Consider the following 118,562-nt stretch of genomic DNA (forward strand, 5'->3'; position numbering starts at 1 on the left):
CACTCTATGGCTTGTTGACGCTCGTTCACGCATCTGATAAACCTGCCACATTTTGCGAGCTAGTGGTGGGTTCCAGCTACTTGCCTTCCGGTATTGGCTGACAAAATGGTCTCTTGTCCAAGTAAAAGTGCTCTCAATTAAAGCTCTAATAGGTAGCATTCGAGCCTTACCAAGGATATTGTTTTGGCACTCGGCAATGTTTGTCGTTAAGTTACCCCAACGACGAAGCGCCGAGTCGTGCCTTAGAGTCCACTTGTCCAAACCAATGTTCCTCAAATACGGCCAAACAGCATCATCTTCACCTTTGATTGTGTTTATCGCCCAAGTATACTTGGATGATTGGGAGGTGGAACCGATAACCCAAGCCAGATTCTTGATTCTCCTGTTCTTGAAGTGCGAGTTGACGTTGCTACAAATGTGCCTCAAACAATACCGATGATGCCACCCATCAATTTGGCTCACTGCATTAAGAATGCCTTAGTGACGGTCTGAAATGATACACAAATCACCTTGCCTCTGCGACTCAACATGCTCTTCAAAGAGATTTAGAAACCATCCCCAACTTTCATTAGACTCTTCATCAACCAAGCCATAAGCGACCGACAATAGTTGTCCATTGGCGTTCTTTGTCACTACAGTTAGCAACTTACCTTTGTAGCTGCCTTTCAAATGAGTGCCATCGACAAAGATCACCGGAATACAACGTTGGAATGCCCTAATTGCCGGTCCAAATGCCCAAAATACATACTTGAATGTATGTATATGGCTTGAACTGGTTGGAGAATGGAGCCATTCCACAACAGTGTCTGGGTTAGCACGTTGTAATTCAGCAACATACTTGGGCAGTGCATCAAAGTTACTCGGCCAAGTTCCATACAACCTTTCAATTGCTAACCTTCTTGCATTCTACGCCTTGGCGTAGCTCACATCAACATTGAACGTTGTTTTTACTTGGGCCTGGATCTGTCTAACTTTTAAAGTTAAATCCTCCCGCACTTGTGACAAAATTTCAGAAGCAATCATACTTGCTGTCATACAACGATTGTTATTAGATATCACTTCTCCATAAAAATTGTGACTCTCCACCCACTTTGTGATCTGAAACAATCCTAATCTGTTTCTGTTAGATCCAGCTACAAGCCACCTACACGGGACCTGGTCCAAAACACCACGATAATTCTTCCCCCTGGTCATGCACTGTGTTTTCCAAAACGCTGGCCTTGTATCCATAACAATAAGTTCCCTATTTTCTCTTATGTTCCAAAGCCTAACAGCGTGTATAAGCTCCGCCTTGCTCTGAAAAAACATTCCTTTTTCTATCACATTTCTATCCGGCGACCAAAATTTCACATCTTCTTGAACTTCATTGAATGGCATTAGACGATCTTCATTATCATCTTCAAGATTAACAAGTTCTTCATGCTCCAAAGGACCTTGTGCATGAGCCCCTTCTTCTTCTTCATCTCCAGATACATCCCCATCAACGCTATATGCGTCGATGGTATCATCACTTGTATAAGGTGCCTCGTCGCTTGATCCACCAACCATTGGGTCAATTTCATGATCTTGAACATGTTCATCGTCTTCATCGTCATTGTCTTCATCATCGTCATTGTCTTCATCATCGTCATTGTCTGCATCATCTTCGTTATCTTCTGGTTCGTTACTTCCTTGGAAATAACATTGGCTTTGAGTCAAGCTTAACAACTGGTTTGTAAAAGTAGGCTCGAACTTCACTTCAAATTGCACTTCACCGAGATGATAAATCATTGCCAAAGTATTATCATCCGTAATTAAGTTCCTAAAAGGAACACCCTTAAATTCATACCACAAATATAATTGCAGTTTGAACTGTTGTTTTGAAACACCAAAACAACTGTAAATTATATCACAGATTTGTGAATAAGTCATCATGTGGAAAATGGGAAAACTTCTTCTTTTCGATGGATCTGTATTTTGAAGGATTCCATTTATGAATGATACTTGATCATCCCATACTAACTGAACTACAATGGGTTTGAATGATGAAGAAGAAGCCATTTGTTTTGAAAGTGTTTGAAATGTTATCTCAAAATGTTTGTTTTTTTTTTAAAGTGTTTGAAATGTTTTCTGAAAATGTTTGTTGACTGTTAATGTTTACTGATGAAGAAGAAGCCATCACATACTATATATATACAACAAAAATCTAATTAAGTTAACCTAGCATATTAGGGTTTCACCACGAGATGACACGTGTTTGGGTTTCATCGAAACCGGTTTTTCAAATACCGGTTTCGAGAAACGTGCATTTGACCACTGTACCACCCGTACCACTACACTGTACCTCTGTCTGCCTGCTCTGTCTTGCCACTGTGCTCTGTACCACCACTGTCCTCTACTGTCACATCACCTTTGAGTCTGGTATTTGAAATACCGGTTTCAAACGGGAATTTTGAATCCGGTATTTCAAATACCGGATTCACGGGTTTTATAAATATTTTTTTTCCAAAACTTGTTTGACAAAACACCCTTGAAATACGCCTGTTTCGAAAAAAATTTCCGTCTCCCACCCTTGACTCGTGAACAAGATGATTCTTTTCATTGTTGTTTGTCGTCCCCTGCTGATGATCCGGGTTCAATGATCATGCTTACATCAATCAAAAAGCCTTGCATCTTGTTTTGTCGGTTAGATCGTAACAGGAAAAACTTGAGATGGACAGAATTGTCATACGCCCAACAGCTCAAGGATGTGTATATTAAAGAAAACTTCTTCCCAGAGGACGATGGTTGCCTAAAAGAAGATGCTTTCTTAAAAAATCCGACTTGTTGCAATGGTAAAGTATATGCGTTAACTTTGGGGGATTATTATCGTTTTGTCATACAGGTTGACATTGTTGGTAAAGACAACGAAGACGTAGTAACTCTGTTGCCAGTTGTAAAAGTGCCCGATTCTTGCTTCTTGAGATGCCCTTCCTTCAATAGTTGCAGGACGGTAGATGTTTATATGAAAGGATCTCCTACAGAATTGTTCTACATTGAAACAGGTTTTGAAGACGAAAACAGGAAAACAGTTGGTGATGTGTTTTTGTCTAAACTGGATCTGACCAATATGATGTGGGAGGTAATGAAAGACCTTACAGGGGATATATTTGTTAGTAATGAATTTCTGATTTATAGCCCCGGAATCGCGTCAGAGTTGGGTGGTGGTTATATACATATTCTTGGCCAAGAGATATACTCTTATAGTGTCAAATCTAAAACTGTCTTTCTATCTTGTGGAACTCTGTGTTGGTGTCGATTACCTGAACTTCCGTGCGGCAAGCAAATATTGTCGTTCAGCAGCACCGTGCGACGAAACATTTGTAAGGAGGTTACGGACATATTCATTGCCTTCACCATGGTTGCTGGTGTTTGACAAACATCAAGGAATTATTACTTTTACAGATCCAATGTCGGGTGACAAGTACTTCCTTAAAACACCTGAAGAATTGATCGATTATCAGATATGCTATTGCAGGTTTGGTTGGTTGCTCATGCATAGAATTGATGGGCCGATGGTGTTTTATAACCCGTTCACAAATGAGGTCCGTGAGCTTCCACGTCCAGAGTTGCGTTTAGACAGCTACTGTTTCTCAGCGCCACCTACTTCCCTCGATTGCTATGTTCTTGGCTTTTTGAAATCAGGCAGATATGATGTCTACATCCACCCTGCAGGTTGGTACTGGAAGGAAGAAAAATATTGGTCTGAACTTTTTAGAGAAAATCTACATGCTAATCCACATTATTTCCGTTTTCCCACATTCCACGATGGAGATTATTATGCCTTGAGTGACGCTGGAGGAATCCATGTCCTTAATAATTTGGTAAGTCATGATCCATCTTGGGAGGTCCTTATTGCCGAAGCCCCTGAAAGTGGTTCCACAAGTACTCCTGTTAAACGCTTCCTAGAAGAAATGTGATCAACATCTTATTCAGGTCGTTGTGGGTGTGTTTGGAGAGTCCATCAAGGTATTTAGTTATGTCGACGATACTAGAAGGGAATGGCTGAAAATGGATGGTTTAGGAAATCACTCGGTTTATATTTGCGGGACAACATGTCTTTGTGTTGAAGCGAGAACACCAGAAATGGGAAACAAGATCTACTTCCCTATATTGCATTCCAAGAAGATAGTGTTCTATTCACTCGAAACGTGTAGATTTCACACATTTGATGGCAGAAATATTGAAGCAAGCTTTGGGGATTTCTTCGAAACTGAATATCATACAAACCCTCACGCTTGGATTGATCCAATTTGGTCTTAGCTAGCTAATGCATGCATGTAGTTATTATTAGTAATTAGTATCATTATCATTTTATCTATCTATATTACCAGGCACTTAAGACGTCATGTGTTTTTATTTTTCATTTAAAACCTTGCTATATATATGATTTGTTTGTGGTTTCATGTTGGATCTGGGATGTTTTCTCAATATGGTAGTTTTTTGTTTTCCTGTGGATGGTTTTGGTTCCTTCACTCGGGGAAGGGAAATGATCGGATGGACGGTCTAGTAGTCAGAATCCTAAACCTAACCTTACTTATCAGGTCAAGTGTTGTGAACCCTAATTGTTGACACATACACTTGATTTATGCTTTCAAGTAATCGATAGTATATTTTGAAACAAGGGAAGTAGCCTAAAGACGGAGCTTGTATACTTGATACTTTTCAGTATTACTAGTATTCACTTTAGAGCTCGAATTTGAACAGCAACTGTCGAAGCTCTATCCATCTATCGCTAGTAACAAAAACAAAAGCCAAACGGCTTGTTTTCTTAATTGAACCGATGCGCAAAACCACCTAAACATGTGTTGTAAGTGCTATAAGTGATAATTGTTTCTCAACTACTGGCGCAGCCTTCAACGGCACTTACCTTTTCCTCTTTTGTGGTTGTAAATTGCAAAAATAATGGGGAAATTAATTGATCCAAGTTTTTATATAAATTGCAACAATATTTAGGACCACACAATTGGTTAAAAAAAGGTAAATCTAGACCTCACAACTCCCTAAACAACTTGTTCGGGTTGGCGTGTTCATATATGAAATGGATGAAGATGTCTATTGTAGTTATGGGAGAGTCATTGGTTTTGTTAGTAAATTTAGGAAGTTGAGAAACAAGTGATCTTAAAACAATTCGATATGTCGATGGACCAAATCTACACTTCACATTATACAATCAAACTATAATGTGCTAATATTGTAGCTGTTATGGGACTCCTTCGGGCTTCCGGTAAAGCAACTAACCTGAAAGTGGCCGTGAATGCATTAGGCGTCACATGGACGTCTTCACTTCCTACGTAGCAAGGTGGCATATGAAGTTTAAAGAGAGCCTATTTGGGTCTAACTTATACTGCTCGTGTTAAGTGTTTCATACATGTTCACAGCATCATGTTGCGTTCATACGCTAATTTGGCTGACTCGAAAGAATACCCTTACCATTTTAGACTGACAAGTTATGATAATTGGCAGAGAACTTCAAGCTGGAAATGATATATAGTAAAAAACGGATAGTGTATTTAGGAAATTTTCTCCATTTGCCAAGCAAAGGATACAAGGTTAATGATGTTAGAAGGTCTATCAGTTCTTTCACAATAGCATGTTACTCAAAGCAGATAACATAAGACCCATGATATAAGAACTATAATGTTACAAACAACTAATAGTTTGTTAAAGAATAATCACGAAAAAGGTTTTTAAGAGTTACACAGCTACAAATCAAGCCCAATAAGAATGATTTAGACTATTTTTCACCAAGTAAAAGCGCTTTTAGGATGGCGTCACTGATCCCATCAGCATAAGGGAACATGTGGCCAGCACCCTTCAGCTCGTGATAGTGAATCCATGGAAGCTGTTGGGCTATATAGCGTTGCAGTGTTACAGGAACAAGTTTATCTTCATCGCCCTGCCATACATGAACAGATCCTTCGCTGTTTGGAAACGGATTCTCAATTTCCATTGGATCAAACTCCCATGTACCGAATCCAATATTGTAGTCACGGTGGATGGATTCATATTCTCCTTGTTGTCTCACTTGTCCCTTTATAACACACGAAAAGAGTAACATTAGGCCTACCTTTTCCTCTTAAAAGTAAACTAATAGATTGTCTCCTATATATAATTAGATAAACAGAAGCAACATTACATGACCTAAACTCTAGATTTGGAATTCACATTTACACGCTATCACTTTCGAAATGTACACACGGCACAGACATAATTCTCTCAAAAGAAGGGGGTCCACCAGGCTCTGAACGAGTTTAAGTTGAAGCAGGGAAAAAATGGGCAGGCCCGGTTTGGAATGACCCTCAACACTTGTTTGTCCTTTTTTTTTTATACTTTTGCAAATATTTTGATTCCTTGATTTTGATAATACAATGTTATCGCGATAATAATCTGGTTTACAAACTAAAGATTTAGAAGGAGGTTGTATGCATCAAAAAAATTACTTCAGGGCAACTTTCTATCCATTTAAACCTATTCAACCCATCTTATAACTGGCTGAAAGTACTGCCTCTATGTACAAACTGCCCCTTTGAGCTTTGACATTAGTGACCATACATCATTAGTTCACACAAATAAGTACCTGAACAGACTCTCTGCCAGCAGTAAACTTTGGCACAAGTTCTACATCTTGGCGCGAACGAACATCAGGGCTGCGAGCAATAACAGAGAGAGAAGGAAACCATTTCTGGGTGTTCCACCAGTAGGTCAGTGATGGAAAGTAGTGAGCAACCCGAAAGCTCCATTGATCTTGAACAAACTGCTTTGAAAACTCAAGTTGCGATAAGTTTGCTGGCAAGTTAGGCCACCAATAGTTAACCACTGGAGCTATAAGAGTTGCTCCTGCTAGCCTGTTATATTACAACTATAATCAGATCGATATAAATGTAAGTCAAATTACAAAATGATAAGAATCCAAACATAATTGGAGGTCTCATCATTCAGCTTAATGTTTTTTGGCGGCACTTCACACTCAAATTCCATCATTTGGGGCCTTAATTTCGGATTTTCCCGCCTTAAGAGTTTCTATGTAAATATTGTGAAATTAAGATTATCAACTAACATATAAGTAATTGAATTTTGATAGTTGGAAATTATAGCAGTGCCTTAAATAAGTAATTTATGTGATCAGATAGGCAGATAGCAAGTGAAGGTTATAAATCAGGAGTAGGGGGAGGGGTAGAGGATGAATTGGGGTAAATATTTGATATTTCATTAAGAATATGACTAGTCAAGTAACTCTGTTCTTTTCATTCTCCCCCTTTACCTGTTAAAGATAAAACATAGCCCGAAGCAACCGATTCATAAGTAAATGCGTCAAGGAAACAATCTGATTTTATGCATGCGAAAAGAACGTGATACACGAGAGTGTTAACCTCCATACATACCTGTGAGGAATGTACTTCAAATAAGACCAAATCACTTGACCGCCCATTGAAAAGCCTGCTACATAGAATTTGGATCCAAGTCCCAGCTGATCAGCAAGTTCTTCTGTATCTAAGGCCAAACTCTTCAGAGTTCGTTTAGGATCTGGATCACTCTCTCCATAACCCGGTCGATCAAATGAAACAATATATATCCCCAAATCTTCAAGTAGAGCCTGTGAAAGTTACCAATTTTTCAGTCAACTCTCTCACCGAAAATAAGAACGGCAAGCAAAAAACAGAAAAGAAACAAAAACATACTGGGGAGGCTGATGTGGCAATAACAGCATAATACTTGACAGAGTCAAAACCATGAGCAAAAACTATTTTGTATTTTGCCGACTCTTTTGGTACACCATATTCCGTGTAGGACAAATGTCTTCCGTCACGAAGCTTGATTCTAGGTGCTGTAATGGGAAGTCCATCTGGAGGTCCAACTTTCTTGGGAGCAGGTGGACAAGCTGCTTGATAAGCCCATGCGAAAAATCCGACAATGAAGACGAGTAGAAATTTGAAGAAAATCCCTGAAATGTTATAAATGCAACATAATGAATAAATATCAAGACTTGTAAACATGGTCCATTAGAAGCATTTTGGAATTGACTATCATGTATTAGATAATTCGAGGCACATGATCATGATCAGTAGATTAAAGGTAGGGGGTACCCATCATATTCTATACTCGTAACTTATATCAATAATAATAATCAGGGAACTCCCGTCTGAGGCTCTAAGCCACCTATGATTGACTCTGGGCTACATATATACCTTCCAACCCAGTGGAACTGGGCAAACAACCAGACATCCAAATTATCAGTTTTTAGGTTGGGCGGGTCACCCCAAAGAACATTCACTGACATAATTCGAACTCATGACTTCCTTTTGAGAATTCCAAGCAGTCATTGCTCCTTTGAGATTGCAATTTACGCCCGTATAATCATAAAATCAAAATTAAAATCAGCAATCACTGGAATTGATAGCTTAATTGCACACCGAAACACTCAAATGAATCGATAGCTTAGTTGCACACCGAAACACTCACATAGCTTTTTAGTTATTGTGAAATCTATTGTACATGTATCCTGTTGGCTTAGGATCATATTATTATAAGTCGTATTTCCGGGAATAATCTAAGCCTACGGGATAACACGAAATGACACGGTAACTCGATAATAACAATTGATATATTAAAGTAATATATTAATTAGTTTGATCACGAAATAATTAATTAAACATAATTAAAGGATTAATTATATTTAATTGATTAAAAAAGAGGATTAAAGTGTGAAAATTGGAAAGTGGACTTGGACCTAAGTCCATGACATGGGACGGCTCATCAAGGCTTTCCAAAGCCTTGATGTTTGCTTAATTTCCAAGTAAAGGTTAACCTAATATTGTCCTATAAATAGAGGGTTAAGCTTAAGGTTTTTTCACACACAATTACAAAGTAATTCTCTCCTCTTTCTATCCTTTTCTTTGGTTCGGTCGACTACTCCCTCCTCTAAGGGGTTTTCGACTTTTTAAGTTTAGGGTTAAACAAAGGGTTGTTTAGGTTCGTGATCGGGGTACTAGCATACATTATTCGAGGTGTCTAGTGTGCGATCGTGGAGGGGTTTTGCTTTAAACCCTAAGCATTAATAATAATCTTATTATTATTTTCTTATTGGATCTTTGCATATAAGGTACACGTCCCAATTCTCTCTTTGTTAATTAATGTGATTACATATATGTTTCGATTTCTTCCGTTGCGCTTATTCGTGATCTTGTATGTTTTATGTGTTCATATTCTAACATATCCTACTACAAAAAAACATGCAAATGTATATACTCGGGACTAAATCACTAGATAACCCATATATTTTGCTCATGTGACAGCCATATAAGTTGCCTCATAATAGTAGTGATATGTCATCCGTTACAAGTCATTAGAAGTTAAATACATACAATAGCAATAACTGAAAGTTCGATACAGACGACATAAGTTATTAAGTAACATAGATACATACATTAAATTTCAGCTAAAGTTGAATACATCAAAAAACACTAACCTATGTAAAATAAGCTCAAATCCAGACCGCGGAAAGTTTAACAAGACCAAACAAACCTCCCTACCAAGATACTTTTCATTAAAACATTACTCGTAACCAAAAACACACTCATCCTTTTAAAGTCATATGAAACATCCTTATTATCCATATATAACATCCAAATTATTACAGAATAAAATTTTGATTATAATTTATATATATTGTCGTATGTTTAATATGTGCTAAATTAAGAGACCTCAATCAAGCTGCACAGCTACTGACCAAACCAAAACAGTCAACTAAAATCTAAAGTTTATGTTTGACTAACCAACCAAAAATTTGAATCTTAATTGTTTATTAAAGTTGGCAACAAAATTCTTAAATAAATTATATATAAAGAAAAGAATAAGATTGGAAAATAGATAAGTGTACCTGAAGGGAAAAAAGAAGAAGAATTTGATTTGGGTTTTTTCCTGGTGTGTGATCTTGCTGATGCTGCTGATACTATTGCCATTCTAATTTCTTGAACAGAATAGTAACTCTTTGAAAAATGTACTTCATTTATATCTAGGGTGAGTACTGTAACAAACTTTGAACGAATGTCTATAGTAGGAAATAACTAAAGTTGTGTGTATTGTATGTAAATAACTCGAAAATAATGTTTATTGTATGTAAGAAAATATATTCAACCAATTAAAATCAAAGAAGTGGCACCTCTATATGATTGTCACGTATGTTTTCTTACATACAATAAATATTTTTTAAAATTGTTTACATACAATATACAAAACTTTAGTTATTTTCTACTATAGACATTCGTCCAAAGTTTTTTACATTCCATGATACTTATCCCTTATATTTATAAGTGGTCAAGGATTAGTTTAATGAAATGTATCTATCTTTGACCGAATGTCTATAGTAAAAAAAAATTAAAGTTATGTGTATTGTATGTAAGCAACTTGAAAAAATGTTTATTGTATGTAAGAAAACATACGTGACAACCATATACAGGTGTCACTTGTCAGATTGTAATTGGTTGAACCGAAATTCTTACATACAATAAACATTATTTCAAAGTTGTTTACATACAATACACAAAGCTTTAGTTATTTCCTACTATAAACATTCATTCAAAGATTTTTACATTCAACGAAACTAATCCTTATAAGTGTTCATATTACTATTACTATTGTGGAAATTAAAATTGAAACTGAGTGGATGTTTCTGGTATAATTTTACTTTATTTCTTCAACCAGTAGATATATGTCTGTTCTTTTTCACATGTCTTAGGTTAATTCGGTGGCTTTTTCTCCTTGAATTATGCTTATAATCTAATGATATTACATAATTTTGTTAATGTGTTAAAAAATAAAAACATCTTCTTTTACAGTTTTACTAATTAAAGTTAGCAAACTATTTTTAAACCTCTCTTTTCCAAATATGCCCATCGTTATGCAATAGCCAGATATATATTGTTAATAAATACTTTCAAAAATGTGTTAAAAAAGATAGAAGTAGACATATAAGCTAATTTATACGCTAAAATTTATGAATAGGGGTTCTCTCAAGTTTTTGTAACTTAACAATTAGTTTATTTATTAACTAAGTAAAAAAAAAAGTAATTTTCAAATAAACTTTTTACGTGTACCATGTATTTGAGTTTCTTTGTTTAATAAAAACTTAAAAGTATGTTTAGATTATAAACAGGTTCATAAAATTATATTGAAAACATTTAAAATCATAGTTATGTTTACAAATAAATGATGTGCAATATTATTAGAAAAAAAAAAGTTACTTTTAAGTTATTTCTTGTGTATTGCTTAAGTTAAAAATTTACATATTTACCACTTTTTTCATATAAAATCGATTTAACTCTTAATAATCGATAATATGATATAACTTGTGATAGGGGAAGGGAGTGGTAGATGGCATGGGTAACGGCATGCCATGCCGCCGAGGGAACACCGGCGCCATCCCCATGGCATGGCAGCGACATGGAGTGGAGCGGCATTAAAGCCCGGCGAGGGATGTTCAATTTCGACTGTTGGGAGGAGCGTATGAGGGGTGGGGTCCACCTTAAAGTGACCGTTTGAAGTTAATTAAAAAAATATATAAAATTTCCCTACCTATTTATCTATAAATACTCTTCTTTTTTAACAAAAAAAAACACCAAACAAAAACATATCTTCACACTTCCACCAAAAGAAACACCACATTACTAAAAAATGGATTCCTCTTCCTCATCTTCTTCATTTTGTGTTCCACCGGAGTTAGACGATTCGTCTACGGGGAGTACTTTTCAGTTTATTAATCAAGTGTACGCCGAGCTTGAAGATACCGGCACCTCTACCGACACTCGTAGGTATATTGATTGAGACCGGGAAGAAGCTCACGCGATACTAATGCGTGACTACTTCGTTGAAGACTCAAAGTTTGACGAACCATTATTTCGTCATCGTTTTCACATGAGCAAAAGGTTGTTTTTGAAGATTGTTGGTGATATTGAAGCTAACTTTAGCTACTTTCAAGAGGGGTACGACGCACGGAGTAAAAAAAGTTGTAGCGCTCTTCAAAAGTGCACATCGGCGATCAAGCAACTGTCTACGGGTGAACCTTCAGACGCGTATGACGAGTATTTATGTATGGTTGCTAGAACGGGACGCGAAACCATGGAGTACTTTTGTGATGCGGTCGTTAATTTGTATCAAAAGTAGTTCTTACGTAGGCCGACATCTCATGACATTGCTCTCATCACACAAGCTCATGAAGAAAGACACCACATTCCAGGAATGCTTGGTAGTCTTGATTGTACACACATCAAATGGAGGATGTGCCCTAGACACTTAAAGGGGCAATACACGAGGGGTGATCACAAGGTACCTACTATTATGATTGAATGTGTTGCTTCTTATGACTTGTGGATTTGGCATTCGTTTTTCGGTCCCCCTGGATCGAACAACGATGTCAATGTTTTGCAGCAGTCGTCGTTGTTTCAAAACGAGCGTAATGGATCCGTGCCAGATAGTTCATTTAGCGTAAACGGACATGATTACAAGCGCAGTTACTACCTTACCGATGGAATCTATCTTAGGTGGGTTGCGTTTGTTAAAGCTTATCCTCATCTAGTGGGACAATATGAAAAGAAATTTAAAAGACTACAAGAGGCTGCAAGCAATGATGTTGAACGAGCGTTTGGTGTTCTTAAGGAAAAATGGAAGATCTTGGACCGTCCCCTCCAGCTATGGACAAAGAAGAAGATCAAAAAAGTCGTCGCTACGTGTACTATACTACACAACATGATCATCAAAGACAACAGGCGGGCGATATCACCGGTTCATATTATGGATCCACCGGTGCCAAGAGTTTATAACCCAGAAGCAAACCGGAAGATAACGGACGAGAACATGCATCATCGGCTCCGATACGATCCCACGGCGCATGTATCGACTTTAGATTTATCATTCCTTGACGATCCAGCGATGCAGCCACCATCAGTCGCGAGTTTGATTTAGTTGTCTTCATTTTAGAAATTTAGAATAAAAATTTATGTACTTTTTAATTTATGTTTATGTAATGTTTTGTTTTAATTTTAATGAATTTTTAAGTTTTTATTTAATGTTTGATTAAATTAAATGAAAAAGAAAAAATTTTTTTGGGAGGGATGGAAAAGTCATGAATGCCATTAAAAATATTTGGGAGTAATGGTTGTGAGGGTTGAAAAGGAAAATTGAGTTAGAGGTATTTGATTGGTGGAATTTGGAAGGGATGCAAAATTGGAAGTCATAACTTTTTACCAGAAGGTTTGACAACTTGAATCCTTGCGAATGTGACAAGGGGGAGTAATAACAAAATCAAATAAATAAGGGATTAGTTTCCTGAAATGTAACTATCTTTGACCGAATGTCTATAGTGGGAAAAAACTAAAGTTATGTGTATTGTATGTAAGCAACTTGAAAAAATGCTTATTGTATGTAAGAAAACATACGTGGCAACCATATACAGGTGTCACTTGTCAGATTTTAATCGGTTGAAACGAAATTCTTACATACAATAAACATTATTTCAAAGTTGTTTACATACAATACACACAACTTTAGTTATGACCTACAATAAACATTCGTTCAAAGTTTCTTACATTCGTAGAAACTAATCCCAATAAATAATAGGGACCATGTTTCGTTACAACGAATCTCTTCCGTTTTCGATATACTTTTAAAAAGTGTTGCTAATCATAGAAAAAGTGCCTCAAAGACCACATGTGAACATTATTATGAGAGTACACGTTATGTTTAGACTTTTATGTAAGGGATTTGTTGTATGGTTTTTTTAGTGTGGGATTTGTTGGAAATTCCTACCACTTCATATTCAATGGAGCTTTTTTATCTTCTCATTGTAATGGAACACATTGCTTACGTTTATGGTTTTCTTTACTTAAACTAATTAAGTATTAAATCAAGATTAGATAATTAAAATGATATTGTTTAGTTAATATACAATATATGTTTTTGATACGTATTAAGTTTCATTTAGTCGATTTAATATTTTTAAAACCTAAAACAAATAAATATAATTCATATTGAATTTCTTAAAAATGCAACTCATCCACACACAAATGTTTCACCGCACATCCTGCTGGAACCAAAATCTTTTGGTCTCGTATACTTTCATTTTAAAAATATGTGAATAAACTAAAACAATTCTTAGAGTACTAGTTTGCATTCATAATCATTCGGCGCAATTTTGCCGTTTTGGAACTTTGCACACTCACGATGGAATTACATTGTTTCAAACTTCAAAGCCCGCAACATTCACACGTCGATTGAGATGGAAATTAGCAAAATGTTTTTTGGCTTTTCTTTTTAATTTTAAATACATGACAAGAGAAAAAAAATAATGTGTCTATTGTAAGAGAAAAACAATATTCGCACCTAAAGGTCTAAAAAATAATGCTTGGGGTGTAACTCTAAGCAAGTTGAATTAAGCCAGATAGTATAGTTTGTTTATTAGTTACTCGACTAGGTCGAATAACCTTTTTTTTTCTAACACAAACTTAAACGCTAATTATTGTTTGACCTCAATGCTCTTATATGTTATATGAAAAACTTTGATTAATTAAATTAGAGCTAACCCACATGTTTATGAGTTCGAGTTGGATTTTAGTTTAATAGCTCAACATCCAACTCAAATAATCTCATTTCATGATCGTAATTAACTTTATTTTTGAACTCAAAGACACACTCAGTTATCATAAACTAACCGTGTTTGGCTCATTAAGATGGAATAACTCATTCTACTCAAAATAACTATTTAAATGTCCCATAAAGTAAGGTTTTAGCTCAAGTTGTGAAACTAGCTAAACGATTATTTTTGTAGGACGACAAATATTTTCCTACTCGAAGATGATGTAAACAAAATCAATATCAAGTAACTCGTTAAAACCTAAACTCATTCACATTTTTTTTTTTTTTTGACAAGGAATAACTTATAATCTTAAATACTTACAATAATACTTAAGTTAAATGCCTTTAAAAAGTTATGAAAGATTAATATGTGTATTTGAAATAATCGGATACATATTTTTGAAAATGTTACCCGGCAATCGATAAGTAAAAAACTAGAACTTGAAAACCAACCAATTTCGGTCAGTCAAACACTTTGAAGTAAAAAAAAAGAAAGAATAAAATTATAAAAAAACATCATCCTCGTGATAAGATCTGGAGAACCAATTGATTCCATCAACAACAATGGAACTCACCGGCGCCGGCAGCGGCAGCGGCGTTCCGGTACCGGTAGCACTCGCGGCGTGTGCCGGCATGACTATAATATACGTCGGAATACTTCACACCCCGACGTTAATCCTCCGTCTACCGCCGCCGTCATCCTATAAAAGCTTCATGATCCGACGGTTCGTTTGTGCCGGAATCTCAACCGTCGTTTCTCTTATTGCTTGTGCTTTTATTCTTCCTGTAAGTCTTCATTTTCTGTCTTGAATTCTAAGTTAATACATACACATATGGCAATATATATATATTCTTAGGAATATGAAGTGTGTGTCTATTTAATTTAGATAAGGATCTAAAAACTGCTTATTTAGTTTTAAGCTGGAAAAATAGAGCTTTTTGGCTTGTTGGAAGTTCATAAGATTATAAGTCTACAAAACAAGCTAAACTAAACATGCCTAATAATGTTGAATTAACTAGTTACAAAATATCTTTTTTGAAGTTTAGATAAATGTATCATGGAAATAAGTACAATGACTCCAAGAAGGATAGATTTTTGCATAAGACGTTGATTAGTGATCTTTTCGTTGAGTTTTCCATTTCCATGGTTGAGTTGATAATGTGGTTTTCATGATAAAGAGTCTTTGATATTATATGCAAATGTTGATCTGTATTATTTACTAGAAAGATTGAGTTTCAAAGCAGACTACTTTTTTTTTGTGGCAACAAAACAATAGTTGTTTCGATATATGTAAGAAAAATGACACACATTACAAATGCTATCAGGGATTTTTAAAATGTTCAAACTTTACGACAAATGATGGTCAATTCAGATTTTGGGTATGTACTTTTTTTTAAATCTAATAGGTAGCCCAATAACCATTTTTTTATGCTTTTGACAAACAACCTGGTTTTACTCTTACAACTTAGGATCGATGACGATGAGATATTAGGTACACAGAAGAAACGGACTGATTAGTGAATTGGATACATTGATCCGCTATAGTATGTAAAGTTGTAATTCAAAGTTACAAACTCCGTGAGTCAGTTCGTTTTTCACAAATAGTTTAGATCTCACTGGATCCTAAGCATTACCCATTATACTATTCCAATTGGAGTCACAACAGATTACTTCAAAACAAGTTGATTTAGAATGTCAAATGCTCAATCAGGTGATGTAACACTGGGGACGTAGATTATGTACTGCAGACGTGTTCTAATTAGTTAGTTTATTTCTTCGTTAAGGGCTTCTTTAGTCCTTTAAATACTCTACTTTATGCATTAATGCTTCAGTGATATTGATTAAGGATAAGTTTAGATCATGTGATGATACCTGAAATTCTGTTGTTCTCAGTTCCTTTTTTCAATGTTTGCTGGCGGACGTGTTACTAAGTTTTTCCTCATTGTTCCAGATTAAGAGCTGGGAGGTGTCAGACATGTTTAGCGCTTATGGTATTCATCTACACCATGCAGTAAGTTTCAATATGTTTGTAACTGAGTAACTGAGTGCATTCAATATGGATAAAATAGGTTTTCAACCATTTATGTAATTTTTCATGATTTGCAGATTATAACGGGTGAGTAACGGAATTTTATGTATGAAACAGTGGCAAGCTGTGGTCTTCCCTCTTTTCCTGACTTCTCTAATGTATGCCGGGTCATTTTTACTAAAAATCTTGTCATTGTGGAGCTTATGGGCCGAGCAACAGGATCATCAGATAGATCTGTCGCTTGATGGCTTACAGAGTGTTCTTCGTGAGCTCATTAACTGGATGCTATCATTTGTTGACAATATTCCAGCATGGAGAATATATCTTGTGGTAAGTTTGTTATGTCATTTATATCAAAGGTCTAAATGCTTATATTTACCTATATTACGTTCTTGGATATGGGAAAAAAGTAAATAACTCTATGGTCTTTGTAAATGCTGGAACTTGTCTATGTTTTGATATAATATCTAGTTTATATGTTGTCGTAAATGCTGTAGCTTTCAAGAGAACATTCGTATATACAATTGGGCTCGGGTTGAAAGCGTAAAGTTAGTGCAGGGTTGGATTTGGGTTGGCCTGCAAACGCTTGTCTTCTTTTCAATTTCATATACAATAATTAATGCAACATGTGATGGCAAGAAATTTATTACTATCGTATTACCAATTTAAATGTTTGATTAAAGCGATTTAGGAGGTTGTATGCCTTTAAAATACACTTTACTTGACTTTATACCATTTGACCCATCCCATTTAGGATATAACGTAACCCAAATCAACCAGGCTCAATGTAAATTAGTCGAAGCTGTGCTCTAATGTTGGTTTTACTAATAATACAATTTATTCCCAGGCCCCCCTTACAGAAGAGTTGGTTTTCAGAGCTTGTATGATACCTTTGCTTCTATGTGGAGGATTTATGCCATATACAGTTGTGCTTCTGTCTCCTGTTTTCTTTAGCCTAGGTAAGTTACATATATATTTTTTAGCATATTTGGTATTCTTTTAATGCAACAACCCCCTCTCACATACACACACACATATAATTTATTTACTTTCACACGCTTTGGCCCGGAGGTCCTTGTGGAAGCAGTGTACGACTGTTTACATCTCACCTTGCCATATACCTCGCTCATGGCATTGGATACGGTTGTTGTATTTGGTTTTATCTAGGTTCCTTTTCATCTCAGTTAAATTTAATTATTTCCTGATGAGTGTCCTTTACAAACTTTTTCTTGCAGCTCACTTAAACCATTTATTGGAGTTCTACCTGCAGCAAGAAATCAGCTTGCTTAAAGCTTCAATGGTTGTAGGTAGGTAGTGCTTTAACCCCCCCCCCCCCCCCCCCCCCCCCCCCAAACACACACACACACACAAAAAAAAAACTCCCTAGTTTGTTGGTAGGCATTGTCTTATGTTCTTCACATGTTTGAAAACGCGTGCCACTAATGATCTACAAATTTTTATGTACTATTGTTCAGGTTTTCAGCTTGGATACACTGTGATATTTGGGTCATATGCATCGTTTCTCTTCATCCGTACTGGTGGGTAGATAATTACAGTTCTTGATCACCACATGCTTATATACCTTAAACTTTACAATGTGGCTTGATTTATTACATGTAAGAGTAAATCACACAAATGGGTCCTGTTATTTGTCTGAAGTTTCAGTTTTCAAACCTAAGTTTACATGGATAGTCTGTACTTTGAAACTTGTACCATGTTTAGTCCCTAAAATGGAGGCTTTGTGATGGGTAGCTGATGGCTAGTCAATCATGGGTGCACCTAAAGACTAAAATGTTGCTGTGAGTAGCTATTTTTGTCATCATGACAAAGTATGTTCAGTTTTGTGAAACTTGGATACATGTCCATAAGTCAAATGGAAATTGGTTTCCATGAATATGTTCACAGTTTCAGTTAGTATCCATCATTCATCTATCACTTGTCAATTGCAGGACATATAGCGGCACCACTCATGTCACATATGTTTTGCAATTTCATGGGCCTTCCTACATTCTTTTCACGGAGGACAGGTAATGAAACAAGTTTTTTATAAACTCAATAGCCAAAGGTATCTAATTCAACCCATGTTCTTTTATATGAAACAGGTCGTGCTTCTTCTTATATATATAATATATCAATTTAATATAATAATAATAATAGTAAGTCAAACAGGCTGGTTGATTTGAAAAGTTCCCCTAAGTGTATTACCTCCTACTCTCTTATCTCATTTTAAAGTTTGAATCATTATTGAAATACTTTCACTTCTATAAAAATCATGATTGACACACTAGTTAGTTTATAAAAAAAAAGTTGCAAATTCTGGGTAAACAGTGGTTCATGTCAACAACTAGGAATTGCTTTTTAATGGCCTGATTAGCGACATTTAGCAGTAGCACCCACAGACCAGTATTAGAAAGGTCAATTGTTCTTCCTATCAGATCATGTCCTTAAAAGTTTTCTTTGACCGGAAATTTCAGGGATGGTTAGTTTGGCATTCATTGTGGGGGCGGTTGGCTTCTTCTATCTTTTGTTTCCACTCACTTCTCCAGGCTTGTATAATGATAGAACAGATGATTGCAAATGCTGGCATAAATATTGTGATTGGAGTTAGAGACTATGCCACCGCTTATTTGCAAATGTAACTATGTAAGCCCTTAAGACAATTTGTTCTGAGTTTATCAAATTGTTATTTTGGTTGCTTGATTTTGACATAGCTTATCAATCTCAGGTGTGTTGTACCTTCAACTAGACTCTCCAGGATATGAAACTATGAATCAGTTATAGTTTTCAAATATTCGAATACCTTTCCTGTAGGCTAGTAATATATTTGTTTGACACAAATGTTTTTGATCATTAAAATTTACATACTGTTTGGTTAAGCCACCTTTTCAACCACTCAATAGTCAATGCTATGAGCCGTATTTGTTAGTTTGTTTTTTGGGTTCCCATGGTTCTTGGTTTGGGAATTTCTTAAACATGAACCAGAAACCAAAATCAAAATGAACAGAAAAATTGAATCATGTTTGGTTTGAATTCTCTAATTTTATTTTTGAAATTTTTTTAATATTTCTTATTGGGTGAATAACAGAGGACTGAAGGATTATAAAGCAATGCATCATTGCAAAAGAAAGTTCAAAAGTCACATGATAGGCATAAAACCTAATTGTTAGAATAACACAAAAAGTTTTAGGAACAAAAAAGAAGAGCTAATTATTCCATAGCAAGTAATAAAAACTTCAACCTATTGAAATCAACCCAAATATACGTTTATAACAACTTCATTCCAAGTAACTACCGCCCCACCAGCAGCTGGTACAATTACATGTTCCTATCCTTGTCATGTTGGATCTTTTCCAAGTGCGCATCTAGCGTAGGTTTTAACTCATTCATATAAATGTATGCCCCTACGATCGAATTGTATGCTAGTTGTATGACACCGAAATCGAATTTGCTACTGGGGTCAATGACCAACACTAAAACAAGAGAGAGGGGTACAAGAAGTCCGCCGTAACATATTTTAAGAAAACCATGGCGCTTGTTCTCTTGTTGATAAGACCCCTCCAACCAAGATAACGGTCTTTCCAAAGAAGGAAACATAAAGCTGTGGTCACAAAGAATTCATATGCAATCCTGGGTAGCTGGCCGTTGTGACGAACATTTTCTAAAACCACCACGAGAGAGAAAAAGGCGAGAATTAATGAAAAGACACCAATATATTTTAAGATGGTGTACATATTGATGACATTCTTCGTCAAGGGAATTTGCATGTAGTAGTTTGTAGAAATCAAAATCAGAGAGGTAAGCATAACAAAAACATTGCAACAATACACGTGATCATAGACAAAGCATCAATTTCAAAAGGAGATTGATGCGTTTTTTCTATGACATACACACGAAGTTGATATAGTTCACTGATGAAGAAAATACCCATGACGTACAGATAATCAAATTAGACGACGAGGCTGAAACGAAAAGTGAAAACATATCAGGTTCGGTTCATATAAAACAAATATTGAAGTAAGACAAAATAAAACAATTTTTTTCTCTTAACAAAAATCGTTGTGTATTCTAAAAAAAAAAGACTTTTGGAATAGATACATACTGTTGATTGGGAATGACATCGGGAGGAGAGGAATATGGTGATGATGGTTCAGTTTTAAGGTAGGAGGGAGTGGGGGTCGAGTAGACTATCGGGTACCTCGAACCCGATCGGGTACACCGCCACAAGCTTCCGAGTAGCAATCGGGTACTTCGAATCGGGTAGTGAATCGGTTACTGAAGCCGATCATTGGGTTCAAAAGTGGAACGTTAAAACGCGTGGGTCCACCCCCTCAACGGCTAGTTGACCAGATTTTTTTTAAAATTAAAAACTCTTTTACTTGTATATATATATAACATATATAATAAAAGAGCATCTTAAATTCTAACATGAAAAAGCAAAAACCCTTAGATAGATTAGTCCAATGTTGATCTAACCATTGATTTTTTTTTTATGATGTCATTGCCCAAATATAGTTAAATTATGTTAAACCCCTTAGTTAAATCACACATTAAAAAACATAATGCTATTATGTACGACTTTTCCAAATTTTGAATTGGTCCTATAAACCATCTAGGCAAATTAATTACAAATTGACTACTTTGATTTTTTTTTTTTAAACATTCAAATAGAATATATTATTAAATTATTTTCTGCAAGTTAAATATATTAAGTTTAATTTTAAACAAGACATGTTAAGATTTAATGATATTGTTTTAACAATGTTATGTATCAAAATTTATTATCTACCAATAAATTTATACAATATCGTAATGTAACAAACATAGATTAGAATTTGAAGAATGATCATATTTTAATTATACTATTAAAGTAACTATTTTTTATAATTATAAATCGTAAGAATTATTTTCCATATATAATAATGATCATATTTTAATTTATTAAGTTAAAGTTAAACATAAAATTTTCTTAAAAAAATATACGACAATATCATTTTCATTAAATGACTATAATTAAAATTTGAATTTTATGAAAAGGTTTAGACTTTTCCAATTGTCAATTAAGGTTTATCCTTTATTAAAGATTTATAAACGTATATAAATGTCAATGTCAAGCTATATAATATTAATATTTTGTTAGTTATATATGTTCATCTGCGTAATACGCGGGAAAGTAATCTAGTATATATACTAAACCATCTTCAATATATACATAAAACACATATATTTCTCTCTATTCACCTAAATAATCACTTTAGTTTATTTTTTTTATGTGTTATGTAATGTTTATTTAACTTTTAAATAAATGTTTTAAGTTAGTAATATATTTGTGTGTGTTTAAAATAAATGAAAAAGAAAATAAAATTGGGTAAAAATTGGGTATGTATTGCTAGTGATTTGGGTAAAAATTAGATAGAATTGGGTAGTTGTGAGTTGAAAGGTTTTGATTGAAAGATGATTTGGGTAGATTTGGGTATGAAACTTGTACTCCCTCCACTCTATTGGCAACGTACACATGTGCTGGCCACCCATTCCCATTTCAACTGTTGAATCCGACTCCATCATCATCAATACAAAAAATAAATAAATAAATAAAATTCCGATCAATATATAGCTTTTGATGATTCTAAAACTAGCTTCTCCTAGCTAGGCTCCTCCTTTTCTTATATAACCTAGCAAAATTATACAAATGATAGAGATTTTGTTTGTATATTTATACTTACCAAAAATATTAAGATCTCGGTGTAAATATACTACTACGTATAAAATACAAATGATCTAATAGAAACCAACTTAACGTACAAAATACGATAAAATATTTTGTATCATTATATTCGTTCTTTTCGTATATCGTATCTTATACTCTATAACATAAAAATGACACAAATTTACTTAGTTGACACATAAAAAATGTTGATTTAAATTTTTTTTTTTAAAAACATCTAAAGATATGACATATATTTTTCTTTGATATGTGGGCGACTTCCTTGTCTCATAGGATAGGTTTACTCAATATTGCAGCCAAATGTTAGAACGACGGGTACAATTTATACCGTTCGTTTCATTTTTTCTACATTCGGGAAATTTGAACACACTTTCACGTATTTCTAGTCACTGTAGATAATATTAGAACATAACTTTCCATACATCTTTATATAAAAAATATTTTTTAATACTTTTATTTACTTAATAATAATGATGATGGAGTAGAGTGACTAGTAATAACAAAACTAGTAATAAAAGGGTGTTTAGTACTGCATTTACAAACTAAATTTTAAGTTTTAAATAAAAATGTGTGTATGTTTTTCTTCAAAATTGTGTTTTTATAAGTAATAATCATTTTTTTAACCAAATATTTTCTTAAATTATTTGTCTTTATATATGTAATAAAACAATAATTACTTTAAATTATATTTATCTATATCTATATTTTCTTATAAAGAAAAAATTCATTTTTATTTTAGGTAATTCTACCTTTGAATTATCATAATTGCCTTGACTTTTTATTTTTTAACCTTTAATGAATTAATTTACACTCTAAACCTTTATTTTAATAATTAATATTTTAAGCTTTTATATTTTAAAAATTTTCTACTATCACAATTAAATCAACCTACACCACTTGACACCGTCATGACAATATATAGTACAATCATCGACACCGCTAGACCGTCTTCCCTACCCCTGTCGCTGTATTACACGGATACCATGCTCGTAACTTTAAACGCCGTTTAAGGTGTGTTTGGTAATAAGAAATATTGTTAACAAAATAAACTAGTAAAAAAAGGGGGGGAGGAAGGAAGGAAGGAAAACGATAGAGCTGGAGATTCCCCCCCTATCTTTTATTTTATCCAAACAACTTCCTCTTTTAACCCCCATTTCTCAATTCCTTGCCTTCTTGATTCATCAATCAATCACTCAATTCTGAAAAAACATATCATTTTCTCAAACAATCACAATAAATTAAAATAATAATAATGTCAATCATGTACAGTGGCGGCTGTTCCGTTCCGTCATTCTCTTCAATCTCTGTTTCCAATTCATCTCGTCAACGCCTTCCTAATCGCATCATCTGCTGTACTATTTCTTCTCTTCTCTAGTTCTCTTCTTTATATATATATATATATATATACACAGTACATAATTTATTGTTAATTATTATTAAGTTTATATATATAGTTGTGACTTGTGATGAAAGAAACATTTTGTGAAATTATTATAATTGAATGTGATACTCGTACATACTTACGGTTGGAGATATGTATATATAATTGAGCAGCAGCAGGAGCAAGTGTTGCGGAACGAAAAGCGGTGAATACGTCTGAACCACTGTTGCTGAATGCGGTTAGAGGTAAAGATGTCGAAAGACCTCCTGTTTGGCTTATGCGACAAGCTGGCAGGTACATGAAGGCAAGCTCTACTCCCCCACCACATTTCCCCTTATAATTGTCAGCACAAACGAATGTAGTTTCGTATGTCGTAACAAATATTGTTATTGTACGTCGTCTTTGACATCCTGTAACATTTAGTAGAAATGAGTTTTTGGATAGCAAGTTTTGAAAGCTTGATAGTTACAAAAAAGTACAACTTTTTCCCCAATGAATACACTAGTCGAAAGTAGAATACATTACTATGTATTTTGAGATTGGACAAGTAAATTTTAAGTTCAATTTAGGGTCTTATTCTTGAATTTCTCGTTGCAGAGTTATCAAACCTTGTGTGAGAAGCATCCGTCCTTTCGTGAAAGGTCTGAGAACGTTGATCTTGTTGTAGAGATTTCTTTACAGCCCTGGAAAGTATTCAAGCCTGATGGGGTAAGACGATCATCAAATATGTTATATTTTTTGTAATAAAGCGAATGTTGTTGCTGCATTATGTGGTATTAATCATGTTTGCAGGTTATTTTGTTTTCAGACATTCTTACACCTCTACCGGGAATGAATATACCCTTTGACATTGTCAAAGGTAAGGGTCCCATAATATTTGATCCTGTGAGCTCGGCTGCTGATGTTGATAAAGTGACGGAATTCACTCCTGAAGAATGGGTTCCATATGTTGGGGAGGCTCTCACAATTTTGAGAAAAGAGGTATTGTTTTTGTATGCCCTAATTCAATTCTGGTAGCATTAGTTTGTACTTTTGTAAGGAAAAAAGTGATGTATGTCAATCCTGGTACGACCCTGTGTGACCTATATAAAATCTATATGTATTTAAAAAAGATATCTACAAGGGAGCTAAGATCAGGGTGACATCGGGTCATCTGGAGTTGGGTAAGCTCCTCAGGTTAGGTAGTTTTGCTTTTTTTTTCTAACCGAAAGTTCTAACCCAAAGTGTTCATTCTTTTGAAATTATGTAGTAGAAATCTAAATATTTTGAATCACCCGTATAAACTTTGCCAAATTTATCATCTGTAGCTATGATGTAATTTTATAAACTTAGCCATGCGATTTGGCCGTTTTGGCCACCTCTAGTTATGATATAAGATTTATAATATGGTTACTGTTATCTATGACTGGTAACCAGGTAAATAATGAAGCTGCAGTCCTTGGTTTTGTTGGAGCTCCATTTACCCTTGCATCATATGTTGTTGAAGGTGGATCATCAAAGCACTTCTCCAAAATAAAGAGGCTAGCTTTCTCACAGCCGAAGGTAAGTCATTACATTTTCTATAGGAATCTTTTTATTTCCTGACGGTATATCTTTGTACCATGAATGGTCTTGGAATCACAAATTAGTATGAAATGTTACAAGTCACTAGCATTGTCAAAACTGATAATCATGGTTATAATGTAATTATTCTCATTCTGTATGTTTTAACGTGTTTATGGGTAATCAATTTGGGTTAGTTATTTAAATAAGGGCGCATTAGCTAGTATGGACAAATAGCATGAAAACCATCCAAAGTGTATTCAAGAGGCAAAAAAGCTCTTTTTATCTTTCAGTTTGCAACTTAAATATTTATTTTGTAATATAGTTTCTATATAGAATAATTCAATTGACAGATTAATTATATGTAGAACTTAAGAAAAGAAAGAGAAAAGTGCCTATGGGACAACCCAATTTGACTCATTTTGACATGTACTAAAAAGTTACCCATTTTGACAAGAATTGATTGTTGACCCATTACTCAGCCCGTTCATAAATGGGGCATTCATGTAGCTTTTTAATCCCATTGTAGGTTCTCCATGCATTGCTTCAAAAATTCACAACCTCAATGGCCAAGTACATTCAATACCAAGCTGACAATGGTGCACAAGCAGTTCAAATTTTTGACTCATGGGCAACTGAGCTCAGCCCAGCTGATTTTGAAGAGTTTAGTCTCCCTTACTTAAAGCAGATTGTGGACACAGTAAAACAAACTCACCCGAATCTCCCATTGATACTTTATGCAAGTGGGTCAGGTGGGTTGCTTGAGAGGCTACCATTGACTGGGGTTGATGTGGTGAGCTTGGATTGGACCGTGGATATGGCTGAAGGCAGGAAGCGTTTGGGGACTGATATAGCCGTCCAGGGGAATGTGGACCCAGGCGTGCTATTTGGATCAAAAGATTTCATCACCAATAGGATAAATGATACCGTGAAGAAAGCAGGAAAAGGTAAGCACATTCTTAATCTTGGTCATGGTATCGTTGTAGGTACTCCAGAAGAAAATGTTGCTCATTTTTTTGAGGTTGCCAAAGGACTTAGGTACTAAAAACAGAGTGTTTTGTGTAGAAGACTAAAATTCATTGTATAACTCTACTTGTATGTTTTAGTTTTGGGTCTCCCACGAAGTTATAATATCTGTCAAATTTTCAACTAGTTATCGAAGCCTAGATGTGAAGTGTTCGATATTCCAAAACATTACAAAGGCATGTATGTCTCACCACCATACAATACGAAAAAATTCAAGATGATATTAAGCATTCCCATTTTTATGTTAAACTTTTATGATTATTCCCATGTGTTTGTTGATCAGCACATTAAGGCAAAGGGAAATGTATCTAATATTTCTTCTTAATCTTTACATAACGATATAACAGCACCACCTGTGTGTCACAATGCTCTGGAAAGTCATGGGCCTTCATAAGGAAGAGGTAAATAAACAGATTCTCAGTTGATTCTTGGCCCAAGTGAAATTAAATTTGACTATATAAAATGTATTGAATCAATATGTACACATACAAACAGTCAAACCTGTCCTAGTTGACCTATGGTCTGGTTTGTTCGGTTGAGACCAAACCAGATACTGATTCAGGTCACTAAAGTGAAAACCTGAAGATTGATTTCATGTTTTAAAATCACCTTGGGCAATTTGTTTTTTTTTTTTTTTTTTTTTCTTTCAACCAAATATTTTACACGCGGACAATACAACATACAAGTATTCTACTATTCTTTATCCCAAACAACTTCTATCGTGCGGAATATACGTGTGTATGTGTATTTACATCACTTAGAAGGGGTTATTAGAGTTAGTGAGCTCCTCTTTTTCAAGATTTTGGTACTTGTATAGCCATGAGCATACCAGAAAATATCCGAAGTTGATCAACCCAACAATAGTGAACGCCCAATATACATTATCCATTCTCCCATCATTAATACCATCAGGCAACCATCCTGTTGTATTGCGTATGAAATCAACCACCGCACTACTCAAATAAAACGCTATCCCAATAAGCATCGACACCATTGCAGCTGCTGTGCTCTTTAGTGACTTTGGAAACTCTTGGTAATATAATGACACTTGACCGGGGAACATAAAAGCTTCGCCAACACCTACAACTACTAATTGTGGAACCATCCAAAATGCTGACATTGGCACAACTGAGTTGCCACTAAGGTTGTGAGTTCTAGCCGTTGAGAGCCGTTTTGACTCAACCAGGGCCGAGATGGCCATGCTTGCAACGGTGAGAGCATGACCGACTCCTATTCGTCTTAGAGGTGTGGGTAAAGTGCCAGTTAGTTTTTGGAATGTGGGAAGAAGGAAGCGGTCGATTATGGCTAGAGAAAGGGAAGTGGAGATCATAACGAAGACCATCATAGTCCCGGCTGATAATTGGAAGTGTGGTCCCATATGGCGGTCCATGGCTAGAGCTTGGAGGACAATTAGGCTCATTTGGCAAGCTATAGGGGTGTGCAAGAGTATACCAGTTGTCCAAATGGGAGAAATTCGGATAATGGATTTAAGATCTTCTACTTGTTGCAATGTGCATAGATTCCATGGTTTCTTGATTGAGCCATCTGAGTTGGTGTCACCTTCTGTCACTAGAGCTGCATGATTCAGGAACCTGCATCATTTCATCTTAGTTAACGGCGTTCGCTCACACATCTTTTGTGTGCAGGTAAAGCATTTGAATATACTTTTATGATAAGATAACATGATATAAATTGCAACATCTTTGGTTTTGAAACAGAACAAGCTAAATCAAACAAACAAAATTTACATATTCACAAAGTGGACCAGCCTAAAACCGGTCCACTTGACCCAAGCTAATGGTATGACTTATGAGTAAGATTTGGGTTTTTGTTTTGGGTTTCTTTGGTTGATAAGATTTGGCCCACCCGTGTTGCAAATGGAAAGACTAAAGAGAATGCCACATTCACTGCTTCACACTCATTGAAACATGTAATGATTGTGATGTGCGTTTCTAATCATTCTTACTTTGCTTCAGTACCAAGTATATATTGCTAATCATTTAAGGTTGAACCTATAAGGATATGATAAATCTTCTTGTATTATTCTAAAGGACAAATTGTAAAATCTTAGCGTTTGGAAATATATCAAACCATAGTAAAAAAATATAGTATGTATCCAATTTTAAATGGATATGTATCCAACTTTTGACTGTTCTATGCACCCGGATACACTTGATGTCAATATAGGTTGTCACGTACTCACGTCTAGTTTCACGCCATAAAGCTTAGAAGGTTTTGTTAGTCGGATTCGGATACATGGAAAAGTAATTTTAAAAACTGGATACACAATAAACTCATTTAAACGTTCAATATGGAAAAGTATTGTTTTTAAGCTAATAGTTTAACTAACTCAAATTCAACCCCCACCCCCCTAATTAAAACCCAAACCCCAGAAATCACTCTTTCTTAACACTACTGTATATATAGTTTCTCTATATCTTCATGATCATATATGCACATAGTAGGTGCCCCACATGTGACATGTACCTACATCTCAATCAGTCTTTCCTTGGTTGGTCAGTTCGATCAACTTGATATTTCTTTATTAATATTCCTACAATCCTACTAAAAATAACTACAACTATATATATGTTAATTCGTTGAATGATTTAATAACTGGTTAACAAAACATGTGTTTTTTGGCTCCATCCGGAAATGTTTACTTTTCTTATCACATTATATTAATTAGCACGGATAATGACTAAAAGATACTTTTCAACGAATGATAAACTTTGATAATTTTTAAGTTCTATATATCGTTTGCGTACGTACATATTTTGCTATCATAGCTAACACTTTATAAATTTGATTTATTTTATTATAAATTTGGGACTAACATAAACCATTTTGCAATGTAGAAAATGTAATTTGCTTTGAAGATACTTACTTGAAGCTGTTTGTTGGAGTTACTCCCATAAACTTTGTTTCTCCAAGCTCTGGCTTTTGACAATAATCTTCACTCTTTAATGACAAAGAAACTTTCCTTTTCCGGAAAGCTGCCACTAAAACACAAGCCAGCCCGGTAAACGGGCTGCCTTGTGGCTTTAGTAGTCTATAATAACGTCTACCCAACATAAAAACGGCTAACCCAACAAGGTTAGCCGCGACACTTAAAGAGTATCCTAACACCCAACTCACGTTGTCTTCGATATAAACTATCCCCACAACACTAACTAGTGTCCCAATGTACATGGTACAAAAGAACCAATTAAAGAAAACCCCTTGGTGCTTTGGGTTGTCAAATTGATCCGCACCCATTGTAGCTAACGTGAACCGTGTGCCCGCCACCCCAATACAAGGAAGAGCCAGACTCGTGTACAAGATCGCGAGTTGAGCTTTTGATGGGCCAATGCAAAGGCCCGACCCATTATGATCACATGGTGTGGGCCTTAATGAATTGAGCATTGAAGTTGAGGTTAGTAGTAGTATGCCCAATAAAGATACAAATGAAGAAATCAAAATGACTAAATATGACCCAAAAAATGAATCAGCTAGTATGGCCCCTATAATTGGGAACAAGGTCATGCAACCATTGACAATGGTTGCAATTTGAGCAGCATCGATGTTTTTCACGTTAAACTCGTTGATTAGATACACGATAAGATTGCTCGTCCATCCTCCCGCGGCTATTGTCAAACACCCCATAGTTGCTAGATTTCAAACAAAAGCAAAGGTATTTAGTTTTGTTAATGATAGCTCTAAAGAATACAATTAAATTCGTTAGGACATGTATATAAGTGTTGTATTATATATCAAACATAACAAAAAGGGCCAAACAACATACCTATGAGGAAAGGAAAGGTGATCCAGCCACCTTTGGTGGATGCACTAGTTGGTTGTAGTCCTGCATCCATTGTTTTTGCAAGTTATTATTTTCTCAAACTTCTAATGATTTAAGATATTAGAAAGAGTGTGTGTGGGACAATGAGTCTATACTATGAGTTATATATATATACTTATACATATATCCAACCATTGACTAATTGATGTGAGGTAGGGCCTATGCAATGAATATTTTGGTATGGGCTTGTTTGTTATATTAGAAGACTATAAACAATAAGTGAATGATTAAGGGGGTGTTTAGTTGTTAGCCAAACTTCATGATATATAATACAAATCATATAAACATATAATAATAATTAAAATTTACGATTACGATTATGATTATGATTCTGAAACAATGAGTAAACTGATTCAGAAAAAGAGTTTAGTAGGTGGGTGTGGATTAGTTTTCTAGCAAGTCATTTATAAAAAAAATCCTTAGTCCCACTTAAAAGTATACTAGTTTGAATTCTCAAAGTCTTTTTATGTAAAGTTTGACCTTAAAAATTTTGATTTTATTATATAATAATTGATAAAACTTATATCAATAAAAAAACACATCAAAACCTTAATTAATCAATATAACTTTCATCAAATATTATATAACACAAATCAAAATATTTAAAGTCAAAGTTGATAAAAAAAGACTTTGAAAATTCAAAATGTGACACTTTTAGTGGGACGGAAGGAGTAGCTATCACCTCTTATGTCATACTAGATTTTTTCATTTTTAGCAATTTGGTGTGGACCGGTTTTGATTATCGGACAATATATATATATATTTTGAGAAAAATAAATAGCGTAAACATCAACTTTATTCAATTTATTTAAACAAATTTACATCTAGAATTTATATACATCACTTTGAAACTCATATTCGAACAACCCTCAATAAATTACTTTATAATGTGGACCAACAACTAGATTTGGACAATCAAGCAGTCTTTTAGTCGAGTAGTTATATCAGAAAATATTTCATGATACAAGGACGAGGTCTTGTAAATTTCATTCTTTTCGATAAAGTTCAATAGGTGACTAAATTTTTTTGAGTAAAAAATCACACAAACTAGTCACTCTAATTAATCGAACTCGGATAAAACTCAAAGATGTATCGGCCAGTTAGACTGATCAACATTTGTGAATAAATTAATTAGTATTTCGACATGTCGCTTGGTCAAATAATGGTTGGGTGGGCCGCCAATTAGTCTGATGTCAACGAAGTGTCATACAATGCGAAGAATGATAGAGATCTTGGAACAAATGTTTGTATTACACCAAGCAGAAAAGGTTTTTAAAAAAATGATACCACTACAAAATAACACAGGATAATGATCATAAAAAAGTAACGTAAAATTAAGATCAATATTGATATTGTATATTTGTAAGTCTTAGTACTCAATATACACAATCCCTCACTTTTTCACTTTATTAAATATTACTTCGTTTAATCGTTTCGTTTTATGGTTGAAACATGAGTACATGACATACAATATTAGGGATTGGTTATTGTAAAATAAGTATTAAAATAAAACAAATAAAATAAGATCTTGACTTTTAGATCATGATTAAATTGATGCACGAAGATTCACAAAGCATATAATGTACAGTAATTTTCATGATACACGGTAATATCAGTGAAGAAAAAACCTATTGTTTTATTTGTTTTACATTAATATTTATTTTTTTTACCTAAAACCTACAATATTATTTACTTTGGAACAAACTTGAAAGTTTGCTATTTATAACGATACAAAATTTGAAATTTAATTACCTATGATTATACATATTTTAAAGTATACTGCATATAATGGTACAGATTTCGAAAGTTGAGTACCTGAAATTATCAAGTTTACTAGTTGACTCGGTAACCGGTTATCATACCACTTATGCTTGAACAAATCCTGAGAGTTTATTACATTAAATATATTAATATTTTATCGAGTACATTACCTGCTTTGCAACAAAAATAAAAATATGAAATTACTTTTTGGCATTTATCCAATAACATGTCTATGAACTTTTAAAAGTTGATGTATATAACCAAAAGTAACATGCCATCAATCGATTTGACGAAACCACTATATAACAAAAGATATGTATTTGCCGAACGGATCATGACTGTTCGCTAAATGTTTATTACGTTTACGGCCCTAACCAAGTGATGTATAGTGGTTAATTTTTTGATAATTGGGTTGGGCTGTTATTATTGAAACTTATTTGACAAAATAATGTTGTTAGTTTCTTAGTTTGATGCATATAAAAAGTATGAACGGTTTAACACTTTAACAACACAATCTTGGATTCTTATTTTTCTAGATGAAAGCAGCCCGGTTGATAGCAATGTGGCCCATACTAACCCGTCACTGTATAAAGTTTAAAAATGAACTTCATCAAAGCCCGTCACTCAATAGCCCATCAAAATACTCGAGATGTTATTGTGTGATGTGCAATCCAAATTAATTTCAGTCCATTAAATTTTTAAAATGGTTTCGTTTATGCCAGTTAGACAAAAAATGTGCTTGAAAGAATAAAATAACAGCCTCAAAATGCCCTGGCCAAGCTTCTTAATCTGACACAATCTATATTCAAATTAGGCAAGTCGAAGATTTTATATAAACTTTCAAAGAGTTTATTGTGAGAAGTTTCATCAATGAAACTTCAACTGATACAAAGATGTCAAATACGTAAAAAGCTAAGATGTGAAATAACGCTAGCTTACAATTAAACCGGTTTATCTTGCTTTAATGGACTAAATGTTGTTGACATGTTCAAGCCAAGCAAGTGAACTATTCCTCTTTCAATTTTGTTAGAAACCTAAACTCTAAATTGCATTTGAGAATCATGGTTTCACCATTATTCAACACTAATATTTTCAAAAACCATTTTGTAAACGAAATAAAAATCGACCCCACTTTGTAAAAAACTCCACACATAAATATAAATAGAGATGAGATTTTCTCAAAGTTAATTAAGTTGGGAGATCTTAGCACTTGATCTAAATTTAAAGATCGCGATTGTTGTAACTTGATTATTTTCAAGCTATAATTGACAATAATTTTTGTTTGTACTATTAAATTGAGTATATTTAAGAGAACGTGACTTTTCTACTTGGATAGGTCAAGCTATACGTACCTTATATCATATAACTTCTTTTTATCCATTTAACGATTGGCATTTGTGAATCAAACAAACTTATGTTACACTTACTCAAATACAGTAACTGAGTAACAGACAAAGTGATAATAATATAAAAATAAATATTATAAACTTTATGTCAAATCACACTAACTTTATAAACTCCAACATTCGTTACATGTAATAATTATAAAACTTGACTAAAAACATAGCCATGACACCTCACCTGGCTATATATCACCCTCATCGACATCACACAAATATCCAATTTCATTATACATAACCTCAATGACACAAAAACCCTTCATTTCCACCATTCACACTTCCCATCCCAACCCCATTTTCGTCATTTCACACACATACTTTCATCTTCACACTCTTCCCTCCATCAAAACACCACACCACATATATCTCATCACACACACATGTTATAACTTATATAACATAAAATCCTCAAAACACTACATCAAAAAAAAAAATAAACCATATACAAAATCTTTATAACAAAAAACATATAAATTAAATTAAAAAAAAGAGCTATGAGGACAGCTAATCATCTAATAGGAACGTTAAATTTCATAACATTTCTATTATCAATACCAATTCTAGGTGGTGGAATATGGCTAAGCACAAGAGCAAACAACACCGATTGTTTGACTTTTCTACAATGGCCATTAATCATAATTGGTGTCGCAATTATGGTGATTTCATTAGCGGGATTTGCGGGGGCATGTTATAGGAACACATTTCTTATGTATTTATATCTTTGGGCCATGTTTTTTATTATTGCGACACTACTAGGATTTGTTATTTTTGCTTATGTTGTTACGGATAAAGGGTCGGGTCGGGATGTTTTGAACCGGGGTTATCAGGATTATTATTTGCCTGATTATTCGGGTTGGTTGAAGGATCGGGTTGCTGATGATGGGTATTGGAGGAAGATTAGCTCTTGTATACGTGATTCCAATGTTTGTAGGAAATCGGGTCGGGTTACGGGCGGGTTCCCGGAAATCGCTGATGCTTATTACCAGCGCAAGTTGAGTCCTATTGAGGTCAGTCACTTGCTTAACTTAATTGCTTTCCTTAAATTAATTATAGATCAATCTGTTAATTCTTTGGGTTAAAAGTAGCTTGCATGAAAAAATTTGTAAATTTTGTTGACATAATTTTATTAAAAAAAATTGTAAAATCTTTGTAGACTTATTTTGAGGAAATAAAGATAGACAGTTAGACACCCAGTGTCCCTGTTATAATTTAATTTGAATTATTAAAGTATCAATTTTAATATTTCAACGATAATATAAGTGATGTGATTATGAGTGACGTGACGTAAGATTTTTTTTCAACGATGATACAACGATATATCGGGTTAAAGTTACAAAAGCTAAATTTTAACATTAACATGTTAAATAAAATAATAGTTACTTATGACGAAATGCATCCTAGAGAAAGTTTATTACACTGTTGGTTCCTTTACTTTATATAACACTATTTGATACTATACTTTAACACATATCAACACATGATATATACTGTACATAATTAAATGGATAAGAGTATATTTAGCCGAAGACACCAAATTTAGGTGTTGAAAAAAAAAAGGATCAAATTTATTTGTTCATAGTTGTAAACTATTATGTTATGAATGCGTATAGAGTTAGAGTGACATGTAAATATTACTCGGTATAATATATTTCAGTAGTCTGGCTAAAGTTACTATAGCTGATATTTTGTGATCATTGATAATAATAGAGTAGATATAATTAATGCAATGTACTTCGTAATATTAAAGGTTTTTAAATAAATAAATTATAGCTAGAAATAAACAATAAATGTAAAAGGAACGGTGACCACTTGGAAGTTGCCAAGAGATTTGAGAGTTAGGTACGTATAGCTAACTCAAATAAAAAAGAAAAGTATATATGTATCTTGCCACAAATAATATCTTGGTTATTGAATGACTAACAATGGATCAGTCGTTGCCTCTATTGTAAATAGATGTATTGACAATGACATTTAGGTCCGTCCTGCCCGACCCAATATCAGTCCGATCTTCGGGTTACTTTCTCAGTTTTCGGGTTTGACTGATTTGATCTTGTCTGGTTCGGATTTTGACCCGATTTCATTTCTAGTGTATATGTTCTCCACACGACATACTTTGGACTCGGCTTTTGTTTCATTGTTTGTTTTTTCGCCGACCCGCCTTTTATTTTATTGGCAATAAACAGAAAATATATCCATTGGTAATTTATGTGATTTTATTTCACTAAAAGGAACCTTTTTATAAGTCTTTGGATAAGTTACATATTCGGTTGTAAGGATAATGGACGTTTAAAAAGGTTTACACGTGTTGACGAGACAATGTAGGATGACACAAATTGTCTCAAAATAGACATTTGGTACTACAATAATTCATCGTATTTTAAGTGTGGTTCACGGGTCAATTTCATGCTAAAGTTATCTCTAGAACTAGAATTCAACATTTATACTTCATAGGTATACTATTATCATTTCTGTGTTTAAAAATGGCTCCAAAATGTTCACGAAGACCAACTAAAAAGTAAAGTGTATAGCAATACTATTATATTTTATTGGCGTGAACAAGTATTTGGAGATGGGTCCATATGATTTTAGGTAACTTTAAATAAGTTACTATTTCGAATGGTTTTGAAACAATGAAGATTGTTGTGGAAATTAATGTGCGTAGGCTTAGGAATTATAGGAATGAGTTTGATGAATTGATGGCCAATTTGTTGTGGCATGTGAGGGTGTTGACTATTAGTGAAGTCTAGCTTTCTCATGAATAGCAAAGTCTTCAAATATATGTAAATCATTTTTTCAAATATATGTCTTCTTATTTTGATCATGGTAGAATTAAAAATAGTTGACGTAGACATTTTACCAATTAACAATCTAAAAATTCAAATGATATTTGATACAACTAAAAATTTTAATATCTGACAAAACTAAAATTATAAGATGTCGAAAAGATTAGTAGAATGATCTCTGGCGCTGAAAGCTCAATAAACACAGACGAACACGATGCAAGGCATAGCATAAATTAAACCTCTGATCATTTCATAAACATATATGCTTGACCTTTCTCGATGCTTTTTTTGGGTGACTCATCAACCGACCAAGCAGTGATCGATGACAGAATGGTACGAACTATTGGACATCAATGGTATCCGAGTGCGCCTCTTCACGGGGGTGATTTAAGTGCAACGAAATGCCTTAAGAATATGGTTTGTGAAGCATCTGGCTTACCGGTAATTTCCCTGCGTTGATTCAGGAGCCTTCTTCTTTAGTCTAGGATTCTAAAAAAAAAAACTTTGATACGAATACTAACTGGAGGGACTAATATAAGATACATGAGCTACTAGATATGAAGCACTAATATATTTTAGCACAAGTAATATAGTGGCCTTTGTACCTACATTCATAGGTTGATTATACGTGTAAAGCATGTAACTATGTAAGATTGTATGACTACATGCTTCACATGATTATACGTTTTATGCTTTCGTGTTTTGACATATATAATATATGTGTGCATTTACCCTTACGAACACCACACACTTACTCTCCCATACTCGAGTCAGAGGTCCTTTGGAAACCGTATATTTACTCATAAGTTAGGATAAAGTTGTGTAAATCTCACATCCACATACTCTACTCGTGACGGAATTATATCATTTTTATTAACATTAGTAAAAAGATAGTCTGCCACAAGATAGCATTTTTCATTCTAAATGGGAAAGAATAGTTTAACAAGTGTTTTTGTAGTTCAAGCAAGGTTTCTCCTCCACGCATAACAGTTGACTTCCATTCCCGCCTTTCTATCACTTACTATTAGTAGTATATTTATTTAATAGATTTTACCAAACATATCCTTAACCGTTATATATGAATAATTTTCAACCGTCATATACAACATTTTAATGTGTTTTATTGATAGGCATAAAGGCTATGAATAACAAACTCTTAATTTATATTGATGCATATTTTAATCAGCAACAGATTTTATTATAAGTAAAATGAGTTTTTATTAGAACAAATTTGAAAAACTTGTGTAGGAAGTGACTTTTATTCGGTTACTTGGTCAAAGCAGCAAAGATCCCAAATCTCAACTGCTTCCGGTTACTTCACCTATGCATTTTCTCTTGTGACCTTTTTCCCTCTTTCAAGCCTCATTTCTAGTGTCCAACTTGTTATTTTGGCTTATATTTTACTTATCACACTTCACCATATCATCAAAATATTGATTTTAAAATTTATATGAATGATTGTTGTGACTACATAGATATATTTTAATAAAGTTTAAACTTAACTCTTACAACATTTTCTACATAACACATTATTATGAACTTGAGAGATCTCAATTATGTCCATCCTATCCTATTGGTATCCCATTGTAGTCATTAAGTCATGTATATACAGACAAGATATTCTCTTGTCAAATAACCAACATGAGATTGTGGGCTTGAAAAATTTGGATTTCTGGGTCAGCCAAGGATATCATAATGAATTCAATTATGATAGGGATGATGTTGAAATAATTGCTTTTTCTTAGTTGGTAATTGGGCCCCTTGTCTTTCAGAGTATTAGGCCAGATGCTTTTATAGTTTTTGGGTGGTTTGGTTATAAAAGAGTAAGGACTAAGGAGCTAAAAGTGTCCAATTAGGCATCATAAATAAGCAATTGATAGATAAATGATTCAAACTTATGACACTTTGGATCTGAGACTTTAAAAGTACTTTTGGGATACCCTTTTAGCAAGAAAGAATATGATCATATATTCATATGACGACAATAATATGTGAATGCATCATGCTTTTTAAGTTAAACGATAATTTATATATACAGCTTATATATAACAGATATATAAGTTGTAGCTATCTTTTTTATTGTTTCGGTCTTGATCAATCTTTACCGAATCAAATGTGTATGTTTATACATTATACGTCCCAGCTTCAGATTTTAGGCTCAACGATCTTTCAACATAGATCTAATATCCGTTTAATTGTTGTAATATTGGAAGAAAGTCTTATTCTTACTTTTGCATATTCATAGATATTATCTCAAATGCATAAACACAGAGATACCATTTCATTAATTTTTATGACTGTTTTTTAGTCAGGGTGTTGCAAGCCGCCAACAGAATGTGGATTTACGTACATGAATGAGACAACATGGAACGTTATTGATTCAGCTTCGGCTGCGAACAATCGCGATTGCAGCAGGTGGAGCAATGACCAAGAACAACTGTGCTACAGTTGTAACTCGTGCAAGGCTGGAGTGTTGGCTAATGTGAAGAAGAGTTGGAGGAAGGTCTCCATTATCAACATTGTCGTTCTTATCATCTTAGTCATTGCCTACGTTGTTGCTTGTGCTGCTTTTAGGAATAATAAGAGGATGGACAATGATGAACCATATGGAGAGACCCGGATGGAAAAAGCCAGGCCTAGTTGGATACGGTTTTAGTCGCTATGTAAAAGAAAAATCAAATGCTGCTTTTATTTGATTGTTGGTTCTGTTTTACTTTAGGTTTTTGAGGGCATTTGCAGAGTCAGAAATATACATGCATATATTGTTTGCATATTTCGTGTTTTGTCTAAAATTTAAGGTCCATATATGGCTTAGTACTTGAACTGTATGAGTGTAATCAATTCAAATTATGTGTATATTTTCTTCCGGCCCAGTCTGTTTTTCTTTTACCACATTTCAGAAATCTTCAATCTCAATTAGTATATCAGTTGCATATTGAAAAGGTGTACCAGTCGTATAATAGCTTAGTACACCCTTATAGGTCGCTTAGTTGAGCAAGATTTCTTGCAACAATTTTGCCAGCTCTCATGGGCTCATGGCTGAACCAGAATCTTAAGTCTCACTTAACTGCTCAAGCTTGCATCATGAATGCTCCTCGAGCTATCACAAGAAATCCAACCTTCGTGGTAGAGTTAGAGCTATCACAAGCTCGGTTAGTTTAGCAACAATTATCTACTTGTCATAAATATATCGAAACATAAACTTGATTAGGAGATCTTTTGGTTCCATAGCCATTAGCCAATGATTTATCAAGAACAAAATTAAAGGTTATTCAAGACAAACAGAGACATTGTGGAAGCAAAATTAAAGCATTACATGTAAAGCAGCAATTGTATCCAACATGACAACTTATCCAATCAAATTTGGAAATTCAAAGACTTGGGGTAAATTTCGTCATCATGATTCATGATGGAGTACAAACTCCATATAATTTCCTCAAAACAAATTAAAGACCAGCATCTTTGTTTCTCTTGCCTTATTTCTATATATGCGAAAACATAAAGAACGGGATTCAAATTGCTTCATGTGAATAAACCATGAAAATTAATACCCCCAATAATCATTTCTGATTTCATCATCAAATCTCTTCTTCAGATCTGGGTTCTTCTCAAAGTACTCATCGGCAGTCATGGTGCTAAGCTTTTTCTGTAATGAAAAAAGTAAATCAAATTCCATAGCAAGAAACACAAATAACTAATGGAAAACCATGCAAGGAATTGAAACAAAAGTAAACTTCTCCCCAAAATCAGAAAAAAGTTATATGATTGAACTGTTTCCTGCAAGTGTTTGGTTAACTTTGGCAATGAAAAAAAAATTATCGGGTGGATTTATGCAGAGCCATGAACTGGATAAAGGTATTGGCTAAGTGATTTTTTTTGCAAAAATATTCTACCTTAATACAGCCATACAGGGTTCCTATTCTATTGGAGTATTATATTGCGTATTATATTTACTCAATACACAAAGCTTTAATTAAAATGTTACATAAAAATCACCCATACAAAGATATATTTATAGCTTTTATATTCACATATAATAACTCAAATGGGTCATGACTATGTTTTTAGATTGGCTGTTCATGAAAATCAAAAAAAGTAAGCAAAGGCTGATCCAACCAACTCCTTGTTGACCTGAACCCACTTAGCTTATCTAACCCAACCCACCGACCCACTTTGCCGCCTATAATTATTACCTTCAGCTCTTGGACATCAGCAATTTCTTTCTCTAGTCTTTCAGATTCCTTCAGAGATTTCTGCTCGGCCTCTTTCAATTCCACCAACTGCAATTTCAAGATTACAAAAAAAATAAGATGGCTTACAAATAAAAGTTAAGAGACCCCAGCAAGCATTGGGTATTGATATACACAGCAAATTTCCTTAAAGATATATAAGCACTAACATAGCTCACATTTTCATAAAGAACAGTCTGTAGGTAGCCATTTAATTTCTTTAACTGATGTATGTTTCTTTCATAATTAATAGTTTCATTCACATCCATGGCAGAAACAAGAATAGATTAAACATAAAGGATGGCCTTCAGCTACAAGGCTTTGGACAAAAACAAGGAACACATTACCATATCACTAACTTGTGTACAAATACCTGGTTACCCTTATTTTAGTACTAGATGCCCTATACAACTTCTTACCAGTGCATCAAACTTAGGCTTGTACTCTGGAGTAGTCTTATCAACAAACTTGGGGATTTCAACACCTGTAAAAGGATATGGGGTCAGCACAGCTTTCCTGGAGATCGTAAAACTTTAGTAACAACGACCAAATAAGAATAGAATCAGAAATACAGCATCTACTCTCAGTTTCTAGTAAAAATAAACATGTTCAATAATGTTTATCTCTTCCAATTGAAAAGAACTATATTATACAGTTTTTACATCTCCTAAAAAACTGATTTACAAGCTTAATTGCACATTTAAAGTATTTCTCTTTTGTTAAAAACATAATAGAAGTACTTGGTTCACAATTAGTCTAATAGAAGTATATATCTGTGACACAGTAATATGAAATTTTGACATAGACAATAATATATTTTCTACAGAGAAACATATATTCTAGTTAGCATGTTAAGTGAAAAACAGTTGATCATTATGCCATGTACATATATCAATAATGAACAATGCCTTCAACAATCAAAAAAACAGTTTTTTGACAAATAATCATTAGAACTTTAGAAGTAAAAACACATAATATTGCAGATATCTCTTTAACTTAGACGAACTCACACTTTTATTTTTTCATTTCAACATTATTTGAGCAAGTAATGAATCCAAAATATGAAAACTGACGAGGGTCTCATCATTGAAGTTTTACATTTGCACAGAAGCAGCATAATTACTCAAGCTCGTGAAAACAAAACATACTTAAATTTGCATAACTAAAAAGACATGAAGAGGGCATTTTCACTAACGGTGCAAAAACTCTTGATTTCCTCATAAGAACAAAAATCAAGAACATTGAACACCAATTTTATATGCGGGAGAAAATATTAAAATAATATATACCACTGAATCCCACCCTGTTATTTATCAGTTAATCTGTTGCCTAAATGGTCTATGCAAAGGAGTATTCAAGTTAAACATTGACATAGTAAGACATACTTTCATAATACTCTTTGTAAGAATCGACTATGCGTGATCCAAGCCCTTTTCTGTAGTACTCCCAGTCAATGGTTTCTGGTTCCTGTATTATCCAACAAAAAATCATTCCAATTAATTTATAAGAACGCTGATCAAACATATAAAAATCAGTTGGATGCCAGAAGTACGAATCTCAAATGTTTAATTAACAGATGCAAAAAGTAGCACTTTTATTATTCCAAACTTGAAAAACAAATATCACACGGCAATTAGATTTAAAAAGCTTACGACTTTTTCAGCACCGAGCGGAACCCTTTCAACTCACATAAACCATAACTAATACTGTCATAACAACATGTACATCTATAGCATCCAACTCATTAACATCAACAATTATATAATTACACATACATAATACATTTTGAATAATCAAATAGATCTGATTGAAAGATATAGATACAATTCATCACAAATCCCACCCGAAATTCCTCAAATTATCGCCTAGTCGAAAAATACGGACATAAACTAATCATCAGTTTCCTAGTTACAAAATAAAAATCATATCAAATATTCAAAAAAGACGTATATAAAAAATCTAACATTTGTATAACTAATCCAAATGGAAATAAATGAATAAAAAAACATTCATTTAACTAATTCATAGAAACCCTAACTATCAAATCAAAACATAGATCTAATCCTTGAGCACAGATATACAATATATATATATATATATATAGATACAGATTATAGAAATAGATAAGGGAATATGCCTGACTAAATTTGGTCTGGAGGGTGGAATTGACTTCTTCAAAAGCGCGACGGAGAGAAGAAAACTCTTTGCGAGCTTCATCGGTGACGATCATTTTGGCCATGCCTTCCCAATCGATTGATTTTGAGGCCTTGAATGCCACATCAGCGACTTTCTTACCCGCTCCGCTCATTTTGTCTTTTTGAGAAAAAAAAATAATATGGATTTAGATTTGGTTCTTGAATAAAAGTATGTAACAGAGATAGATATATCTGCTGCTAATGCTTTAGGGGTGTTTTGGGGACTAGGGTTTCCCGAAATGACTTTTATTGACACGAATAAAATTGTAAACTAAATAAATACTGTATATATAATATAATTCCTTTCAAAAATAATTTTTGTTAAGACCCACACCTTTTGAAATGGTGTTTATTAAAAATAATTTTTGATTTTTTTGATAAGTGCGACCACGCAATGTAGCGGCAGTAACGGCAACGGCGGTGCAGTGGTGTTGGTGACGCGTGATGATGGCATCGACAATTGGTGTCGAGTGGTGTAAGTTGATGTTAAAGATAATAGAAATAATTTATAAGATAAAAACTTAGAATGTAAATTAGCAAGATAAGGGTTTAGGATTTAAATTATATCATTAAGGACAAATTTAGTAATTTATAAAAATACTTCCATAGTGGGGTGTTTATTAAGGGCAGTTTAGTAATTTCGCATGTAACTTTCTTGTAACACTTTCCATTTTGAGGGAGGTGGATAATTTTTAATAAGGAGTATATATAAGAGTTACGGATAACGTGAATTTTGTATAGCAAAAAAAAATTTATAAGGTGTGAATTACTCACGAATGTTTGGAAGTCAAGCATATATTATTTTTAAGTTTTAACCAAGTTTGTTTTAGAAGCCTTCTCGACAAACAGATCCTCTATATAAACTCATCAAAAAGAATACTTCAATCACCAATCTACCTAAAATGTACTAACTAAATAGAACTAAATAGTTTATCGATTAGTTGATAATAATCTTTAAAAGTAGCCTTTCTAGTTAGTACCTTAATAAGTCAATCATTTTATTGCAACGTAGTTAATCTTAATAGGCCATAGGCTTATGTCAATTTGTACCATAAGTTACGGGTCTATCAATCTTAGGGTGCATTGTTATGCAGAATAGGGGTGTTGAAAATAACCAAACCCAAATAACCCGATCTAACTCGAATGAGTTTGGGTGAAATGGGTTGGGTTATTCGGTTTACGGGTCGTCATTTGGGTTAACCCGAATAACCCAAAGCTTAATCGGTTTGGGTTACGAGTAAAAATTCAATAATTTGGGTCAACCCAAATAACCCGAATAAGATGTTTGTTTCTTTTATATATACTAATATATAACACATCAAATTTGTTTAAAATATATATTCTTGAATATTAACGATAAAACAACTATCTTTTCATTCAAGAATTCAAAAAACGCAAAATCATATGTGTTTCAACCGTTTTGGATATAAAAGTTTGTTAATCTAAATAAATATCAATATTATTTAAGTTTTTGAAATTGAATTTACATTGTTGCAATGCTGCATAACTAACAAGTCTTTTTAAGTTGCACGTAAATTTATCAATCACGTTTATATGGGTCACCCAAAAACCCGAACCTGAACAACCCAAACTCATATAACCCAAAGCTTATTTGGTTTGGGTTACGGGTTGATTTATAATTTTTCAAAACCCGAATAACCCAACCCATCAACACCCCTAATTCAGATTGAGCAAAGTGCATTGATTGAGCAATGTGCACCAATTGACTGTAGGGGTGTTCATTTGGTCGGGTTTTGGGGGAATAGAGTTATTCGGTTTGGGTTATTCGGTTTTTTAAGAATCAGTAAACCGCCTATTGCCCAATCCATATATGTGGTCACCCAATCCAAACCACCCAAATAAAGTTTGGGTTATTTAGTCGGGTTTTGGATTACCCAAATTAAAAAAGTTTTCAAGTTTTAATTTAATATATTTGAATAATCATGCAATCCGAATGTTAATGTACACCATTTTGTTTATTCATGATAAGGTTATTCAAATAACTACGTGTATTATTTTTAAATTATTTAAATAATTGAAGTTGTATTTATGTCATTTAAATTAGGTTATTATAGTTTTATTAAACATTAAATGCTTAATCGGGTTTCGGTTGGGGCCCAATTGAAAATTTTCTAAACCAAAACCGAACCATTTAACAACTTCCTTAATCGGTTTCACCCAAACACAAAACCAAATTCGAATAACCCAATCCAAATAGTACACAAGTCAAATGGATTGGGTGGGTTATTCGGTTAATCCGGATAATGAACACCCCTAATTGACTGTTGCTAGTTGTTAATGGTTTTTTTTCTAAGTACTACTCGTACCATGTAAAAAGTGCCCAAATAATAACTTACTAACATATTAAACCTTGAAGTTAAGGTTTTGATCGCTACACAATTTATTGATCATAATAAGCCATACGAGTCTTTCCATTCCCTTTCAATAGCTTTAAGTAGGTGATTGACTGTTGTAGTGTGATCATGATAAATAATAAACGCATGTCCGAAAATAATTTAACCCTATGAGGTCACACGAAATGACACAATAACTATATATTATTATTTAGTATATTAGAGTAATATATTAATTAATTTAATCACGAAATGATTAATTTAAATAAGTTAAAGGGTTAATTGTATTTAAATTAATTAGAAAGAGGTTTAATTGTGAAATAAGATAATTAGGGTTGGACTCTAATTGGACTAAATTGGGGCCGGTTTTTCTAGGCTCATTAGAGGCCTTAATTGACTTGTTTATCAAGTCATTATGCCCTAATATTTCCATATAAATAGAAGCTTAAATCTAAGGGTTTTAGCATTCATTCACACAAGGAAAAACCTCATGTGTTTATTGTAGAGATACATGGTAACAACTATGGTTCATGTGCACATGATACCATGATAGATCCCAAATTCTTTTCACAAGATGCAGTTACATGACCACAATCAGAAGTAGAGGAGGGAAAATAGGCGGATTGGGTACTGAGTCAACACGGGTAGTTTTTGTGTACGGGTCATATCAGAAATGTATTATGAGTAATTAATTCACCAAATACAATAATAACAATCATATCATTTCAATACTAATCTTATTATTTAAAATTAATTGATTTAGAAGGTTTTATGCATAAATAATCCACCTTGGGTGACATTTGACCTGTTCAACGCATCGTATTACATAAAGACATTTTATTTGTGTTTCCCACTTACCCGTTTGACCCGTTAGGAATATTACATAACCTATATAGAACCCATTAGTACATAAATGGGTCGAAACTCCCACCTCTGGTTAAAAGTAAGGGATGAAGAATGAAAAGCAAACCTACAAAGATACTTTCCCTGGACATCAAAAAATGCTAACAGAGCTTACCAATACCAAGGAATCTGCAAAATGTTTCAAATGACATTAAATCCTTCCTACATCCATAAACCATTATTACTTTCAAAGCTATTGACTCCAACCTAACGACGAATTAACACAAGACTGGAATATATGCGGCTTCATATTAATACATATACATAGACGTTATGACCAGAGAGTGAAGAAAAGCGAAACTACAAGAAGTTCATGGCGCTCCTACAACAAGATGCTTCCGTTGACCAAGTTTAAAGCCAGATAACCGAATAGTCCTAGAGTAACAGGTGAAGTGGCACCTATAAAGAAACAAACATACCACATAAAGAAGGTCAAATACTTAGGCACAATTTCAACTTAGTATGCCAAAAATATTTGTCAAAATTTATACAAGATCAGTAATTGTAAACCTAAAAATTATTTTAAAAAACGATTTAGAAGGTTTTTGGCAAGTAAAATATACTTTTGGGTGCTTTCGACTTGTTTGACCCATTTGACCCATTTAACTTTAACCATTGAACTGTTAGAAGTATAAAACCGCCTGAATTGACTAGTTCATAAGTAAACGGGCTGGAATTGGCACGCTTTTAACTTAGTTTTAAAAATCAATTCTTGGCTAGTTGGCTTTTTAAATAAATTGACTGGAGAGCAAGATAAAAAAAAACACGCTGGAAGGAAATCTAATGGTAGTCACAATAAACTTTTAAGCATTCAGTATTGATAGTTCCACATACAAAGGTAAGATCAAACAGAAATTCACAGAGATATAGAACGATACAAGGATAGAACAATCCCGACCAGCTAAATATAAGCAAAACTTGAACTTTGGAGCCGACGAACCCTATCTAAGCAGGGTTGCCATTTAAATCTTGTTAAATGCAACAATGTCACAGCTCTGAACATATTCATTGATTGGCTCAACTGTAAGACGCTCCTCTATGAGATCATCAACCGAAACAAGATCATCAATGATAGTCAACATGATGGTCAACTTCTTAATCCCATAACCGACTGCAACAAGTTTTGCTGTAAATGAAACAAAATAAACAGCGTTAGGAGGTGTTTTTTTAATTTGCTGATCCACTTATAGTTCTAGAGCTCCACACTACAAATTGCTTGTAAAATTGCAACAATGTTCTAAAGCTTAAAAGGGGTCTATGATGCTACGACATATATACTTGATCACTTTTCTATAGCTAAATGTTAGTCTTCTAAAACAAGTGAAGCTTTCTCGGTGTGCATGATGCTTTTAAAATGACTATGTGATGGTAAGGTTGGTTGTTTTAAAAAGGAAAGTGAAATTTCCAATATCCAAATAGCTTCCTACCACACAATCCATTCACATATTAAATACTCGTATAAGTCAACTATAAAGCTTATAACCAGTATTTTGAGCGTTGAGACGTATATGAAACTGATAGGGTGAGTTATTTTGAGAAATTATAAAAAAAAAAAAGAACGCGAGAACAAATATGGACCACACATTCTCTCTCTTCAATTAAATAATAAAACTCACCCAAATTATTCAAAATGTTTTATCTCACAAACCGTAAATCGTTAGATGAAACAAAAAACATGGTAGTCTTAAAATTTCGTCCTCTTTCATTAGAGATCCAATTCGATATACTTTTGACGACTTCTTAATTTTCGTTTTCTTTTTGGTATTTACACATGTAGGTTGAACAAAAATTATGATTCGGAACGGGCTTTGCCCTTAAGGATATTCATAAACCAAAGCTAGTGGGGGTGATAGGTCATTGAGGGTGATAGGTCATAGGGGGTGACCGGTGATGGGTGATCTACCTAACGGGCTCCGCCCTTAACCTTCATTGTTATGTACATATGTTCATTTACTAATTTAAATGTGAAAACAATGATTCTACACATGTGTAGGTACACAAGTACAAGATGAAAAAAAAAAACAAAAATTAAAAAGTCATCAAAAGTATATCGAATTGGATCCCTAATGAAAGAGGACGAAATTTTAAGACTACCCATGCTTTTTGTTTCGTCTAACGATTTACGGTTTGTGAGATAATGCATTTTGAATGATTTGGTAAATTTTATTATTTAATTGAAGAGAGAGAAAGAGAGAAAAAAAGGGTGGTCCAGAATAGTTCTTGAGTTCTTTTTTATTTGTGGGTTCTTGAATAACCCTTCCTCTGAAACTGATATTCTAAATGACAAGAGGCGTCAAACTAAAGTTCTAAACTTTTAAAGTCAGTGACTTATCTAAAAGGTCAATTTAGATTTTTTTTTATTGAAAATCAAATTATGAAATAAGCAAAATAGTGAACGGGCCAAACAGGAGAAGTTGAAAGTTGACTAAAGTCTACTTTTAATGCATACAAGCTCCTAAAAAGTTTGTAGCACATTTACTTGTTATAAGTTAAAACAGAACCCATTACTTAATTAAAAAAACGGGCAAAGATGAAATGAGTACCAACCCAATCCACCCAGCCCGTGTTGTCCTGTACCAGCAAAATAGCCAATTTAACCATTTGAGATGTCATCCAACCCCTCATCAGCCTATTCATAAAAAAAATGAATGCAAAAGTAAAATAGCAAACCATACATGCTCCCCACAGAAGCCCTGGCAGCTCAACACTACGAACAGCCTCCTCTAGCTTCTTCATGTCTGTCTCATCATCCCATGGCTTTATATCCATAAGAACTGATGACTTTCCACCTAAACAAAGTTTTATGCATGTTATTCATCTAATAAAATGACAAATACATGGCTCCTGAAATCGTAACTAATCCTCTAATACACCATTTCTGAAGAAAATTAATGCAAAAAAACACAAGATAAAGGCAAATAAATACAACTTACTCTCTTTCTTCTTTGTAGATGCTTTTGCTTGATCCCTCTCTTCAGCTGCCTTCTTTTCCTCTTCTGTCTCATCCCCAAAAAGATCAAGATCATCATCATCATCTGCTGCAAACTCCTGAGAAATCCACATGCACAAAAATCAAAGTTAAAAGAATGTGCAAAGCCACTTTGCTAACACCAAAAACTATTAGATTCTCATGCTAGAAGACAAATATCTGACCAAATATTACAGTATTGTCACAATCCGCCAAGTAGAAAAAAGTAGGTGACAAAATGCCCTAAACAATATTTTTAAAAATTCACCCACTTATTTAAAGGCACAACTAAATGTTCTACCATAACTATTGCATCAGGTTCTTACATGTATTTTTATATATTTATAACATGAAGTAGACATTTAGAATCAGCTGAAAGATTATATTAACTAAAAAAAAATCAACATAGAAGAAGTGATACATACCTTGGCAGCTTCCTTTGGGGGGGCAGCTTCTGCAGATGGAGCTTGAGCAGAGATACTCACTCCAGCAGCTTTACCAGGGAAACTACATAATTTAATTTCATAAAATAAGTAATAAATCTAACAACCTATATATGATCAAAGAAAGTCATCACAATTAACATTTCAGAAAATTAAAATAGTGGTGATGTACATTTTCCCTGAAAAATATTAAATTTCCAATATATTTGGATAATGAACTAAGCCGCAAAGATATCAAATATAGATACACCTTTCACCTAGGTCAACTATACGTCACAACAGAAGAGTAAAGGAAAACAATATATCGAGCTATTTTGGGCACCATACTCAAATCCTATTAATTTTTACAACTCCTTGACTACTTCTATCATCCGCGTTCCCCTTCAAAATGGCATACACCTCAGTTGTTTAGTGACACCAATTACAGAGCCTAATCTTTTCTCAAGCATGAAAGGCAGATGAAGTAGATATAATGATGAAAAGAAAGGGATGAGATTTAAAATTCCTTAAAGTTCTTGAGAGGAAGAAAAACAGTTAACAATCATAACTATTATATCAGAGGTAGTTTTATTCTTGATTTTGTTTTCTCTAAAACTTGTAAACAAATAGAAGAAAATAGTAGCTACAACTTCCCACTGGCCTTCTTTCCGAGTAAAAACATCCTGATATGATTTGCTTAGGTTCTATATTTCCAAAAATTTGACTACAAAAGTCAAAACAGAGTATAAAAACAGCCATAGCACCTTAGTGCCACTAACATAACACAATATGAAATACACAATCCAAAAACCATATATGACATTTTAATAGTTTTTCTCCCTCCCCAATTTCTTTCGAATCCTTTTCTTCCACTATTCCACATGCTTTTCAGTATTCGACAATCCCAATCTACCTGGCAATAAATCTTTTACATGACCCTATATAGCGAAGTCCACAACAATGAATTGCTTTTAGTTGTGTTACCGCTTACGCCACTCCTGAATTTCCTTTCCCATAATCTAAGGGCAAAAGTAATAAAAAAGAATTCCAGAAAGACATCCACATAATGTCTCAATCATGAGCAATTCATTACTAACTTTCAAGTACAACAAAGGGATATATAAAGAGTCCAACATCATCCTATCTTACCCTAAAAATGTGTTTACATAATACCTAGAATAACAAGCTAACTAACAGCTGAATCACAATCAATTTATACATTCATTTAACAACTAGCTCATATTAAACACACTTACCGACAAAATCCTAATAAACTTTAGAGTAATCGCCCTTTAAAAAGCTAAAGCTGTTTTCCAAAATCATAACAATTCTGATTTCTAAAGTCTAAATTATCAGCAAAATGTTAACTAAAAAACATGTAATTATATATATATATATATATATAGAGAGAGAGAGAGAGAGAGAGAGAGAAATACCTTGAAGCAAGCTTAGAAGCAACAGTGTCATACCACTGACAAGCAGTTGGGTATAAATCAGCACTTGGTTTTTCCAAAACAGCTGCATATACTTTCACATCATCTTTTGTAATTTCATCTCTATATATCAAATAAATTATACACATTAAAATCATTAAATAAATAAAAATAACAATATTATGTAAAATAATTAAATAAAAATACTGACCCAGAGATGAAGGTTTTTCCTGAGAGGAAAGATTCAAGGGATTTCAGGCCTGCTTCGGTGTGTAGATCGGAGAAAGTAACGGCCATCTCTACTGTATATGTATGTATAGATTGTACGTAGAGATGAGAGTGGCGGCAGAGAGTGTGAGAAGGAAGTACTTGAGAGATGTATTTATATTTGGACCGGGATTCGTGGGACACAAACCCTAGATCCAATGTAGCATTATCCTTTTTAGATGCCTCATTTTGTTTCTTTGTTTTTTTTTTTTTTCAAAATGTTTGATATGACTGAAATGTAAAAATGTAACCTAACATGTAACAATCGATACATTGTCAAAAATCAATACTGGTGAAATTAAGAAATTGAATAGATTATTTAAGTATTTTTTTTTAAGACTATGTATCATTACTTTTTTTTATATGATAAATTTTTTGTTAAGCAATATACTCGTATTTATATACTGTAAAACCTTTATAAATTAATAATGTTGGGATCGAAGTTTTTTTATAAATTTATCGAGATATTACTATATCGATAAATTAATAAATTATTAATTTAAAGATATTTATATATGACCTTCAAAATTTCCATTTTTAATTTCCATTTTCAATTTATGTTCACACATTAAATCAAATAAACTAGTTAAGTGCATTGTTTTGAATTGAAGGTAGTTCAATGTACTAGAAGATAATACCTCAACTCTTAAATGCGATGAGAAAATTTAAATATGAATTCAATATAGATTCCAAGTTCCAAAAAAAACAAGTGACTATAAATTCATTTTTTACTAAACAATGTTAGAATTTTGAAATATTTAAAAAATTATTAATTTATAATTTTATTGGGACTAGTATATTTACATTAAGATTTTGAAAAAGTTATTATCTTATTATTTTATTGATTGAGGTCCAATTTTGTACTGGTCCTAAGTTGGGACCGGTCAAATTATTAATTTTATCGAGGTTATTAATTTATCGAGTATTAGATTATAGAGGTTATACTGTAATTATTAACAAAAAAGTTAGGTAAAAATATTTTTGTTCTTTTCCAAAAACTAAATCTAAGATATCAAATCAAGTCAACCAATTATTGATGGAATGATGGGAATAGTTAAGCTAGGACAACCTCCACTATTAAATTAAAATCAACTATAAAATTTCAATGTTAATAATTAAACATTCTAAAATTGTTGAAAAATTAAATTTAAGTTTAAATTTTAAGTTTTATAACTAAAATAAACAAACTATTTATGCGGATATTCCAACTTTTTATGTCACTCGAAGATAGTTTAATAATGAAAGATGTATACCATATATGAAGGATTCATTACATATCTTTTTAACCATGATATTATACGACTCGAACATGATAATGGATTTTTTTTGTTAACAACAGTGGTAATTGGGCTCAACGGCATGCCTCTTCATCGTTCGATAAAGATTGATCGCGTTACCAGCATAGTCAATCCGAAGACATGATTGGTGGTGGAAGTCTCACTGCCATTCTGGAGAAAACTAGCTAAATGTCAGAGAAAACTCCAATGCTCTACCGCATTGGCAAAGACTTCTCAATATGTTTTTGAATATTTTAATGTTTATTTATTAGTTTGTATTTTGAATATTTTGGCAAAACTGGTGAAAAGACTTGACTTGGTTTAAGAAAAGATTTAAGAATCTTTTTTTATTATTTATTTATTTTTTTTAGTAGTACCTCACTGCGTTGCAGTGGGAGGTTCCATTCCCCACTGTGCCACAGTGGGAGCAAAACATCAATCAGGTTCGAGGATTTCCACTGCGCCGCAGTGGGAGGGTTCATCACCTCCGCAGTGGGCACCCAAATCAGCAACAACACAAACTTATTTTGACTCTTTGATCAACCTATAACATTCCAAAACAAAACCAAACTTCATAATCAATATTTATGAGATACAAACAAGTATTTGACACATTTTCAAACATAGTTACAATATCCATTTGATTTAACATTCATGTACACAATCAAATGGGTCATTTATCCACATTGACATCTTTCAGATCAAGAAACATGTTCAAATACCAAAAGCCCATTCATACTACATATTTATAGAAAATATACCAAAACCAAGTTTACCAAAATGACAATGTATCACGAGCCATGATGAGGTGAGATATCTAAATGTCTACACCAAAAACACCATCCTTTCAAGGATGGTCAAACCTTCTACCTTTCCAAAGCAACTTCTAACACTTCAAACTTCAAATTTGTCAAGGTCCTAGTCCCTTTCTTCCGGAACCGCCTATAAAATGGTAAACAACTAAAATATAAGCAAAGACTTAGTGAATATACTTGCATACATTTATGAACACGAAGGAGGGCAATACACAAAGGACTATCACATGTAACCTATGACACCGTCGTGCCATACCTACATGTTCACCTTTGCACTTTAACGCTATGCATGGATCCATATAAGCCAAACAACATAATCAATAACACATATCGGGATTCTTAGGTCCCGGAGGTTCTTAGGCCTCATACACAAGGGGTTCTTAGGCTCCGCTAATCACATTTCGGGATTCTTAGGTCCCGGAGGTTCTTAGGCCTCATAATCACAATGCCCCACAGGGGCTTTAACGCCAAATCGATTTCCATACATGAAGTCCATCATCATATAGAAATCGACCCAACGTATACACAAGTGTATGCAACCTCCTCCACAACTCGAACAAAAACTCGATAATATGTCAATGCACAAATACAAGCTTCAACCTATAATCATATCATAATATGCATAAGCTTACATTCACAATCTTGACTAACTCAACTTAGTCATTTTTATCATTCACTAGCCTTTCTCAATCCAAATCCATCCTATTTGTCATTATTGAGTTGCTTTCACTTTCAATAATTTCACTAGGTAGTTCAATCTACCACTTTCATCATCATTTCATCAACTTAAATGAAAATCAACTTTATCAAGTTAACACATATATTTCTTACTCAAACTTATCATACAACTCAATGACAAACTAGGTTATCTAAGAATTTGGAGAAAAATTATACATAATTCAATTTCTAGCAAAAATCCCCAATTTTGGGTATCTCAAGAACCCTAATTTCTCAAAATAATCAAAATTAGGTTAAAGGTTTATTACCTTAAGGATTCAGAACAATTTCAAGACTTTAAGTGGAAATTTCTCCCCTTCCTCTTTTTTCTTGTAATTTTCGGCCACCCCTCACACACCAAACCCTAACTTTTAATTTTTATGAGATGTTGAAAGATTATTATTGTTGTTATTATTAATTCCTGGAGAATTCTTGAATTAATTAGAGAATGAGAATTTGTATGATGAAACTAGGAAGGAGATGCATGAAGAAATGGTGGAGAGCAAATGAAAGTATGAGTTAAAGAAACAGAAGTTGGCTGGCACTTATCCTGAGTGCCACGCCCTTAATTCAAAAATAGAGGGTATTTTATCTGCTCTCCGCTAAAGTTTCAACTAAATTAACCCCATATCCAAAAATAAAATGCTAGGAAATTAATTTAATGTCAAAACTATAAAAAGAGGTTAATTTCTTTATCTAAAAAAAAACTTTGGGGTGTTACATTTGGCTTGTAGATTACACACATGAAGTATAATATGTAGTTGAAGTTTACCATTAAAGTGTTTTTAAGTATGACATGTTTAAACCAATTGATCATAGATCAATTTGTATCGTCATCATGTGATTACATAGGTTCATAGATGAAAATGACAAGTAAAATGTTTAAATCATGTCAAAAACAAGCGAAAAAACTATATATTGTAATTCATGTGTAAGAATAGTGAATCACCAAACATGAGTTATATGCAGTGTACAAACTGAATATCAAGACGATAAATGAGATCAAATGGTTTTTGCCTTTTTATTTTTTGTTTTAAGTATGACATGTTTAATAAAGAAATAAACTACACAACTTATAGAAGGGGAAACAACATAATAAATATATGAATAATTTAAATTTAAATTTAAAATATAGTTAATTAATTAGGAAATATTTAAATATTTTAATTTAAATTTAATAAATCATCATCATAAAAGGGTGTAGAAACCCCTAAACTGTTATTGACAAACATGCCCTTTACAGAGAAAACCCTGTCTAAACCCCCCATCTCTCACAGGTAAGAAAAAGAAATCTTATCTCCAACGACCTCTCAATTTCAATTATCTACTCCATCATCATCATCACTGCAACTAAAACTAACTGTCACACAATTAAAAATGGCAGCTTCAGTCCCTCACACTATCTCTATTCCTCGTACCCGCTATTATTCTTCCATTTCACATTTCAAGTCAGTTTTCATTTCTTCTTCTAACCCATATTTTAGTTTAAATTCTCTGCACATTTATCTTTATCTATACATGTTTCTTATATATATATATACTAATATACACACAACAAATATATTTTGTATGTATCATTTTGTTTCATAGGAACATATTATTGTACATGACATGGATATGGTATGACTTTATGCAATTTTAATTTCCATAAAGGTATCATTTTTAACAACATTATCATTGATAACATAGAATTTTAAGGTCAATTTTGACTTTGGACTGGTTTTTGAAGAAAAGGGCGTTTGGGTTCTGCTGTTTTAAGTAGATGGAAAACCGTTCAAGTTAGGAAAGTATTCGACTGGGACTCGTGCATATTATAGTGACCATTTTTGAGTCCTTTCTTTGGCCACTCACAAGAAGTTCAAACTTGAGACATCTTGTGAGGACATTAGGATTGCCTGATCACTAGGCCAACTTTTTTAGTAGTTTTTGCTTATTTAAGTGTTTATCCTATATTTATTGCTTATTCTTACGGGAGATAAGCTATTGCGGACACTATTTTGAAAACTGCTTATTTATGATCACTTTAAATTAGGAATGCCCTGTAAATGTTTTGTTAAGCGTAAAGACACGTTAAAATAAGCAGGCTGGTAGTCGATTAGTATATTTTAAAGCAAGAACGGTGCTACATTTTTTTTAAGTTTATGGTTATTCATAATCGTAGTTTAGCTTAATGTAGAGCTCCATAGATGTCGAAATTATATTAGTATTATCTGTTCAAAGATATAAATTGGCAAAATGGTACCTTTATAGAGAAAATTGTTATGAATTTGATTTTAAGAAGGGGTTATTACTTATTACGATATATACTGAACACATTTTTTTGCTCTAGTGAGCAGATTCTTGGTATATATCGCTTTGACACCAACTTCAACTGCCATAGACGGGCAAAGGTGGTCTGTCAAGGTATGTTGGCTCCAAGAAAGTTTATGCAAAGACGGAAAAAGGTTGAAGTTTTTGAGGATGCTGCTGATGAAGAAGATCAAAAGAGCTGGAGGAAGATGATGAATGAAATTGATGAGGTTGGGTCTGCGGTTTCCGTGCTCAGGACGCGAAGGATAAAGAACCAGCCTCTTCCTAAGGACCTTGTTCTTGGAACCTTAGTTAGATTTAAGCAGCAAAAGAAATGGAATATTGTTGCTGAGGTATATTATCCATCAGTCCATAGTCCATATTTTACTGAGGAATTGCCTCTAGAATGTAGTTAAAATGTTCAGTTTATGACTTTCTCTCAGAGCTTGTCATGATTTAGTAAGGTGATAAAATGGACCCATAAATGGACACGTTGGGTAATGGGTCAGAACAGTCTCAGATCAAAATTGGTAATATTTAGGTAGGGTTGGCACAATTTCAATTTAGTATGCCAAAAATATATGTCGAAATTTATACAAGTTCAGTAATTGTAAACCTCAAAATAATAACAAAACGATTTAGAAGGTTTTTGGCAATTAAAATATACTTTTGGGTGCTTTCTACTTGTTTGACCCATTTGGCCTGTTTTCATGTATAATGCATTTTTTTTTTGGAACAGCCATGTATAATGCATTTAATTTTAACCATTGAACTGTTAGAAGTAAAACACTGCCCGAATTGACCAGTTCATAAGTAAACGGGCTGCAATTGGCACCCTTATGAATCAAGTAACTGGATTCATTGTCAGATATGAATTTTTTACTCTTGCAGATTCTTGAGTGGCTTCGAACTCAGCATTGGTGGAGTTTTAATGAAATGGATGCTCTGATGCTGATTACTGCTTACGGAAAAGAAGGGGATTTTAACAGAGCGGAAAGGGTTTTTAGCTATATAAACAAAAAGGGATATCCACCAAGTGTTATTTCTTATACTGCTCTTATGGAAGCATACGGAAAAGGAGGCCAAGCCAACAAGGCAGAAGCAATATTTAGAAGAATGCAATCTTCAGGGCCTGAACCTTCGGCTGTAACTTATCAGATAATACTTAAGATATTTGTCGAGGTAATAACTAACAAGTAAACAAGCCTTCTCTATTGTCCTCTTTTACTTAACAAGTTTGTAGTATTTGCCCTTCTAAAACTACCGGCACACGTGCTACGTTTTAGATCATAGTCTTGAGGTAAAAAGAAGTAATACCGTACCACGTGACTGCTACTGGTCCCGCCAAAGTGAAACATGAAACAAGTACTTATACACTAATTACATGGTGGGGATTCTATGTAGTAATAGAAGAAGGATCATATTGATGCAGTGTTTGGAGATGCATTTTAAAAGTGATAATGTGATTCTGAATAATCAACTGTAATTTTATGGGCTCTAGAAGATGGCGTCGGCATGTATTTTATCTCCTTAAAGTTGTGACATGAGAGTAAATTCACTCGAAATAGGTTAAAAAAGGGTTAATTAGTAATTTTAGTTCATCCTAAGATGGTCGCTTTTGATGTAGCTTGCATGGAATTGATTATCTGGCTCTTAAATAGTAAGATAATCAGAAGCAAAATATGCTTTTACTAACATCAATAACTGGACAAATAGTTGGTTCCAAAACACAAATCCAACACCCCACAACTATGGATTGATAGTATTTCACACATCCAGTTGTTACATGTTCTAAAACTATGAAGAAATAAAGAAATGCTTGGTATTTGCAACTAAAAAGTTAACATTAAAGTGGAACATTTGAATTTAATTAGATCATTTACTTTTTGCAGGCTTGTCCGTATATAGTGTATACTGGTCTAAGATGAAAAGTAGTTCATATAACTTAATAATACTTAATTGAGTTTTTATTATTGGGGTATAGGGCAAAAAATACATATGTATATATCTTTATCTTTATTCTTAACAGTATGATTGGATTATGAATCTTATGGTTAAAAATATTGATGTTGCAGGCAGACAAATTTCAAGAAGCTGAAGAAATTTTTGAAAGCATTCTGACTGATGAGGTTTCATCTTTAAAACCAGATCAACAGATGTTTCACATGATGATTTATATGTATAAAAAGGCAGGGAGCAACGATAAGGCACGGAAGCTATTTTCAATGATGCCTGGAAGAGGACTTCAACAAACTTCAGTTACTTATAATAGTTTGATGTCATATGAAGCTAATTATAAGGAGGTTGCAAATATATATGATCAAGTAAGCTTAGAAAAGGATATGTCTTTACAAAGGTATATATATTCATATATGTAGTAATCTTAATTGATCATGTAGATGCAAAGAGCTAAGGTGCGACCTGATGTTGTGAGCTACGCTCTACTCATTAGTGCTTATGGGAAAGCCCGAAGGGAAGAAGAGGCTTTGGCTGTTTTTGAAGAGATGCTAGATGCTGGTGTGAGGTTTGTTCATTCTTTATAATTAAAGTTGTGGCCAATATTACACTTTCAGAAAATTTGACCCGATAGTGCTAAAGTTTTTACCTGCTTGACCCATTAGGCCATTAGAGATAGAACATATCCTAGATTGACCCATTCAGCTATTCGTACGTAAATGGTTTGAAATTGCAACCTTTATAAATATACTACTCTATATAATCTATTAGCATAAGTCAAAGTTTTAGTAGCTAGTATTCCTGTTACTTACATTTCCTCTTTTTGTTTTAGGCCAACTCAAAAGGCATATAATATTTTGCTTGATGCTTTTGCAATATCCGGAATGGTGGAGCAGGCGAAGATTGTTTTCAAGAGCATGCGGAGGGACAGGTGAAATTCTTTACAAAAGATATCACACTGATGAGCTCATGGCTCACACTGACAGTTTGACCCATTAACTTACGAATGGGTCTTTTCAGGTCATTCTATATCTAATTGTTGAAATGGGTAATACTATACAAGAAAAAGGTTAGCTAAAAAGACGCCAGGTCAGATGGTCAAACACTGAAACAGATTGAAAGTCATCCACGATGTAATTATGGTGCAAAAACCTTCCTAGTTTATTATATCCATTAAAGTCCACTATTATTGAAATTACATAAATATAAACATTTGCTATCATATTTGACTCGCCAACTATATGTAAAATTCTTGACATCACTTTTCTGGGTTCGGCTTGGTCTGACCGTTTTAATCTGCACCAATATCATCCATTTTGACCCGTAATACAACCCACCTTTCTGCCACCTATACAAAGTTTTAAGTAAGATAGAGAACCATATGCATGTTTTCAAACTGGAAAGGCAGATATCAACCCGGCTGAAGTACCCTCATTAGAAAATAGAAAGAAAGAAATAGCATCCTTTCAAGTTCTATAAAAATGCTTGTCATAACATTTAAACTATGGGAAATAGAAAGAAATAGCATCCTTTCAAGTTCTATAAAAATGCTTGTCATAACATTTAAACTATGGGAAATCTTACAACACTTATAAATAAATGTCTAGTACTTCAGTAACCCCGTTTGAGCTTTACTGGTTTGCTTGATTGTCCTCAGTTCCTGTATAGTAACTTCAATTATTTTTATATACAATTTGAAATATTGAAGATGCAAATCACATTTATCTTCTGCAGATGTACCCCCGATTTATATTCATACACAACTATGTTGTCAACGTATGTGAATGCATCTGACATGGAGGGAGCTGAGAAATTCTTCACAAGAATAAAGCAAGATGGGCTTATACCTAATGTTGTGACATATGGAACTCTAATAAAAGGTTATGCCAAGATAAATGACCTTGAAACGATGATGCAGAAATATGAGGAAATGCAGTTACATGGTATTAAAGCCAATCAAACTATTTTCACTACAATTATGGATGCTTACGGGAAGAATAGAGATTTTGGGGATGCAGTGATTTGGTTCAAAGAGATGGAATCTTGTGGGGTTGTTCCTGATAAGAAAGCGAAAAATATTCTTTTATCCTTGGCTAATACAGTTGAAGAAAAAGCAGAAGCTAATGCATTAGTTGGACAAACTGATCATTTAAGTGATGAACTTCCACTTGGTAATGTTAATATTCGTTTTGAGGATGACGATGATGATGACGGTGCCATTGATGAAGAAGAAGATGATGACGACGATGATGATAGTGATGAAGATGAGGAGAAACTTTCTTTTATAGATGAAAGGTCGGTTCCAGTTGGCATATAATGAGGTAATAGGATCACACATGCTTTACTGTTGTGAAAATTTTGGAGTTAGAATTATGTATCTGTGTATATTTCTAGGAAATTACTGGGGACGTGTTAATGAATATAAGACGAAGGTTTCAGCCCTTTGGTTGTAATTTATGGGGTGGATGCCCATGATGCAAGTTTTTATCCTAGTAAAATCAAGTCATATTACCCTAGTTTTACTACGTATTTTTCTATATATGTTGAACCCCTTGCTGCTGAACTTTTTTTTTTTTCCTTTTAATCTTTTGCAAGGTTTCATTGGTCATAGCAATCTATTGACATATTATATCATGTTAAACTTGGAGAAGTGGAGGTGCAAACAAGCCAAGGTGTCAAATTAACAATTATACTTGAACTCAATTTAACTTTGGCTAACCTTCATGTTCCAAGATTAAACTTTGCTAAACAACACTTCGAACTTGATTAAAAGCTCAAATAGCTTTCAAGTGTTTTACAAGAAAGTGCCATGCTTTATTAAGAAAAGCTCCATTGTAGCTCAAATTTAAAGTTCAAATCCATGTGGTATCTGAACATGAGGTTTAAAGTTCGAATAAAACTCACTCAAATAGAATATTTGTATACAGTTCTTGGTATAAATTTAAAAATATTAAATTTAATCGTGACATCTATGAATGATTGATGAAAAAAACATCAATCCATCATATTGAAGTGAGATTTGGCTTTGCAAATTTACATTAACACGCTTCAACTTTTGGTGCACCTTTAGAATCAAAGAATAGTAACAAATAACACAACCAACTCATTGAATCTCTCACATAATCTTATGTTGCAAATTTTTTAATCATAAACTCGATTACATAGTACAGAAAGACGCATTACTTCACACCCATAAGTAAAACCTTCAAGTACACAGATAAATGCCTTGAGTAGTAACATTCATAGTGCAGCAGGCCACATGAGACTGAAGATGCAATTAGACAAGTTAAACTTACTCCCTTCAACCAAATCATAGTCAAATTCGAACGACATTGCTTCAGGAGATGCACCAAATCAAAATCTTCTCCTTGGGCTTCTTGACCGACGTCCATGAGGTGATCTGCATAAAATATAACACATGAACAATTATCTACAGTAGAAACTTCATCAAGTAACTCCAGGCTACCCAGACAGCTTGGTCACATTGACATCAACTAATTTTCTCAGATGCATGATAACTAGAGGTACAATTTGGCACCATAAAGACAGCTTGGTCATAATGAGTTCATGTTATTTTCCATCTCCAAGGATTCATACAAATAAATTAAACTTACGAGGGTGTAATCAACAGTCACCCAGAGTATACTTGTGATAGAAGTACACAAACTTCTAAATAATCTTTTTTAAAAGCTAAATGTTGTCAATATACAATCAATCACATATGGCATATTAAACACTTTTTAAAAACCCTAAGTATTGGACAATGATTCGGGTCAGCCTGAAGCATACAAAAAGTACACGTTTGAGCAAGAACCATTTTGACTTGTTACTCAACTGCCCAATTAGTCACCTTCATTACAACTCCAAGCAGTGATGAAGATCATGGACCCAGGCTCAGTAAAATGGTTATTCACTACCATAAACTTTTCATTATTACGATAAAAGACTTGCACTACAAACCACCAACAATATAATACGTTGTGCGCCTATGGCTGAACAATTAAGTAAATTGACAAAAGAAGGCAGTAACCTCATTCAATCAGGCGCATTATGCTTAAAACAATAGAACCCTCTTCAAAGTTCAAACATCAAGCACAACTTACAAGTATCATAAGTATAGAGCTACACCAACTATTAAATCCAAGTGAAAAAAAAATGCAAGTATCAAAGGTACAGAGATATACACCAATTGTTAAATCCAAGAATAAGAAATACATACACAAGTACAAAACAAATATACCTATAAAAGAATCCTTAATTATCCCAATTAATGCACAATTATTTGCCCCTATATCATGCATTTGACTGGGTCAGAATGTTGAAAACAAAATACAAATATTAGGGAACATACCTCCTCCTGTTATTTCTCCTTTTGAAAGGGCCTTTGCTAAATGCCCAGTCCACATTTACTATCTGAGTCAGCAGTTCACCTCCATCCATTGTGGCTATAGCTTTCTCTGCTTCCTCAAAGCTTTCATATTCAATCAGTGCATAGCCCTGCCAAAAATATTTTTCATCACATATGACACGTATTACATTATAGTTACAACTCCCAATCTATCTGGCATAAATACCATTGCTATTTGGCTTCAACAAAACAATGAGAAAGTTACAAGAGATGTATGGATAACAGTAAATTTAAACGCTATCAAACGCATTTGACAGTATAATGCCAGTAGCATGATGAGCATCAATAGATACAGATATTACATTTTCTGCAAACATGCCATCCAAACTTGAAGGTCAAGTTTTTAAAGCAGAAAAGAAAATTCCACATGCTAGGAAAGGTTCAGTCATAGAATAGCAACTTGTGTTTTCCAATGTTCCACATGAGTCAACGTAACTTTTCCGTACAGAACAGTTATTAAACATTATATCCATTTTGATCATTTTCTATAAAAGAACTTTTTGTGCTTAAATTTTTTTCCTGGTGTATTATAATTCCAGGTGTACATGTTTGAAGGGTCGGCACTCAGAGCCTTCATACAGCTCTCTATTTTATTAGTTACTGCATAAAATTACTCATCGCTTTTTAATTAATAGCCTTTTAACATACATCATGAAACATTAAATAATTAAGTTAACAACGATACCTTGACAAAACCAGTTCGACGATCAAGATTCAGATGCAAATTTTTGATCTCCCCAAACTCTCCAAATGCATTTTGCAAGTCATCCTCCTGGGCTTCTTCATGTATTCCAGTAACCAGAATAATCCAACCTTCAATTGCTGCAGAAACTCATATTGTTAAACGATTCATCACAAATAAATATTCTTCTCAACTTATATAAATATGCATTCATGCAGATTCAATATATATAAGGAATAGCATAAGCATGAAACAAACGTATCAAGAAACTACATTGAGGAAATAGTGGTGTGACAAGACTCGAGGAAAAAGTACAACATTTTGAATGGAGCTAGAAACAAAGAAACTGAACACGATGCATATACTATTATAACTTCTTGACACGACTTGATGCTATACTATTAAAAACTGAATCCAACAACCCAGCTACAAAGATCTCTATCAGAATGAAACATTCAAGACCTACAGTTGCTAAGAATACTATTATTACCTCAAACTATCTAGGTAAAACATTCAAGTTCTATCAAGTAGGTTTCCTATTAGGGTATAAAAGATGTATAAAATAAATGAATAAAATAAACTACATAAACATAATACTATGTGATAAGAACATAAGGATACTACTCTGCTTGATCTGCTCATCAGATACGATACTTACAAGTGTATTCTCACAAGCCTCAAACTAGATCGTGCAAGTAAAACAGGAAAGAAAAGAACTGGCATTATAAAATTAAAAAGAGTTTAACTATGAAAATTAACTATTTTCTCTAATGGTCTAGTTCGGGCAAAACATTGAGTCAATTAGCATATCTACTATCTTCAGAATATATAATTTCAAATAAACCTATAAAGAGTTGACATCAACTAACAGCACTTGATATAAATTCTCATGAAATGAATGTAACACGTAAAGACACTTATTTTAAGCATAGCAAGCTGGCAACGAAGATCTCTACCAAAGGTAATCCATCTAATTCAAGAGTCAAGACCCACTATTGCAAATAATCCATTATTGCCCCACCTTTAAAAGTAACACCCTAACACGTCCATGTAAACACGGGCAGAAAGACAAGGCAAGGTGCACAAAGGGGCCACACTCCACCTCATTGACTTTCATGGCTAAGTAAAAATAAATAAATTTTAAAGATATTAATAGCATCTCCAGTGTGCACACTAACATTTTACACCAAATAGTGCTGAAGAGAGAATACTTTTAAAATATACTTGCACTAAGATAGTTATAGGCTTTTGGCAACCTTTTTTCCAATGGCGATCGAGTTTTTTCAAGATTAGTGTTACTACCACTCTAAACATCAGATATATTATTTTAGCGAATTATCCACCTTTTAGAAAAACTACTTTGCGGATAATTGTGTCATACATGTTTATTGTTTCTTGCTCGTCCCTTCAGTGGCTCCACCCCCATGCCAAATATGAATCTCAAGTGAAGTAACAATCTCAATGCAACCTAAAACCCAACACTTCAATATTAAATCTAGATTCATTTACAATGTGGTTAAATTCAACTTATCGTCTAACTTTCGCTTTTATTAATAAATGGGTCGGGTTAGGGTTCACATAGTCACATACTCAATGCAATTAACTAACCAAGTCAAATTAGGTTTTATCCCTAAAAACCCGAAACCCCAATTGCCATCCCTAAAAATCCTACATATATATACATAATATATATATATATATAGAACAATAAAAACTTACATCGTTCAGGACCAGGACCGCCGTCGGAATGAAGGGAATCAAAGCGACCAGACAAACGATCATCTGTTGTTGTTGTTTCTTCACGAAAGCCACGGCCTTTTGTTTTCTTGACGGGCCCACCACCGGTTATGGCGGATTTGAGTTTTGGAATATGAGCTGACGTGCTGTCCATGTCATCTTCTTCCATTAGATCATCATCATCTGCTTCGAAATCCACCGCGTCCACACCTGGAATGTTGTTCGCCATTTTCTTTCCCTTCTTTTTTGTTTCTTTTGGGGACTGGGTTTGGTTGAGGGTTTATTGAAAACCTTTGCTTTTACAAGCGACCTTGGGCTTAAAATCGCATCTAACTTTCTTTTTTTTTCCCGATAAGGAATATGTTTGCTAAACCATACCCATCGGGTAATTTTGCCCAAAAATCAAAACCCAAACCCGACCAAATAAAATTAGGTAATTTTCAATAAGATTATCAAAATTTGTATGATTTGAGAAAAAATATTATATGTTTTTGATGTTTTAAGAAATAGATTTGTAAGCGGTGGAATATACAAAATTAGTTGATATTGATGACGAATATTGTTTTTACAGAGGTGTGATATTAATTAAAAACAAATCACTTATAAGTATATAGTTTTAGGTATTGGTATCGGGTCGGGTTGATTTGGGGTAGACATATCCTAGTCTCTCCTTCGAACAAGTTTAGATATTGAATATTCACATCGGGTATCGGGTTACCCGTCAGTTTTTTTCCTATCCATAAATAAAAATGTTTACTTTTCATAGTAGCATATATATATATATATATATATATCTAATATAACTAAACATATCAGGTATAATAGTAAGCAACATGGTTTGGATTAGAGGAAAATACTTTGGTCTCTGAACGAGTTCAATCCTCATCCTATGTAAAGGTCGGAGATCCTATTCTATCATTTAGGTGGATACTAGAAGCAGCCTTTCTACTTAATTAAATGTAAGGTTTTACTACATTTTAACCTTCCCATACAGGAACCCAAAACCCATACAGTGGATAGTTTCTTCTTTCTTTCAGTCTGAGTTCTATGGATCAATGTGTTGCCGGTAAAAAGGGGAAGTCGTTTAATTATGAGCATGAGGATAGTTTTAGATTATATAGTTTTTGATTATTTGATGCATAATAGAATAAAAATAAGTATACCACATGTGTCTTAAGTAATCTTAATCTTGATAATTGATATAAATGTAATAGTGTGCTTTGTTGTGCATATATATTTCACTATTTCAGCAAAGTCATTTTGATAACGTGTTATATGAAAGATGTATGTTGACTTTGAAAATTGTCGTGTTGTAATGAATATGAAGTAATTCTATAAAGTCTAACATGTTTTCTTACGCATAGTAACAATTTAATTGCATGACCACATTTAACATTTTCATTTGGTACCGATTAGCTTAATTTATCTATGTAGTCAATATTTAATACGAATAAATGTATTCTTAATGTGTATGGTGTAGGCAATCTAATAATTTTTTTTAAACTTATTCACCTTTTTTTCAACAACAATAAAAAATTTGACATAACTGATAAAGTATTTGTCAGCATATTAACATTAACATTTGATATATTATTATGGGAAATGCTAAATACAGCCCTAAGGGTTGTATTTAACGTGCATAAAACAACTTGTACCTTTCATATTAAAAGACCACCCTCTGATTTTTATGATAAATGTACAAATAATTTATGCACCTTAAACACAACCCTAAGGGCTGTATTTAGCAAACCCTATTATTATATGTCGTATTGCGGTAAGTGATCAACGTAAAAGTTATGGACTTAAATAACATTAAACAAATTAAACTCGAGACAATGCAACATGTATAGTCATCTCATAAAAAACTTACTTGGATAAAACGTTTAATAGGAAACTTACTTTGATAATGTAATACTAATATGATTTACCTGCTGGCTAGTAGAAGAATTACAAATGTAAGTGAGCAACTACAAAAGTTGATGAATTGCTGATTGATACTTAGAAATAACACTTATAAGTTGTGCACTCTAACAAACATTTCTTGGGCACTTTATCAAACTATACAATGGTGTTTTACACAGAAAATTATCCAAATTTAGAGAATGTGAAGTTTAAGTCAAATTTCAATGGGGCTGGTTCTGGATGTGGCAGTGTCTCAAGTCCAGTTTCTGAAACTGGATTTCAAAAGAGCGGAGACCAAAATTTATAGACCTCTAGATATGATGAATGGTAGTAATATAAAGTCGGGTTGTAGAGGTGGCAGACAATTACCTGGTCTCTGGGTTTGTATTCGATCCCAAACAGAAATACTCTAAAAAGTGGTTGAAATGAAACGGGTCAAACAAGCCTCAAGTGACTCAAAGTGGATTTACATGGGTGTAGCTTCTAAAAGTGCAAAACTGAAAAAAATGCTATTATAAAACTCAAAGGGAATAGAAAGCGCTAGCTAGCGGTTAACTTAACCCGATCCACTTTGACCTCTTATAACCTGAACGCAATTTGACCCGTTACTCACCATCCTGACCCACCCATATTAATATCTCTAGCAGACTTCCTAATTTAATATAAGAAAAGCTAAAAGATTCCAATTCTCCAGAAGCAACAGAAGTTGTTGCTTTGCTCAGTGCCTCGACACGTGCCTCTGTTGTTAGAAGTTGGACATGACCAGCCTCAATAACGCTCTTGTCTACAATGTCAACACTCAAGAGTGTGTTTAATTTCCAGTGCCATCAGGCTTTTCATCAGCCCAAGCGACAGACGGATTTGTTTTGATTGCCTCTGAAGACTTCAGAGAGGATTTGAGCCGACTACAACTTGACTCAGTTTCTTTATGACAAATCTTTGACTTATGATTTGTGACAATTTCACTTTCTTTATTCTTGTTGTGATTTGATCATTTCACAGGAGTTTTACGTAATGAACAACCAGACACGGTCAACTTATCATTAACCCCTGACTATTCGTTTTCTTTTTTGTTTGGCCAGAAGGTACTCTAGATATGCTATATCGGTCTTCTTGTGTTATTATGCTACTAACAATTCATTTCATCATAGATTCTCTGTTCTTCCCTTTTGACCTTAAAATCTTTTACATTAAGATCCTGAAATATGACAGTCAACCCAAAATTAGAAGAAAACATCCACAATACACATATGCCAAAATAGATGAACAAACCCATGCATAAATTAAGGATGGAAATTGAGAAAAAGAAAGCAACATTCAAGTTCTACTTACATCCACAATAAACTCTTCCGGTGGACAATCGAACCAAGAGTCCAAAAAATCAGCTTATACGATAGCAGTTTTCTTAGGTCATTTCAATGCTTAAGAAAGTTGGCCAATGTAGAGCCATAATGATTAAGCTTAAAAGTTGACGTAAAATCACATAGTGCACAATCGATTGCTAAAGTCTTAATATAATCATAGAAACCCAAAAAGGATATAATGTTGTTATATTGTGTCAATGTACGGCCCCTTCTGTTTTACCGCCGACTAAAGGTGACCCTGCAGTGTAACTGTGTAAGCACCTCACGAAGCCTGTGTAGGCAATACAAGTAGTACTTCAACTTCGATATATAAATTAGGAACCTCAACATATCACACTTAGGTATATAACATATAATATTTAAGTACCTTGCAACTTCAGCCAGTCTTTTGGCCTGTTCAGTGATTTCAGAAAGTTCTCTGTAGCTGATTTTCTCTGTTGAAAAGGTTTGATGTATCAGGTGCTTGAAGCCCGTGTAGAGTCTTCTGAGCATGATCCCATGGAGCCTCTCTCTCCTTCCGTGTTTCTCCTTTGTTGTGAATGCAGTCTGTACCAGCAGTCCAGCACACATGCCAAAAATGTTAAACGCGTCAAACAAAAAAAGTTAGAGATGAGGAGAGAGTGTTAAAAGTCGTATGGTCGTACCAAATAATTTCAATTATGATAAAGATATTTTAAAAACGGGGTCAACCCAACCCAACCCAGACTTTTTTGGGCTTTTGGCCTGGCAAAGTAGTTGAATGGATGATTCTTTGTTTCAGCTGGAGTAACATCCGTGGACTTTTTCTTGAAATAATTTTTCCCAAAAGTGAACAAGCACATCTTAAAGAAACTGATTACTGCAGACAGAAAAATCAAAAGCTCCCACTTTATAAATCATCCCTCTATATCGCTGACCTTTTCTCCACATTTTTCGCTTCCCATGTCACACGGAATTATGGCAGGAGAGCCAGCATTTTCTGAGGTGCAGTCAGCTGGAGCATAAAACATTGCCATGCTCATCAACGGCTGGTGTCTTCTTGGTTTTGGAGTGGGCTTTGGTAATCAAGTAAGTTTTGCTATTGCGTTTTTCAACAAAAGTAAGCACTTTTCACGCGAAACAAGTTTATGCTTATATGGTTATTTAGCGGTGAAATATGTTTCCTAAGTCTTTTAAATAAGCAATATTAAACACCCTTCTGCTTATTTCATTTTGAAACAAGAAATAAACAACTTTAAGCCATAACCAAGCTAATTATTGTGAGCTATTAATTCCGATGTACCAATTTGAATTTAGCAAACTCTTGCAATCTCGATTACGATTATATCATAATAATTTTTAGCTCAAATCATCATATACTTACGTTTCCCACTCAATAATCAAACATGAACAGAAACAATCAAAGTCGTTAACCTCTAAATCAATAGTACCGATCTGGATAGCGAAACGTAAGATTAAAATCAAACTAAAAAGTGGAAGCCTCCTAAATTTTCAATTTGAGCTCGACTCCACACTGAAAACACAATGTCATCGCGAAGACGATGGTTGCCGGATTGATTTGGTGGTGGTGGTTTTCGACTACAGAGAGTGGGGGAGCGAAGACGAGATATCAGATCTAATATTCCAAGGTGTAACTGACCAAAGTACCCTTATTAGTTATTTTCTACATCTAATCTCCACCTTTCATCCTTCTTAATCCAATGGCTCACATCTATTCCACCAAAACCCCCATATTTATACTTCAACTATATAAATAAACAAACACACGTAACTACAAGCATAAATCATAAAACCCTTGTGTCGGATATTGGAGATCGAATCAATTATTGCCATTTCAATATTTTGAGGTATGCAGTTATTATTTATCCAGCTTAAGTTTATAGTATTATTCTCATCAATTCTATATCCATCGATCAATTTAACATCGCAGTTTTCCTGAGATTACCCGTCGATTAATTAATGTATGCTTTGATTCTTTTATAGTTTTGATAGAGTCTTTTTTAGCTTCTTTGAAGATTTAGCTATTACCCGGCCATGTCGATCGAATTTTTTGATTCTTCTAGATATATGGCGTTTAAAGGGTAAAAATTGGGGTAAAAAAAATAAAAATTCCTAAAACATATATAATAGCATGCATGTAAATTTTAATAATTTACATAGTTATATAAACTAATTTACTTTTAAATAATTAATGTTATGATCTTTTTAGATATGATGGAGCAAAAGGGCGTTTCAGTATGTGATGGATTGCCTCCCCTATGTGCAAAATATCCATGGCTAGTTACTGGTACCGGAGACCAGATTTTCTACACCATACACAAGCCTTTGCTTCAATACAGGTGTCGAATTCCGGAGCTTCTTGGGAAGCATATCCGAGGGTGTTTCTTCGACTGGGTAATACTATCCAAAAACATCATGTGGTCACTTTGGAACCCATCCAATTCTAAGATCATTAGTCTCCCTCCCTTGACGATTTTGAAAGATGATGACAATATCGGAAGCTGTTGCCTTTCTGCCCCTCCTGATGATCCGAGCTCGGTTATCTTGCTAACCAGACCTGAAAAGTCGTGTACATGGTAAAAGAAATGTCATGCGTCGAACAGCTAAAGAGAGTAACGGGTGATGGAACCTTGGTCCACAGCCTAACTTGTTGTAATGGTAAAGTATATGCCTTGACTACAGGTAACTCTTTGGCAAGAATGGTTCTACAAGTTGACATTGTGGTAAAGGTCAAAGAAGTGGCTGTAAAAGTATGGTTACTGGTGCCATAGTTTAAAAATGTAGACAGAGAAAATTTATCTTGGGAACAAGTTGTGGCTGGAGTCCCTCGCCGGGCACAACGTTTCCTAACAAAAAGCAATCAGCATCTTTTACTCATCATCGTGTCTAGAGAATCAGTTGAAGTATTCAAGCTCAATGATTCTACAAAAGAATGGGAGAAGATATATGGTTTAGGAAGGCATACGATTTATATTAGTGGTTCTTCCTGTATCAGCATTGAAGCCAAAATACCTCATATTGGGAACATGATCTACTTTCCACAATTGCATTCCAAGATAAAAGGAAGGGTAGTATTCTATTCACTCGAGACATGCACATATGGCACATTCAATCAGGAAAACAACATTGAAGAAACTACATTCGTTATGAACTCTACCCTCATGTGTGGATTGAACCAAGTTGGTCTAGGTTGCTTCACTAATCACTACTCTTTTTTCTGTTGTAGCCCGACTTATGCCTCTTTTCATAGTCATTAGTTTCATCAGATGTGTTCTATCTTTATATATATGTGACTAACTTATCACCCCCGGCATTACCCCGGTAGTATTGTTAAGATGTGTATTCTTGGTACTGTTTGGCATGACAACCTCAACCTCAAGCAAAGTCAGTGCCTCAGAAGCCATAAAGACTTCAATTTGGACATAATACTAAATTTGCAAATAAATACCACTATTTTCTGATATACTTATCAGGTTGTACGAACATAAAAATTTGACCTATCCACCGTACTGACCCAAAAAATAACCAAAATTTAAAGTTACAATAAACATACAAAGAAAATCAATAATACAGAATCCTTCGAAAGGCCAAAAATACAAAACCCATAAAAAAGCAAACCTCATAACCACATTTGCAGAGCTGTAGTTTCATACTCAGGATCCTCTCCTCCACTCTCATAATCATCAACTGGACGTCTTTGTGCCCTTGAGACTATTTATAGAAAAGATTAAGTTATAATAGCATATGTCAATGTAAAAAAGAAAACTATGTTTTTTGATGTTAGGTGGTTATATACCTTCTTTGCATTAATAATACGCTTTTCAGCTCGAACTTCCATTCCGAGGAAAACAACGCCGAGAATCATTTAAGAAACCGCATTTTAATACCACCTAGATAAATGTCCATTTCGGATCCCTGAATAACATTAGATATACATGTCATCTACACTTAACTACATCATATAAGCGCATACAATGCACATGTGATTGACCATATAGTCAATCTTGTATCAAAACACATTCGTTTAGAATGGGCGCCTCACAGTCAGAGTCAACCAGTAGCTTATTGTTAAGTTACTTATTCAGAAAAAAAAAAAAAAAAAAAAAAGAAATTATGTGCCTCTACCAGTCTTAAAGTTCCTACTATTATAGTACTATTTCTTGCAGCAAGTTGATTGAAGCTCAAACTCAGTCTAGAAGGATTATACAGCAGTACAAAGATAGTTTATAATATCGTCAACCAAAATTTGAAACTTTGTAAGAAAAGCCGTAAATAAGCAAGTGCGAAAATGAGATTCTCTAACTAGCCGGTGAAATTAAGAGATTCTAATTCATTCAAACATCCCAAGTCAAATACACCAAAATCGTTCCTAAAAACTGAAAAGCCGCGAACCGGCATAATTGGTTTTGTTTCCTACAGTGCAATTTATAGGCCTAATTAAATGAAAGAAACAGTAGTTTAACTATAGTCTCACATTTCTAAACAAGGGTTATATAAACTTCAGTAACACACACAAAAAAAACAGGCCAGAGCATTTGAAAATGTACAAATAATCGTACTAGGTTAATAATAAATACTAAGAATATCAATATGTGCTCTTAACAAAAAGAAACACTCAATTTCTATAATAAAGTTGCAAACTTTAAACTATACCCCTGATATAATTGAATGGGTTTTCATTGAGTGGAACAATTTAATTTAAAATCTTTACACCTGATATAATTGAATGGGTTTTCATTGAGTGAAACAATTTAATTTGAAAACTATTTAGTTCCAATTAAGAGAACGGAAATATCAGCTTTTGATTATCCCAATTACTCAATTAGGGTTCTTTCTTATCTATACTCCTTATTAAAGATTATGCACCCCCTCAAAATAGAAAGTGTTAACAAAATGTCACATGCGAAATTACCAAAATGTCCTTAATAAACACCCCACCATAGAAGGGTTTTTATAAATTACCAAATTTGCCCTTAATGAATTAATTTACATCCTAAACCCTTATCTTGCTAATTTACATTCTAAGTCCTTATTCTATAAAATAGTTTTATTATCTTAACATCAACTTACACCACTCGACACCAACTGTCGATGTCATCACCACGCGTCACCAACCCCTCTATACCGTTGTCGCCATTACCGCCGCCGCATTGCGCGGGTACCATGCTCGTAATCAAATAAATAAAAGAAAAGAAAAAGGAGAGACCACTCGAACGTTGAAAATAACGCAATATAAATAATATTATATAAATTATATATAAAAAATGTATGTTTATTATTTAAAGTGATTTTTGATTCAGACGTTTTGGAGACAATTTTAACTAGAGATGTTCTGGATCTCTAACCCCCTCCTTATGAAAAATTCCTTTGAGATGAGAACCCCAAGACTCGAACCTTGGGTAAACTCACCCCAGGTGGACCCACATAGTTAATTTAGAAGATCACCAACTATCTCTCACCCATTTTCCACATTTTCCACTCAAAAAACACCTTGATTTACCTAAACTGTTTCTTTATTGTCTCCTTAATATATCTATAATAATTATATATAATATACATCTTCCAACCTTTAAATAACTAGCACTATCCATTTTATATCAATTATATTTACACTAATATCACACCATTACCGTCACAATCCTGAACCCATCGTCACGTCGCACGGTATTTGGGAGTATTTGTGAGTTGAGACTTGAGACCTTAAGGTATTGAATTTAAATCTTGATGAGAGCAAAATGCTCATAAAAAAATAATAGTTTTCTCAGAATGAGTTACTTCTAAAATTGAAGTTCAGGATATGAAAAAACATATCACTGATCTAAAATCTAATTTAAAAAAAAAACAAAATGAATGATCTAACACTTTTTTTTTGTGTGTAAAGTTAGTTTCGAGACATGTTTGAGACAATTTTAACGAGCGATTTGCTGGACCTCCGACCCCCTTCTCATGAAAAATACCTTGAAAAGAGAAACCCAAGACTCAAATCCAAGACTATGGCCAACCATGGAAAAAAACTCACCTCCGGGACCCACATAGTGGATTTAGAAGGTACTCATGGCCAACCTCATTTTATACATAATCCTTTTTTATAACTTTTTTCAGGTTTAGTATATCTCAATAATGTAAATTATACCTTTAGTTTTTTTCGAATGGATTTTTTTTTAAAAAAATTAGACTTACAGGAATATAGTCTTTTGCCTCAAAACGCCTCGCCTTGCATACTATTGGTATCCTCGATTAAAAGATAATTGGTGCCCGCATAAATTGTACACTACAAATATCGTTGATTTCAAAAATTAACTTTCTTTTTTATATTAAACACTATATATTCACCCTACTTTATACATTTTAATAAAATAATTACTTTTTAGATTTATAATTACCCATCAATTCTTTAAACAATGACATACATCCGATATTTAAGACCTTTTTACGCTTAGGCCTGGACAAAGTGTATTTGTATGTGTATATGTTTGTTCTAAATTTTTTTAGCCAGATTTAATTTCTTAATGATTATGTGTCAATTCCATGGGGCTTATGTGTCAATCTCATGGAGATGTCAAATCATATTTATTTACATTTGTTTAACCAGTTAATCCTCATGAGATTGGAACATAATCTCCATTGGATTGAAAGTTAATCACTAAAATCTCTTTGTGATTATAAGTCAATTCTTTAGTAATTATGTGTCAATCCCATGGGGATTAACTAGTTAAAATATTATAAATAATTGTATTGGGTAGGTAATCACTAAATGATTGCAATAAATAATCACGTATTCTGTGATATTGACTGATCTAGTAAAATAATAACCAAACAACATTTGTACATAGAATATAACATAACTCATTTAACTAAAATATTGCATTAAAAGAAAAAAAAATCAATCATTTGATTACATTTTAAAAACCTACACATTAACAACTATAAACATACAATAAAAATCATGAAATTTGAAAACTTTTAACTACACACCTGATATAATTGAATGGGTTTTCATTGAGTGAAACAATTTAATTTAGATACACGTGGTTTTGTTATCTAGATCCGTTAATTATAAAATAAAACAATTTAGAAAGATACATTAGCTCTTCATCTAATCCTAATGGTTCATTAGTAGCATACCATCAAACTTTTAATGTTTTAGTCACTCTTATTCTATTTCTAATTCAAAATCTCTAATCTTTATAACACTAAACTTATCCAAAAAAAAAAAATCAAAGTAGTGTTACTGTGTAATAATAATACCCCAACAATTAATTTAGCAAGATTTAAAGGTGATCGTCGGAGGAAGTTTGAAATTGGAACGAAGGAGGAACCAAACAATATTTACCAAGGATCAATTCCTAATACTAAGAATTGTACAAGTACAACAATAAAAAACAAGCACATTTTATTTCTTTGTAGTTAAAATAGTCGTCGTAATAAATGTTATATTAATGTTATGGCAAGGTATAAGTAAAGAATTTTGTGAGAATTCGCTTACTTGTTAATAGGTACTTTGAGAAAAAATTATCGTTTTGCGAAAGAATGTTATTTATATATATGATGTTTCGTAAAAGACCCGTTATTGAATGGGGGGGGGGGGTGTTTGCCTAAACAAAATTTGGATACACGTGAGTTTCATCCCTAGATCCGCCACTGTTTGACACCGTCACCATCACTGGCATTACTAGACTGTCTTCCCCACCACCACCGCCGCATTGCATAGGTAGCATATTCTAGTTATATAAGTCACATATGTGCTTTTCAAGAAAAACATGTATGCTTCTGTAAGAATGTGTCGAAGCAAAAGATTATCATTACACATATTTATCTGACAAATGTAATATATTAAGAATAGTTAAAATAAAAACTTATCATTAAAAAACGGACTCATTTACACTCTCTTGATGCATAACAAACATTCTTTATTCCATATCAATTTATTTTATATTTTTTTGAACATTCAATTTATTTATTAGGTTGTATAGAACAACTTTACTTTTTGCATATGCTTTTTAACTATATATACTTATTATACGATTCTTTAATAGTTCTTCAAATGGTTAATATCTCTAATTGAAGCTTAGCTGATACTTTGGTTGTTGGTTTGGAGAAAATATCCCAAAATGTTTCTCTGTCTCCGCTCCGCCTTTTTTGTTTTCGTCAAACATCGCAAACAAATATGTCTCTATAGATCTTCCAGGCTTTAATGGCGTCCCCGTTGTCCCTTTGACATGTCGGATCAAGTTGTTATTGTAAGTCCTCGCATTGTCCACTGTTGCCCCACGGTCGCCTTCTGATGGCCATCCACTTTCGGACACTACAATCTCCACATTTTCGCCACCAAGAGGAGCTTGAGCCGCATAATGAGCATCTAACATCGCGTCAAAAAGGTTGGAGTATTGACGACCGTTAGGGTCGGTCACAACTATTCCTGGTGCGGTGAACAATGCATATGGTAGATTTCCATTAGGGTCACCAAGGTAACCAATATAAGGATAAATGTTAGCTAGCATTGGCAAGTTATTTTGGGCTAGAAATTTTATTATTGGTTCGATAAATCCTTTCACATTTTCGTGAAATGCACCATTGCTAGGTGGAAACGAGGTCACCAAAAGACCTGTATAGGTTGCGGTCGAGACCTTAATTTGGTTATCTAGGCCCGCGCCTTTAATAGCACTGTGAACATTTTGCATCGCTGGGAGTACAAAATTTACGTATCGACTATTTTCGTTATTTGGATCGACTTCATTTCCAACAGCAATGTATTTAAAGTTGACATCCGAGTACTTTTGTACATTGTCATTAACCCATGTATTTGCCCTGTTTTGATCATTAAGGGACTCCAAAACATCATTAGGAACACCAAGCATGACTTCAATATTGGTTCCTCTAAGTGCTTCAAGAGTAGCCATATCTGGATCGTAAATCCGCATCTTGCCTATGCCGTTGCTTCTGTAAAGAGCTACGACGTCTCGTTGTGAGGGTAAACCGTCACCATTTCGCCCGTAGCACACACCTACGGATTGTGCATCTGTAAAATGCATACCAAGTTTATTTAGAGCACTTTACAAATAGCTTGGTCTCTTAAAAGAATCTATAATATCTTTTAATCCATACAACCCTTTTTAATACATATACTTAATATATGGCATACAAGTTGTGTTCATTTTAAAATGGTATAAGCCACTAAAAAAATTGTTGGACTATATATATAGTTATAGATTATAGATATATATTACTTGCCTTTATAAAGGAGAAACAAAAGCTAACTACTATAATATAAAATGGATAAGAGAGCGAGAAACCTGTGAATATGAGAACATTTACAAGTAGACCAAATAGAATGAACTTTATTGCCATAACTTTATAATTTTATGTTTATGAAATTTGCTAAGAGGTCTAGCCATATATATAATGGACAATATCCACTAGTCAAGATTAACTTATATTATACGTACATTATATTATAGTGGAAAAACAATCATATGTTTGTAGAAAAAAAATTAGTAAATTACCCGTCAAACAAGTTATTGGAAATTTCCGCATAACAAGTCTTGTTGACAAGTCATTTCGTCAAGAGCTTTATCAACTGTTTTCAAGCAACATTTAACGGTATGATTGATTGTTTAATATAACGAGAAACAATGTGTCATGATATTTTATTTATTTATTTTTAATATTTATCATTGCTATTCATAATTTCAAGAAGAATATATCTTTAAGCATATGGAATATCTCCTCGAGTCTCCACTACTATTAGTAAGTTACATAGATTAACTGTAACGTGAAAACAAATCTAAAGTATTACGAGTACATAGTTTTTGTTTTAAATATGATTCTGTAAAGTTACGATAACCACCATATATTGTTGAGAAAACAAAACCACAAATGTTGAATGTATTTTTAGGTGCAAGATGCAGACAAATAAGAACTTTGATAGAAAATAGTATTTCCCTTGCAAATTTCTACTCATTCGTCAATTTTCTTATGCATAGTGACAAAATACTCGTTTGGATCCAGCCTAACCTGAAAAGGGTCACTCTTGATGTCTAAAAGCAAACAAACTGGTTTGCAAACCAAACAAAATTTTCGACCTAAATTTGAAGTTTCAAACTTTGAAACATAAGATAACGAAACACGTAACCAATAATCATATAATTAAGGGTACAGACGATTCTCGTGTATTTTTTTTTCTTTTTGGAATGGCTGAATGTTTTAGTAATGCAACAGTTTAGCTGCAAGTAATGACCGAGTCAACATGGAGTTACAACTGGCTCTTACAATATTCATAGGCGATCAAAGGTCCTCAAATATACTATATTATAAAAGAAATAGTCCCTTTTATTTATGAAAGTGTTGAAAATATATAATATTTTCACTTAGCACCCCTTAAAATATTTCAACATACACTACCTCATAACATTAATGATTAATTTACACTACTAATCCTTTATTCTTTAATATATTTTCATTAATCATTTACATCAATTATCTACACCACTCGACGTCGTCTCCACCACCAACACTCCCCCCCCCCCCACTACAACGGCATTGTCACGACCACCGTGGCATTGCGCAGGTAACGTGCTAGTATAAATAAAATAGTTTGGAATGGATCATGGTTTATATAACTAGTTACATTTGAATCAAATCAAACCACCAAAAAATGTGCAAGTGTCCCCGTTTCCCAATGTGTTTGCACTGTTAGAAAATATAGCGACTACGATCATCACATAAAGTTGGATCCAACAAAACCGCGTTACGTAAAGCACAAAATGTTATATCCGATTTTTCTAATTTATGATGAAAATACCCGTTATCTACCAACTTGGCCATTCCTTATAGCAGTTATGATACATTAAGCAAAAAAGCATGCTAACAAAAATAATATACATTAAAAAAATAAAGAATATCTCCACTTCATTCATTTGTTTGAAATTTGAATTCAATCAAAGAATATAACACATTACTGTACATTCAAACCCTCAGTAAAGGAAAACAACATTTATACAGAATCCTTTTACATTGATCATACAAGTAAATGAGCCAACTTTAGTGTAACAAACAAGTCATTCAGCTCACAGAATCGGTCCTTCAGGGGTTGTACTATCATATGTATATACACCAGCCCTATGGTCTCCAATTCCCTAAAAATGAGAAGTATACAGAAACGCTCCTTTTGAGGCCCGCTTGTTTTCCTCCTCACATACAGCATTTGTACATTAGGTTGCTTGGTCATTGCACATATTTGTGCTTTCATGCAACTATTTGACTCAGAAATATGGATGGCACCCAGAATTATGAATACCTCGAATACCTATATGATTTAGATTGTGAATCAACAAATGGTCTAAAAGAATCTTGCCACTGCCTGCTCCCACTTCGCTCAAATACTGGACTTTGGACGTCTGCAGCCATTCTTCCAGAGCTGCTTCTAGTAAATTTGTTGACTTCGTTTCTCATATCTTCATCCATGTCATACTCTGCCCTCTATAAAAACCAATGCAAAAATTGATGCATGTATCCAATGAACAGAGAATCAAAAAATAGAAATAAAAAAGTATATTAGGTCTCTTTACTAGTTTGGAAAGAAGATGGGAAAAAATTGAAAGAGGTTCCATAATCTTTTTAGTGTCTTTGTGTCAGAAAAAGGAAGTATTATAGTAATGGAATTAGCATACGTGTTCTCGAGTTGGAGAGGAAGGGAAAGGAAGCTAGCAATTCGATAATTACACATATTTCTGTGTTGGGTTTTAGTTTATAGGTCAGGGGTCATTTGATCACTAAAAAATGTATATAAAGACGTCCATTTTTTTTATCTCCAAATGTTCCTACATTTAGGATGTGCTTTGCATTGGTGCCGGAGACTACAGAATAAAGTCCATCTGCATTAAAGGATCAGAACTGCCAGATAGCCGTGGGTGTCTGAATAATGGCAAGTGGCTAGAATAGTCCTTAGCGTGGCACGGCCCTAAAAGAACTCATTGGGAGTTGGAATTCAAGTTTAGCACCAATAAAGGTGAATTTATGCGTACAGCAGTCAGCAGGTTCGCTTTACTCGAATTCCTTTGGAATCAAGTTATGCAAGCATAGGGTGAACTTCAGATCCAATTAACCAAGCTCTATGTGAGAGTGAGCCAATAAATTTGGAACCCTGCCTTTTCAATTGTCATTGGGTGTCAAATACATAGTTAAAAGGTTTTAAGTTGGTTGTGAACTATCCTGCCCAAAACACTAACCTTTTGGAAGTTATATTGGGTGGGTCGGAGGCAAGATATTCAACATGTAGAAATCATATACACAAAGATTGGCACTGGTATGGATGGGAAACAGATAAACCAAAGCTGTGGTTAATTAAATTTCTTGGAACCTAAACAACGTAACCTTGACCGATGTTAGTTGGCAAAATAAGTTGATCTCTATTGTAATTTACTGGCTCGTTTCTTTCCGAAAATATTGGCTCCCAGGTGGATTTCCATTAGAAATTAATAAAAGTTTCCTTTTCAAAAAAGAAAAAAAGAAACTACAGAAAAGGATGCATCTAAAGATAGAAGATGAATGATTTTTAATACCTTAGAAGGATTTGAAAGTACAGCATACGCCTCTCCAATCATTTTGAAAAGTCTATCAGCATCTTTGTGGACATTTACAGCTATTTCCTTCCACACTCCGTCATCTCCGTTATCACATCTACTCACTGATAGGGCAGCCTGCATCACAAATGGGTATATGTAAGAACCATTTACCAGTTAATCAAATTCAGATCAGAGATGGCAATTTCAAACCAATTACTTACAAACAGATCCATAGATCTTCATCAGGCAGACAGCCATATAAAATAACTTAGCTCATTAAAGAAACAGGTCGAAAGTCGCAATGAGTGTAATTGGAACGTGAAAAACCTCTTGAATCATTTTTTCATAAAAAAAGATTTATAACTGAAACAATATCATTTCATACTCAAATTTGACATTAATTATGTAATTTTGTATGTAAAATTTTGCACAGGAAGTTTTTGGGGCAACCTGATACCATATGTTTTAACATGTACCAAAATTTGACCATTTGACCATAACTGTTACCCAACCTGCCCAGACACCCCTTTTTCAGTCTCTATTTGTCTACAACCTTATCAGGATGATGTTTTAATGCAGCTTTCCGATATGCCTTCTTGACTTCTGATGCAGCAGCAGTTGATTCAACTCCCCTGTAAAATTAGAAACCCAGATAATCACTCAACATTAGACTTTTCCTCGTTCAATCATGATTTCAAACAAAACCTCCATATACAATATAAAGGACTTACAATATGAGGTACATGTTTAGGGGAATCCCCTTTCTGGATTCTTCTTCAATGTGATAGAGCCGAAGCTGAGTTTGCCTTAGCTCGTTCATAACACTTGATTTATCTGACACTCCAGAAAGAATGCCCTTTTCCTCCATCTGTGACGTCAGAATAGACACTGATTTTCGAAGATCTATAGCTGCTTGTCCATAATCTCTAATCATTTCATATAAGCTGGCTCGTCTAGAAACTGCCTGCATTAATTAAAGTAGATCATTTCCAAGTATCAGTTATAACCCCTGAAGAAGAAAGGCACACATTGACACTAGTCCACAAGCTTCCTTTGTTATGTGGGGAACGTTAGACATTTAATCAACAATCTAACTTTTTTTTCGATAACATAGGTACTAGGATTGGTTAATATGTCTTAGTGTCGAGTTATTTTTTATTTTACCACGGGCCAAGTTAGAGATGGTGATTTTTACATTTAGAGCTTCCTAAATCATTTTATTCAGATTAGATCATTACTAAAATTATATAAAACTTGTAATCCTATGCAAGACACTATTCTTTTCTTATGAGGAAACAAAATTGATGGGATGAAAGTGTTCCGTATCAACCAATCTAGATGTTTCGACCCACTACAGAAACTCCCAGTTTTGACCTGTTGTCCCACCCGCATGACCTGCCCATTGTTGCATATTTCAAAGAGTGGGAACGCTAACATATGCAATTCTTACTTTTAATAAGTGAGAAGCTCAATCTAGTCAAAGATTTATAAGTATAACTGGGAAGAGTGACATCCATATATGTATTATTCCTCATTAATAGCCATGATTTGTTGCATAAAAGTCAACAGTGCTCGAGTGATAAGTAACATTGCAAAATATGGTACACTCTAGCAAACCTTGAGATAACTTGGATCGAGAGCTATAGCTAAGCTGCAATCAGCAATGGCATCTGTGATTTGACCCAAAGCTCTGTATGCCGCAGCACGGTTGCAAAAACATATTGCTGCAAAAGGACGTGATTCAATGCTGCACGCTATGGCAGAAGTATACTGTTCAACTGCATCTGTGAACTTTCTGGCTTTATATGTTTCATTTCCAGCTGCCTGTAAAAAGAATATATAAAAAAATTTCAGTAACACAAATCAACCTCAATGTGGGTAGTGGGTACTAATCATTTCATGTAACAAGGAACCTGTTGAAGCTTGAGAAAAAGAGCATGTAAGGACATAAAATATGACAATGTACTAGCTTCCATACCTTGCGAGATAAAAGCTCACGTATCGTGTCTGCTAAAGGTATCACCGACTCCAAACGCATGCTTTCTAATCTGTGATTAAAAAAAACAAAGATGATAAGTATTCTATTTTTTGCTTTTAGTCTACAAAGATTAAAAGGAAGAGGAAAACATAACATAATTCCACAAAAGATTTACCATCAACATTAGTAGTAATTTCATTAACAAATCAAATTGTAGAAATGGGATGAATGGGTAAAAAAAAGTCACCCAAAAAGTTCAAGATGATGCATATAACCTCATATCATTTTCTTTATTAAAAAAATTGACTATCAATATACCAATATAATTTTAAAATCATGTATAAATCACTAATCAGTTGCAAGATTCAAGAATCAAACACAAAAGTCTAGGGGGATTGCTCAGCCTGGACTTTTTACCATTATAGCAGAACCTTGTAACATACTAACATTATCTTGAGCTAATAACTTTATCCCCCAAAATTATGCAGACACAACATCCTAGAAAAAAGCTAAGGTTACCTTTCGGTAATATGGTCAGAGCTCTCTTGCTTTTTAATAAATTCATAAGCTTCCTCTAGCCTTCCTAGATAAAAGTATGATTTAACAATCAAGTTTGATCTCCATGAGCTGGAGCTTGTGGGAGTTTCTATCTCAGCAGAACTCAGAGTCTGCTCACACAACTGAATGATCTGCTCATACCTCCGTAACTATAAAATGAGACAAAGGAACATCAATTTCCAAGTAATCAAAAACCAGTTAACCACAACTGTAATTCATAAATCCAGATTACTTTGTAAAATACTTTCCCACCATCTCAAATATATGCAACACCTTCCATTCCCGTTGTCCCAAAAAAATGCAGCATTTCCTTTCTTGGTAGGTTTTCAATCCAAATTTAAGATTTTACCAATCAGTAAAAGTGGCAAGTTGGCAGGTCAGATCACTTTGGTAGCAGATCATAGCGGACCATTTGTTATTAAAAGTAGAGATAGGTCAGGACTATGCAAAACACTTTTAGTCCCTTTTTTCGATAAATAGCGAAACAGTTACTACAATAAAAATCTAAATCGTTAACTAACACAAATTTAAAGGTCATACACAAAAATAATACTTGGGTGATTCTCACCCCATATGACTCTATCAACCCATTTTGAGATTAAAAAATTGCTTGTTATGTGTATATTTTAGCTTAGTTGGTCCCTGTTGAGGGGATTTTTTGGCTATTTAGCAAGTAGAAAACATTTCTATTGAACAATGTGACAAGTCAAAGTTATGCAATTTTTTATGAGACGTGAAAAATATTGAAAGCACCCAACACATAACACATACCATGAGTAGGTTATCTGCTTTCATTTGAAGCAATTGCTCAGAGTAACTGCTAATCTGTAAAGCTTCATTAATAACTCTCAACCCAGATTCTATGGCATCAGGCGTGTTTCGTGAAAGTTCGTTATATTGCTTAAGGCACTCTGTCACTTTCTGAAATATAGGACACAAAAAGCATGTTATAATAAATTAATAAGGGAATAAACTTTATAACAATAATAATATATATGGTAACCCCGATATAAGAAAAAGAGAACCGTATACCTGTGCCTTCTCTAGACCCTCCGAGGCCTCTACTAACAACTTTCTGTCCACGCAGACATCACTTCCTGACTGCAAGCATTTCATATACTGAAGGGTTGCCTTTTCAACCTCTCCGATAGCAAGGTAACAACTGAACATTTAAAAATATTATTAACAAGGGAAAATCTATAATGCATTAAATTATTAACAAACTGAATTTTCAAAGGATCAATTCCCACTACATAGAAGCTCTTAGCGGGCACAAGCCATAGATGGGTAGGCCCGAAGCACCTTGCATGGACCCATGGACTAGTCAACCAAAGGGGTCCCAAATAACATGGTTTTTATACACATGTATATATGCATGTGTGCACTATCAACATATTTATAACTTTATATACAGATATGTCAGCATCTAAGATATGGTGAAATGAGTGGGGTTGGGTGATGGTATTGTACAAGTAAAAACACATCTGACTAGCGAAACACTATTTGTGTATACACTCAAGATATCTATATAAAGTGCACTAAATATGATTACAAAAAGTATATTACTCCGTATTTCAATACTACACTCTGAACGCTTTTATGCATAATGAAACTATACTCTATGCAACTTACACAACCTATTTAACTGCTCAATCCAATTGCTTTATTTCCTTCTTATCTAAATATGTTTATTACCCTTAATAGATAAAAGATAACCCAAAACAACCCATTCAAATATGTAAAATACATGTGTGCGCCCATGTGTGTATATATATATAAACAAAGGTTGAGAACCCTTTTTTTGCGAGAAAGGCGAGAACTTAAATGTTATGTATTAAATTACACGTTTTTTAAGTTCACTCACATTTGAAAAGTCATATGATAACAATACATAATTTTTAAGTTCTCACATGTGATCTAATACATGACCTTAAAGTTCTCGCTGTTCTCGCAGAAAAGGGTTGCCCAAGAACCTCCCCTAAAAAACGAAAGAACAAAAAAAGGGTAAATGGGTGGGAACCCTCTGGTCCCGTGTACCGTCTTTGTACCCAGAAAGCACACCGCATAGAACACGCCCAGTAAATCACCATTATCACACATGAATCACAAGATAATATCTCGAAGATATAGTTTCTCCACTTGCCTATATGTATATATAATACATATATTATATATACATATACATATTGTTTATCACACATTTAGCATCTTTGGACACAGCAAATAGGGTGAAAAATGATGAGAATGGAAGAATATTTTCAACTTTCGGCTGATCTCTGGCAACGAAGACTTAGCATGCATGGATTTCCATGCACAAAGAGAGCAAATGGAATGACACTATATATACAGATAAGATTATAAACATATAACTGAAGTAGAGCTTACTATGCAGCACGAACTTGAACTTTGACAAAGTTGGGATCTATTGCTGCAGCCATCAGACAATCTTTTAATGCGTCTTTCATTCTTCCAAGAGAGATCCTAGTTGCAGCACGGTTGCTATAGCAAAGCATTAGAGCCCTAAGGCAACCTTTGGATTTCTCTGTTTCAGATACAGAGTTTAACCCCTGTGTGTAATAATCTTCCGCTTTAGCTAGCTCCCCACTACCATAAGCTTGATTTCCCCTGATATAAATCAACATCACTATTAGAACAAAACATAGAATCATCGATTGTAGTGGTGGTAAAAGAGGCTGGTGGGTCAGGTCAAAACAGGATCATGTGGAGGTTGGCTGACCCGAAACACTTTTTGGCTAGACTTTTATGTTTGTTTATTTAATAGATGATTTTTGTGTTTAACATGATTACAGAAAGTTCGTTTTTTCATGATATTCTAATTTTTAAAATAACTATTAAGAAGGTTATTATGCATAACAAATATAATTGAGATAAATTCCAAGCCATTTGACATGTCTCCATTTAAACTAAGTATCACTGTAATCGTTAGAAATGAAACATTGCCCGGCCCAATCAAAAGTAAACGAATCAAAATTGCCACTCTCTACTGGTAACACGACTAAGGAGACAAAAGATAATGTTCACATACCTCAATCGCCATTTCTCACATGCTTCCTCTGCTGCAATGCTAGCTGATGCAGTTGAAAAAGTTTCATTCTTTAAATGATGTTTGTTTATGGGTTTATAATTATCCTTGGTTTTACTTGATAATGTAGACGTATCAACTTTTTGGGTCCTTACAGAAGACAAAATCGAAGAAGATGATGATGATGCATACGAGTTTTGTGTATCTGATCTTGGACTGTAAGAATCTTGACCTGTCTTCAGTCTATGTTTCTTTTTATGCTGACGTGCATCTGGTGACAATTGACCTTGACCGGACGTAGATGCAGCAAAAGTGAAGTTATCGTTGCTTATATTTTCTAACTTTGAACCAAATTTATATAACCGAGTACCCGTCTTATCACTACTTCCAGAGGTTGCAGTGGAACTCAAATCGGAATCAAATGCTGTAGCAAAAGAATCACTACTGAAATCCAAGTTCTCCATTGCAGATTTGAAGGTTTCAGACTCAGAAACTTCGCATTCGTCATCACCATCATTAACATTCAATCGTTGTGTGGCAGCAAGCAAATCTTCATCCGTTGTGATATTTGAGTTAATTATATTTGTGTCACTGCACACACTATTTTGATCATTTATCTGAAAGGTTGCGTCATCCGATGTCACAGATGTTCCTCTAGAATAGTTATCAGCTAAAGTTTCTTGATACGGAGAAGCATCCATTGGCGAGTACGCTTCAAAACTTTCAGAAATTTCAGGTGAACTTCTTTGACCAAACACAAAGTCTTGTTTAGGCCTTGGTTGACTAATCACTGGTTTTCTTACTTTCCCTTTTTTTTTCTTTAACCTAGACTCAGGTATGCTTTTCACACCAGAAAACAAGTCTCCCTTATTATCCGGCATTTTAAATTCAAAGTTTGCAGCCCCAATATTATCAACTTTGCTAGAAAAAGTAAATCCAACATTCTTTTCAGGTCTACTGGTAAACGAAACATTCCCAAATGGCTGATGCTGACTACTAGATGAAGCGGATTCATTAACTTTTTGTTTTTCAAGTTCAACATTTTGACCAAACACAAAGTTTTCTCCAGCTCCGCCTACTTTCAATTCCCGCATCCTATTTGATATCAAATCATCCTTCACCTCTTCTTTATTAAACCGCTCCTCACTATTCAAACCCTCCGATCTCCCTGCAAACCCATCACCAGTCTTCCTATTTGATCCAAAAACAAACATTTTTTCCTTATCAACTCGACCACCACCAACTTTCAGCTCTCCCATTTTATCCGATATTAGATCCTCTTTACTCTTCCCAAACACAAACGCTTTCCCATCCATCTTCCCCAAATTCATTTTATCTATCTCGTTGTGCAAGTCCATTTCCACATTGCCACTAAACGGATTCATAACCCGACTCTTGACACTCCCAACATTACCCGACTCCCCAATCTTCAACTTATCCACTTCTTTCGGTAACTGGTCAGCCAAAGATTCATCAAACCGCTTCTTTCCTTCACTCTCACCCGCATTAAACTTAAACTTAAAATTACTAACACTTTCATCACTATCAATTTGCATTTTCCTTAAATCATCCAAAACCGACCCCGAATCAACAACATTACTACTACTACTACTGCTACCCGCGCCAAACGAAAACGTCGAACTTCCAGTCCGAAACGGGTTAAACCCTAAACCCGAATCAACGTGGGGAGTAAACCTAGGGTTATTAGTATGATGATTATAACTACTAGTTTGTTTTCTCATTTTCATAAGACGTGGCCGTGAAAGATTTGATCCTAAACCCGCCGGTCCGACCGGTGGCGGTGGTGGTGGCGGAGGTGAATGAAACCCTAAATTTGTAGGATTTCTATTACTAATACTATTATTATTTGTTTCATTCATTGAATTTAATGATGAATATAAGTTCATTATATTAATTAATTAATTAATTTTGATTATTTATAATGAAAATAATGATATATTATACAGTAATAATAATTATGCAAGATGGAAGAATTGAAAAACGGAAACTGACCGGAGGAACTGCAATAAGATGATACGTGTGTGCATATGTATGTGTATATGTGTGTATATATGTGTGTGTGTGTATAAATTATGGATTTTGATCTGTTTGATTATCGTGTGTTGTCCCAATATGAAGTAATCAAATTGATTGATTTACAAGGGAAGGATTTGTTTTTGGCTTTCTTGAATCCAGAGGTATTTGCTTGGGGACAAAATCCCACATTATTTAAATTTTATATCAAAACGGTAATAGTTATATTTAGTGTGTATTACGTGCTTTTAGAAATATTATATAGCTCGAGTTAGTATTGATTTTTTAATGAGTAAATAATTATAAATTAAAAAAATTTGACCGTATAATTTTATAACGAATTAATATATTATATAAATTCTAAAAGATAATAAGTATTAAAATGGAATATTTAAAATAAAAAATAGAAAGTGAAACAAAATAATCCATAATAATAAAATATCAACCAAAATAACATTGAAACTAATAAGTATTGTAAACAAATTTTTCGGAGATGGTTAGGTGAATATATTCAAAACATACACCTTATTGTTATGTGTATATATATTATGTAATAGTTCACTTGTAATAAAATGAGATAATCTTAAAAATATTAGAAACTTAAAAATTAATAATATACAATTAAAATAAGTGATATTTTTAAACAAATTGGAAGCGGTTTAATTGATTAAAACATAATTTGTCAAGCCTAAAATTAAGAATATAAGATGGGTTAAAAAAAAAATATGAAGTTGGCCCAAAAGAAAATGAAAACGGGTCCAAAGAAATAAAATGTCCCGTTACTTTTTTTTACACGCATTTCCGTATCTTTGTTTTTAATATATATATTAAACTCATCTATAGAAAATAAAAATAAAAAAATAGTAAACATGAAAAATAATAATAATAAGAATAATAATTTATTAAAAAAAATTAAAATAAAGTCATCTAGGTAGATGTAAAATTTAAATAAACAACAAGGAATTTGCATTTGTGGGTGATGGCGGTGAGGTGATGACGCGACTGATGATGGCAGTGAGGATTGCTGTAAACAATTGATCTAAAATTAATTGATTTATATGATAGTAGAGATATTTATAAAAAAATATAAAAAATATATAAATTAATTAATTAAAGATATAATAATTATTTTGTATGTCAACTCAACATGAGGTTATAATTTTTATACTCATAATGATGTATAAAATATAGAAATATACATAAGACATTTTCATATCATCTTTCATATTATCATTTTATAAACCTTTTATCATTTTATAAACCTTTTTATTGGTAAATACATCTAAACTTTTGAATTTAAATGTTTATAAGGGTGGGGAGTGTTCGCCACTTTTTCTCATTTTTTTTCTTCATCTCCGCCTTCTCCCTAATTGCATGGAGTACTTTTCCGCCCCTCCCCACCTTTTATTATTATTATTTTTTTGTTTTCTATTTTCTTCAAATAAAAGCTATTTTTTCATTTAACAAAAATAAAACTAAATATGATGATAATATATAATTATTAAAAAAACTAAAGGTGTGCTAGTATGTGTATATAATTTTTAGCTAGCATGATAAAGATATAAAATGAAAATAAAATTTAAAAAAAGTGTGCTTTTAACTAAAAAAAATTGTTGTCATCCACTGCTACCTTATTTTCTTCCTCACTTCTTTTTTTTACTCCTCGCTTTTCATTCTAAATTTCTAACTCCTTTTCACAACTAACATATCATGTATTCAGATTTATTCATGATTTCATTCATCTACTTGTATATAACATATATATATATATATATATAGGGTAGAGATTCAGAGAGAAGGTTCTTAAGGAGAGAAGGGAGAGAATGTTCGTTTTTTTTTAGCTTGTTTTTTTGACTTTTATTATTTTTTTTCACTTTTCTTATCCTTTTTTTAATTAATTCGATCCATAAAAAAAATTTAAAAAATAAATAAAAATAAAAAAATTCTAACCCGAGTTAATGAGTTAATTTATGCTTCATACAATTATAAGCTTCAAAATTACGCATAAGTTATTCAGAAAAATAATCAAAAAATAATTTTCATGTAAAGAACAATTATCGGTTGGGTTTGATTTGAAAAGTTCTCAAAAGTTTTCGTAAAAAAAAATTCTCAAAATAACTTATTTATGTATCACCAATGAAATATATGTATCTCACTTATAACTTACCAATCAATCTAATAATAATGAGATTAAATCAAGCAATGTACAATATAAAGATTCAAGTAATATTAGATCATTGACTACTTAAAATTTATATATATAAAAATCAATGTTTTATACAATACTAATCTAAACTCACAAAAATGTTTAATGTAACACAAGTGGTGAACATTAATGACGACAAAATGATTTGAGATATAACAAAGAACGTAGTAATATATCCTTTTAATTCATCATTTTAATAACTTTTTTAATGTCGTAATTAACTAAAAGTCTAATCCATTAATTCTTTCATAATTTTATCATTTGATTACATCATATGTCAAGATCATATTATTAAGAGGATTTTTAAGATGTTAAGTTAGAATAATTAATCATTTTCCTAGAACATTAATAACATACACTACTCGGGTTCCACCTTCGTTGCCGCCACCCGTTGCGGTGTCGAGGCTACCACCATCGCCACTGACACGTCTTCTCATGACGCGGGCATACATATACACAAACACATAGTTACCATTTTGATGTTGACGTTTTGATTGTCAAATGGCTATTTTCAACTAGTCAATGATGGTATTTATGTAGTTCACCATTTCCATTCTTGAGTATCTTTATAGTTTAGGTAAAAAGATTTTTTCATCAAAACCCAAACCGATAAAAATAGTAAACCGCTGTAATATTTTGAAAGTTACAATCCAAAAGGAAAGAAAGTCCGAGTAATTAATTATTACCTAGGTACCAAAACTGTAACAATTCCACTACTCTAAGTACTATTTTCGTAACTATTTGTTCTCATCAAGGACATCACATTTGGGCGGGAAATCGGTACTATTAACATCGATCCCTCAATCTCCCCCCTCTCACAAAACACACATTTTTTTTTCTAGGGTTTCTATATCTGTAAACATGAGTCAAAACGGTGACGTTTTGCAACCGGAAATCGATTCTGCTCGGAATACGCTCCGAAAACGTTGGGAGTTAGCTTCTGTTCTCAATTTCTTTAAGGTTATCATTATTATCAGTTTTTTAAAATTTTAATCTCAGTTTTCATTTTGCTAATTAAAAGTTCGCTTTTTTATTGTTATATATAATGATATATATGTATATTAGCAGTAAGTTTGTTGTAATATTCATTTTGATTAAACTTGAATGACGGTTAAAATATCTAGAAATTTGTTGTGTTTGTTGAAGAAGTTGTGAGAAATATATGAAATATTCGATATTCGATGTGAATAAGTAAAACACATTTTTGGTAGATTTAATTGTGGCTTGAAAAATAGAAACTTTCCCCTTTTTCTGGGCATAAAAATAGATGAAGAGTGTGATTGAGGATTTGAAGGATTTATATAGATAAGATGTATTGAAATCACTTTACAAGAGGTCGTATGTTCAAATCCCGCCAAGTAAAATCTTTGAGGTGATAGTAGAAAAGGTTTGGAAACGGTTCCGGGGATGCGTATATATGCATCAAAAAGACCTGCCTTGCTCGGGCAACCCGAATAGGGAAAATCCCATCTAATAATAGATAAGATGTATATTGATTATTGAAGTATGAAGATTTATGTGAAATGTAAGATTGATGTGTATAGTTGCTTTTAGTTTTGATCTCATTACTTTTAAAGGTTTGTTTCTTAGAATAGCACTACTTTTAAAAGTTTAATCTTTCGTATGTTGCTGTGTTGAATGATATACGTTCATATGATATGATACGTGTCGATGTTTTTATGTAAGATTAGTGGTAAAAGTAACAGTAAACCTCATTTTGGTATAACTTGAATGTGCCTTGAAGATAAAGGTAGTTTAGAGCGAGAAAAGGAGAAGAACGACAGATAGGATTATTAAAATGCACAGGCCATTCGTTGCTTAGGTAGGCAATGGAAGCATATAAAACAGAAATAGGTGAAAAGCAATTGAAGGATGCCAAGTTAGGCAGTAGCAATGTGCATATTAAATGCATTTAGTGTTGTTAACTTGGTGAAAGTGGGGAGGACACAAAGGTTACTTTGTACAAAGAGGGGGAAGGAGGGAGCCTGAAAAGCGTTGTTGAATATTGTAATGTATCTACGAGTGTGTTTAACGTGTTCCGTTGAATTTACTTCAAGCTAAAATGATGCAACTTGGTGTAAGTTCGTGTTAATCTGTAAACAATGTAGTGGTTAAACTAAAGAATTTAAAGAGGCGGGATTTTTAATAGTTCAGTTATGGTGTATATATATATATAGTATATATATATGGATGCTTTAGCAGAGTGTGACACCTCGAATAATGTTCTGCATGCATAACTTAAGTTATATGTGGTGCATGATCCATAATACAAAGTATACGTATTTTCATGCAGGTGTTTGAGCCTGTTATAGAAAGCAATTTAAAAGTTTCTGCTGAAGAAATTGAGACGGCACTGATTATACCAAACAAGTGTCTTGCACAGCTTCATATATCGCTCTTAAAGGTTCTTTATTTCGTCTATTGTGCTCACTACCTTGTTACAAATTTTTCCATATATGGTCTCTGACTCTCTGTTGTGGATGGTGAGATTGTTTATTATTTTAATAGTGGTGAACTCACTCTGTTGTTCGTGACTAATAGATTTGAAGCAGGTTTACTTTGTTCTTCATGTTATTTCTGTGCAAGAAGAATTTGTTATCTGCTGTTTGCTAAGGTTTAGATCGTACAAGTTATAGATATTAGCTTAAGATGTAGGATTAAATATAGGATTGGATCTCTATAGAAGTGAACACAAAAAGAGTCTAACCAGAACATCGCATAACCCATTGTTTGTATGAGACTATGAGTGCATGTGTTTATGAGCCTACAAGAATATAAATTTGTGTTAAGCGGAATCAGTTTCTTAGTAATTGAGGACATGTTTGCCATTTTAGGTTTTATCCGGGCAAGTTTCCAGTTAAGTATCAAAGTTTTTAATATGGGATAGTGCATTGCTTTATTGGTTTTCCATTTATATGAATCTCAATGAAAATTTTTTCTATATAATCATTTTTGAAGTGGTCTTTTGTTAATAAATTCTTGCTTTATGGTGACTGTCTTGATTAAATTGTAGCTCTGGCTCCCTGTAATTCATAAGGTATAACGATTCATGAATCAAGCTATTGATGCACCCCTGCATTTGTTATTGATTTATCATCTAAATTTATCATAGATTCATAGCATTACCAATTACAAATAAGAGTGTTGGTATGGTCAATCTTTTTTCCCACTTATTTATGTCAAAACAGGTTTGCTCTACTTGTTTGCATGGTCGAAACTTTTCTTATCTGCAATTTTAATATCTAGCCTTGTCGATGTGTGCCATCTTAGTACTCTATTTTTCAATTTATGCTACATTTACCCTGATGATTTAATTACTCGCAATATTGCCAAGCGTTGTTTCCCTATTTAGAATCAGCATCTTTCTTTCTGTCTGTCCCATAGCTCCTTTATCTCTTCTGGTATGTAATAGTATACTCTATTTTCCGTGATGAAGATGTGTGATAGTCAACACAGTGATGTTGTACTACTAAAGCTGTATATAATTTATATCTGTATGTTGTTTTTGAATGTGTATCTATGCATAAAAGCTTCTGTTATCATTCAAGGTTTGTTTAATGATATTTTTTTGCATTCAATTACGATGTTTATAGCAGTTCTTGTTGTCTACGCTAACAGTTTAATTTGCGCCCTCCTTATCATATTTCTTTTCTATATTGATGCATAGGGAATTCCACCAGTAAGTAAAAACTTAAAGGACCCTGATGTTTGGGTTGTGGCACTCTCTAAGAAGCTTGTCATGTGGTGGCCATGGGTAGGTCACCATTTACTCGTCTATTACTGTACAACACAAGATATTTGGATTTCTATAAATAAATTAACATAAAACTGTTATGGCCTCAGGTTGGTGAGGGGAAATGTCCATTAACTGCAGCTAAAGGGTAGTTATATTCTCATGCTATAAAAGGTTACTTTTGCATTAGTAGTTTAACCAACAATAATTTTCTTTCTGTTGCTATTGGGTCATGCAGGGCGGAGATGGTAACATACAAAGAACTTGATGCTACAAGTCGTCTCACAATTCTCAAAGCACTTTGTGAGATCCGAGCTGATGTACTATTATTCATTCTCTTATTTTTTTTTCTTTCCGTTATTGCAATACATGACAGTTTTAATTATTATAGCTTTCCGGTATGTATTTACTTTGTTGGGCACAAGGATATGATAGATAAAGATCGCTTTTAGACATTTCATTCACATAGTTTCAATTGAACAGAATAATAAAATTAGAGAGTTTGAAAAGTTATTATTGTCACACTAAGTGTCGAGGCACCAATTTTGGAAATGCTAACATATTTTATACCTGCCAAGCTGTATCTGTTAGTATGGCTGTTATTAATCTCTTTTAAACATGAAAAGTTGTATATTTAACGACAGTTAGTGATCTAATCTAAATTAAATAAGATACATTATGTGATAAGGCTATATATTTTTTTTTACCTTTTTTTAAGAGTCAATGTGCGAAGTATGTTCCATGCAAGTTCCCAAGTATTGCCACACTGCTATCTTAAAACAGAAAAGTAGCTATATGCTATCCAATTCTTTTTTGTTCATGGTATACTTATTTTCTGCCTCACATGTATTAGTGTGTTGTGTGTGTGTTTTTTTTTTTTTTTATCACAGCAACAAGATGTGGTGTCATACATCAATGATGCAGTGAAATCTAAGAATGAGCTTTCTACTTTCCGTAAAACTAATATCGGGGAAGATGGAAAGGGGACTTCATATTGGTAAGATCTAGTACTGCCGTGACCTAAAGATTGAGGTCCATAACTTAATTTTGTTTTTGGGTCATGGGCAGGTTGGATGGCAACGAAATTATTGGTCTGAGATTGTACAAGGAAGTCAATACTTTCCTGAAAAAAGGGTCATCAACAACTATCAATTGTCAGTTGGAAACACTTGCAACTAACCTAGAGGAGTTCCAGAAAGTTGTGGTAAGTTGGTATCTGAGGTGGGATTCAATCATGTATGTGTTAGGTGGGTTATATCTCATTTCTAATGGTTAAAATAGATTAAACAACTACAAAGGAAGTGGATCAAATGGGTTGAAAGTTGGCCAAAGTACATTTTATATTCATCAAACCTCCTGAATCGTTATTTTTAAATAATAATTTCATTACATTAGTATATTCTTTGTACGAAAAGTGGTGCATGTCTACCCAATCTGACCCAAACAGTCTCAACATGCCATATTGCCATCCCTAATCGTTGATCAGTTCAGAGTTGTGAGATAAAGGCATTTTGTTGCTCTTATATTTGTGGTAATTGCAGGATGACTTCTCATCCAGTAAATCAAAACTGGAAGTTGCTGTTAGTGCTGTTATTGTAACTGAAGCCATTCCTGTTCTTCAAAAAGCTTTAAAGGTTTGTTCTTGTCTTCATTTGCTTAATGCACATATACAATAAGAGATCATGTGTCTGATCCCAACTTGCGGTGTTTCTTACAGAAGCAACAAAGAGCATTGCAAAAGAAAAAGAACGAAGAGAGGATCATGAATAATTTCTGTAGATCTGGAATCACGCGCTCCTGTCGCACCCGTACACCTATCAGTTACACATTTGGTATTGACATTTTTCATTATGCAGCATAATGATTGACATGAAACACTGCATGAATTACATGTTATCGTAGGGTCATGCTATCTATGAAAACAAATTGTATAAGTTATATAGTAGAGACAGAAAAGTTGCCAGTGATTTTTATGTGGCAGGGGCGGACATTCAGTCATTTGCGCTCTAGGTTGCTTTAAATGTACTTTTAGTATACAAACTTGCATATATGGTATAAAGATTCGGTGACTGTTTAAATTAAGTTTTAGTATTTGAGTATTTTCATTTAAGTTACAATAGGTAATAACTGACGGTCATATCTCGTGAACTTATAGTGATTGAATGAGAGTATTACATGATCACGTTAAATTATTTAAATAATAGAAGTTAAATAGTAGAAAGGAAAATTTATAAAGGAGTCACAAGCTGGGACTTGTCTCTTGAAGTTTCATATACTGGCTATTAGTATTAAATGCTTCTGTGTCATTTACTGTGATGTCTGTCGTAAAGATTGATGTATGATAACTTGACTTTCTAAATAATGGCTGCCATAAGAACTTTTTTTAGCCTTTTGAAACTATCATAAACACCTTTGAACTTGTCATCATCTTACAAGATGTTTGGCTGAAGTTATCTAAACAATCATTAACTACAAGTACCGTGGTCTTAGTAATGATGTTATGCGTGTAATACACCTTCAAAGGGAGTTTGCTCTTTGACTGGCTCTTTCAATGCAGTTCTAGTAAATCAGTTCTTGAGTGTAATAATTAGAGTTGATAATGCCTGGAGAGCATGCAAGTTTTTTTTGTAGGGCCCAGCAAAATGATAGTATATTACATGCAAATATTTTGTTATGTTGTCCTGTTTCTATTGATGTGTCATACAACAGATTTTTTGCGGTTTATAAAATTTTGGAGATATTCTCTGCACATGAATTGGCTAAAATGGTTTCACTTGTGTGGTCATTAACATGCTGCATTTTTTCCTGCGTATATTTCTTTGACCATGCTGTATGGCCTATGCCAGATAAACGAAAAAAGGAATCATTTTAACAGGTTATCAGTGGGCCTATGTATAACTATGGAAAAAAAACATACACGACAATCCATAATTTGAAGCATAAGTTCTTTTGCAATGTTTAGATATTAATAACGACAAGTCATATGATGTTTTAATACTCTTTCCTTGTTAATGTGAGATTGTTCTTGTTACATTAACTTTTGCAGATGAATATGACAAAGCCATAGATGAGGCATTACGAGAAACCAAGTAAGTTGTTATTTCACCACTGGCTGTTCCTAATGATATAATCCGTCTATCAACCATGTAGAGGCTTGCAATTCATTAAATCATTGGCATTTTCTGAAACCCTTTATGAATTTTACTATTGTTATGCATCAGTTTGCATCTTTTGATATTTGTTACATCACTCATGTTATCCATTTTGAATTTTAGAAAGTATCCCTTTTGAAAAGGGTGACATGTCATTCATATCGTCCAGCCAGCATTAAATGCTACAGTTTCCACTAATAGAACTACTATGCCATTCGTCGTTATTATCTGCCACTACCGACACAATGTGTGTGTGTGTGTATGTATCAGGCTGCAAGATGAGTGGGTCCTGTGAGTTGGGTATGAAGTTTTCTGGGTACAGGGTGAAATGGGTATAGTTTTGTACTTTTGTTGGCTTGACCATTTTCGTCTTTTGGCTAAGGTTTTTGATTTGATCTGTTATGAATGAAATTTACCCATCTATAAGTACAAGAAGCTCTAATAGGTACACTGCTAAAGAAGTACTCTCACATACTTCTCTAAAACGTGTTTCAGGAAGATGAAAACCAGCGACAAACAGAAGAGTGAGAAAAAAGAAATTGTAGAAGGTGAGGATCCGAAACAAGATCAACCTACAAATGGCGAGTCCTCCGAATCCGATTATGAAAGCCATAAGTTTGAAATCGTAGATGATTCTGAGGACGGTGGTGAAGAATCAGATAAAAATGATGCCAACAAAGAAACTGCAAATTATAGCAGCAAATATGGGTCAGTTCTTAGTTATTAAAATTAATCTATCACAAAGCATATGTTGCAGCCACTTTAAAATTTTAAAATTTGAATTAAACTAGTTAGGAGTTTGTATGCACAAGACTAGAGTCTCAGCCACTTTAAACCGTTTGATCTGTCTAAAACTTTAGACTCATGAGAGGAAACACAATCCAAATGGACTTATTCATAAGTAACTGGGTGGGTTGAGATTACACCCTATGATAAATATACTACCAAAGCAGTACTTATGCATATTTCTTTGATTTGTACTTCAGAAGGATGCAAACCAGAGATGAACAAAGGAGGAAGAGAAAGGAAAATGTAGCAAATGAGGACTCCGTGCAAGATGTTGGTGAGCCAACTGAATCTGACTCTAAGAGCAGTGAGCTTGAAGTTGAATATGTATCTGATGACTCTGATGAAGAACAAGATGAAAGTGATGATGATTACAAAGATAACTCAAACAATGGTATTATGGAAAATGACAGCTGTGCTAAGAAGACAATGAAAAGTAAGAAACTAACCGTGGATGATGACCATTCGTTTTATCAAATTGAAAACTTTGGTACAAAGAAGAGATTAGGTCAAAGGCCTAGCCGTAATGCAGCTCTTATGTCTGCCATTGTCCCAGATTCAGAGGATGATATCTCTTCAGAAAATAGCGATAGGTAAACGATGGGGATGGTATGTACAGGTTGTATTTTATTTCGTAATCGAAAAATCAAGATGGTTTTTTGCAGAAAGAAATATGGTTGTATTTAGCAACTTGGTGTCAAGGGGAGATTACCAGATAGGTAGATTGACTGTTGGATTTTGGTCAGGTAGACACAACCGATCTTTTTGGTCTGTTTAATTGGTGCAATGATAATTAGTATTACAAGGACGAAACGGTTGTATCTTTTGTAAAGTATATGGAGTTATTTTGGCTGAAATGGTTTCTTCAAAATGCATTTGATGTGGAAGTAACTTTTATTTTACTGGTGAAGAAATGTAGTTGGATATCTGCTTATGGGCTATAGGCTTACTAGTATTTGTTGGCTTCATGTGCTATTTAAAAGCAAATGTATCAAATATCGTTGCAAGATAAAGAAAATACACACACAGAAAAAGTACTAGGGGACGCCTAGTGCATTTAAAAAAGATGATGTGACTATACAACTGACGGTGTTTAAATCTCGAAGGAAAAGAAGTGTAATGAACTTATATAGCATAGTTTTACTGAAGACTGAACTTATATAGGCAATATAGCATAGTTTTACGGTGTTCAATATATATGTATATAGGATATTAGGATCATGCTTTCCTACTTGATAGTTCATAGCGTTAGGTTTGAATTTATTTTTTATTTAAAATGAAACAATTTATTTTTTACAATTGATCGGTTGATGCATACAATTGACAAAAAGAAATGTGTTCGGATAATGTCAATGACATTGAGCTATCGATTTTCACATTCAATATCCTACTCGACTTAAGTGGTGCATTTGAAATATGAAACACGTAATTTCTATATATAGTGTCCTTGTGATCTAAAAAGCTTACGATATACAAAAGACATTAGCGTTGTTCTTAATTGGGTATCATGAATTCAATCCCAATACCCAATTACAAACAACACTAATAGACAATATATGTACGACGAATTGAAGGGTTACATTTTCACCACTCAATAATCCGTTGGGCTGCGACCAATATGAATTTGTGTTATAGATACCCCACAATGAAATACAAATTGACTCCAAACATCATCTCCTAAATTTGCCACAATTTGTGCTACATATAACCCACATATAATATAACCACAAATAGAGTTCATCTTCATTAAGCAACATGGTTGGCTCAGTGGTAAACACTCTGCCCTCTGGAAACAGAGGTCATGGGTTCGATCCTTATCCCATGCAAAAGTTGAAGGGTCTTTTCTACCATTTAGGTAGAAACTGAAAGCGAAAAGAACACAAAAGGTTGCAAAATAAATTGTGATCTTGAGTTTAACTTAAGGATGGAAATGAAATAAAAGAGAAGGAATTGAAAAGATTTTTTAGTTGATTTTATTTAAAAAAGTTTCTCCCAATTTTTGAATGATTTGGAAGGAAGATATGATAACTTCTAATCATTTCATTTTCTTTATAATTTAAACTCAAGAACATAATGTAAGGTATGCCTATATCTTAACTTTCACCATACACCGTCAAGGTATTAGGACTTACAACCTGCGAAAAACATTGTAAAGTTTATTTCTTTCTTTCTTGTAAAGAATAAAAATAAACTAATAATCTACTTTTATTTAATTAATTTAACAATCAAATAAAAATGTACTCGTATATTTTTGGGTGGGCAACACGTTAGTGTTGACTCAAAATTACCAAAGCAAATTTATTAAAAAAAAAAACCATAGAATTACATCAGCAAAAATGGCGACTAACGGTGGAAAAACCAGCGACGCCGCCGCCGCTCGACGGCGGCGAATAGCTGAACGAGGAGCTGAGCGTTTAGCTCTCATCACTGGCCGTGTCCAATCCCTATCATCTCCATCAGTTCCTCCTTCCGATCAACTACCTCTCTCCGGTATATATATATATATATATATAATTTCTGTTAGATCTATTGCTGATTGATGTTGAAATTGTATATTTGAATTACTTATTTTATTTATATATAATTTGGTGGAGTTGGTTGTTTACATTTGACTGAATGAAAATAGGAACAATCATCCTGCATGTATATCATAGAACTTCTATATTATATATAACAATTTATATATTTATATATATATATATAGTTAGTTAGTTAGTTAGTTTCCCTTGTAAGAAGAGTTAGACAAGGATGCAAATGGTCGAGGTTTGTGAATATAGCGAGTCTCGAAAGTTTCTAACCGAATAGTTAGAAAGCTTTTCGTTTGGTATTATTGATGTAGGTTAAGTATGTGAATTTAGCATAGTGTTGATTGGCAAGAGATTAGTTTAGAGGTGATTCTGTTGAGAAGTTTGGTTCTTTGTATTGTTCTCTTTTTGTATTTTGAGCAACTTTGTAGCAGGGCTTGTTGTCGTATGAGGTTCGATGTTGATCGTTAATAAAATGGAGCTTTTCCATGATTATGAACTGAATGGCTAGTATTGAGGCAGAAAAATAGTGGAAGTTTTACGGTAAAGTTTTAGCTAGTGGAATACTTCTTTTCTTTGGGGTAGTTGAAATAACTAAATGGGAATATGCAATTGATTCAGGTAGGACTTGTGTGAGTTGCCATGAGGAATATGAGCTGCATATAACTTAGGTAATCAAGTTTCCAGGAAACAATATGTGAGTGTTTCTATTGTTAGCTCCTACAATAGTTGTCAAAAGCGACGGCGAACTCAAAGCGCAAAGACCCTAAATGGGGCGAAGGCGAGAGGCGCAAAAAAAGCGCACGCTCGGAAAAAAAAGCGCACTAAAGTAAAAACCAAACCAAATGCCATTCAAATTAGCAAATTCCATCTAAAATAACACATAATGCATTAAGCCAAAAAAGTTCAAGACAAATTGTTAAACACAGAAAGTTCAAAGCCATTGACAAAACTTAATTAGAACCACGGACTATGCCATGCCATCATCGTCAAATGTGTCGAGCTCTTCTTCCTCAGAATCATCATTTAAGCTTACATAAGATGTGGTCTTGATAATGGTACATTACAAGACCTTGAAAAAATCTTCTTAGTAAGAAAAAAGAAAATAATTTTAAGAAAAAAAAGAAGAAAACTTGCCTGAAGTTGAAGGGAGAATATGTTGATGAAGGATAATTTGATAATAATGATGATAGATTCTGATTGATGATTTGATGTTGATATTTGGAACAATATAAAGACGTGATTTTCTCTCTGACATGCTATTAAATCGCTTCTTGGATAACCAAAGGGTTTTATGGAAAATAGTAGTTTTCCGCGTAAATTGTTGGTGGGCCTGGGCCTAGGTTTTCAGGCGGCAAAGTGTTGCCTCGCCATCGCCTTGCGCCTAGGCGCCATGGGCGCACGCCTTTAACAACACTGCAATTTCCATATTTTCTATATAATGGTATTCGCTTGCAACTTTGTACCATGTTGTGTTACACGTACTTAGTCGTTGTTACATTTACTGTGATTTTGAAAGTTTTTATACTGAAGGGTGAGGATTTATTTATGCTAATTTTGTGATTATGGTAAGTTTTTGTTACTATGGATATTTCATGCTGATTTACTAATTTCTGCAGATGAAAACACCGATTCCCCTCTAAGCACAAAGGTTGTTGTCAAGGATGTTATGAGCAATGTCAAATCAGTAACTTATGAAAACACTGATTCCCCTCTAAGCACAGAGGCTGTTGTCAAGGACGTTCTGAGCAATGTCAAATCAGTAACTGATGAAAACACTGATTCCCCTGTAAACGTAGACGCTGCTATCGAGGATCTTATGAGAAATGTTCGATCATTAACTGATAACTTGGGGACCACAAATGAGTCATTTGCACAAATTTCTTCTGAACCTAACAAAATACAATCGTTTCCCAATGTTTCAACAGAACAGGGATCATCTAGTTCTGGACCAAACAACTCACAAAAGCCCAGATCACAAACCCGTCTTCATGAAGCTTTCACTCCTAGTCAATTACGCCGTGCTATTACAGCTTCAGAAAGTATTCGAAGAATCTGTTGTTTTGCAGCTGCCTTTTTAGTTCTGTTGTCATATGCAGGTTTCCCTATTCTTGGGAACAGTACTATAAAGAACATCATACTTACCAGACCTCTTTTTCTACTTATATTGACCAACATAACGATTGTGATTGCACCTCCTCTCTTGGAAAAAGTCAAGCAGAAAGAACATAGGAGATCATCAACTGGTGAGGCGGGTTTTGCCAATCATGTAGGTACGATTCTGGAGTGGGGTTTGGTGATGAAAACTGGTTCAAGTGCTTTATTTATGGATTGTAGTATATACTCGCTAGTTGTTATTTGTGGCATGTCATTTCTGCAGTTTTCTGGGTGGTAGAATGTTCTGCTTTTTGTAGTCATTACTTTTAGATACATATTTCTATAAATAGTTTTCTGTTTTTGAATCATGTAGTTGTCTACATACAATTGAATCAATTCTCTAGTCTTGGAACTATATTTTATCGTAGGCACATTTTATGACAAAATGTGTCATGTATGATGGATATATCAAATTCATTATTTCTTTCTCTTCATCTAAACAAAGGTCAAAGGATATTTGTGTTGTAATTCATTTACGTGTTCTTCCCTCTCCTTTTATCTTAAACTATTGTCACAACTTAGATTATGATTATGAATCCGATAAAGAAAGATATAAAGTACCACTTTCTTGTCACAAAACATCAAGTATGCCTGGTATAACATATTGCTTATGACTGCTCATCTGTTATTAGTCATCAAATACTCCTATGTTTATAATCCCAGATTTGTTAATTTCATTTCACAAGTGTATCATCAAAAAACATTCGAACCAGGTATTACATACTGCACAGCTTTAAACAACAAAAGTGCATTAAAAAATTATTTTCTTACAAGCTGTTCCATTATAGTAAATTTTGTGATTCTATAACTAAAAGTCATAACCCACTAATCATTTTCAAGACCAAAAACTGGAGACACAAGTTGCACGGGAAATACAGGTTGTTAGTAGTGTTTGGACTTAGACGCTCATATGCAGTCAAAGAAACTCATCTATTTGATGAAATACCTGGCTATCTGCCATGAAACTCAGAAGAGACAATTTATGGGAAATTTTTTGACCATAGATTTGTAACAGATGGTAACACAAACCCTCACTATAACCAAAAGCAACTTCTTTGCTCTTCAAAATACCCGTTGGAAGTCTAAACAATGGACAATTTGTGGGATATTTATCACCCTGAACTTTTAACTAGCAGTGATACAAAAGCTTATTACAAGGATGATTTCTTAACAAAGTAAAAAACAAGAAATAAATAAAAATCCAGAACTCCAGTACTCAAAATCCATCCCAAAACATACCTAAGAATTAGCAACAAGTTCCTCATGATGATTTGCTTCAGAATCTTCACTACCTGCCTCAATTTGTTCGGGTTCTGGAGACCCAAGAAATGCCTTCCTTCGGGCAATCCTACGAGCAAGCCGTTGTTCTAGTCTCATATCTTTAAATTCCTCTGCAAGTTTGGTTTCTTGCTCTTGTGGAAAGAAAACAACCTCCATGTTTCCAAGCTCTTCATACATCTTCTCTATTTTAGATTTCCATAAAAGACCCATCTCTGTGTCCATCTTTTTGTATGGTGTCTTTAGCAAATATTCGTCGATTCCACCTGCCTTGTCTATACAACGAAGAGCATGTGTTGTTACTTTTACTCGAATGTGGCGATCCAGAACATAACTGAAGAGCCTCTTTTCTTGCACATTGGGCTTCCAGCTCCTCCGAGTCCTATCACCACAATATTACCCCGGTTAACAAAACTAATGTTCATATCAAAGATTAAATTCTATGCAAAAATACAACTCGTAATATGTCAGAAAAATACCGAGTTTTTTTTTTTTTGTTTAGGAGGGTTATTATCGAAGATATAATGCATCATGAGCATGTGTCATGCAAAGAACTACAAAGTTAATACTATGAAGGCTATGAAAAATGTAATATCAGTTTAAACTTCGGTCAAACTACCCTAAGCCAAAGTAGTTGGTGGTACATAGACATAAACATGAATATATTATCCGACTCGGAAATATTTTGGAATATGAACACCATTGTTATGAGATCTCAATAAACCTACAAGGGCCTGCTGATGTATTATCTTGATGTGTGATGTGTGTGTAGTCAGTAGTGCATATCTTTATGTTATGGCAGATTGTTGTATAATAATGTCATGGGCTTATCACTTATGGCTTATCTTATTAACACCAATGTCGGAGACATAGTAAATTAGTTACATACGTTTGTACGCTTTTTATGTTATAGTAAAGGTGACAAAACGGGCTAGTCAGGCAGGGGAACAGCTGAAGAAAGTAAAGTATCTTATCGTACAGGTCAAAACGGGTCAATTTAATCAGGAACACTTTTTGTCCAACTTTTTCTTATGATACAAAAAGACTAGATTATTACTCGTAATATAGGAATATCACTATTTTTTCCCTAGTAGCATTATCTATTTCTTTGACTTCAACCTCAATATCTTAGTTGATCGACTCTATTACACAAGTGAAATTCAAACTAAAAAATAAAAAAAATCAAATGATTTTTCATTATCGCAATTGAACTAATGAGCCTCCCAAAAAAATTCATATAAGCAAAAAATCTCAACTAACAACGAATCTCTTTATGATAAACAGATCCGTTTTGCAAGAGGAGAAAGGGGCTTCGGCGGGAAGAGGATTTCTTCCTTCTCCGAGCTCATATTGTGGAAGAAGATAATTTTAATGTGGCTGATTTTCCTTCTTTTGCAATCAGTTTCGCTACAATTTATTTTGTTTGTAAATTATTTCCTTAGTGTTTTCTTGAGATATACAGAATCCTTCTACTTTTGTTTCTAATGACATTAGCAGAATAAATATATATACTTCCATTTTTCTAATATGAAACTTTTGTGCCATGGGACTCAAATAAGGCAAAGTAGGCAGTTTTCAGTAGATGTGTTAGTGCAGTAAACAAACATGAAAGATGAGAATATGAAGCATAACTTAAGTTTCATAGTTGCAGAGTAAAGATAACAAGGTAAAGAAACATGACAGCTCCTTTAACTTTAGTGGATTGAAAGCAAAAACAATATATATCATTAGGTATAGGTGTCACTTTATACATTTAATAAGTTATAACATATAAGATGACAATCCTCTTTTATTGGTCTGCCTCATACTCCAAAAATGCGTAGTTTGGTTAGAGCATATTTAGCTAGATATTAATTAACAATATACCACAATAACTATTAACAAACCAGGCATATAACACGACAAAACACAAACAACTAGAATCCGTCAATGGCAAACATGATTATTTCCTAGTTCTGTTTAAAAGCAAAACAAGAAGAGGTAACGCTTACTTAAGCAACAAACTAAAATACATCAACCGACGTCAAAGACTTTAATTTGTATGCTTTTCATGATTTAGTGAAGGTGGCAAATGGGCTAGTTGGGCAGGGCTAACGCCTCAAGAAAGTACCTTTGTGTACAGGTCAAAACGGGACAGTTTGACCAGGCGCTTTTTGTCTAACGTTTTTTTATAACCATACACAGAGTGTTAAAAAAATAGTGTGCTAAATATGATACAAAACGACTAGATTATTACTCATAAAATAGTGATATCATTTTTTGTATAAAGAAGTTTAGGAGGTTATAATGTTGTATGCATTAGAAATACTCTTTGGGCAACTTTCAGAGTTTCAGCCCACTTTACCTATTTCATTAATCTCTTGATTCAGAGATATTATACAACCCACAATAGCCCATTCATAAGTGCATAGGTCGAATTGCCACCTCTGGTTAATATGGGCTCCCTTTAGTATTTTTGTTCATAAATGCAGGGTAGTGGACTAATGGGATCACATTTGTCACTAGTGATTGCTACAATTTAACATTTTGTTACATTCGAAATTGATCTAAAGTTAAGTGAGAAGAGTTGGGCTTTGTATCTGAGTTTTGCTGGAAAGCATCTTATCAGAGGCCTGTTTTACCACTCGACCGATGAATTACAGAACTTGAAAGCATACCAACCTCCTATTTTATATGGTCTACTTTGTACCCAGTATATAAAGTGAAACGTTGCACAGACCCAGCGGCCTAAGGAGAGGTCCACCCATATTAGAAAACATGGCCATATTCACAAAGGCTCCTTCCGGAATCAACAAAGGTATAAGCATGAAGGCTACTCCAAGGATTAGACAGCGGGATTGAACATTAGCTTGCTAACTTAAAACTCATAATAAATATTCAAAGAGGGTGTTTGGGAGAGCATATTTTCAAATGCGTGTCCTAACACCCACGGTCGTTGGGACATAAAAATAAGTGTGTGTTCCCTAAAGATAAGCTAAGGTAAACTGCTAAAGCAAACCTACTATCCAAATCCAAATACTTCAATCTACATTCCAACTTTCGGAAAACACAATAAGCTTACTGCTATAAACACCTGATTACAATTCTGCTAAAAGGCATAACCCGAAACATTAACTTAGCAGTCTTTAGACACAACTTAAACAAACAATTTAATCATTCTACTCAATAACTTACACTTCCACCAACATGATCAATAATACAAGCATTTAGACTACAATACAAAATCCTCAACTAATACTCTAATAGTATGTATATATACATAATATATACATACATACATACACACATATATATTATACAAAAAAAAATGAGAGATAAGTGTGAGTACTAACTTGTTTCCACCTTTCTCACTAACTTGATTACCAAACTGAATATGGCGGCCAGCAAAGATTCCACGGTGGGCCCTACCCATAACCACCTTACTATCCGGCAAACATTTTTTCAGTGATTCTTTAACTCCTGGATCCAAATTCTTTTCACCCCCAATATTTTTCATAATCTTTTTCACCATTTCCTTTGATCTGAATGCCATTTTTTGTGATTTTAATTTCTGGGTTTTTATTGGTTTATGAAAAAGTTTAGATCTTTATATCAAAATGAGTTTGGGTCGAAGATTAAGCTGATTGAAATGTTTCATTTGGGGGGTTTAGGGTTTTCTTGGATGTTACAGAATTTTTATATTTTTTATTTTTAACTTTATTTTTAAATATTGAGTTAATCGAAAGTTTGGTCGTTAGTGCTTTGTATATTTTAGCAATAGGGTTCTTTTTCGAGTTTCTTAGTAACAAGGTCTTTATTTTAAGAACTTTTTACAAGATTGACTCATTTTTAACACAACCGTTAGCGTGTGCCATCAAATTTGCACGTGATCATCACATGCAGGGCCAATATCGTCTTCTCTCACAACACAGGTACCATTCTTACAATTTTTTAATAAATTACAATTTTTATCTAATTTCAGATATATCATATTTATTTTTATCTTTTTAACACCGACAAAATAATAACCATCATCATCTTCATTTTCATTTATATATTTCATATTTATCTTTAAAAGAAAAAAAATATCTTGTTTTTATTCACCATCTTTTTTATATCTAAAATCTACATTTACGATTAGATTCATACCTACTTGCTTTATTTTTCTCTCGTTCTTCTAAATCAAATAATCATCCCAAAAATGGTTGGCAAGACACAACATTAATCATGCCATTATCTACTACTAGTTTAAAGTAAAAGAAAGTTGCACTATCATTGGGTTGTGACCATACTGCCGAATTAACAACAATAACAAAAGAGGCTTGTGCAAATCTAATAAACCGGAATTGAAGAATAGGTTCATACTCAATCTTGTTCCACTAAAAGCTATTCACTTAATTCACAACAAGTGCTTGCGGGAATTGATGTGCGAAATCTAGCTTTAAATTTATAAACACGATTTACCGAAAATACTGATTATTACACACTCACAGGCAGTGTACCTGATCGCATGCAGAATAGTTAAAACTGGTAAGCCGAGATCGTTCGCAAGGACTTAAATTAGCAATTGTAAACATTCAATGATTCAAGTAAAATATGGGGGATTTTGTGGTCGAATTGCCACGTTGCGAGCAATTAGTTTGAAAAGTTAGTAATCCCAAAGGATTAATCGAAAGAGAAGTTTGTTGTTGAAAACAATAATTTAAATGTCACCCATCTTGATTTCGCTCAACAGAATGTTAGGATTGCACATTTGATGAAGTTCAAATTCAATTTAGTGATTTAATGACCGAGACTCAAATTAATCGTCAACCCCGTACCCGTCAAGTTAACAACTTATACGACTCTCTTGTACAAACTAGTTTCATTATTAAGACTGGTACCCCGAGACGCCTTTTTATAACTACCCTAGTTAAACAATTGTTTTGGTCATTTCAGATGACAATTTCGCCTATCGATTGTACCCAACCGTCAACCCGTTAATTCTTATCAAATACTGATACCCTCTACCGTACCCGTCATAGAAACAATTGCTTCTAGCTAAGCAATCGAAATAACTTATACCCAAATCCTAGTCGTCACTAAGCAATGAGCACAAATTATCCGCAATCAATAATTGAATAAGAAAGAATTAATAGATTAAGTTCACGACAAAATGTTAAATCAAATCACTTGAATTAATAAATATTGCGCAATCCCAACGTAATGTCTCACTCCATCAAGATGGATGAAAAGGCGATTAGCCACTCATATTAAATATGAAATTACAAATCAAATAGAAAGAATTCATCGTTACCGAATACAAAGAATTGAACGGAAGTAACGAGAATAATCCAATCGTAATATCGATCTTCAAGGATGAGAAATCTGATCAAAAGTCTCCTCAAAGGGTCTACAAAACGGCTGGAAAATGTAACATAGGGTTTTGGAATGAAAAACAAGCTATTTATATGTTTCCCAAAAACTTGTGTAGAATCGACCTTAAGCTGCTGCGCAGCTCCCTTTGACCGCAGTTGACTTCTTGACTTTCATTGACTTTTGCTGGAAACCCACGAGATGAGCTGCTGCGCAGCTTGGATCTTCTGTTTGAAAGCTGCGGCGCAGCTCTTAGCTGCTGCTCAGCTTGACTTGATTCAAGTTTGACTTTTGTTGACTTTCGCCAAACTTCATCCAAACGACCCGGAAATCATCCGTAAGCACTTATTTCACTCCAAGAATGTCGTTTTCTTCCGAAATACGCTCAAGTATCTGCTACTAATCCTGAAACACTAACAAACACCATAAACGCAACCAATGTATACGAAACGACTCATTAAACATGCTAACTTAACTATATAAACCGTGGGAAATGGGTATAAAATACGATATATCAGGAATTAACGTAAGGGACTAGCTGTGAGGTTAGGAGCAGCCTCCAAACTCAGATTTTTGTTAATTAAACCATATATTTTTGGGACACGATACTCAATTGTAGATAGCTAATGAATATAAAACTATAAATTTGTCAATCAAGTAAGTAACACCATTATTTATTTTTAAATCTACAAAAACTTTTGAACCAACAATAAACTTAACATTTTGTTTCAAGAATACTTACTTTGGGGTTGTTTTTTTACATTAGAAAGGATTCAAATTTAGAAACTTTTTGTTGTCCGAAATTAAAAAGAAAGAAGAAAAGATTTGATATCTCTTGCAAGCTAAAGAGACCTAGTGGATTTTTAAGATTGATTAATATGGATGTTTGTTTGGTGATTTTATGTAATATTATTTTTTTTAGAGGATTGGAGGAAAATTTTAAGTGTGTGTTTGTTTTGGAATATATATATAATTATATATAAGAAACAAAAGTAAAACGTTGCAGACTTCTCGCCAACACAAATATTTATCTATATAAAACTTGCAAGAATGATCCATGTGTTGTGTGAAAAAATATATTGTCCCTGTATGTGATGGTCACGCGCAAACTTGACGACATCTGCTAACGATTCTGTGAAAAATGGACCAAACTTACAAAAAATTCTCAAAATAGGGACCCATTGCTAGTAAACTCGAAAAGGCATTCCCGTTGCTAAAATACAAACCAATCTTGCAATTAACTTTTATATATTTAAAGATTTGCGTAAATGGTCCCTCATCAATAACTAAAAGCCTAAAACATACAATATAGACTTTGCTTATGGACTGAAGTGAATGAAAATTGAAAATGCATAGTTATATGATATTTTCTTTACAAACCTTAAAATTTCGAGGGTTATTTAATATGTGTGAAAATTAGTGTAAGGGCATCACCATAATGTTAACATCATATAATATTTTCTCAAGTTTTATATGGTTCCAGTGTCGTTATTTTAGAGTTTACTACTTATTTCCTGCATAATAAGCGATTACTAAAACAAAATAACTATTAATTAAATAGCGAGATTTTCAAAATGTGACTATCATCTATTTGTAAACACTATATAAAGATTACACTCTACTGTTGAAATCTCTATTATTAATAAAGAAAGATTGTTGCTAGAAGGAAAAGATCTGATGTGTCATGTTATAATTCTTTTCTACATTTTATATAATTAAAGATGATGTCATATTACAAAAATATATGTATTTTAATTTAGCATATTCTTTCTTAGGTCTATCATAGTTCAAAATTTCCATTTAAGTCTTGATGAAATATTTATAAATTTAAATTAATGATATACTTTATATCTATGTCGAAGTAAAAATTTATTTTGGAGTTAATAAAATACATACTTACATAGGTTTAGCTCCTTTGGTTATTGATATGTAAATTGTGTTTTGTTTTTATAAATTGTAGGTTATATTATTTTTATCTACCGAAGATGTTATTAATATTATTCTACTTTGAAGCTTCAGCCTTATTAATATTATTGAATTCAATGTTCGGTAATGTTAAGATCAAGGTTAGCCTCTTATAACAATTTTTATTTTGTATATATAACGACACCTATTTGCAGTGGCCCGGATTGGATCCGGGTTGATTAGCTAGTATTACAAAATTTCGGTATTTGTAATATCCAATTATCCATTATGCTAATACATTATTAAATTACTAAGCTTAAATTATTCACATTACACTCTTTACATCAATTACCTACACTACTTAGCGGCATTTCGTCATCATCACATTGTTGCCGCCACCGTCATCACCACCGCGAGTATCCCTGTGGTAAATGTTAATATTTTTAGAACGATAATATATTAAAATATTAGGTCACTAGCAAAACGTGAGATGCCCAGAAAGTATAAGATCGAACCAAGATAAATTATAGTGGAAAACTCTAAAGAAACTAAAAAAGAAGAAGATAACCAATCCAACCAAGAAATTTATTTCCTTTTGCACCTACTTGAATACCACATGTATAATTGAGCAATGATAGAATCCTTAAGAAATTCCTTTCGATGAATCCTATTATTAAAAACCTGCTCGTTACGGTAACTCCAAGTCATCCAAAAACAACAAAACAATATAGCTTCAATTAATTCTTTTTTATCCCAAGCAAATTGCAGATTCTCCAAATATTCGAAAACATGTGCAGGCCCATTAATATCAATGGGCACAAGTTGAAGCCATTTAGTAATTGAACTCCAGATTCTTGATGCAACACCACAAGTACCAAATAAATGATCACTTGTCTCAACCACAGGGAGGGCAGAAAGTTGACGGAATATCAATAATGCCTTAGTTATCCAAATTACTACGAGTAGGAAATGTTAATATATGCATTTTATCACTCACATATCATGTGAAGCTTATAAAAATATATATTTGAGACTTCTATATCTAGACACATTTATTTCGAATTACACATTAACTTGTGGAGTAGTGAATTCTAGGGAATTACATATACTTCCCAACACAAATATCTTTGTACGTATAGTATAGTTTATTGTTTAAATTGTACCATACAAAATATAAGACGTATGATAGAAAGGAGTACGGTGGCTGGTTGGCGTCAACCATGTCAATTAGGAGTGGTGTGGAAGGACCGGAATAAGCATGCCAACTATCAGAATTGACTTCATCAGTGTTACTTGGTTCAATTTCGTCTAGCTAGTAATAGCGATATTAAATTAATGGATGAGCCTGAAAATTAAACGGGTATGGATAACTTTTTAGTTAAACGGATTCGTAAACTATTAGGTAATTACGTCTCTTGCCAAATAATCTAACACCTACTATAGATGGAATAATTAAATTTGTTTCGCGAAAGGAGAACACCCATGTATATATATGGAGAGTGTACTTGCTAGCTAGATGGAATTCCAACTCGTGTGAACCTTGCTGCTAGTAATTTAGGTCTTCGATCATATCCAATATTCTACTCTATATATACCAAATATATATGCTGATTAGATGTAGTAGAGATGACTAATCATGTATTCTCATATTGCCCGATCGCTTACAATGTATGCTCCTCGACATAAATTTAGCATAGCAGATTGAGAACATGGAGACTGTGGAGGCAAAGAAAAACAATATTATCATCCACGGGTGGGCAATATGAACGTTTTGGAATATGACAACATTATCTTTAATTTCATGGAAAGCATTGTAAAGGGTTTTATTCGATTTTATTATTTCCCATTCCTATTTGTGCTGTCCGAATAGGCATAAGAAAAGTTAGTATCTCGTGGGAAGAGTGATAAAAAAAAACCCTATCTTAACTACATCATAATTTTTTTCTTTGTTGAAAAGAAACTTTAAGAAGTATGAGTTATTTCTATATTATAATCTTAATATATACTATAAGACAGTTAAACTAAGGACTTATTAACCAATCACATTGCTCGATTTCATCAAATTGACTTTTGATGATGTCATCATTTAGATAAATTACAAATAAAAAAATCCTAATAATCATTATCCAAATATATTATTATATTAGTATTTATATTGCTTTGTAAAAAAAGTCTCATTAATTTACACTTTTTTGTTTTTCATCAATAATTTACATTTTTAGCCCTGAATACTTAATTTATATTTATTTTTAGCCATCAACTTGAAAGAATTTTTTAAAATTTACAATCATTTTGTTAAATAAAAATTTTTTCAACATATGAAATATTTTCTACAAAAAATTATTTCAAAACCTAATGACTTATTAACAAATATTAGATTAGATTTTTATAATTATAAATATTAATATTTAGTTTAATATTTGATATAAATACAATGTGACATCTAGATACATATCCCAAACACGATTTATAACAGCGGGTTACTTGAATCATAAATCCAAATCAATATAAACGCCATTCAAGATTCATTCTATCACTCAATCAAAAAGGTGCATAATTTTCTCCTTTTCTATATATTAGTTTTGCATATTAATATTTAAATTATAGTTGTTGCTCAAATCAAGAGTCCTAATTGTTATCAAATAATATAAAAACCATCCTAATGGTTATCATATTATCATATATAAGTGATTAAAAATAAACCTATGCATGTTATGGACGCGCAACATGATTAAATACATATACTTGAATGTCAAGCACAGGATCACAAATATATTTATATCTTTTATTCTTAATTATTTTTCATAATAATATCACATTATGAGTACAACTGGTTTCAAAATATTCTATAATGGAGAAATTATTATATATAGCATTTGGCTTGTGGAATGACTACGACAAACAATTTCATCAATATGTCGAGGCTAATAATGACAGTGACAATCATATGATTATTGTACTACAACTTGCAAAATATAACACTTAGAACCGTATTTCTTCAACATTATAAGCTTTTATGACTTAAATGTATGAACATCTAATATTGATAATATCGTAAACCCCGTGTCCAGTGTTGGACACGGGTCCAAATCTAGTTATTTCCTATTAAATACATAAAATGGTCACATCATTCATAAATGTGTGACTAATTGAATTGGACAGTTATCAGAGATGCTAAATCTATCATAATTTGTTTTTAAAATAATTAAATAAATAGATAGAATGGTCACATTACTCATAGATATGTGAATAATTGAATTGAATTGAATGTGCTATCTATATAATAACTTTTGTGAAAGGATCTGGATATGTGTATGTTAGTACGAGTATAGATGCTTAAAGTACATGTTGAAATCGAAAATGATATGAATGAATACCTAATCATATATGATGGGTAAGAAATTGAACTTTTTTATAATGAAGGGTGTGGTTATCACTTACCACCATGCCAAAATTTGACATAGTGATGGTCGATAATATTATGCAACATAACCAAAGAAGAAACATGCCAAAAGTTGCCAAATTGTAAAATTATAAATTCGTAAACTATTAGATGATTACGTCTTGCCAAATAATTTGACACCTACTAGATGGAATAAATTTGTTTCTTGAAAGATGAACACCCATGTATAGAGAGTGTTATTAGATCAAATTCCAACTCGTGTGAACATTGCTAGTAAAGCGCAGGTCTTGATATTCCTTTTATTATATACCAAACTAGGTTATTAACCAGCATATTACGCGGGTAAACATATATAATAATGACATGTTATTCTTTCATGATATCAAATATCGAAAATTTTAGATATAAAAATGCTAAAAATAATGATGTTATCATTATTTTAAAAATTATGGTATCCAATAAATACAAATAGTTAGCACAATACCTCTATTAGTTGCTTAGATAAAGAAAGAAGCCCTTCGGGAGTTATTCTTTCCCTGATATTGGCAGGACTTACCCCAATCTTAAAACCAAAAAGAAAAAAAATAAAAATAAACTATTGTAGTATCACATATCAATATGTATTTCTCAATTAATATTAATGATTTTTTATGACATAATATATCCATATCCATCCCAATATATTGCGTGGGTATCAAGTTAGTTTTAAACATTGTAAACTTTCTTATGCAGTAAGAAGATTCGAACTTATGATCATGGCTTTTGTAGACAACGTCTTTACCAAATCTTCTTTGGAGAAGTTGGAAAAAAAAAGAGTTAAATTTGAAATTAATGTCGATAGAAATTGTAAACTTAAATTTATACTCTTATCAATTTAAAACTCAAAATATAGAAATAAAATAATGTCTTGTGTAAATTATACAACAAAAAGGGTTTTAACACAAATCAATCTTAAAATTAAACTAAAAAAAGAAAAAAAAATAATCATAATGTCATATGTCATTATGTATTTCTCAACCAATCTTAACGATTTTTTATGACATAATATATCCATTTTAATATATTGCTTGAGTACATGTTAGTTTTTAAAATTGTAAACTTTCACATGCGGTAAGAAGATCAAACTTGCGACCATGATATTTATCATATCTTCTTGGGAGGCGTTGATAAAAAAAAGTAAAATTTGAAATTCATGCTAATAAAAATTGTAAACTTCTAAACTGGAATTCATACAATTATCAACTTAAAATCCAAGATATATTTGCATTTAAAAAATGTCTTGTCTAAATTATAAAATAAAAAGGCTTTTAGCACGATATTAATCTAAAGAAAAAACCCATCATAGTAGCGCATATCACTATGTATTTCTCAATCTAAATTAATGATTTTTTATTACATAATATATCGATCCCAATATATTGCATTGTATCATGTCGGTTATAAAAATTATAAACTTTCACATGCAGTAAGAATATTTGAACTTGTGACAATGACTTTAACCTGGCGAAGTTGGTAAATAGAAAAGTTAGATTTAAAATTCATGTTGATAATAAAATTTAATCTTAAATTCATACACTTATCAATTTAAAACCCAATATATATATGAAATCAAATAACTTTGAACCAAATCCGTATTTTTAATAAAAATAAAATATAAATAGTAAATTGGAACATAATTTAACGTATTACAAATCATAAATAAAAAGTATCATACAATTGTTTAAATTAATATGAAAAATTTAAATAAAAATACTAAGAATGAAGAGAAGAAAATACATGTTGTAAAAAATCAAGTTTAAACCATTTTTACTTTGAAAACGTAACAATAGAAACAAAACCAAAATAAAATTAAAAATAAACCAAAACTAATATAATTTGTTATAAATTTAAAAATATGATAATAATAAATTTTGAAAAAGAAAAAAGGAAAAAGAATGAACGTGAGTCAATATTAGTAAAATGGAACAACCATAGTATTAGTCAGTTAGTTTATTATAAGATTCATTTGTTTTAATTTAATGTAGTAAAAATCTAAATAAGCAATATGAAGTCAGGCAATCTAATGGTTATAATTTAGTTGTGCTTTTCATCCAATGACGTGTAAGCTTATGTGTCCATCCACATCATTTCAAGACTTAACTATATCTCTAACTTCTCTTTACAGATAAAAATATATTCTTTGTTTTCTCTCTCCTTAAAACATAAATCTCCATCTCCATTCCTTGTAAGAAACAAAAGCTCTCGATTTTTTGTTATGGATAAAAGAAAACTTACAAATCAACAGTGCTTAGTAATTCTGGGTATCTTAATTTTCTGAATTTTTTTTTTATATGTTGTTACTCATCTTTTGCTCTTGAGCTTCTTCACATGAGTAGCAGTTTTAATGATCGACTTTGTTGGTTTGTTTTTCTTCTTTGCTGGTGCAATCAGTTTTCTAAGTTTAACATAATTAAATCTTGTATACAATTTATATATTGAATTTTTATTGATGGATATATATTGTATATAAGTGTTTGAGGAAATTCCCTATATAAGTTTATAGATGTTGTACACAAGTGTGAAATTTCTCAATTTTTTACTTGGTTGCTTATGATTAAATATATAACTGTTAATATCCGATTGAGTTTTTGTCGCATAATTTTTTTTCTTTTTGTGTGTGTAGAGGATGACAAGAAAAGGTTGTAACATAAGAAAAGTGTTACTGAATTTGCGTAAGCAACAATATTACAAGAAGTGAATGATGTGCACTGTAGAGTATTTGTTCCAAACAAATATCAATTATATAAAGATGAATGTTTGTTATAATTATTAATGATGATAGTGAAGTTAGTTCATAATCCACTTAAGATTCATGTAATACAAGTTAGCGATTTCTTGGGAACATTTTAGTCCCTTTATATGTATATAAGTTTCTTATTTCACAACCAATGATTCATATTTAAGTACTTGTTTTGCTCTTTTTCCTTCTTCCATTGTTGACATATCAACTTTGAAGTATTTAGGATTTTACAATTAAAATTGGAAGAAGTTTAGGACTAGTAGAAGATTAGGCAACAAACGCCTGAATATGCTTACTTCGATAGAGTGGCATCATTTTAGAGGCTTCTTTCATTCTTGACAAATTTATGATTAAGCTTTGTTCATAAAGATATAATATGACTTTACAAGTCAAAACGACCAATGAAACTTTGTATATATATGATTTAAAGTTCGATGGAGTAACAAACAAACAACATTATAGAGGCTTCTTTCATTGTTGACATGTTTACGATCAAGGTTTATAGTTTGACTTTACAAGTCAAAGTCAAACAAACCAATGAAACTTGGTGGCTTCTTAAACTATATAGCAATTTGTCACGAAGATATACCAGCAGCAACAAAACATTAACACCACAATAGAAACACTAGCAGGAAAATTAGAGACCAGCAACACCATGAAAACGTTCGAGCATTTGGAAGGCAAACTTGTGACGGATTTAGGACTTGAAGTCCTACATTCTGCGAATGTGAGGAACCTTGGAGAAGCATATCTTCCGTTTGCACATGATATGGAAAAGATGTTGCATAGCAGTTAGGTAAAAATTTGAGGAATTTCCTCAAACACTTGTGTACAATATCTATAAACTTATATAGGGAATTTCCTCAAACACTTATGTACAATATCCATCAATAAAAATTCAATATATAAATTGTATACAAAATTTAATCATAATAAAATCAGGAAACTAATTTGCACCAACAAAGAAATAAAACAAGCCAACAAAGTCCATCATTAAAACTGCTACTCATGTGAAGAATCTCAAGAAGAAAAATATAAAAATAAATACCCGGAATTTTTAAACACTCTTAATTTGTAAGTTTTCTTCTTTGCATAACCA

At 33.3% G+C, this 118,562-nt stretch overlaps 17 protein-coding genes across 19 annotated transcripts; 9 read left to right on the plus strand and 8 right to left on the minus strand.

The window, feature by feature from the left end:
* Positions 1 to 3,428: 3,428 nt before the first annotated feature.
* LOC122583692 (F-box protein At3g56470-like) lies at positions 3,429 to 3,938 on the plus strand. The gene has a single exon (XM_043756070.1). It carries the CDS (start codon positions 3,429 to 3,431, stop codon positions 3,936 to 3,938), a length of 510 nt encoding a protein of 169 aa, XP_043612005.1.
* Positions 3,939 to 5,628: 1,690 nt separating this feature from the next.
* LOC122581378 lies at positions 5,629 to 9,984 on the minus strand. Its single transcript, XM_043753601.1, has 5 exons — positions 9,899 to 9,984; positions 7,701 to 7,963; positions 7,404 to 7,615; positions 6,599 to 6,866; positions 5,629 to 6,052 (listed from the first exon to the last, which is right to left on the minus strand). Exons 1-5 carry the CDS (start codon positions 9,978 to 9,980, stop codon positions 5,756 to 5,758), a joined length of 1,122 nt encoding a protein of 373 aa, XP_043609536.1. The 5' UTR covers positions 9,981 to 9,984; the 3' UTR covers positions 5,629 to 5,755.
* Positions 9,985 to 11,868: 1,884 nt separating this feature from the next.
* On the plus strand, positions 11,869 to 12,180 carry LOC122583693. The gene has a single exon (XM_043756071.1). It carries the CDS (start codon positions 11,869 to 11,871, stop codon positions 12,178 to 12,180), a length of 312 nt encoding a protein of 103 aa, XP_043612006.1.
* Positions 12,181 to 12,354: 174 nt separating this feature from the next.
* LOC122583694 lies at positions 12,355 to 12,978 on the plus strand. Its single transcript, XM_043756073.1, has one exon. The coding sequence runs from the start codon at positions 12,355 to 12,357 to the stop codon at positions 12,976 to 12,978; it is 624 nt and encodes a 207-aa protein (XP_043612008.1).
* A 2,141-nt stretch (positions 12,979 to 15,119) lies between these two features.
* LOC122581758 (CAAX prenyl protease 2) lies at positions 15,120 to 19,552 on the plus strand. Of its 3 annotated transcripts, none has more exons than XM_043754030.1 (9): positions 15,120 to 15,432; positions 16,599 to 16,658; positions 16,794 to 17,006; positions 17,524 to 17,635; positions 17,912 to 17,983; positions 18,152 to 18,214; positions 18,626 to 18,703; positions 19,151 to 19,319; positions 19,402 to 19,552. In XM_043754030.1, exons 1-8 carry the CDS (start codon positions 15,211 to 15,213, stop codon positions 19,282 to 19,284), a joined length of 954 nt encoding a protein of 317 aa, XP_043609965.1. In that variant the 5' UTR covers positions 15,120 to 15,210; the 3' UTR covers positions 19,285 to 19,319; positions 19,402 to 19,552. The 3 variants fall into 3 exon arrangements, with proteins under 3 accessions (XP_043609965.1, XP_043609966.1, XP_043609964.1); XM_043754031.1 differs by having other exon boundaries at positions 19,151 to 19,311; XM_043754029.1 differs by having other exon boundaries at positions 19,151 to 19,552.
* A 3,963-nt stretch (positions 19,553 to 23,515) lies between these two features.
* Positions 23,516 to 26,473, plus strand: LOC122581162 (uroporphyrinogen decarboxylase). Its single transcript, XM_043753329.1, has 6 exons — positions 23,516 to 23,750; positions 23,953 to 24,083; positions 24,377 to 24,487; positions 24,572 to 24,760; positions 25,196 to 25,321; positions 25,851 to 26,473. Exons 1-6 carry the CDS (start codon positions 23,651 to 23,653, stop codon positions 26,364 to 26,366), a joined length of 1,173 nt encoding a protein of 390 aa, XP_043609264.1. The 5' UTR covers positions 23,516 to 23,650; the 3' UTR covers positions 26,367 to 26,473.
* A 599-nt stretch (positions 26,474 to 27,072) lies between these two features.
* LOC122581163 (protein NRT1/ PTR FAMILY 2.7-like) lies at positions 27,073 to 30,239 on the minus strand. The gene is made up of 3 exons (XM_043753330.1): positions 30,132 to 30,239; positions 29,235 to 29,997; positions 27,073 to 27,939 (listed from the first exon to the last, which is right to left on the minus strand). The coding sequence occupies exons 1-3, from the start codon at positions 30,199 to 30,201 to the stop codon at positions 27,105 to 27,107; spliced, it is 1,668 nt and encodes a 555-aa protein (XP_043609265.1). The 5' UTR covers positions 30,202 to 30,239; the 3' UTR covers positions 27,073 to 27,104.
* A 3,504-nt stretch (positions 30,240 to 33,743) lies between these two features.
* Positions 33,744 to 39,005, plus strand: LOC122582446 (tetraspanin-3-like). Its single transcript, XM_043754837.1, has 2 exons — positions 33,744 to 34,356; positions 38,441 to 39,005. The coding sequence occupies exons 1-2, from the start codon at positions 33,844 to 33,846 to the stop codon at positions 38,786 to 38,788; spliced, it is 861 nt and encodes a 286-aa protein (XP_043610772.1). The 5' UTR covers positions 33,744 to 33,843; the 3' UTR covers positions 38,789 to 39,005.
* Positions 39,006 to 39,422: 417 nt separating this feature from the next.
* Positions 39,423 to 42,790, minus strand: LOC122581546 (ATP synthase subunit d, mitochondrial). The gene is made up of 5 exons (XM_043753776.1): positions 42,499 to 42,790; positions 41,747 to 41,828; positions 40,781 to 40,845; positions 40,326 to 40,412; positions 39,423 to 39,778 (listed from the first exon to the last, which is right to left on the minus strand). The coding sequence occupies exons 1-5, from the start codon at positions 42,667 to 42,669 to the stop codon at positions 39,677 to 39,679; spliced, it is 507 nt and encodes a 168-aa protein (XP_043609711.1). The 5' UTR covers positions 42,670 to 42,790; the 3' UTR covers positions 39,423 to 39,676.
* A 3,798-nt stretch (positions 42,791 to 46,588) lies between these two features.
* Positions 46,589 to 51,040, minus strand: LOC122581319 (elongation factor 1-beta-like). The gene is made up of 6 exons (XM_043753529.1): positions 50,848 to 51,040; positions 50,640 to 50,759; positions 49,207 to 49,288; positions 48,747 to 48,861; positions 48,489 to 48,602; positions 46,589 to 46,939 (listed from the first exon to the last, which is right to left on the minus strand). The coding sequence occupies exons 1-6, from the start codon at positions 50,931 to 50,933 to the stop codon at positions 46,776 to 46,778; spliced, it is 681 nt and encodes a 226-aa protein (XP_043609464.1). The 5' UTR covers positions 50,934 to 51,040; the 3' UTR covers positions 46,589 to 46,775.
* Positions 51,041 to 54,953: 3,913 nt separating this feature from the next.
* Positions 54,954 to 60,473, plus strand: LOC122582895 (pentatricopeptide repeat-containing protein At3g59040-like). The gene is made up of 7 exons (XM_043755324.1): positions 54,954 to 55,160; positions 56,042 to 56,354; positions 56,893 to 57,183; positions 58,077 to 58,325; positions 58,401 to 58,525; positions 58,790 to 58,888; positions 59,692 to 60,473. The coding sequence occupies exons 1-7, from the start codon at positions 55,090 to 55,092 to the stop codon at positions 60,272 to 60,274; spliced, it is 1,731 nt and encodes a 576-aa protein (XP_043611259.1). The 5' UTR covers positions 54,954 to 55,089; the 3' UTR covers positions 60,275 to 60,473.
* A 564-nt stretch (positions 60,474 to 61,037) lies between these two features.
* Positions 61,038 to 65,111, minus strand: LOC122582123 (RNA-binding protein Y14A-like). The gene is made up of 4 exons (XM_043754483.1): positions 64,767 to 65,111; positions 63,051 to 63,187; positions 62,309 to 62,454; positions 61,038 to 61,357 (listed from the first exon to the last, which is right to left on the minus strand). The coding sequence occupies exons 1-4, from the start codon at positions 65,011 to 65,013 to the stop codon at positions 61,312 to 61,314; spliced, it is 576 nt and encodes a 191-aa protein (XP_043610418.1). The 5' UTR covers positions 65,014 to 65,111; the 3' UTR covers positions 61,038 to 61,311.
* Positions 65,112 to 75,870: 10,759 nt separating this feature from the next.
* Positions 75,871 to 77,382, minus strand: LOC122582137 (glucan endo-1,3-beta-glucosidase-like). Its single transcript, XM_043754494.1, has 2 exons — positions 77,323 to 77,382; positions 75,871 to 77,048 (listed from the first exon to the last, which is right to left on the minus strand). The coding sequence occupies exons 1-2, from the start codon at positions 77,375 to 77,377 to the stop codon at positions 76,087 to 76,089; spliced, it is 1,017 nt and encodes a 338-aa protein (XP_043610429.1). The 5' UTR covers positions 77,378 to 77,382; the 3' UTR covers positions 75,871 to 76,086.
* A 1,511-nt stretch (positions 77,383 to 78,893) lies between these two features.
* LOC122582995 lies at positions 78,894 to 88,081 on the minus strand. Its single transcript, XM_043755429.1, has 11 exons — positions 86,175 to 88,081; positions 85,514 to 85,753; positions 84,161 to 84,290; positions 83,900 to 84,049; positions 83,090 to 83,277; positions 82,571 to 82,640; positions 82,210 to 82,416; positions 81,324 to 81,556; positions 81,146 to 81,224; positions 80,590 to 80,727; positions 78,894 to 79,507 (listed from the first exon to the last, which is right to left on the minus strand). The coding sequence occupies exons 1-11, from the start codon at positions 88,076 to 88,078 to the stop codon at positions 79,316 to 79,318; spliced, it is 3,531 nt and encodes a 1,176-aa protein (XP_043611364.1). The 5' UTR covers positions 88,079 to 88,081; the 3' UTR covers positions 78,894 to 79,315.
* Positions 88,082 to 91,254: 3,173 nt separating this feature from the next.
* LOC122582942 (DDT domain-containing protein DDR4) lies at positions 91,255 to 98,939 on the plus strand. Its single transcript, XM_043755373.1, has 12 exons — positions 91,255 to 91,371; positions 92,705 to 92,815; positions 94,079 to 94,165; positions 94,255 to 94,292; positions 94,383 to 94,464; positions 95,035 to 95,141; positions 95,213 to 95,348; positions 95,686 to 95,778; positions 95,862 to 95,976; positions 97,191 to 97,233; positions 97,792 to 98,004; positions 98,283 to 98,939. Exons 1-12 carry the CDS (start codon positions 91,273 to 91,275, stop codon positions 98,677 to 98,679), a joined length of 1,521 nt encoding a protein of 506 aa, XP_043611308.1. The 5' UTR covers positions 91,255 to 91,272; the 3' UTR covers positions 98,680 to 98,939.
* A 1,414-nt stretch (positions 98,940 to 100,353) lies between these two features.
* Positions 100,354 to 103,072, plus strand: LOC122582056. The gene is made up of 2 exons (XM_043754403.1): positions 100,354 to 100,572; positions 102,227 to 103,072. The coding sequence occupies exons 1-2, from the start codon at positions 100,419 to 100,421 to the stop codon at positions 103,000 to 103,002; spliced, it is 930 nt and encodes a 309-aa protein (XP_043610338.1). The 5' UTR covers positions 100,354 to 100,418; the 3' UTR covers positions 103,003 to 103,072.
* A 769-nt stretch (positions 103,073 to 103,841) lies between these two features.
* Positions 103,842 to 107,740, minus strand: LOC122582196 (54S ribosomal protein L24, mitochondrial-like). Its single transcript, XM_043754554.1, has 2 exons — positions 107,375 to 107,740; positions 103,842 to 104,424 (listed from the first exon to the last, which is right to left on the minus strand). The coding sequence occupies exons 1-2, from the start codon at positions 107,572 to 107,574 to the stop codon at positions 104,004 to 104,006; spliced, it is 621 nt and encodes a 206-aa protein (XP_043610489.1). The 5' UTR covers positions 107,575 to 107,740; the 3' UTR covers positions 103,842 to 104,003.
* Between the last annotated feature and the right edge of the window lie 10,822 nt (positions 107,741 to 118,562).

The sequence above is a fragment of the Erigeron canadensis genome, chromosome 9, assembly GCF_010389155.1.
Source record: "Erigeron canadensis isolate Cc75 chromosome 9, C_canadensis_v1, whole genome shotgun sequence".
Classification (NCBI taxonomy): Eukaryota; Viridiplantae; Streptophyta; class Magnoliopsida; order Asterales; family Asteraceae; genus Erigeron; species Erigeron canadensis.

What these genes read in the sequence shown, in the direction of transcription:
- LOC122583692 (XM_043756070.1), top strand. Translation starts at nt 3,429, where the DNA reads ATGTCGGGTGACAAGTACTTCCTTAAAACACCTGAAGAATTGATCGAT.
- LOC122581378 (XM_043753601.1), bottom strand. Translation starts at nt 9,980, where the DNA reads ATGGCAATAGTATCAGCAGCATCAGCAAGATCACACACCAGGAAAAAA. An exon ending in TTGAAGTACATTCCTCACAG is followed by an intron (nt 6,867 to 7,403) that starts GTATGTATGGAG and finishes GTAATATAACAG; the next exon opens with GCTAGCAGGAGCAACTCTTA. An exon ending in CTGGCAGAGAGTCTGTTCAG is followed by an intron (nt 6,053 to 6,598) that starts GTACTTATTTGT and finishes TGTGTTATAAAG; the next exon opens with GGACAAGTGAGACAACAAGG.
- LOC122583693 (XM_043756071.1), top strand. Translation starts at nt 11,869, where the DNA reads ATGCGTGACTACTTCGTTGAAGACTCAAAGTTTGACGAACCATTATTT.
- LOC122583694 (XM_043756073.1), top strand. Translation starts at nt 12,355, where the DNA reads ATGATTGAATGTGTTGCTTCTTATGACTTGTGGATTTGGCATTCGTTT.
- LOC122581758 (XM_043754029.1), top strand. Translation starts at nt 15,211, where the DNA reads ATGGAACTCACCGGCGCCGGCAGCGGCAGCGGCGTTCCGGTACCGGTA. An exon ending in GTATTCATCTACACCATGCA is followed by an intron (nt 16,659 to 16,793) that starts GTAAGTTTCAAT and finishes TGTATGAAACAG; the next exon opens with TGGCAAGCTGTGGTCTTCCC. An exon ending in GTTTCTCTTCATCCGTACTG is followed by an intron (nt 18,215 to 18,625) that starts GTGGGTAGATAA and finishes TGTCAATTGCAG; the next exon opens with GACATATAGCGGCACCACTC.
- LOC122581162 (XM_043753329.1), top strand. Translation starts at nt 23,651, where the DNA reads ATGTCAATCATGTACAGTGGCGGCTGTTCCGTTCCGTCATTCTCTTCA. An exon ending in AAGTATTCAAGCCTGATGGG is followed by an intron (nt 24,488 to 24,571) that starts GTAAGACGATCA and finishes TCATGTTTGCAG; the next exon opens with GTTATTTTGTTTTCAGACAT. An exon ending in TCACAATTTTGAGAAAAGAG is followed by an intron (nt 24,761 to 25,195) that starts GTATTGTTTTTG and finishes ACTGGTAACCAG; the next exon opens with GTAAATAATGAAGCTGCAGT.
- LOC122581163 (XM_043753330.1), bottom strand. Translation starts at nt 30,201, where the DNA reads ATGGATGCAGGACTACAACCAACTAGTGCATCCACCAAAGGTGGCTGG. An exon ending in CACCTTTCCTTTCCTCATAG is followed by an intron (nt 29,998 to 30,131) that starts GTATGTTGTTTG and finishes TTTGAAATCTAG; the next exon opens with CAACTATGGGGTGTTTGACA. An exon ending in ACTCCAACAAACAGCTTCAA is followed by an intron (nt 27,940 to 29,234) that starts GTAAGTATCTTC and finishes GAAATGATGCAG; the next exon opens with GTTCCTGAATCATGCAGCTC.
- LOC122582446 (XM_043754837.1), top strand. Translation starts at nt 33,844, where the DNA reads ATGAGGACAGCTAATCATCTAATAGGAACGTTAAATTTCATAACATTT. An exon ending in GCAAGTTGAGTCCTATTGAG is followed by an intron (nt 34,357 to 38,440) that starts GTCAGTCACTTG and finishes ACTGTTTTTTAG; the next exon opens with TCAGGGTGTTGCAAGCCGCC.
- LOC122581546 (XM_043753776.1), bottom strand. Translation starts at nt 42,669, where the DNA reads ATGAGCGGAGCGGGTAAGAAAGTCGCTGATGTGGCATTCAAGGCCTCA. An exon ending in TTACAAAGAGTATTATGAAA is followed by an intron (nt 40,846 to 41,746) that starts GTATGTCTTACT and finishes ATCCTTTTACAG; the next exon opens with GTGTTGAAATCCCCAAGTTT. An exon ending in AGCCTAAGTTTGATGCACTG is followed by an intron (nt 40,413 to 40,780) that starts GTAAGAAGTTGT and finishes TTGAAATTGCAG; the next exon opens with TTGGTGGAATTGAAAGAGGC.
- LOC122581319 (XM_043753529.1), bottom strand. Translation starts at nt 50,933, where the DNA reads ATGGCCGTTACTTTCTCCGATCTACACACCGAAGCAGGCCTGAAATCC. An exon ending in ATCTACAAAGAAGAAAGAGA is followed by an intron (nt 48,603 to 48,746) that starts GTAAGTTGTATT and finishes AACTTTGTTTAG; the next exon opens with GTGGAAAGTCATCAGTTCTT. An exon ending in AGGGCTTCTGTGGGGAGCAT is followed by an intron (nt 46,940 to 48,488) that starts GTATGGTTTGCT and finishes TTTCATTTACAG; the next exon opens with CAAAACTTGTTGCAGTCGGT.
- LOC122582895 (XM_043755324.1), top strand. Translation starts at nt 55,090, where the DNA reads ATGGCAGCTTCAGTCCCTCACACTATCTCTATTCCTCGTACCCGCTAT. An exon ending in ATGCTAGATGCTGGTGTGAG is followed by an intron (nt 58,526 to 58,789) that starts GTTTGTTCATTC and finishes TTTTTGTTTTAG; the next exon opens with GCCAACTCAAAAGGCATATA. An exon ending in AAGAGCATGCGGAGGGACAG is followed by an intron (nt 58,889 to 59,691) that starts GTGAAATTCTTT and finishes TATCTTCTGCAG; the next exon opens with ATGTACCCCCGATTTATATT.
- LOC122582123 (XM_043754483.1), bottom strand. Translation starts at nt 65,013, where the DNA reads ATGGCGAACAACATTCCAGGTGTGGACGCGGTGGATTTCGAAGCAGAT. An exon ending in GTCGAACTGGTTTTGTCAAG is followed by an intron (nt 62,455 to 63,050) that starts GTATCGTTGTTA and finishes TATTTTTGGCAG; the next exon opens with GGCTATGCACTGATTGAATA. An exon ending in AGGAGAAATAACAGGAGGAG is followed by an intron (nt 61,358 to 62,308) that starts GTATGTTCCCTA and finishes TATTTTATGCAG; the next exon opens with ATCACCTCATGGACGTCGGT.
- LOC122582137 (XM_043754494.1), bottom strand. Translation starts at nt 77,377, where the DNA reads ATGGCAATAAAGTTCATTCTATTTGGTCTACTTGTAAATGTTCTCATA. An exon ending in AAATGTTCTCATATTCACAG is followed by an intron (nt 77,049 to 77,322) that starts GTTTCTCGCTCT and finishes TGCATTTTACAG; the next exon opens with ATGCACAATCCGTAGGTGTG.
- LOC122582995 (XM_043755429.1), bottom strand. Translation starts at nt 88,078, where the DNA reads ATGAACTTATATTCATCATTAAATTCAATGAATGAAACAAATAATAAT. An exon ending in TCTGACCATATTACCGAAAG is followed by an intron (nt 82,641 to 83,089) that starts GTAACCTTAGCT and finishes TTTTAATCACAG; the next exon opens with ATTAGAAAGCATGCGTTTGG. An exon ending in GTGAGCTTTTATCTCGCAAG is followed by an intron (nt 82,417 to 82,570) that starts GTATGGAAGCTA and finishes TTCTTTTTACAG; the next exon opens with GCAGCTGGAAATGAAACATA.
- LOC122582942 (XM_043755373.1), top strand. Translation starts at nt 91,273, where the DNA reads ATGAGTCAAAACGGTGACGTTTTGCAACCGGAAATCGATTCTGCTCGG. An exon ending in GGAAAGGGGACTTCATATTG is followed by an intron (nt 95,142 to 95,212) that starts GTAAGATCTAGT and finishes GGTCATGGGCAG; the next exon opens with GTTGGATGGCAACGAAATTA. An exon ending in TTCTTCAAAAAGCTTTAAAG is followed by an intron (nt 95,779 to 95,861) that starts GTTTGTTCTTGT and finishes TGTTTCTTACAG; the next exon opens with AAGCAACAAAGAGCATTGCA.
- LOC122582056 (XM_043754403.1), top strand. Translation starts at nt 100,419, where the DNA reads ATGGCGACTAACGGTGGAAAAACCAGCGACGCCGCCGCCGCTCGACGG. An exon ending in CGATCAACTACCTCTCTCCG is followed by an intron (nt 100,573 to 102,226) that starts GTATATATATAT and finishes TAATTTCTGCAG; the next exon opens with ATGAAAACACCGATTCCCCT.
- LOC122582196 (XM_043754554.1), bottom strand. Translation starts at nt 107,574, where the DNA reads ATGGCATTCAGATCAAAGGAAATGGTGAAAAAGATTATGAAAAATATT. An exon ending in AGTGAGAAAGGTGGAAACAA is followed by an intron (nt 104,425 to 107,374) that starts GTTAGTACTCAC and finishes TTGTGGTGATAG; the next exon opens with GACTCGGAGGAGCTGGAAGC.